This window comes from Artemia sp. Qi Xiang Cuo, chromosome 18 (assembly GCF_049724085.1).
Source record: "Artemia sp. Qi Xiang Cuo chromosome 18, ASM4972408v1, whole genome shotgun sequence".
NCBI lineage: Eukaryota > Metazoa > Arthropoda > Branchiopoda > Anostraca > Artemiidae > Artemia > Artemia sp. Qi Xiang Cuo.
Window position 1 is genome coordinate 51262364 of NC_142811.1, and position 144179 is coordinate 51406542.

At 35.5% G+C, this 144179-nt stretch overlaps 2 protein-coding genes across 4 annotated transcripts; both read left to right on the forward strand.

The window, feature by feature from the left end:
* The first annotated feature begins 23373 nt into the window (after positions 1-23373).
* On the forward strand, positions 23374-40261 carry LOC148941621 (uncharacterized). Its single transcript, XM_089104214.1, is given in 5 exon segments — positions 23374-23560; positions 30449-30622; positions 38367-39395; positions 39480-39731; positions 39816-40261. Coding segments are annotated over 5 exon segments (2088 nt in total).
* Positions 40262-56005: 15744 nt separating this feature from the next.
* On the forward strand, positions 56006-114647 carry LOC148941622 (uncharacterized). Of its 3 annotated transcripts, XM_089104651.1 has the most exons (7): positions 56006-56046; positions 61216-61846; positions 63160-63261; positions 67721-67784; positions 73245-73382; positions 98664-98834; positions 110683-114647. In XM_089104651.1, exons 2-7 carry the CDS (start codon positions 61256-61258, stop codon positions 111102-111104), a joined length of 1488 nt encoding a protein of 495 aa, XP_088960777.1. In that variant the 5' UTR covers positions 56006-56046; positions 61216-61255; the 3' UTR covers positions 111105-114647. The 3 variants fall into 3 exon arrangements, with proteins under 3 accessions (XP_088960777.1, XP_088960779.1, XP_088960780.1); XM_089104653.1 differs by lacking the exon at positions 73245-73382 and having other exon boundaries at positions 110683-114645; XM_089104654.1 differs by lacking the exons at positions 56006-56046; positions 73245-73382 and adding an exon at positions 56061-56121 and having other exon boundaries at positions 110683-114645.
* Positions 114648-144179: the final 29532 nt, after the last annotated feature.

Sequence of the window (144179 nt, forward strand, 5' to 3'; positions counted from 1 at the left end):
AACTTGGGACAATAAAGACATTATGAGGAAACCCAAACGAAAGAGAGCAGAATAGGGGGAAACCATGGAAAAAATGAATGTTGCCCCATTGTTGGCTGCCTGCCAATAGATTCTGACCCTTAGTGAGGAAAATGTATGTTCTAATTTGTGACTGAGTGACCCCTTTCCTGTTTTCCAAAACATTTTTTCCATATGATTTGGTTGGAGAAAGAAAAAAAATTCTTCATAGTAATGAATGGTAAGTATATAACGATCCTTGTCAATAACGAAAGTAAAAGAGCCCAATTATTGATAACTACTAACTATTGTTTATGTTAACATGTTCAAATGTTAATGTTATGGTTATATGTTTAAATATTAAGAATATAAATGTTTAATGTTTATGTGATCTTTTCATAATCCCCCTCCTACAAGCCATGGAACCTTTGTGGGGATTTGTAGATTGTTGTGTAATCATTTTACTGTTATATGGAAAATAAATCTATCTATCTATAACATTCATCAAAGAATAAGCTTTGTATGGTTATTATTATTATTATTCATTTATTGCCCGTCAAAAAAAGGTACAGTAGACGGAGTAATCACTAAAGAAAACAAAAAGAAAAAAAAAGAAGGACACAGACACACATTGAAAAATTCAAATACATGACAAAAAAAAACTCTTCAATACATTAATACGAACAATGATGCTAACGAAAGGATGATAAAAATTTCTTTTAAAACGGGAGAGAGATTTGTTAATACTAATATTATTGTCAAACAGTTCGTGGTAACGAACTGTAAGTAAGGAGCGACCCGGCTCAATGGTAACCGAAACTCTAGAAAACGGGTTTTTGATACCAATAGATATATCAAAAGAATCAGATTTCAATTATGAATTCAAATATATATCTTTCATCAAGTTTAGTCTTACCCATCAAAAGTTACGCGCCTGAGAAAATTTGCCTGATTTTTGAAAAAAGGGGGAAAGACCCCCTAAAGGTTACAGAACCTTGATGAAAATCACACCATCATATTCAGCTTATCAGAGAACCCGTCTGTAGAGGTTTCAAGATCCTATGTACAAACTTTTAGAATTTTCAATTTTTTGCGAAAAGAAAGATCACGGATACGTGTTTATTTGTTTTTTTTTTATTTCCCCAGGGGTAATTGTATCGACCCCCTGGTCCAAGAATATCGTAGGACGGCTCATTGGAACGAAAATTAAAAGTTCTAGTTCCCTTTTTAAAGTGACCAAAAAAAATGGAGGGCAACTAGGCCCCCTCCCACGCTTATTTTTTTCCCAAAGTCACCCGATCAAAATTTTGAGATAGCCATTTTGTTCAGCATGGTCGAAAATATGATAAAAATGTCTTTTAGGATGACTTGATCCCCGAAAGTCCCCAGGGGGAGGGCTGAAAGTTATGAATTTTACTCACTGTTAACATATAGTATTGGTTATTGGGAATTATACAGACTTTTTCAGAGGAGTTTTTTTCTGGTAGGTGGGGGAAGGAGAGGGTAGGGGGCTATATGGAAGGATCTTTCCATGAAGGAAGTTTTCCGGGGGGAAGGGAAATTGCCATGAAGGGGGCGCCGGACTTGCCAGCATTATTTATTGGATATTGGGAAGTATACAACCATTTTCAGGAAGGATTTTTTCTGGAGGGGGGGGGGGGGGCTCGAGGCGGGGGTTACACTGGAGAATATTTCCGTGGCGGATGTTTCTTAGGGGTAAGGGACATTTCTATGAAGGGGGCGCCGGATTTCCAAGCATTATTTAAGAAACGATCAGAAGTTAAATAAAAAAAAACAAGTTTTTTCAACTGAAATGTAAGAAGGAATATTAGAACTTAAAACGAACAGAAATTATAACGTATGTCAGGATGTTCTCCCCCAAGTCAATACCTCGCTCTTTACGCTACAGTTTTTTTTAGTGCTTTATAAAGAGCTATCTATTCTAATTAAACGGCCTTTGTGATTCAGCGGTTTGTGAATCAAATTTTTTTTTAACTTTTAACGTAAAGAGCGTGGTATTGACTAGGGGGAGAACCCCTTCATATAAGTAATAACATATACGTAATAAAAAAAACAATAAAAAAACAATCGATACGGCTCAATAGTAATCGAAACTTTTAAAAACGAAATTTTGATGTCAATAAATGTATCAAAAGAATGTGTTTATAATGCTGATCCTAAATATTTGTAAATTTTATTAAGTTTAGTATTACTCATTAAAGGCTACGAGCCTGAGAAAATTTACTTGATTTTTTAAAGAGAGGGGAAACATCACCTACAAGTGAAAGAATTTTAATGAAAATCACACCGTCAGATTCAGCGTATCAGAAAACCCTATTACATAGGTTTCAAGCTCATATCTGCAAAAATCTGCAACTTTGTATTTTTTGCCAGAAGAAAAATATACGAATATAGAAGTTAGTTACGTAAGTTAATTTGTAAAGACATCCATTTAGCAAAAGAAAAGTAAAATTTTTATGCAAATAAAAGCTGCATTAACTAAAAAACGATCAGAAATTAAATAAAAAAAACAAGTTTTTTAAACTGAAAGTAAGGAGCGACATTAAAACTTAAAACGAACAGAAATTATTCCGTATATGAAAGGGGCTGTCCCCTCCTCAACGCCTCGCTCTTTACGCTAAAGTTTGACTCTGTCTCACAACTTTATTTTTTAAAACAATAAAAAACTTTAGCGTAAAGAGCGAGGCGTTGAGGAGGGGACAGCCCCTTTCATATACGGAATAATTTCTGTTCGTTTTAAGTTTTAATGTCGCTCCTTACTTTCAGTTTAAAAAACTTGTTTTTTTTATTTAATTGTTAATAATTTTCAATTAATACCCGTCAAAAACAAAAGGTACATATACGGAATAACCCCTAAAATAACAAAAAAAAATAGAGAGAGAGAAAAAAAAATCATTACATGTATTACATTAATACAAAAAAAACTATTGTGAACAAAATGGTGACCATGGATGATTAAACTTACTTTGAAAACGAGATAGAGATTTAATAATGCTAATATAGGGTCAGTTAGCTTATACAAATGAATAATTTTACGGTTTCTTGTCCAAGGGGGCAAATGTAGAAGATATTTAGCAAATCTGAAGAAGATTGATCATCGGTGCTTTTTATCTGTAACTGTAAAGAATTTCCAGAAAGGAGCAATGTAAAGCATATGTAGAAGGGCTGTGGCGTTGTAAATGGATGCTAGAAGGTAACGGTTGAAACGTAATTTGCTTTTTACGATTACAGCGTAAGAAATGCTAATTTTGCGCTCAACGTGAGAAATCAGCAAACGACGTGTGTGGCCTATAGATGTGCCAATTGGAAGGCCCAGGTATGTAATATGGTCTGAGGGTTTAACAAGAGAACCGTCCATATTTATAAGAGAAGTAGAGGGATTTCGCCAATTGAAAAGGATTACTTCGGATTTCTCAGGATTAAAAGACAGACCGAGTTTTGAATATTCATCTTTGAGGATTTTGAAATTCTGCTCAATGCGCTGGATTGTACGGCTGAGATTCAGGATGTCATCAGCATAACAAATAAGAGACATATCGATTCTCCCAAGAATGCATGAAGGAAGACACTTTGCCTGAGCTTCCAGGACACTATTATTGAACAGGGCTAGGGAGGTGATAGCTCCCTGTCTAGTCCCTTTCTTAATGAGAATGGGGTACTGAGGATTCACAAGCATATTCGAGGGATTCGAAGAGTTTGGCCTCACACGAGAATTAGTGCAATTATATAGGGATTGATAAAGAGCCGACTGCAGGGGAAAAAGGGGTGGAAGTTTTAAACGCACTCTTAGATTCCTATATAAATCTCTGAGAACACGGACAACTGATGGGTTTACACCTCGCCTTGCCATATGAAAAAGCATGGACGAATGAATTAAGGAATCCAACGCACGTTTAACGTCATGTCCGGCGAGGATCATACTTTCTCCCGAAGATTCAGCGTCGGCGAGGGCAGTAAAAACTGCTCTAATAGCATGAGAACAGCCAAGATTAGCCTGAGAACCAAACTGATATGGGGGAACGTAACATTTTTGTCTTAACTCATCAAGAAAAAGAAGCTCAAAAAGTTTACAGAGCGTATTAGAGACGGTAATGGGACGGAAAGAGGAACATTGCAGCTCAGATTTCCCTTTTTTGGGAATCGGAGTCACATCACCAATGCAGAATGAGGATGGAACAATACCTGTAACAAATATCATTTGCATGAGAAGGCTGAGGTGACGCACCAATAGATAACTTCCAATAATGATGTGTAGAGTGCTTACCTTATCTATCCCACAAGACGCTTTCTTTTTAAGTTGTGATATGGCTTTTATAACAGCGTCACAAGTAACAACAAAATCAAGGTCAGGAGATTCACCAATGAAGTTGCAGAGCTCGTCACAAAATTGTGACTCTAAAACAGGATCAGGCTCAGAAAATTCATTTGAAAAATGGGATATCCACTCGGACAAAGGAATGTCATTCGGGTCTGGCAAATTGGAGGAGAGAGTACGAGGTAATAGCTTCCACAGTAGATCAGGTGAATTCCTGACCTTCTCGGAGTAAAGGGTCTGCATTTTAGATCGATGAAGGGCAAGCTCCTTAGCAAAACATTTTTTTGACACTTTTCTCAGTTCATTGATTATTCCTTGACGGGGGCATAGGCAATCTCTCCATAATTTGTACCAAAATTTAGCACGGTCACAAGCTTCAGACAGCACTAGATTTCCTGACCACCCGGGAACTTGGGTACCAACACGTATTTTTTTTAAGAGGAACTGCCCTTTTTTCAGCACACAAAAGTACATGGCAGATTTCTGCGGAATAGATATCAAAAGTTAATCTAACCTCATTAATGTCTTCATTAGAAGACTTTTGTAGAAGATGAAATGGAACCCGGATCTTATTTAGGATACTATCTGAACTTTCAATGTACTGAGATGTGTCAATTTTATTCCAATCGTGAGACCAAATGTGTATTTGTTTATTAGTAATTAGTGCAGTTAATAGTACACAAGAAAGTTCGTATATATATATAGAAAACAAATTAATAAGGGGCAATTTCAGTACAAATATGCCGTCAACTTTTGCTTGCATTGCAAGAGTACCCATGAGCTGATATATGAAGTCACTGTAATCAGAAATGTTTCTTCTGAACGGAATGCTGGGAATTTCTGCATTTACCCCCTGAACGCTTACTTTTATTGCGTTTTATTATCATTTTTTTCTAGGAGTGATTATTTATCTAGTTGCCACTTTGAAAAAGATTTAATTCTCTACAGTTATGATGTATAAAGATGTCAAATATTTTGGTTTTTGGTATTCAAAATTAAAAATATTAGATTAAAAAAATTTATTTAATTTTCTTAATCTTAGTTTTAATGTTTTACTTTGAACACACTCCTTTGATAATTCGTTACTTTTTATAAACACTGAGTAGTCTAAAGCCATTAAATATTTTGGTGTTTGATGACTTAGTCCAAAACTGTCGATATTGTTAAGAAATATCCGTCCAACACTTCGGAATTGCAAAACAGAACTGAATGCTGGAAGTTTATATCTTAGTTTTTGGGTAAGTAGGCTATTGTTTTGTTTATTTTTTGTAATTAAACTTACTTTTTTATTTTTTTATTTTTGTTTAATTGACATGCTTTTTCCATTGCCTTTAGAAAAATGTTTGTCTCTAAGCTTCATTAAATAAAAAAAACAAGTTTATTCAACTGAAAGTAAAGAGCAACATTAAAACTTAAAACGAACAAAATTATTACGTATATGAGGGGGGTTGCCACTTCCTCAACACCTTGCTCTTCATTCTACAGTTTTTCAGCACTTTAAAACAGTTACCTATTGTTCTAATTAGACGACCCTTGTGTTTCAGGAGTCGTTTTTAAAGAGTTTGGACAAATTTAAACTTTATCAAAAAGAGCGAGGTGTCGAGAAGGGGGCAACCCCCTTATATATGTAATGAATTCTGTTCGTTTCAAGTTTTAATGTTGCTCCTTCCTTTCAGTTGAAATAACTTGTTTTTTTTTAGTTTAGTGTCGGATCGATCTTTAAATAATACCATGATATCTTGCTCCAAATCCACAGAAAATCCATCTCCCCCACAGAAATATCCACTGGACAATTCAAAAATTGCCCCTTGACAATTACCCTTAAGATCTCTACGCGGAAAATTGAATCGGTATAGAGAAAGAAAACGTATAAAAAAATTTCCGTGCACTTCCGCGTTGCATCTATATGAACAAAGATCAATGTCATCGAAAAGCCTTAGCTGATGGATTTTCTGTGGATTTGGAGCAAGATATCATGGTATCGATCTGACACTAAACTAAAAAAAACAAGTTATTTCAACTGAAAGTAAGGAGCAACATTAAAATTTGAAATATCACAGAAATATCCGCTGGACAATTCAATCCTGGCAAAAATTGCCCCTTGACAATTACCCTTAACATCTCACGCGGAAAATTGAATCGGTAGAGAGAAAGAAAAACATATAAAAAAATTTCCGTGCACTTCTGCGTTGCATATATATGAACGAAGATCTATGTCATCGAAAAGCCTTAGCTGCGAGCGACGCCAAGCGTCGCGAGCAGCACATTTTTTCGTATCTTTGGCAACAGTGACAAACATAATTTTTGTTCTTACCCTTTGCCATGGATTTTTTTCCCTGAGCTGGTGGTAACCCTGTGAGTAAGTAGACTTCTCTTTAGCTAATAAAATAGGTATGTTTACCTGTCTAATTTTTTTAAATGTAAAACTCAGATAAAGTTGTGAAACTGTGAAACTTTTCTGCTGCTTGGTAAAAACTCAAACGATCCTGTGTTTTTGTTGAATTAAGTTAAAAATTAAATTTTTTTTGCCCTAATCAAACAGTTCGTGGTAACGTTGAACTGTAAGTAAGGAGCGACCCGGCTCAATGGAAACCGAAACTCTAAAAAACGGAATTTTGATACCAATAGATACATCAAAAGAATCAGATTTTAATTCTGAGTTCAAATATATAAGTTACATCAAGTTTAATATTACCCATCGAAAGTTACGCGCCTGAGAATATTTGGGTGATTTTCGAAAAAAGGGGGAAAGACCCCCTAAAAGTTATAGAACCTTAATGAAAATCACACCATCATATTCAGCGTATTAGAGAACCCTACTGTAAACAAATAAATCCGCATCCGTGATCAACAGTAATCGAAACTTTTAAAAACGGAATTTTGATGTCAATAAATGTATCAAAAGAATAGGCTTATAATGCTGATTTTAAATATATAAATTTTATTAAGTTTAGTATTACTCATCAAAGGCTACGAGCCTGAAAAAATTTACCTGATGTTTTAAAGAGGGGAAATATCCCCGACAAGTGAAAGAATTTTAATAAAAATCACACCGTCAGATTCAGCGTATCAGAAAACCCTATTGCAGAGGTTTCAAGCTCATGTCTGCAAAAATCTGTAACTTTGTATTTTTTGCCAGAAGAAAAATATACGAATATAGAAGTTCTTTACGTAAGTTAATTTGTAAATTACGTCAGAACCAAATTTAGAGACGACCATTTAGTAAAAGAACAGTAGAATTTGTGTGCAAATTTTGTTTACTTATTCAATAAGTAATTATTGAATAAACCAAAATAAAAGCTGCATTAACTAAAAAACGATCAAAAATTAGATAAAAAAACAAGTTTTTTAAACTGAAAGTAAGGAGTGACATTAAAACTTAAAACAAACAGAAATTATTCCGTATACGAAAGGGACTGTCCCCCCTCAACGCCTCACTCTTTACGCTAATGTTTTGCTTTCTCACAACTCTATTTTTGTTAAACAATAAGAAACTTTAGCGTAAAGAGCAAGGCGTTAAGGAGGGGACAGCCCCTTTCATATACGGAATAATTTCTGTTCGTTTTAAGTTTTAATGTCGCTCCTTACTTTCAGTTTAAAAAACTTGTTTTTTTTAATTGAATTTTAGCTAGAGCGATGTTTTCCTCCTTGAAGCTTGCCAGTTGATTTATTAAAGGTTTGAGCCTTACGGATGATTCAAGGTAGCCCTTGGATCTATTCTGATTAATTAAGAGATACATGATCTAATTAAAATTGATTAGAGTATAGAAAAAGGGCGGATAACACCCTTTTGTAAATAACTGGTGGTTGGGGGGTTGGCTCCATTTGGTGGCTGTTCTCATAGTTTCGTCTGTATATTTTCATTTGGTTAAGGCTAGATCTGTCTAAATAAAGAACAAACTTTATTAAAAGATAAAATAATCTAAGATTAAATAAATTTAAGAGCTCCAATGAGTTTCTTTCCAGAAATACAAAATTTGGTGGAATTGCTTTGAACAGCCTAGGATTCAAGGTAAAAAAAAAAACACAACAAGAAGTACAACCTTTAACAGCTGTATGCCTTTCCCTAGGTTAGAGTTTCTTCGAGCCTTAGAACAGAGTCACACAGATATTGGAATTCCCTGGACTCTAGTTTTGCTTACCCTCTACGTGGATTCTTCTAACGTTATACAGCAGTATGAATCAAAGAGGAGAGCCTTGTATTTTGCTTGCTCTTTTGTCTTCCTGATCCTTTCCCAGTTAGAAATATGGTTAGGGGGCCTTGATGTTCTACTGAGAAACTCAGGAAAGAGGAGTACTGAGACATGACAAGAGTTTAAGATCTTTTCCAGTCTTGTAAAATTCAATCAAGGGTTTTCTCTGTTGAAGTTAAAATTTATCAAAGGTCCAAGAAACACTAATTCTTTATACAAGAAATAATTGTAAAATATCTTGTTTTGGGTTACTGAAAAACTTGTAAACAACTGATGTGGTTATTCCGAGTTTTCCCAACTTTCGAACCCCTTTGATCTACCTTTTTGAATAACCTCAAATAATCAAATAAAACTGGTAATTTTGGTGCTTACATTTCTAACCAAACACATCCTATATTGGCCTATATTGGGGAGGCAGCCTGGGGAAGGCCTATATACACAGCCTTGGGGATTGGCCTATATACACAACCTGGGGAGGCCTATATTGGCTTGTTTCTCTAGATAGCAGCCATAGAAACTTGAGAGAAAAAGAAACAACTTGGATGCAAGCTTTTTCTGTATAATTCCTTTTTATTTTCTGTGACTGGTTTCAGTACATAAACCTTGTCTAAACATACTTACCAGGTAATCAAAAATGTGCAAAGAAACTATTTTTACAATTTCTATCTTCCATCTTCTTTTGCTTGACAGATTAATTGAACCAGAGAGAAAAATGTCAAGCAAAAGAAGATGGAAGATAGTAATTGTAAAAATAGATTCAAAACCGGATCCGGACTAAAAACTGGATGTTTTTCTAGATAGCAGCCATAGAAACTTGAGAGAAAAAGAAACAACTGGGATGTATGCTTTTTCTTTATAATTCTTTTTTATTTTCTGTGACTGGTTTCAATACTTGAAAATTGTCTAAACATACTTTCCAGGTAATCAAAAATGTCCAAAGAATATATTTTTACAATTATTGTCTTCCATCTTCTTTTGCTTGATAGATTATTTGAAAAAAATGCAATGTTTTAGATTAAAGTAAAGAGCAAACTTGAAATTTAAAACAAACATAATTCACAACCCCTCAATTCATGCCGTTTACTTGCATTTAAAAACGACTAGTGTTGTACTAATCATTTAAAACAGACCATTAGAAAGGCAAATTATACGTTAGAAACTATGTTTACTGTACATACAGGGTAATCTAATAGAAAAACATGGTGCTTGTTGAGGGGATGTAAACCTCCAGTCAAGGGTTTTTGGCCATGGCAGTTTCAGTGGCATGCTTTTTCTGTCGATCTGACACCGTTTTGGAGGGCTCCTTGTTACAGGTTTTTTTTTAAAATATCCACTAAATTTGCTTGCTTGATAGAAAATTATATTTGATTTTGACCGGAGTAGCACCTATCATTCCTGAATAAGTATACAAAAAGGATTTTTTTGGAAAAAGACAACTGGGCTGCAACGACTTCACAGAAACCATTCAAAATAATTAATTGAGGCTTTATTTTCTTCCAAAGGCCGTGTTACTCCTTCCAGTATGCAAGCACTTCTCAGTGTGCAAAAAAACAATATACAAAACACATCTCAAAACACCCTTGGCTTATGAACTGATGCACATATTACCGAAGTGTGTAAGAAAACAAAAAGTGATATTGTTGGTCAGAATTTCCGTGAAAACCATGTAAAAAAGGGCCTTAGAACGAGATCTTGGTAGAAATAAAAAGAAATTACTCCACATAAAATCTTGTTAATGCATATACCTCACACTACAGAAGCAAAATGCTCCACATATAAACCACTAACCTTCTCAAAAAGAATCCCGACGTTCGTATCTTAGCTGAAACATACAGATGACTTCTGAAAACAACAAATATCTCTTTGAAAATGCTAATATCTGAGGCTTGCCCGACATGTGAGTGATGTTTAGAAAAGGCAGTAATTTTGAGGTAGATCATGAAGAGCTGCCTGATCAGGAACTCGTTCAGTTCTAGAATTTCCGACAGTTTTTGGAAAGACAAGTGGTTGCGGTACATATATATGGCTAAGAGAGGTACCCACGAGTAACTGGAAGACGCATGCGAAAATGAGAGTCGGGATAAAAGATTGTACGCAGTGGATCTTTAGAAGGTTATTTGTCTTTCAGAGTTGCTTGGAAATAAAGACTCCATTTTTTAGTTTTCCGGTAGTTTTCAGCGAGAAATTTACAAAGGTCCATCCGAAAGATACAGGATTTGTTGAGTCCGGAAACCCGTTCAGTCATTTCTTGGTACCTTACAAAGGGGCACACTCATAATACAGGTGACGGAAATCACGGCAACATTAAGGTAAAGATTAAGAAAATGGAAAAGATACAATAATTTCATTCATTTTTTTTACTTGTGTTAGTGGGTCAAGGAACGAAATAACTGCTATAGCAATCGACAATTCCGTCCAAAATTAGATCTAAAAAAGAGAGATAGCACAAAGAAACTCAAGCTACCCAACTTGAAAGACACTGTTTAAGTGGAATTCCGTAAATAATCACGAGATCTGTGTCATCACTTCCGCTTTGAGAACGATGAAGTTGACATTTCTGATTTTCTTTAAAAGTCATTAAACCACAAGAAACTACCTGACCTCGATTCAACACGAAAAGGGATTTACAAAGAAAAAAAAGAACGCCATTGCAAAGAAGAAGATGACCTATACGAAGAAGAATAGAAGTCGGAATGTGCTTTTGTTCAAATACCATTAAATTCGTCATAACTAGGTATGTTAGAAGGGGCTAGAATATTGCTAACATTTTCTTAAAATGCAAATAGATGTAGATACTAGGTTCTATCAGTGAAATTTCATGTTGACCTAGCTAAGAAAACACAGATAAAACCTAGTATCTACTTTTCCTAACGCTCCAAAAAATATGATTGATTTAATATTGGTATATTTGGAACCAGTGAATTATTTTTTGTTTTTGTGCTACTTCAAAACATTACAAATGGTATTGCAAGAAAAACAGCTTAATAAAACAACGTTTTTGCGTTTTTCTCGAAACTTACTCAGATTCAAATACTTGGTTTTGTCGGAGGACAGCTGCCTTCACAAATACAACGTTAATACCCATAAAGCCACAAACTGTAGTAATTTCATTCTGGGGAGAGTCGAGACTAGCTACAGTCTTACAAAATGACATTATTGGTCGTTCAAACCATCCCTGTTTTTTTAGCTGTTGCATGACGTTGGTTACTTGAGTACTTATGATTTTTTTTTAAGGTGGGAGACCTTTGCCTTGTTTATGATACCGCCAGGCAAAATCAGAGACCTCTGACTGAGCATGTCAGAGACCATGACTGACCATGACTGAGCAGCCCCCGACATCACATGGTCTGATATCTTGGAATATTAATAATAATAATAAATATATAATATAGATTTATTACCTGCCAAAACTGTAAAAGATACAATGGGCGGCAGAGTATAAAAAAGTGAAAAAAATGCAAAAAGAAAAAAAAAAGACAAACAACAAAGTACGGTTTAACACGAATATATACAATGAAATGGGTCCTCAACATTGACATTCAAATAACACATTCAACTCAAATATGTCCCTGAAGAGTTACCCAAGGATAACCTGGAGTCATGAACTTTTTATGAAAACTCGCTACTCTGGCAGGAACTGCCAAGGCAGGGTCTATCAATCCAAATCTACTGATCAAATACCGGTTTTTGGACCATGGTGGTAGTCCAAGCAGATACTTAGAATATTAAAAGTAAATCATGTGTAAGTTTTTCTTCTCTGTCTTTGTGAAGCAACTTCAAAACGTAGAGATGTAGAGAAAGTTTAGTAAAGCAAATGCATTATATAATTTGGCTAGAATATCACAACTATATATCGCCTTGCTCATGACAAACTTTCAATATGCAAAACGAACTTTTCTCAGGGCATCGGCGATAATAAGTACGCGTGTGGCCTTGAGTGACGTCCCGATCGGGACTCCAAGGTAAGTAAGTGATGGAACAGGTTTGATTTCCGTATTATCTAGCATAACGCATATGTCCTCAGTCGACACTTTATAATTGAAAAATAACAATTCAGTTTTCGATGGATTTCATGTATGGCCGACACGAGCATATTCTACCTTTAATGCACTAAAACAACTCTTTATTCCATTCAGGGTTCTACTAATGTTTAAAATGTCGTCGGCATAACCTATGAGCGACACATTAATTCCACATAAAATACACGTTGTTGGTGCTTCATGTTGGACTTCGATTACTGAATTATTAAATAAATCTGGTGAATTTACGGCTCCTTGCCTAATACCCTTATTCACTGGTATATCAATTTATAAAAGCATATCACAATCCCAACCAGGACACTTTATACCAACACGAAGATTACTATACATTGAATCAAGGGGTCTGATGACCGAATTTTCTATGCCTTTCTCTGCTGCAGAGAGTAAAATATGTTCGTGGATAGACGAATCGAAAGCACGGGCAAGATCATGGGCTGCTAAAACTAAAGAATCATTGTCATTCTCAGCGTCAGTCAGTATAGACACCAGCGAGTAAAGGGCATGATCACATCCAAGCGATCGGATGCGCTTCAGAATCATGATATTCAGTGTTTACAAGAACATTTCCTGACTAACCACGGACTTGGTTTACTGTACATTAGTGCTAACTTTAAATTTTTTTAGTTCTAGCTAAGCGTAGTGCTTGTAAAAGCTGAGTATTAATACTGGTGTATTAATAGTTAAGTAGCATCCAATCCTAATTCTAGGGTTTTCTTTTCTAGTGATAGTTTTTTTTTTTAGCTGTGCGAGTAAGTGATTGCGTATTAATAAATGTTTATTTACCCACAGATTACAAAGCTGAAAATTCGAAGAGGGATTTCGCATTATCAGTTGGTAAGCTTAGCTTATGCCTTCATGATGTCCTTAAACTGATAATCTCGTGTTTGATCGTAGGTGATTTTAATTATGATTTAAATTTAAGCTTGCCTTTAGCTTCTATCCATGCTTCTGTACTATATGGGATATTTGGTGATGATTTTAAAGTTCAACAGAAATCCGCTACGTCTACTTACATTCATTCGTCCTCTTGCCCATCTAACCTTGACCACGTTGTGTCATATAATCTTGTTATACTTTGTGTTGAGGTGCTTTCTAAATTTGAAGTTTCAGGCCACCTTACTATTGCTTCTAGTGTTAAACGAAAAGCTTCTTGCATTTGTGTTACAAGCTCAAATTTTTCACCGGCATAAGTGGTATACTTGTCGCGATTGGAAAAAAAATCGACAAATCTCAATAGACATTAATCATTAAACACATCATTAGAGACATTAATGAAGATAGATTAACTTTTGATATCCATTCTGCAGAAATCTACCGTGCTCTTTTGTGCACTGATAAATTGGCAGTTCCTCTTAAAAAAATTCGTCTTGACACCCAAGTTCAGGAAATCTAGCGCTGTCTGAAGCTTGTGACCGGGCTTAGTTTTGGTACAAATTATGGAGAGATTGCCTATATTCCAGTCAAAGAATAGTCAATGAATTGAGAAAAACATCAAATAAAAGTTTTGTTAAGAAGCTTGTCCTTCATCGATCTAAAATGCAAACACTTTATTCCGATACAGTCAAGAATTCACCTTATCTACAATGGACGCTCTTACCTCGTACTATCTCCTCCAATTTGCCAGATCTGAATGACATACCTCTGTCCGAACGAGTATCCTATTTTTCAAATGAATTTTCTGAGCCTGATCCTGTTTTAGAGTCACAATTCTGTGACGAGCTTTACAACTTCGTTGGTGAATGTTTTGACATTGATCATGTTGTCACTTGTGATGCTGTCATAAAAATCATATCTCGACTCAAAAACAAGGTGAGCACTCTACACATCATTAACGGCAGTTTTATACTTGTGCGTCCACTCAACCTTCTCATGCAAATTATATTTGTTACACGTATTGTTCCTTCCTGATTCTGCATTGGTGATCTGATTTTGATTCCCAAAAAAGGAAAGTCTGAGTTGAAATGTTCCTCCTTCCGTCCCATCAGCGTCTCCACTACGCTCTGTAAGCTTTTTGAGCTCCTTTTTATTGATGAGCTAGGACTGAAATGTTAGTTCCCCCATATCAGTTAGGTTTTGAGGCTAATCTCGGCTATTCTCATGCTCTTAGAGCAGTTTTTACTGCCCTTGCCAACGCTGAATCTTCGGGAGAAAGTCTGATTCTCGTAGGACTTGACGTTAAACATGCGTTTGATTCCTTAATTCATTCGTCCATACTTCATCACTTGGCAAAGCAAGGCGTCAACTTAGTCCGTAGTCCGTGTTTTCAGGGATTTATGTAAGAAGCTCAGAGACTGTTTAAAACTCCCATCCAATTTACCCCTGCAGACGGCTCTTTATTAGTCCCAATACAATTGCATTAATTATTGCGTAAGGCCAAACATTTCCAACCCCTTAAATATGCCTATGATTTGTCAGTACTCCATCCCCGTTACGAAAGAGAATAGACAAGGAGCTATCACTTCCCCAACCCTGTTCAATAATAGTGGTGTAGATGCTTGCGCAAAATGTCTTTCTTCTTGCATTCTTGGGGGAATCTATGTGTCTCTTATTTGTTTTAATGATGACATCTTGAATCTAAGCCCCATGATCAATCGCATTGAGCAGAATTTCAAAATCCTCAAAGACGAATATTCAAAAATCAGACTGTTTTTTAATCCAGATAAAACCAAAGTTTTCCTTTTCATTTGGTAAAATCCCTGTACCTCTCTCCAAAATATTGACCCTTCTCTTATCAAACATGCAGACCATATTTACTCGAGCCTTCCAGTTAGCGCATTTATCGGCCACACACGTCAATTGCTGATATCTCACGTTGAGCGTAAAATTAGTATTTCTCACGGTGGAATCGTAAAAAGCAAACTACGCTTTAACCATTACCTTCTAGTATTTATCTATAATGCCACTGCCCTTCCACATCTGCTTTACATTGCTCCTTTCCGGAAGTTTTTTACAGTTACAGATAAAAAGAACCTACGATAAATCTTCTTCAGATTTGCTATATATCTTTTACATTTGCCTCCTTGGACAAGAAACCGAAAGACTATCTATTTGTTTAAGCTTGCAGACCCGAATATTAGTAGAGATTAATAGAGATCAATAAATCTCTATCCCGTTTTAAAAGAAAGTTTCATCACCCTTGGTCATAAATTTGTTGGAAATAGTTTGTTCACTTTATTTTAATATGTCTTATTAAGAGTTTCTTCTTTTTTTTGTCATGAAAAGGGTACTCACTGAATACTGCTGCTATTATCCCCATTTATATGGATAATTTTGAGGAACTGTGTCTTCATGAGCACTCTAAACTCTATGAAAGACCATGGAACTAAATGAGACAGTGAAACTCTCATAGATCTTGATTATACTGAAGATTTTAGTGTCGTAGATGAAAATTTCAGCAAAATTTATGAGTATTATGGTTTTGAGAGTTCAGGGCATAAAACCGGGGTAAAGCCATAGGTAGAGCGATTGCACTGCCTCAATAAAGACCGAAGTGGGTACAATGTATTATTCTCTGTTAGTTTTTTTTTGCAAAGGTACTTAGTATGAAAGGAGCTGTGCATGCAGGTTCTAAAAAGGGTGTATCTCAGGAATGGCTTAGGGTAGTAAGATGGAACTCTCAGGGAATGATGACTGGGACAGTCAATTGACGAAAGAGCAAAACGAGAATGCTAATACTAGTATATCTACTACTTCTATTGTCACCACTGCTAAGACTAAGGTTGTTAAGTTGAAAATTACGAAAAATGTTGATCGGAAGTTAAACCGAACTAAAATATACCAAGTAAAATCTTAGGAATGGCTTAGAGTACTAGATTAAAATTTCAGAGGTATGATGAGCGGGATTTTCAACCGCCCAAAAGGCGATAAGTGTCTACTTCTACTAGTGCTACTGCTACTACTAAAACCACTAAGGGTATGAGGTTGACAATTTCAGGGAATATTGAGGGAGACGTTTAAATAAATCAAGGCAGTTTGTGTACATACAGGTTGTTAAAAGGGAGTTTCACCAATATTTAAGAGCAGCTTAGAGCATGAAGTTGAAACATAAAGGACTTGATGTGGTGGATGTTGAACTAACCAAAAGGGAATATTAACGTTTTATTGCTATTATTTCTATTACTACTTCTGCTGCAACTGATACTAGTGCTGCTATTACTAATAAAACTAAGGATATTAAGGATAAAACATCAGGAAATTTTGAGAGAATTTTTAAATAAGACAAAACATAGTATGCATAAATGTTATCAAAAGAACGCTTCAGCAATGTCCACGGAACTATTTACAGTCTTAAGTTGATACTTTCAGCATTTGTAGAGTTGGGTGTGGAAAAAACAAAATTGCTTTGTGTGCACTCCTTCTAATACTTCTACTAAAACTGTTTCTACTACTGAGTACCTTGTTACGCTCCTTGTAGGGGGTATAATTACGGTCCAAAGGTGAGTAAAGTTTGGTACCCTCGCCTGACTAATAACTTTTTTGAGAACGATGAAGTTGGCACTTCTGACTTTCTTCAAAAGTCATTCAACCACAAGAAAATACCTGACCTCGATTCAACACCAAAAAGCATTTACAAAGAAAAAATAAGGACGCGATTGTGCAGAAGTTATTCCCAATGATACAGAGCAACAATCGTCAATTTCAGATAAACCTTCCGGTCACTTCTGTTCCAGACTTGAAAACAGACAAAGATGCCCCATACGAAGAAGAATAGAAGTCTGAATGTGATTTTGTTCAAATACCCTTAAATTGGTCATAATTAGGTATGTTAGAAGGGGCCAGAATATTGCTAACATTTTCTTAAAATGCAAATAGGTGTAGATAATAGGTTCTGTCAGTGAAATTTCATGTTGACCTAGTTAAAAATCACAGATAAAACCTAGTATCTGCTTTTTCCTACGCATCAAAAAATATGATTGATTTATTATTGGTATACGAACCAGTGAATTATTTTTTTATTTTTGTGCTACTTCAAAACATTACAAATGGCATTGCAAGAAAAACAGCTTTATAAAACAACGTTCTTGCGTATTTCTAAAATTTACTCGGATTTAAACACTTGGTTTTGTCGGAGGACAGCCGCCTTCACAAATACAACGTTACTACCCATAAAGCCAAAAACTGTAGTAATTTCATTCTGGGCAAAGTCGAGACTCGCTACAGTGTTACAATATGACATTATTTGTCGTTCAAACTAACCCTGTTTTTTTAACTGTTGCATAACGTTGGTTACTTGAGTACTTATGGATTTTTTTAGGTGGGAGACCTATGCCTTGTTTATGATACCGTTAGGCAAAATCAGAGACCTCTGCTAGGCCATGACTTAGCAAGCCCCGACATCACACAGTCCGATATCTTGGATATTAATGGTGGTCTTGTTAACAAAAGACCTATTCTTGAGAATTCGCTTCAGATTCATGATATTCTATGCTTACCAGAATATTTCCTGACTAACCAGAGCCTTGGTTTACTGGACATTAGTGGTAACTTTAGCTCTTTCTTAGCTCCAGCTAAGCGTAATGTTTGTAAAGGCAGAGCTTCTGGTGGTATTGCTACTTATGTAGCATCGAATTTTAATTCTAGGGTTTTCTGTTCTAGTGATAGTTTTTTTTTTAGCTGTGCGAGTAAAAGAGTGCGTATTATTTAATGTGTGTTTACCCACAGATTACAAAGATGAAAATTTGGAGAGAGATCTCACATTATCAGTTAGTAAGCTTAGCGTATGCCTTCGTGATGTCCTTAAACTGAAAGTATCGTGTTTGATCGTAGGTGATTTTAATTGTGATTTAGATTTAAGCTTGTCTTCAGCTTCTATCCATGCTTCTTTACTATATGGGATATTTGGTGATGATTTTAAATTTCAACAGAAAGCCGCTAGGTCTACTTACATTCATTTGTCCTCTTGCATATCTAACCTTGACTACGTTGTGTCATATAATCTTGTTATACTTTGTGTTGAGGTGCTTTCTAAATTTCAAGTTTCAGGCCACCTTACTATTGCTTCTAGTGTTAAACGACAAGCTTTTTGGATTTGTGTTACAAGCTCAAATTTTTCACCGGCATAACTGGTATGCTTGTCGCGATTGGAAAAAAATCGACACATCTCAGTACATTGAAACTTCTGATAGAATCCTTAACATGATACGGGAATCCTTAACATCATGTTCTGAAAAGTCTTCCATTAAAGACATTAATGAAGATATATTAACTCTTGATATCTATTCTGTAGAAATTTACCATGCTCTTTTGTGCGCTGAGAAATTGGCAGATCTTCTTAAAAAAATCCGTGATGGCACCCAAGTTCAGGAAATCTAGTGCTGTCTGAAGCTTGTGACTGGGCTAAGTTTTGGTACGAATTATGGACAGATTGCCTATGTCCCAGTCAAGGAATAGTCAATGAATTGAGAAAGGTTCAAGGTTCAAGGTTTAATTTTAAAATATCTTTAGAAAATAGACATAAACAGAGGGTAAACGCCGGAGACGCAAGGCCGAATGACAAAAACATGGTACATTAATCGGAATAAACCTGTTTGACAACAACAAAAAATAAATACGAGTTATTCTATGACTCACCAATAGATGGGCACCCACCCCACAACCCACCGACACCGGGCAAAGATCCACCGAAAACACCAATAAAAAAACAACAGGTGAACAATAAGATGTTTTATTAAGAAGCATTTTGATGCCAAAACATCTCAGTTCTTATCGAGCCCTCGGATAATTACAGAATTAGCTTTAAGGGAGAGACGAGAGGAGGATGGAGGTAGAAATTGTTTGATAATCCCCATGTATTTATAGTCCTTTTTTTAACTCCGAATACAGACAGCTATAAACCAGTTATTTTTTATTTTCCAATGACAAATACTATCTGTATGCAATAGAAACATTACAAAACAAAGAAAGGAACTGAAACTTGTGCAATGGGGTTATCTAATTGCTTCTGAGTGTTATCTGATCTTGGAGATCCAAATTCTCGGTGTTTTCTGAATAATGAACAAGAACCTCGTTTGGTTCTAGATAGTTGGTAAACAAGGACAATCTTTGGCAGCCCTTTAACCGCAACACGTGTCCTAGCCATCGAATACTTTATCTCACTATAGCCCTAGAAAGTGGGACTGAACAACATTTTTGTACAGCTCTAGAACAGGCCTAGAACTTTTAACTTTGAATCGAATTCGCTCCTTTAAAAGCTTCAAAAATATTTCTAGCTATGATAGAGCAGTGTTGCCAATGATATCGCTTATATATCCTTCTAAAAACCTAAAAGCACATAAAATTTTTATTTAATTAAATCATCTTCTAAAATATCCTTAAAAGTATCACTTTAATACTCTTAGCGTCATTAGTTACAGTAATCGGCTAGTAATGTAATGGCTAGTTCGAAGTCCCCTACAACTTCTCCTGAAAGGTCTAATTTATTAATGGAAACCGTTGTAAAGATGTTGCTGTGAAACCCTTTTGAGAATGTGTATAATCATAGTCAATTTAATTCAGTTCAATATCTGCCAAAATATTTCTTGAAAGCTTCACCTTAGTACTCTTAGCTTGCGTAGTAACATGATAATACATAATATTTTTACTTACTTACTTAACTCCCATCCGGCCGGATTGGCCGCCTCAGGGCTTCTCCTCTGACTGAACTATGGCAAAGCTTCTTATATGATTCCCTAGTCGCTGCAGTCCGAAGGAGTACCGACAGGGGATAACTGGGAAAGTTTTCCCTCCAGCGCTTGGGAGGTCGTCCTTTTGGGCGGGAGGCATCAATCCTTCCTTCAAACGCAGTTTTTGGAAAGTGGGGATGGGAACATCCGCTGAACGTGGCCTAACCATCGAAGCTGTTGAAGCTGGATGGTCTTCATGATGGTCTGGGAATAGTTGAGCGAAGACAAAAGCCGTTCGTTTGATATTCGGTCAAGGTAGGTGATGCCAGCAAGCTTCCTGAGGGATTTTGTTTCAAAAGCCGCCAACCGGCGTTTGTCTTCTGCTTTCAAGGTCCATGTCTCTGCTCCGTTTATTGCTACTGGAACCACAAGAGCTCAAAAAAGGCGTGTTTTTAGTTTCAGCGACAGGTTCAGGTTCAGGTTCTTTTATTTATAAACTAAATACAACTACAATATGGGTATGCCCGGCTGAGAGTCTAGCTCGTATTACCAGGCAACCAATAACAAATAAAAACAACAAAAACATAATATATAACTGCATTTGTACATCATCACACTTTTGTAAATTGATAAAAAAGAAAGAAAAATGTAAGACTTACCAAGCATCACCCCAAGCCAGCAGCCAAATGGAGAACAAACTAAAACAAAACACCAAACATAGTGAAATTAAGCCGTGGGGAAACCCTACCAATAGAATGTGCCAGCAGGAAGACCATAACTGAATTTAAAAAAAAAATAAAAAAAAAATGAAATTAAAAAAAATGATCAAAGGGTTAGTAAAAGATTTTTTAAATGAACCCTCAGTGTACCAACAGAAAGACTAATATGAAGACCCGACCCATGCACATTCCAAAGTTTGGTTATGCAGTGCCTGAGTGAGAACCTCGATCTCTCAGTGCAAGCTCGGGGTTCAACATACTTAGAAGATCCCCTCGTTCCATAATCGTGCTCACATTGGTTAAATAGATCCATATCATAGAAAATTTTCGGTAGAATTTGAGCAAAATACTTAACACAAAACATCACTCCATGAAAAGATAATAATAATTCCATTGGTAATATATAAAGGAAAGAAAATATACTTTTATTTGGCGATTTTGATGGTAGGGTATATTGGGGAGGGAATGAAAGTTTTCAGAATACGCAGTGCTTTATTTTCATCAATCAGTTTGAAATAGTACTTAATAAGACATGTCCTTTATCAAGCAGGCAAGCTAGGCGTTATATTAAACCAAAGAAACCATGGATTACAGCTGCTGTTCTGTCCTCTATACATACCAAAAATATCCTCTTCAGGAAATTCATGGCAGATCCTACACATGAAAATCAGGCCAAATTTCGGCAGTACAGAAATTGTCTGACAAAGTTACTGCGACAAGCGAAGCAGTCATACTATCTTTATGAATTTAAAAATGATGATGGGTCTCCAAAAAAGACTTGGTTGATCATTAATGAATGAAAAAGAAAATGAAAAACACTCCGGAAGAGACATTATCGCCAAAAGACACGCAAATTTTTAAAGTAAAGTGAAATGTTGTCGGTGCCCTAAATGAGCAGGGTTTAGGAAGGGTCATAGCTCTGAACATGCGATTCTGACTCTCACACAGTTTATACACGACACTTTGGATAAAAAAGAAATTCCAGCTACTATATTTATAGATATTAAAAAAGCGTTCGATACTATTTGTCATACAATTTTGCTTAGTAAACTGGAAAATTATGGTATACGTGGACCTACAAATTCTCTGATTGACTCATATTTAACTGGGCGCAGTCAGTTTGTGGATGGTGGAAATACTACCTCTTCACTACTTGGTATCACTGGTCAAGTCGGCGTTCCTCAAGGGTCCATACTTGGACCTCTACTCTTTCTTATTTATGTTAACGACATCAACAGGGCGCTGGATGATCTCGGGCTAAATGTCCTATTCGCTGATGATACAGCCTGCACAGTGAGTGGTACTGATGAAAGATCGCTTAAGAAGAATTTGTTGGCAGCTTTCGAGAGGATAGAAACTTGGTTTAGTGCAAATAAATTATCTGTTAATATGCCAAAAACCAAGTTCATGATTTTCTCTTGTACTGACCAGTCATTACCTGAACTTAGTAGATTACCCATTGATGAATATACTTATTTGGAGCGTGTATCTACTATGAGATATTTAGGAGTGCTAGTTGATCAGAATATGAGTTGGAAGGAACACATTGCTAAATTGCGGATGAAGTTGGGAAGGAATGTTGGAATATTGCGGCATTTGAAATTTATTCTACCTTTTCATGCAATGAGATCGATCCAGATCGATCGTAATGACTTGAAGCATGCTGAGGCAAGGGTAAGGCGTCGTTTAATGTCTTTTGAGGAGTCGTTTGTGGACGTCAGCTCACTTCCTAGGTAAACAAAATGGTCAACCCACTCGATCTCTTCCCCCTGGATCATAATTTTGCTGGGTTGAAGGCCTGTATCTGTATGCCACGTTACCTTCATGGCTTTTGTCTTGTTAGCATTGATTTTCATCCCAAAGGAACTAACTGCATGATCAATATCGTTAGCGCTTGATTGCAGTTCCTCTAGTTGTTTGTTTAGGCGATTAATTTCATCGGCGTATGCAAGCAAGTCAAAAAGGTGTCCACTCATGAGTGCTCCCGTGTCATTGGGCACCAGTGCCAGTACAGCATTCAGGAATAGGCAGAACAGATTGGGGGAGAGTAGGCATCCTTGCAGCACTCCTGAAGAGGTAGAGAATTCTTCAGTAAGGCCTTCGCTGGTCTGTACCATGCTTCTCGACTTCTCGTACATGCTCTTGACAATGTCAATAATGTCAGTGGGAATACCGTAGTGTGCCAGGATGTGCCATAGGCCATCTCGCCAAATTAGATCGAAAGCTTGTTTGAAATCGATAAACAGCTGGTATAGCTCTTTCCCGAATTCCAAGTATCTTTCCATAATCTGTCTGATCACAAAAATTTGGTCTATGGTGGATCGGTTTTGACGGAAGCCAGCTTGATATTCAGGGATTACGTCTCTTGTCAGGTTTCTGATCCGATCAAGGAGAATTTTCGTAAGGATTTTAGCTGGTTTGCAAGTAAGCGATATGGGTCTGTAGTTTTCGAAGTTACTTTTAGATCCTTTGTTGTGCAAGGGCACTATGACATATTTCGACCAAGACTCGGAGAAATATTTTATTTCCCATACAGCTGTTACTATTTTGTGGTACAGATCAACGACGGCATTAGATTCCACTTTTAGCAGTTCTACCTGTATACTTTCTATTCCGGGTTTCTTATTTGACTTGAGGGATTTGAGTGCGGCTTCTACTTCTGACCTTAAGGGTGGTGGGGGTGGTTCCTCATCTCTGTGTGCTGGGAACTTTCGAAGCACTTCAGGATCTGGGTTTACTGTGAGATTAAGCTTTTCCTGGATGTGTTCTTTCCAGCGATCTCGGATTCCGGCACAAGTAGTGATTTTGTGTCCATTTTTATCTAAGAGATCGAGGCACTTCGCTTCTTTGCGGTTTGTCAGCTCTCTAGCACGTTTGAACATGAGGTGTGAGTTACCCCTACAGGAGTCCTCCTCACACTGCCGACATTTTTCAGTAATCATGTCTTTTAGTGCTTGGCGGGTTTTCTTCTCAATTTGACGTTTAAGGTTTTTGAATCTATCCTTGCTTTCTCGATCTTGCTTGTTTTGGAGAGTTCGTTTCTCGGTACACATATCAATAATCTCCTGGGTAATCCATGGCTTGTTTTCTGCAGATTTACGGCCAAGGACGAGCTTAGCTGTCTCGCATACGGCCAGGCTGCTTTGCGAAACAAGTAGATCGATGTCGGCTGGACTCAGCAGATCAGGTGTTTCTTGTAAGGTCTTTGACAGTCGTTCGTTGAGCTGCATTCTGTACTCTTAAGGTCTTTAAGGTCTAACTTTACTCTAAGGTCTGTACGCTCTCGTCTTAAGGTCTTTAAGGGCTTCTATCCGGAATCTTGGAACTTTTTGTTTCGGCTTGACAACGGCCTTTAATCTTAGGTGAAGCAATGACATGAGGAGATTGTGATCACTATCAAAGTCCCCACCTCCTAGCGTCACTGTGTCTGTGAATGAAGATTTCCAGCGGCTGGATACCAATATATAATCTATCATGTTGGCAGTCCTTCCATCGGAGGACCACCACGTGACTTTTATCTTTCGTCTGTGCTTGAACATTGTGTTTGTGATAAAAAGCTCGTTATCTCGGCAGAATTCAGTGAGTCGTTCTCCTCTGCCGTTGATCTGTCCGATCCCGAACTTGCCCATGACATCTTCGTTTCCGCTATTGTCACTCCCCATGATGCCATTGAAGTCCCTGAGGACTAACACGATGTCTTTCTTCGGAATGGTGTCGACAAGGCTCTGGAGCTGAGAGTAGAAATCTTCCGACTCTTTGTCCGACCTTGATGAATCCGGAGCATAGACCTGTACCACGGAGAGGTTTTTGAACTTGCTTTTGAGTCGGATCATCATTAATCTCTCCGAGACAGACACCACTGATAGAAGAAATTTCCTTGCAGCTTTTGTCAGCAAAAAGCCGACTCCTTGTCTGTGTGTTCCTTCTTGTCTTCCAGAAAGCAAGAGGGTTGCGTCTCCTATCTGTTCTTCGCTGATACCTGGTAGATGAGTCTCTGAGAGGCCGAGGATGTCCCAATTGTAGCGGTTTGCTTCACGGAGGAGCATGTCTTTCTTTCCTGGTTTCGAAAGTATCCGAAGATTTAACGTGCCGATTCTGGTGGTGATTTTTGTAGATAAAACTGGTCTAGCTTCCGTTTGTGACGGACTTGTCAAACGTTGCCTTGATTCGTTTCCAACGCTGTTGGCTGTCAATACATCGGTTGGCCGGATGCGGTAGCTTGTCCGTCGGTTTCCCCGGACGCGGGTGCTTGTCCGTCGGTTTCCCCGGACGCGGTAGCCCTATTTCGTGTTCTCATTGATTGCCTAGTCATAATTCATAAATTCATAAAGAGGAAAAGTTTCTTGGCTAGCTTTTGAAGCAACGGCAAGCCAATCCTCTCTGCTTCTAGCCGGGACCGTTGACACCCTCGAGTGTGTCTTCCGCTCTTCGCAGTTGTCCTCGCTGGGAGGATCATCCCACTTGGCATCACGGCGTCACCAAGCAATTTATCCCATTACTGGGGGTGAGTTTAACGTCTTCGGGACATATCCGCACGCCGGTGGGCCCAGCAAGATCGCTATCAGAGGGGCTCACCTCCTCCTCTGTCCGTATTTATATCCCCCAGACAAGGGTGCACCGGCTATTTAGGACCCCCAGAGACTGGGTCCCCCTTTGGTCTGCGCCCTCTTATTTAATATTCGAGGGTATCCTCCATATCTGAAGGATGTTCCCCTATCCGCCACCTGGGGACGCGCCTGAGTTGCTTGGGGGAAGCACCTGAGAAGTTAATCAGGAAATCTCTAATATTTTTAAAATACTGAAAAACTGAGTTCAGTGGTTCAGTCGCACGATGGTTCAGTTACACGGTGGTTCAGTTGCACGGTGGTTAAACTGCACGGTGGTTAACCTGCACTTTGATTCAGTTTCACGGTAGATCAGTTGCAGGGTGGTTCAGTTGCACGGGGGTTCAGTTACATGAGGGTTTAGTTACATGGGGGTTCAGTTAAATAGGGTTGAGTTGCACCGGGGTTTAGTTACAAGAGGGTTCAGTTTTACTGTTTTCGGTTATACAGGGGTTCAGTTTCACGGTGGTTTAGTTACCCGTTCGTTCAGTTACAGGGTTACAGTTGCTTGTGTTTCAATTACACGCACACTTAGTTTGGCCATCTCTCTAGCCGGGCTCCCCCTTTCTTGGGATATAAACTGAGATACAATAAAACAGAACAAGGGCCAAGAAAACAAGATTAAGACCCTTAAAAGATTTTTAAGTAGCCTTGAAAGGTTCGGGTCTAAAACCCCTAAAAGATTTTAAAAACCCTTAAAAGATCCGGGTCTAAAACCCTTAAAAGAGTTTTAAGACTCTTAAAAGAGTTTTAATTACCCTTAAAAGAGTCGGATCTAGAACCCTTAAAAGAGTTTTAAAACCCTTAAAAGAGTTTTAAGTACCCTTAAAAGAGTCGGGTCTGAAACCCATAAAAGAGTTTTAAGTACCCTGATAAGAGTCGGGTCTAAAACCCTTAAAAGAGTTCTAAGTACCCTTAACAGTGTGGAGTCTTAAACTTACTCTCCACCATTTCTGATACACGAGCATAATTTCATGATTTATCAATACATAATAAAATAGAACAAAGGTCATTAAGATCAAAACTGTAATTATTGGACACACAAGTACCTAATGAATAATTATGACAGATGCCTTTGTAAAAACTGAAATTTTATAAAAATTACAAAAAAAAAATCAAAATTGATATTTTAAGCGAAACTTGTAAGAAAAAAAGCACAACTAAAATGGTTACAAACCATGTTTTCTTTTTGATTATTCTTACCATTTTTTTCTTTTCGTTTTTCACATGTTTCTCAAAACTAATGAATACGTTATATGCATATTGTGTATCAATAACCTTTATCTTCTTTGTGTTTCTTTATCTTCTGACTAAAAATGGGAGCGGCAAAATTGGAAAAATACTAAAATTATGGCAGCTGATATGCCAGTCTAGATAGGCCTCCGGAATGTATTAAAGTCTGTTGATTCAACGTTGAAGTTCTTGCCAACTTTAGTCAATATTGGCTCCGTGATTTAGAATGGTGGCTCCGTCGACGTGGAACTGGGCAGCCGATTCGCAAAAGCTGCTGCTGTCTTCGGAGGACTCAGTGCCATTTGGAGATCGCTTCGAATATGTGCATATATCATTTATACGTGAGCTCAGTCGTGCTCTACGTGACTGAGACATGACCCTTCAAATCCACCATATTGAGCACGATAAACGCCTGCCAGATGAAACAATTCCCTTGAACCAAAAGGCTACGATGTGATGAATTTGTGAGCAATGAAAGGCTCCTCACCCTTTCTCTCCAAGTTCCATTTTCAACTCAAATGTCCAAGCAAACTCTCTGGTGGTTTGGGCATCTTCCTCGGACGCCACTGACAGCCTCTGCTAGAATCATATATGACTTTGATCGTACATCCTATGGTTGGTCTAGTCTGAAGGAGAGACCTCGGATCAGGTTAAATGACAGCCTACAGAAGTTTATTAGCTTGGCCGACTCTGCTGCTAACAAAACCCCCTCTCATAGCCTATGATTCGTTCACCTCGAAAAGCAAATTTGCTACACTCTACACCACATATCATATGGCTGGAGCTTCAAGCCAAGTCATTGCACCATTCACGTACCGTAGAGGTTGATACGCAGTCTAACAGTTCGAGGTAAGGAACTATAAGTAAGAAGGGACATTACTCAATCGTAACAGATACTCTAGAAAAGAAAATTTGACGTCAATAGACACATAAAAGGAATTAGCTTGTTTTGTGGATTCCAAGTATTTAACATTAATTAAGTTTAGTGTTACCCATCAAAAGCTATAAGGCAATGAGAAAATTTGCCTGTTTTTTCAAAAAAAGGGGGAGGGGTTATCACCCCCTAGAAGTCAAGAAATCTTAATACAAATCAGAGCTAGGCACGTAATTTTCTATGGGGCAGGGGGAAGGGGTGTAATTAACGTTCCAGGCCTTAGTTTGTCCCCCCCCTCCCTGATGAAATTTAGTTTCTTCAAAAATCTTTTCATATCTAAGATAAGCCTGCATAATTCACAAGAAAAGGTCAGTTGTTTTCTGTGTTTTTTTTTGCAATACTGATAATATATGGCATATTTTTCATTTTTCCCTGTCATTTTCGCTTAATTTGGGAAAATTGTTTCCACATTTCCCCCCAGGAAATTTTTCGCCAAGAGAAATATGTTTTGCCAAGAGAATGATCACAGATGTGTGTTTGTTTTTTTTCCCAAGGGTGATCATATTGCACCAGAAGTTCTAGAATAGCGGGAGAAGGCGCATTTGAATAATGGAGGATAACTAACTCCCCTTCCACGCCCCTTTTTTCCTCAAAGTCATCTGATCAAAATTTGAGATTGCCATTTCGTTCAAAAGGGTTGAAAAGTCCAGTAACTATACCTTTGGGTATAATATGATTTCACCCCCCCCCCCCCCAAAAAAAACCCCATGAGGAAAGGTCTGTAAGTCATGAAATTTTAAATTTTTTGCATATGTTATTTGTTTTTGGGAAGCAGACATAATTTTTTCGGGGGGGGGGGGAATTGTCTGCTGGATGAATTCCTCTCTGAAAGAATTTTATGTTGGGAGGGAAGTATCTGGGGGTAGACTTTCCAGGGAAAATTTTACAATTGGGAAATTTGCCTCAATTTCAGTTAGAAATTCTTTCTATTTGTCTCATTTCCGACTATCTCTATCTATTTTCCTACTAATTTTTTTTTTGTGGAGATGTTAAGGAAAATGGTCTTATTGTAAGAGGATCTTAGTTTGGATGGGGATTTTCCAGGGGAGACATTTTCAGTGGGGAAGCTATCCGCTGGCTTTGTTTTCTAGGGAGAATTTTGTGCAGTAAAAAAAATTGTGCTTGGGGGGGGAATTTGCGGGGAAAATTTTCAACGGAGGAGGGCATTTCTGACTATATTTGAAAACAATCAGAAATTAAAGTCTTTGAAATAAAAGTGTGCTAAGAAACAAATTTCAGGCGGAATCGTTCGCAATGCATTTTCTGGGGGAAATTTACGGTGAAAATGAAATTTTCTGGTGGGAATCGGCCTCAGCGAACTCTCTCTTTTTTTTTTTTTTTTTTTTTTTTTTTTTTTTTTTTTTTTTTTTTTTTTACTTTCCAAATTTCGTTGGTGGTGTATATCACTTCCTTTTAATAGATCATTTGCAAACACTTTGACTTGTTTTTTTTTCAAACCATCTATGACCGATTCATGAGTTGACTTATTTTTACACTTATTTTGGGTAGTTGATTTTATAACAGTCCTGGGTCTTTACCTTGGCACTTGCTGACCATGGGTAGAGAATGAGGTGTTTCTGATGTTTCAGGAACATCATTCCAGAGGAAGGAAGGAGTGGCAATTCAAATACTTCAAACAAAACTTCTCACTATGTTGCCACTTGGAATAAAACCAATGTTGGAACCGACTGCACTAAACCTTGCAACCAAAAGCAAGCAGTCCACACTCATCCCTGTTTATCTCATAGGTTTTGATACCTATGAAATGTATAAATCAATGCCTTTCTGACTGGTCATGCCTCTGAACTGTTCAATGCCTTGTTGAAGACTGAAAATGTATATTTGAATTTTCTGTTGATTTTTGATTCTTGCAATAAGAAATAGTATTCTTATTGAAAAATTTTCTGTACCCTAGGATCTAGGTTCAATTAACTATAACAAGCTTAAGATTTAAAAACTTTGTGTTAGATGAATTGAATTCATTTTTTTCACTTTTTATGCAACTTGCTCGTTGATTTCTAAGGATTATTGATTCTTGATCTGTTAAAAAAGAAAAAAAAGCAAAAATATTTCCGTCAGTGGACACTTAAAGTTAAATGCTAAGGGAGACTGGGAATTTCTGCAGCAAATAGAGTCCCATTACTAGACCAGGTAGATTCTTTCTATTCAGTATCAACCATGGTCGTGTTTAGGGGGAAGAGAACTCTAGGTTTTAAACCTCCTCCCAAAATATTTCTTGGATTCGTAAAATGGTCTTAAAATGCAGGTAAAAAACAATCAACTACCCCACCCCCAAAATATATTTTAGTAGCTCTTCTTGACCGAAATAATTTTGGTATCCCCCCTCCTTATAGAATCCCTGAATATGCGCTAGTATTCAACCATTTGTTTAGTTCCCAAAATTAATGAAAAATGTTATAATTTTCCCCATTCATCATACCATTTAGATCATACAATCATACCATTTTCCGCGTCCCACCTCCATTGAAAGGATCAACTGAATGGTTCTAGGCGTTTACCCCTTTTCATTTTATCAAATGAAAGTTCGCTGTTGATGAATTGAAAGTTTATTCTCTAGGGATAAATCTGTTGCTGTTTTTTGCTGTTGGAATTTTTTTATATTTTTGGGAGGGATCTCTACGTAGAGCTTTCTTAAAGAACAAGATGTTCCATTTACGTCACTTTTTTTGGAACTACATCCATGCCTGAATTAACTTAATAATCTTTTCGTCCAATGTATAGACATTTTTGTCGAAATTGTTTCATATTCCTCTTAATTTTATGTTTTTAGAAGTCGATGGTGCTTTAGCTAGTGACATTCAGAAGTATGCTGAGTTCAGTTCAGACCCATTTTTGTTTCTCAAACTTGAAAATGGCCCAATGAGTACTTTTCCCAGTATTTTGGTACCATTTAAGCCTGAACCTGACTCTCAAGAATTGGGCTCCACATCTACTACTGATCAAGGTAAACATTTCAGAGTTTGACACTACTCACAAAACAGTATGATTAGTATATTAAAACGTTTGGTGCTTCCATGTTTGCATACTTTTAAAGGGATAAAAAAAAGAGAAAAATATTTCCGTCATTGGACACTTGAAGTTAAAGGCTAAGGGAGACTGGGAATTTGTGCAGAAAATTGAGCCCCATCACTAGACCAGTTAGATACTTGCTATTCAGTATCAACCAGGATCGTATAAAGCGGGAACAGAACACTAGGTTTGAAACCTCCTCCCAAAATATTTTTTAGATTCGTAAAATCGTCTTAATTTGCAGGTAAATAACAATCTTAACTGCCCCACCCCCAAAAAATTATTTTAGTATTTAATAATTTTGGTATCCCCCCTCCTCACTGAATTCCTGTATATGCACTGGTATTAAACCATTTATTTAGTTCCAAAATTTAAGGAAAATGGTTTTAATTTTTCCCATTCATCATACAAAAAATTCTGCTTGAACTTGATATCTGAAAACAAAAAGAACTTAATAAGAAAAAGAGAAGGGAAATGGACACACAAAAAAGATTGATACGATTGATACAAAAGTTCGAAACAATTTGGTAAAAAAAATAGTACAGTTTTGCCTTATTTGGACTTTCTGTTTTTAGCACATTGAGTATGTATATTCATTATGTTCATTTTTATTCTCATATTCATTCATTATATTCATATGCTCATTTTTTACCTCAAATGAGAGGATCAACTGAATAACTTTGAAATCAAGAGAATTGAAATTTAATGAAATAATGGAATGAAATAACATGTCAAATAATTTTGATCTGGATAGAACCAAATTTCTTGTACAGCTTTCTTATCAAAATACGGTTAGCAAGACGGGTGCCCAAAATAAAATGTAGACAATATCTCTGGAAAAAATCTAACAAATCCTCCTCAGTCTTTTGAACAACTATATTTCAGAACCATACTCTGCCACTGTTTGCGCTCTAGCCTCCAATATTCTAATCTCGGTTTGCAGACATATTTTCTTCTATTTTTCCAAAAAAAAAATATTTTTGTAAAAATACCCTAGGTATTTTCCACTTTAATATATTCATTGCATCCACCATCTTATCTAATTATTAATTAAAAAAAACTTTCCGAAAAATAAGTTTTTCAAAGAAAAGTAAAGGCAATTTTAAACTTAAGCTCAGGAGATACAAATACCTGTTAACATTCAAACTCAAAACGACCAGAAATTACTATTCAAGAATATATGAAACCCAAAACGAACAGAAATTAAACAAACAATCATAGCAAAAACATACAACAAGTAATAATATAAATGATTAAATAGATCTTAAACCGAGTAATGCTTAAATTGAATATGAAAATCCAACTTAAAACGAAAACAAATATTTTACTATTAAAGTTAAATGAAACTTAAAACGAACAGAAATTAAATAAACAATCAATGCGAACAAACATACAATATATATTAATGTAAATGAATAAATAAATCTTAAAACGAGTGAAACTTAAATTGAATATGCAAATCAAGTTTGAATCGAATAAAAATAACTTCGTCTGCAGTGAGACAATACCCAAACTCTTGTTTGTAGTTATTTTTATTCGATTCAAACTTGATTTGCATATTCAATTTACTCGTTTTAAGATTTATTTATTCATTTACATTAATATATATTGTATGTTTGTTCGCATTGATTGTTTATTTAATTTCTGTTCGTTTTAAGTTTCATTTATACTTTAATAGCAAAATATTTGTTTTCGTTTTAAGCTTGACTTTTATATTCAATCCAAGCATTACTCGCTTTAAGATCTATTTATTCATTTATATTATTACTTGTTGTATGTTTTTTGCTATGATTGTTTATTTAATTTCTGTTTGTTTTGGGTTTCATTTATTCTTTAATAGTAATTTCTGGTCGTTTTGAGTTTGAATTTTAACAGGTATTTGTATCTCCTAAGCTTAAGTTTAAAATAGCCTTTACTTTTCTTTGAAAAAGTTATTTTTCGGAAATTTTTTTTTAATTAGTTTTTGTTGGTTTTTGATTGCATAAAGTTTCAAGTTTCTATGGCATGGGGGGGGGGGTGCTTACGGTCCGAGGGGTCTTGAATTTAAAAAACGGATCTAGAACTTTCAATTTAAATCGAATGAGGCTTTTTTCAAAGTCTACACGATTACCTCTTTGATAAAAACCTTATATATGAACAATAGACAGCTTGCATAACTTGTGGACAGCGATTGACAACAATGAATGGATTGAAAAAACAGCTCCAATAAGGGGGTTTAAACCATTTCACTTACTGGTACAAAAGGATCACGACTATTTGGAATTGACCTTAATAGGAATTTCTGTGCCAAAACAATTTTGCATCTATCACAGAGTATGTATTTTAACCTTATAAATGGATAATTATAATAGATTTCCTATGTGTTCTTCCAATACAAAACCCCTTCCCATAAGTTATAAACCCCTCTAAATAAGTTATATCCCAGGGTATAACTTACAACGCCTACCCGTGGGCCCTGGTGGGCTGTGTCGACACCGGAGTTTTTTGCTATCAGAACTTTGAACTAATTTAACAAAATGTCTATCTCAAAATTTTTATCTGATGCATTTAGGGCGTGGAGGAGGGAGAGGGGCCAGTTGCCCTTCAATCTCTTTTGACTCTTAAAAAGTGAACAAGAACATTCAATTTTCAATCAAATGAGCCCTCTCTAAAGTTTATATGAGCATCCCTTCCATAAGAAATAATATGAAGGATCTGGAGAACCCTTAAATTATAACCCTTGCCCTGAGGGCTTTGAGGGAGTTGTAATCCACAAAGACCTAATTTCCAGAACTTAAAAATACGCTTAATAAAATGGCTGTCTTAAAATTTTGATTGGATGTGTTTGGGGAAAAGGTGGGCATGAGAGGAGGGTTAGTGGCCCTCAAATCACTTTCGACTATTACAAAGGGCACTAGCCCTCGGAATTTCCAATTGAATGAGCCTTTTTTGAAGTTTCTACGACACCGACTTCTATAAAAACCTTATATGCCACAAGGGCATAACTTAAAACCCTTGCCTTGAGGGTTGTCGGGGATTGCCCTCCTCAAAAACAAGTTTTCTATCTGGAAATCAACTACGATGAATAATATGGCTATCTCAAAATTTTGATTGGATGTGTTTGGGGGAATGATGGGTGTGGGGGGGGGGGGGGCTAGTTGCCCTCCAATCACTTTCGACTATTGAAAAGGGCACTAACCCTTTGAATTTCCAATTGAATATGCCTGTTTTGAAGTACCTTCGACAACGCCTTCTATAAAAACCTTATATGCCCCCAGAGAATAACTTAAAACTCTTGCCCTGAGGGTTGTGGGGGAGTGTCCCCTTCAAAAACATATTTTCTATCTAGAAATCAACTTTACTGAACAAAATGGCTATCTCAAAAGTTTGATTGGATGTGTTTGGGGAAATGATGGGCGTGGAAGGGGGGCTCGTTGCCCTCCAATCACTTTAGACTATTAAAAAGAGCACTAAACCTTTAATTTCCAATCGAATGAGCCTGTTTTGAAGTTTCTACGACAACGCCTTCTATAAAAACATTATATGCCCCCAGGGCATAACTTAAAACCCTTGCTCTGAGGGTTGTGGGGGAGTGTCCTCCACAAAAATATATTTTTAGTCTGGAAATCAACTACGCTGAACAAAAAAGGCTATCTCAAAATTTTGATTGGATGTTTTTGGGAGTATGATGGGTGTAGGGGGGGGGGCTAGTTGCCCTCCAATCCCTTTTGACTATTAAAAAGGGCACTATCCCTTTGAATTTCCAATCTAATGAGCCTTTTTGAAGTTTTATGACAACACCTTCTATAAAAACCTTAAACCTTAAAAGCCGTGCCCTGAGGGTTGTGGGGGATATGCCCCCAGGGCATAACTTAAAACCCTTGCCCTGAGGGTTGTGGGGGATTGTACTCCTCAAAAACATATTTTATAGCTGGAAGTCAACTACACTGAACAAAATGGCTCTCTCAAAAGTTCGATTGGATGTGTTTGGGGAAATGATGAGCATGGGGGGGGGGGCTAGTTGCCCTCCAAATACTTTCGACTATTAAAAAGCGGACTAGCCCTTTAATTTCCAATCGAATGAGCCTGTTTTGAAGTTTCTACGACAACACCTTCTAAACCTTATATGCCCCCAGGGCATAATTTAAAACCCTTGCCCTGAGGGTTGTGGGGGAGTGTCCTCCTCAAAAATATATTTTCAATCTGGAAATCAATTACCCTGAACAAAAATGGCTATCTCAAAATTTTGATTGGATTTGTTTGGGGTAATGATGGGCGTTGGGGGGGGGGGGGGGGGTAGTTGCCCTCCAATAGCTTTTGACTATTAAAAAGGGCACTGTCCCTTTGAAGTTCCAATCGAATGAGCCTGTTTTGAAGTTTCTACGACAACACCTTCTATAAAAACCCAATATGCCCCCAGGGCATAACTTAAAACCCTTGTCCTGAGGGTTGTGGGGAGTGTCCTCGTCAAAAATATATTTCCAATCTGGAAATCAACTACGCTGAACAAAAATGGCTGTCTCAAAATTTTGATTGGATTTGTTTGGGGTAATAATGGGCGTAGGGGGGGGGGGGGGGGTAGTTGCCCTCCAAAAGCTTTTGACTATTAAAAAGGGTACTATCCCTTCGAAATTCCAATCAAATGAGCCTGTGTTGAAGTTTTTACGACAACGCCTTCTACTAAAACCTTATATGCCCCCAGGGCATAGATTAAAATCCTTGCCCTGAGGTTTGTGGAGGATTGTCCTCCTCAAAAATATATTGTCTATTGTGAAATCAACTACACTGAACAAAAAGGCTCTCTGAAAATTTTGAGTGGATGTGTATGGGGAAATGATGGGCGTGGGAGGAGGGGGGCTAGTTACACTCCAATCACTGTCGACTATTAAAAAGGGCACTAGCTCTTTAATTTCCAATCGAATGAGCCTGTTTTGAAATTTCTACGACAACGCCTTCTATAAAAACCTTATATGCCCCCAGGGCATAACTTAAAACCCTTGCTTTGGGGGAGTTGTAATCCTCAAAGACGTAATATCCAGAACTTAAAACTACGTTTAATAAAATGGCTGTCTTAAAATTTTGATTGGATGTGTTTGGGGAAAAAGTTTTCATGAGAGAAGGGTCAGTTGTCCTCAAAAAACTTTTGACAAGGAAAAAGGACAATAGCCCTCGGAATCGAAAGAGCCCATTATGAAGTTTTTATGACATCACCAATTATAAAAAACCTTATATGCCCCCCAGGGCATAAATTAAGACCCTTTCTCTGAGTGTTGTGGGGGAGTATCCTCCTCAAAAAATACATGTTTTATCTGGTAATCAACTACGCTGAACAAAATGGCTATCTCAAAATTTTGATTGGATGTGTTTTGGGGAATGATGGGCGGGGGGGGGGGCTAGTTGCCCTTCAATCATTTTCGACCATTAAAAAGTGCCCTAGAACTCTCGATTTCCAATCGAATGAGCCCCCTTTGAAGCTTCTACGACGACCCCTTCCATATGAAGTGCCTCTGGGGAAAAAAAACAACATTGGAGCCGTATGGCCTTTACTATAGGCAACGTTACAGTGTTGCCTCTGATAACCATGCTTTAGCCAAACATGACGACTTACATTAAAGCGGGTTCCCAATGTCTTATCGTTTTATTGCTGTTTCAATTGCAATTTCTAAAAAATTAAGCTACTTGCTGTGATTTCCAGGAGATTTTGCTTGAAATAGCCCAATATAGACAATCAGAAAATCATTAAACAACATCTTGAGTTATAGGTAATAATAGTAAAAGAATTTATGCGTTTGCGGAATCTTGCCAAGTTCATGGGAAATTGACCAGACAGTTAGTTGAAAGGGCTCGTTGATTCTTATAGCGGTCAAATTTACCCGTTGACTAGTTGATCAATAGATAATAGATCAACCATATCGACACAATTACAATAGTATATTATAATGGAGGTATGTACTCATGTCGATTAGCCTGGGTTAAAATATAAATTTAAAAGAGAAATCGCTTGCTTTTAAGAAAATCTGTAAAAGCATGCCCAATTTCTTTATTCGAAACGTTCTTGTTGGGAGACAGAATTGGATATGGAATCCTATCTGGAATATATTGCACGTAATATCCCTGTTTTGAGTGATAATGCTTTTGAATTTCGTGATTTTCCAATTCAAATCTCAGATGATAAGGCACAAAGATTTAACTTAGTTTACCAGACATTGTTTGAACAAAGTAGAGTGCATGTCTTCTATCGAAAGTTTTTAGGAATTAGAATCCGATATGAAACACCCAATACTGGAATTCAGGTTCCATTCAGTGACGTTTTATTTGTTTTCTCGGCAAATGGGGGTAAGAAATTCCGATTCGTTCTTGATGATGATTTTTTTTGCGCGACGGAAAAATTAGGGTAAAGTAAAATACAAAAAAAGAAGAAATATAAAAAAGATTTACGTTGGCAGCTCTTGGTGAAATGTTCAGGGCAAATTTTTTGTGGGGTTGGAATCATCCGGTAGTATTTTCCATGGGAAAAATTCTCGACGAGGTTATTTTCTGTGGTACCACACTATCTCGTGACGGTGGGTACTTTGGGATTTTTTTTTGACGAGGGGAGGAAATTTTCAGGCATTATTTGAATAAGTCTCATGAATTAATGATTAAAACAATGTAATGAAAGTAAGAAGAATCCTCCAGGGTGAATTGTCTGCATACAGTTTTCCATGGGGAATTTTCAGCAAGGATTCCATTTTAGGGGGCGAGGATATTATGTGACGAAAATTGTCCATGGATGGATTTTTCGTATTAGCATATTCTTTGGCATTAATTGAAATTGGTCATATGGACAAACGATCCGAAATAAAAAAAAAATTACTGAAAGTTAGAAGTAACATTCAAACTTAGAGTGAACAGACAACCTTTCATGTATAAGGGGCACTGTCCCCTCCTCAATCCCTAACTCTTTACGCTGAAGTTTAACTTCCCATCCCCCAATCCTTTAAGAACGGCTGGCTCCTGAAACAGAAGTGCCGTTTAATTGGAATAAAACCCTTCTAGGTACTAAAACTTTTAGCATAGAGCCAATTATTGAATAGGGGACAGTTCCGCCCATATACGTTATAATTTATGTTCGTTTTAAGGTTTAATATTGGCCTGTACTTTCAGTTGCATTTTTGTATGTAATAATAAAGACACAACAATGCACCTCCAATATAATCAGAAAAATATAAATGAAAAATTTATCCTTTTTCGTTTTACAAATTCTATGTTCCTTTCAAGAATGAATGTGAAGTCTTTATTTGAAATATTTTAAATATTTAGATTAGGTAATATTTCTCTAATGTAACTTGAACTTAGATCTGAATACTTCTGTAACTTGAATTTAGATGAAGCTAATCTAAGAGGTAAAGAAAGGAAGAGATTAAGCCCGAATTCTGTCTTTTATGAGGAGAGGAAGGAATAAAAGGGGGGGTCAGCTTTTAAATATATATAAGAATTTTCTTTTTACTCCTTATTTTTGTAAAACCTTTTTTAAGTGTTTCAACTGTTATATTTTTTGCCAGATTGAATTTTAAAGATTATTTTCTATTGGCTCTATAAAATGAAGCAGATTTTTTAAGCATAGATTCCAATCGTCCAATGCTTCTGGAAATAAAATATTTATGAAGTACTTCTAAGCTGTTAAATTGGCTTTTAATAATCTTGTGTCCTACTTTTAGAATTCATGAATTCAACTCTCAACAGCATTGATGGTGTAATTCAATCGAAGCTCTGGCGTTGTAACTCCAGCCGAAATACAGAGAAATCATTTCTAATACTAGATCTTCATATAGACACTGACTGTGAAGAACTTTCGCCAATAGAGTGCGATGTCTGTCCTGCTGTATTTAGAGATAATTGAAGCCAAGTAATTACCGCAATACATTATAGAAGCTTTGTGGCTCATTTTATGGAACATCAAATGGGAGAAACTAGAAGATGTCCAATTTGTTTGCAAGACAATATTGATAACATGAAAGAACATTTAATTTTGCAGGGTAATTTTTCAAAAAACGAGTCTGAAACCTCATTACAAGGTGGCACCTCCCAAATTACAACGCAGGAATCTTCCACAAGCGTCAGCTTAAATTCATTTCAGTTGAATTCGAGAGTAACAGGCCAGAACAAAACCTTCCATTGTGATATATGTAAGAAAACTTTTGCTCAGATGGCACATTTGACTAGACATAAACGAGGGCATACAGGTGAAAAACCCTTCCAGTGTAATATATGCAATAAAACCTTTTCCGAGTCAGGACATTTTATTAGGCATAAACGAGTGCATACAGGTGGAAAACCCTTCCAGTGTGATATATGTAAGAAGAACTTTGCCCAGTCAAGCACTTTGATTAAGTATAAACGAGTGCATACAGGTTTAAAACCCTTCCAGTTGAATATATGTCAGAAAACCTTTTCTTTTTCAAGCGCTTTGACTACACATAAACGAGTGCATACAGGGGAAAAACCCTTCCAGTGTAATATATGTAAGAAAAACTTTTCTGATCCAAGCACTTTGATTAGACATAAACGTGTGCATACAGGTGAAAAACCCTTGCAGTGTAATATATGTGAAAAAAAATTTTCTGATTCAAGCACTTTAATTAGACATAAACGTGTGCATGCAGGTGAAAAACCCTTCCAGTGTAATATATGTAAGAAAAACTTTTCTGATCCAAGCACTTTGATTAGACATAAACCAGTGCATACAGGTGAAAAGCCCTTCCAGTATAATATATGTAAGAAAAACTTTTCTGATCCAAGCACTTTGATTAGACATAAATGTGTGCATGCAGGCGAAAAACCCTTCCAGTGTAATATATGCCAGAAAACCTTTGTTCAGTTGGGAAATATGATTAGTCATAAACGAGTGCATACAGGTGAAAAACCCTTCCAGTGTAATATATGTGAGAAAACCTTTTCTTTTTCAAGCGATTTGAATATACATAAACGGGTGCATACAGGGGAAAAACCCTTCCAGTGTAAAATATTCAATAAAAACTTTTCTGATTCAAGCACTTTGATTAGACATAAACGAGTGCATACAGGTTAAAAACCCTTCCAGGGTAATAGATGTAAGAAAAGCTATTCTGATCCAAGCACTTTAATTAGACATAAACGTGTGCATACAGGTGAAATACCCTTTCAGTGTAATATATGCAAGAAAACCTTTGCTCAGTTTCGAAATATGATTAGTTATAAACGAGTGCATACTGGTGAAAAACCCTTCCAGTGTAATATATGCGAGAAAACCTTTTCTTTTTCAAGCGCTTTGACTACACATAAACGGGTGCATACAGGTGAAAAACCTTTCCAGTGTAATATATGCAAGAAAAACTTTTCTGATTCAAACAATTTGATTAGTCATAAACGTGTGCATACAGGTGAAAAACCCTTCCAGTGTAATGTATGTAAGAAAATCTTTTCTGATTCAAGCACTTTAATTAGACATAAACGTGTGCATGCAGGTGAAAAACCCTTCCAGTGTAATATATGTAAGAAAAGCTTTTCTGATACAAGGACTTTGATTAGACATAAACGTGTGCATGCTGGTGAAAAACCCTTCCAGTGTAATTAATATATATAAGAAAAACTTTTCTGATCCAAGCACTTTGATTAGACATAAACGTGTGCATACAGGTGAAAAACCCTTCCAGTGTAATATATGTAAGAAAAACTTTTCTGATTCAAGCACTTTAATTAGACATAAACGTGTGCATGCAGGTGAAAAACCCTTCCTGTGTAATGTATGTAAGAAAATCTTTTCTGATCCAAGCACTTTGATTAGACATAAACGTGTGCATGCAGGTGAAACACCCTTCCAGTGTAATATTTGCAAGAAAACCTTTGTTCAGTTGGGAAATATGATTAGTCATAAACGAGTGCATACAGGTGAAAAACCCTTCCAGTGTGATATTTGTAAGAAAAGCTTTTCTGATCCAAGCACTTTGATTCGGCATAAACGAGTGCATACAGGGAAAAAACCCTTCCAGTGTAATATATGCGAGGAAACCTTTTCTTTTTCAAGCACTTTGACTACACATAAACGAGTGCATACAGGTTAAAAACCCTTCCAGTGTAATATATGTAAGAAAACTTTTGCTTTTTCATTTGACCAGACATAAACGGGTGCATACAGGTGAAAAACCCTTCCATGTTAATATATGCAAGAAAAACTTTGCTGATCCAAGCACTTTGATTAGACATAAACGTGTGCATGCAGGTGAAAAACCCTTCCAGTGTAATATATGTAAGAAAAGCTTTTCTGATCCAAGCACTTTGATTAGACATAAACGTGTGCATGCAGGTGAAACACCCTTCCAGTGTAATATATGTAAGAAAAACTTTTCTGATTCAAGCACTTTGACTAGACATAAACGTGTGCATGCAGGTGAAAAACCCTTCCAGTGTAATATTTGCAAGAAAACCTTTGTTCAGTCGGGAAATATGATTAGTCATAAACGAGTGCATACAGGTGAAAAACCCTTCCAGTGTAATATATACGAGGAAACGTTTTCTTTTTCAAGCACTTTGACTACACATAAACGTGTGCATACAGGTGAAAAACCCTTCCAGTGTAATATATGTAAGAAAAACTTTTCTGAGCCTAGCACTTTGATTAGACATAAACGCGTGCATTCAGGTGAAAAACCCTTCCAGTGTAATATATGTAAGAAAAGCTTTTCTGATCCAAGCACTTTGATTAGACATAAACGTGTGCATGCAGGTGAAAAACAATTCCAGTGTAATATATGTAAGAAAAACTTTTCTTATCCAAGGACTTTGATTAGACATAAACGTGTGCATGCTGGTGAAAAACCCTTCCAGTGTAATTAATATATATAAGAAAAACTTTTCTGATCCAAGCACTTTGATTAGACATAAACGTGTGCATGCAGGTGAAACACCCTTCCAGTGTAATATTTGCAAGAAAACCTTTGTTCTGTTGGGAAATATGATTAGTCATAAACGAGTGCATACAGGTGAAAAACCCTTCCAGTGTAGTATATGTAAGAAAAACTTTTCTGATCCAGGCACTTTGATTAGGCATAAACGAGTGCATACAGGGGAAAAACCCTTCCAGTGTAATATATGTAAGAAAAACTTTTCTGATCCAAGCACTTTGATTAGACATAAACGAGTGTATACAGGTGAAAAACCCTTCCAGTGTAATATATGCAAGAAAACCTTTGCTCAGTTGGCACATATGATTAGTCATAAACGAGTGCATCCAGGTAAATAATCGTTCCACTGTGATATATGTAAGAAAACCTTTGCTCAGTCGGCACATTGACTACACATAAACGAGTGCACTCGAATGAAAAATCCTTTTAGTGTAATATATATAAGAAAAATATAGCTCTTTGAATAAGCTCGAATGAAAACCCTTTAAGTTTTATGAATATAAGCCCTTAAAACCCTTTGAATTTTATGGATATAATTTTTTTTATATAACAAAAATATCTGATCCAGGCCACTTAAGTGCTATTTTCCACTTGCACACATGAAATATTTATGCATACAAAGTATCAATTTTCTGTATTCTTTTAACAAGACCAAAAGATGCATACAAGTGAAGCACCCTTTCAAATTTCATAGATTTTATACTAGGTTCGTTTAGAAACGTGACGAATTTTATGTGTATTTTTGGTAACATCACCCTGTGTTGTTTTACGACTGAAAAATTCAGTTGAAACTTCCATGAAAAATTGGGGGAAGGGGGGGGAGTATACAGTTTTTCAATCCTTTTAGGTCATCCCTGTAGGAGCTTAGGATTTAGAAATGAGTTTTTCCATTGGTGAATATTTGAAATTGCCAGTAATTTTAAGTATACCTTATATTTACAAGGAAAAACAAATAGTAATACGTAGTTCATTAATTTGTAGGAGAATATTGTCTCCTACAAATAAATAAACAGCCAGCGAAAAATTGAAAAACTGAAAGGAATCCTTAAAAAACATAAACTTAATGTCACCTTTATAAATTGGAATACGATACACAGCTTTTTCAACGGCGGCAAAGATTAAATCAGACCCGTTCTGGGTAGTGGTGTTTATAGAATTCCCTATTTTTGTGGCTGTTTTGATGTTGGCCGAACCCAGCAGTAATTAGGAGAGTGGTTATCGAAACATACGTCCTCAATCGACAAGGCCATGGGGCTACAACAAAGTTTTTAATTCCGCCGAAGTTCAACATGTGTAGGGCAATCCATACCATTTCATTTTATTAAGCGAAAAAGCTAAAAACGAAAAAGAATAGTTTTCTATTAAAGAATAAATGAGACTTAAAACGATCAGAAATTAAATAAACAATCAATGCGAACAAACATACAATATATATTAATGTAAATGAATAAACAAATCTTAAAACGAGTAAATTGAATATGCAAATCAAGTTTGAATCGAATAAAAATAACTACAAACAAGAGTTTCGGTATCGCCTCTCTGCAGAAGCCTAAAACCTACTGCGTTATTGGCATCTTACTGAAAACTATATGAGTCTTGAACAGTCTTGGAAAGTATAAGCAAAATCAAATTGAATATTAGATATATAATGATATTAATTGTTGAAACATCCATCAGTTCAAGATTTTTTTTTTCACTGTAATTTTTATTTTCATTTCCAATGATGTTGGAACTGGAAAAGAATAAATTTGTAATATATGAGAAATTCCTTTTGAGTGAAGCGCCAATGACGCAGAAGGCTTTAGGTTTTTGCAGTTAAAGAAGGGGGCAGTATCCAAATTTTGTTTGTAGTGAAACTATATTTGTCTTGACCAATCTTGAAAAGAACTAATAGATTAAACTGAATATTCGATGTATAATGATATTAATTGCTGAAAACTCATCAGTTCAAAATTTTACTGTAATTTTAATATTTATTTTCAATATTAGTAAAAAAGAAAACATTTGTAATATAATTCGTTTTCAGTAAAGCGCCAATGACGCAGCAGGTTTTAGGCTTCTGCAGTGAGGCGATACCCAAACTCTTGTTTTTAGTTATTTTTTTTCGATTCAAATTTGATTTGCATATTCAATTTAAGTTTCAATCGTTTTAAGATTTATTTATTCATTTACATTAATATATATTGTATGTTTGTTCGCATTGATTGTTTATTTAATTTCTGTTCGTTTTAAGTTTTATTTATACTTTAATAGCAAAATATTCTTTTTCGTTTTAAGCTTGATTTTCATATTCAATCTAAGCATTACTCGCTTTAAGATATATTTATTCATTTATATTATTACTTGTTGTATGTTTTATGCTATGATTGTTTATTTACTTTCTGTTCGTTTTGGGTTTCATTTATTCTTTAATAATAATTTCTGGTCGTTTTGAGTTTTAATTTTAACAGGTATTCATATATACAGAGCTTAAGTTTAAAATGGCCTTTACTTTTTTTGAAAAACTTATTTTTCGGAAAGTTTTTTTAATTAATTTTTTTTGGTTTTTGATTGCAAAAAGTTTCAAGTTTTTAATGCGTGGGGGGGGGGTTTGCTTACTGTCCGATTATTCTTGACTTTAAAAAACGGATCTAGAACTTTCAGTTTATAAATCGAATGAGGCTTTTTCAAAGTCTATATGATTACCTCTTTGATAAATTACCTCTTTGATAATTTTTGTTCGTTTTTGATAGCATAAAGATTCAAGTTTTTATGGCACGGGGGGGGGGGGGGTGCTTACTGTCCGATTATTCTTTACTTTAAAAAACGTATCTAGAAATTTCAATTCAAATCGAATGAGGCTTTTTTCAAAGTCTATACGATTACATCTTTGATAAAAACCTTATATATGAACAATAGACAGCTTGCATAACTTGTGGACAGCGATTGGCAACAATGAATGGATTGAAAAAATAGCTCTAATAAGGGTGCATTGACCATTTCACTTGCTGACACAAAGGGATCACGATTGTTTGGAATTGACCTTAATAGTATTTTGTGTACCAAAGCGATTTTGCATCTATAGCAGAGTATGTATATTAACCTTATAATTGGATAATTATAATAGATTTACTATTTGTTCTTCTCATACAAAACTTTACCTTATTAAAGTCTTTGGGGTGGGGGCGGTGTAGTTGGCAGAAGGAAGAAAACTTTAGTGTAGACAGTAGGAGAGGGATAGGGTGAGGTTGGAGACTCATCCAATACGGGGAGGAACTTTACTTATCTCCTCCTTCCCCGATTTAGGAGATCAGACAGGCTCATTGGGCTGTAGAATGTTGGACCATTTGAGGTGTGGAAGACGTTAAAATACTCAAAAATACTTTATATTTTCAGTTATTGCAGGATTGATTTCATAGATTGTAGAATGTTGAGCCCCCTGGCCCATCATTTTGTTGAATCTCAACTCATAATATGCAATTTTGATGATTTGTTCCGTGTTATGTGCATATTTTATTCTATATGTTATGTTGAGTTATACTTTTATCGCATTGCGTTCATTTTTAAGGCTTGAGATAAAAACTGAAACTTTAGCGGAGACAGTGGTGGGGGGAAGTCTCCCCCTTCACATGCATAATTGAGTAGCCACAGAGAAATTAATACAAATGAAATTAATCTGTCTTTTGAAAATATCTTTTTTCAATAGACAAGAACAAAATCGTCTAAAGGAACCTGAAGTGCTATCTCTGACATTTCCATTGATTTTTTATTCCCATTACTTTCAGATGTAAAATTTAGAATATTATGGAATGGGTTTAGTCCTCCCCTCCCTGAATAATTCACATTTGGAAAACTCACCCCTGTGAAATTCCTCCCCCTCAAAGAACATTTTCTTTTCCTGCTGATAAATCCCCCGTGTTAAATTCCACCCAGCAGAAATTTTCCAGCCGTGGAATATGCTCCCCCAAAACATATTCCCCTCAGATAATTTCGGATATTCATAAAAATGGAAGCTGAAATTTCTACTCAGCTTTTTAGGTCAGAAGCAATGCTATAGTGTTAACTAAGTAAAGAGCCATAAGGGTTCAATGAATTAATACTTAATTTTTTTAGGGGCACTTTATGTGGAAGAGGTGGTCGCATAAACTTTGGAACGGGGTTCATTGAAGTACAAATTAAAATTTATAGTGCCCTTACACCAGGGGCGGATCCAGGATTTCTTAGGGGGGGGGGCAAAATAGGTTGATCGGATAGACTTGCGGTAGGAGCAAGTTAATTAACGCAAACTTGCGTTAATCAAGTAATTAACACTACTTTAGACTACGTTAGGGGTGGCGCCCCCTCGCCCCTCCCCTGGATCCGCCACTGCCTTACACTTTCTGTTTCTTTCCTTGTTAGGGAGGAAAGCAGATGCCTAATAGGTGTGTGTTAATACCAAATCATTCTAACTCTCATTGGGCCTTCAGGTATAAACATAATTAGTTCAAAGGGAGGGGTGGGGAAAAAGGGCGTAGGGGGGGGGGGGTATTTGCCCTTCGATGGATTTTGACTCGCAAGAGCTGGACTAGAACTTCCAATTTCCAATCAAATGAGCCCTCTCTGAAGTTTATACGAGAATCCCTTCCTTCCGCGGGCCCTGGGGGGTTTTGTCGACGCCAGAGTTTTGTTACTTAACCTTTGAACTATTTTTAACAAAATTTTTATCTGATGCATTTAGGGCGTGGAGGAGGGGGGCTAGTTGCCCTCCAATCTCTTTTGACTCTTAAAAAGTGAACAATAACTTTCAATTTCCAATCAAATGAGCCCTCTCTAAAGTTTATACGAGTATCCCTTCCACAAAAAATAATATGAAGGATTCGAAGGATCCTTAAATTACAACCCTTGCCCTGAGGGCTCTGTGAGAGTTTATATCCTCAAAGACCCAATTTCCAGACGTTAAAACTACGTTTAATAAAATGGCTGTCTCAAAATTTGATTGGATGTGCTTGGGGAAAAGGTGGGCATGAGAGGAGGGTTAGTTGTCCTCAAATCACTTTCGACTATTAAAAAGGGCACTAGCGCTTTGAATTTCTAATCGAATGAGCCTTTTTTGACGTTTCTACGACACCGCCTTCTATTAAAACCTTATAATAAACAAAAAATCACGAAGAAAGGAAAAAACGAGGACAATTAACAGCCTGTGAAAAAATTGAAAAACTATGCAAATATTTCGGTCAAGACCTCCGCTTGACCGTCGTCAGTGCAGAATAAAACTGATAAAAATATAAAAACCAAACCTTAAAATAAAAACACCAAACTCTTAATTGTCCTCGTTTTCTTCCTTTCTTCGCGATTTTTAGTTTATCATGATTAGCCAGTGTGGTCTCAGAAATTATCAAAAACCTTATATGCCCCCAGGGTATAACTTAAAACCCTTGCATTGAGGGTTTTGGGGGGGGGGGTGTTCTCCTCAAAAACATATTTTCTATCTGAAAATCAACTACGCTGAACAAAATGACTATCTCCAAATTTCGATTGGATGTGTTTGGGGGAATGATGGGCATGGAGGGGGCTAGTTGCCCTCCAATCACTTTCGACTATTAAAAAGGGCACTAACGCTTTGAAGTTTAAATCAAATGAGCCTTTTTTGAAGTTTCTACAACAACGCCTTCTACAAAACCTTATATGCCCCCAGGGTACATCTTAAAACCCTTGCCCTAAGGGATGTGGGGGAGTATCCTCCTCAAAACATATTTTCTATCTGAAAATCAACTACGCTAAACAAAATGGCTATCTCAAAATTTTGATTGTATGTGTTTGGGGGATTGATGGGGGTGGGGGGGAGGGGCTAGTTGCCCTCCAATCACTTTCGACTATTAAAAAGGGCACTAGCGTTTTGAATTTCAAATCAAATGAGCCTTTTTTGAAGTTTCTACAACAACGCCTTCTACAAAAACCTTATATGCCCCCAGGGTATAACTTAAAACCCTTGCCCTGACGGTTGTGGGGGAATGTCCTCCTAAAAAACATATTTTCTATCTGGAAATCAACTACACTGAACAAAATTGCTATCTCAAAATTTTGATTTGGATGTGTTTGGGGGAATGATGGGCGTGGGGGGGGGCTAGTTGCCCTCCAATCACTTTCAACTATTAAAAAGGGCACTAGCCCTTTAATTTCAATTCAAATGAGCCTTTTTTGAAGTTTCTACGACAACTATCCCTTTAAATTTCCAATCGAATGAGCCTTTCTTGAAGTTTCTACGACAACGCCTTCTATAAAAACCTTATATGCCCCCAGGGCATAACTTAAAACCCTTGCCCTGAGGGTTGTGGGGGATTGTCCTCCTTAAAAACATGTTTTCTATATGGAAATCAACTCCGCTGAACAAAATGGATATCTCAAAATTTTGATTGAATGTGTTTGGGGAATGATGTGCGTGGAAGGAGGCTAGTTGCCCTCCAATCACTTTTGACTATTAAAAAGAGCACTATTCCTTTGAATTTCTAATGGAATGAGCCTTTTTTGAAGTTTCTACGACAACACTTTCTATAAAAACCTTATAAGCCCCCACGGCATAACTTAAAGCCCCTGCCCAGAGGGTGGTGGGGGAGAGTCCTCCTCAAAAATATGTTTTCTATCTGAAAATCAACTACGCTGAACAAAATAGCAATCTCAAAATTTTTAAATTGGATGTGTTTGGGGGATTGATGGGCGTGGAGGGGGGCTAGTTGCCCTCCAATCACTTTCGACTAATAAAAAGGGCACTATCCCTTTGAATTTCCAATCGAATGTGCCTTTTTTTGAAGTTTCTACGACAACACCTATAAAAACCTTATATGCCCCCAGGGCATAACTTAAAACCCCTGCCCTGCGGGTATTGGGGGAGTGTCCTCCTAAAAAATATATTTTCTATCTTAAAATCAACTATGCTGAACAAAATGACTGTATCAAAATTTTGATTGGATGTTTTTGTGTGACTGATGTGCGTGGGGGGGGGGGGGGCTAGTTTCGCTCCAATAACTTTCGACTAATAAAAAGGGCACTATCCCTTTTAATTTCCAATCGAATGAGCCTTTTTTTGAAGTTTTTACGACAACACCTTCTATAAAAACCTTATATGCCCCCAGGGCATAACTTAAAACCACTGCCCTGCGGGTATTGGGGGAGTGTCCTCCTAAAAAATATATTTTCTATCTGGAAATCAACTACGCTGAACAAAATGGCTATCTCAAAATTTTAATTGGATGTGTTTGGGTGAATGAGGGGCGTGGGGGGGGGGGGCTAGCTGCCCTCCAATCAATTTCGACTATTAAAAAGGGCACTAGCCATTTGAATTTCCAATCGAATGAGCCTTTTTTGAAGTTTATACGACAACGCCTTCTGTAAAAACCTTATATGCCCCCAGGGCATTACTTAAAACCCCTGCCCTGTGGGTATTGGGGGAGTGTCCTCCTAAAAAATATGTTTTCTATCTGAAAATCAACTACGCTGAACAAAATAGCAATCTCAAAATTTTTAAATTGGATGTGTGTTGGGGGAATGATGGGTGTGGGGGGGAGGCTATTTGCCCTATAATCGCTTTCGACTAATAAAACGGGCACTATCCCTTTGATTTTTCAATCGAATGAGCCGTTTTTGAAGTTTCTACGACAACGCCGTTTATAAAAACCTTATATGCCCCCAGGGCATAACTTAAAACCCCTGCCCTGAGGGTTGTGGGGGAGTGTCCTCCTCAAAAAAATATTTTCTATCTGGAAATCAACTACGCTGAACAAAATGGCTATCTCAAAATTTTGATTGGATGTGTTTGGGTGAATGATGGGCGTGGGGGGGTGCTAGTTGCCCTCCAATCACTTTCGACTATTAAAAAGGGCACTAGCCTTTTGAATTTCCAATTGAATGAGCCTTTTTTGAAGTTTATACGACAACGTCTTCTGTAAAAACCTTATATGCCCCCAGGGCATTACTTAAAACCCTTGGCCTGAAGGTTGTGGGGGATTGTCCTCAAAATATATTTTCTATCTGGAAATCAACTAAGCTGAACAAAAATGGCTATCTCAAAATTTTGATTGGATGTGTTTGGGGTAATGATAGGCGGGTGGGGGGGGGCTAGTTGCACTCCAATCCCTTTCGACTTTTAAAAAGGGCACTAGCCCTTTAATTTCCAATCGAGTGAGCCTGTTTTGAAGTTTTCTACGACAACACCTTCTATAAAAACCTTATATGCCCCAAAGGCATAACTTAAAACCCTTGCCCTGAGGGTTGTGGGGGATTGTCCTCCTCAAAAACTCGTTTTCTATCTGAAAATCAACTACGCTGAACAAAATGAATATCTCAAAATTTTAATTGGATGTGTTTGGGGGAATAATGGGCGTGGGAGGGGGCTAGTTGCCCTCCAATCACTTTCGACTATTAAAAAGGGCACTAACCCTTTTAATTTCCAATCGAATGAGCCTTTTTTTCATATTATACGACAATGCCTTCTATAAAAACCTTATATGCCCCCAGGGCATAAATTAAAATCCTTGCCGTGAGGGTTTTGGGGGAGTGTCCTCCTAAAAAATATATTTTCTATCTGCAAATCAACTACGCTGAACAAAATGGCTATCTCAAAATTTTGATTGGATTTGTTTGGGGAATGATGGGCGTGGGGGGGTCTAGTTGCCCTCCAATCATTTTCGACTCTTAAAAAGGGCACTAGAACTCTCGATTTCCAATCGAATGAGCCCCCTTTGAAGTTCTTACGACGACCCCTTCCATATGAAGTGCCTCTGGGAAAAAAAATAATAATAATAAAACATTGGAGCCGTATTGCCTTTACTATAGGCAACGCTATAGCGTTGCCTCTGATTTGACAAAACTTTCATTGTTGCCCTGTTAAAGGTCTCAAGCAAGTTTTCATGGAGGCAGTTGAGATAAAAAAGCACATTCACCGAAAGGTAGCTCTCAATGAGGCACTGGAAAAACTTTTTTAAGGTCCCATTTATGATGAAATTATTAATTCTGATTGTTTTTACATACATCCACAAAATTATGTTGTGAAATCAAATAGAATCTCTGATAGTAATCTACCTGGAAAGCGACTAGCTTTTAAGAGTGCTTCACGTAAAACGAAATTGTGAAATGCCAATTAGACTTGGGTTTTTAATTCAGATACCCCTTCACCGTTACTCAGAAGGGTCATCCGATTTTAGTTTTGAGTTTTTTTTTATATTTTTATCAGTTTTATTTTGCACTGAGGACGGTCAAGCGAATGTTTCGACCGAAATATTTGAATATTTTTTTACTGGCTATTTATTGTCCTCGCTTTCTTCGCGATTTTATGTTTTATCTTAGAAGTCATAAAATCTAGTTGAGTTTAGATAGGGGTCATGATACCTTGTGTAAGTTCGGTTGAATAGTCTTGGTATCAATTATCAATTCTAGGTTATATGGGGGGTACAGCTGCCTTCCTGTCTTCACCCATAATTTTGACTATTTGGCAAATATTAAACCGCTAATGTATCAACATCTTAAATATAGCCAACCTGTCGATAATTGGAGGACAGTTTAAATATACACGAAATGATAAAATAGCAAGCCGGTTGGCTTGTGAAATTAATCTATGTATAAACAAGAAAAAAATTAGTGAGCTAGGATTGCCTGCCATTAACAGCTAATAACCCTTTGTTTCGAATAGGGGGGAGGGGGTAATGACATAGGAGTTGCTGAACTTTATTTGGCGAAAAGGAGGGGGATTGGTGCATGAGACCAGAGAGAGAGGGTTTCAAGGGAAATTTTGCTTCCCCCTTTTCCGCCCTAATTGAAAGCTAGACTATTTGGCTATTATCAGGCCTCTTTATGTAAATTAATTTTAAAAAGTTTTTCAAAGAAAAGTATACCTCATTAAGCCAAAAACTAGCAGAGATAAAGTCAAATCATCTTCCAAGTGTCAAACTACCACAAATCATCATCAATAAATAAATGAAGATAAATTACAATAAATGGCCGAGTCAAACTCAAAACGAGCCATAGCTTTCATTTTTTAAGTAAGAAACTGAAAACATATGAAATGTATTTTGTTTAGACGTAATTGGGGAAATGATGGGCGTGGAGAGGGCTCGTTTGTCTTCCAATCACTTTTGACTATTAAAAAGGGTACTAGAACTTCCAATTTCCAAGCCAATTAGGTGCTTTTTATGTTTCTGCGACAACTTCTATACCAAGTGCCGTGGTTAAAAAAAAAATCAATAGATCATAAATTGTTCCCATGTCGATCTTTACTTAGGTAGCGCTTTGCGCTGCCTAAGAAATCTCAAAATTGTATCCAACTATTCTGCTATAAATTGTCAATGTAGAAGCGAAAGGATAAAAGAGTGAACTGGCTGGCGAGTGAAACGGATATTTGTATAAAAAAAATAGTAAAGTAGCTAAAAATTTTGTAAAGGGTTTGACAAGTTAGAAGAATTTAGTTTTGGGATTCTTCTTCCATTCAGCTTGTAGTTTAACACGACAACGGAAAAAAGATGTAATATTGTTAACCTTTTTATCTCTTACTGTTTGAGCTGCCTTTGTTGAGTTGACAGTAAATTGTTTGAGTTACTTTTTTGTTAATTAATTAAAGGAGAAATGTAGCGTCCCACTATGCCAGACTGCTTCTCAGAATAAATTAAGTGTTCTGATGCCCTTATTGTTAAAGTTAATGTCTAATTGAGGCCAAACTGACCATTCATTTCATTTCATTTTTTATTACTACAAGAAAAAACAAATTCAGTAATAAAGAACAAAAACTGAAAGAGTAAAAGAAAAACAAATACATCAGATATTGTAGCCCCAAAAGCCGAGCTTGTAGGGGGCCCAATCAATACAGCAACAATTTCAAATGCGAAAAAAAATTTAAAAAAACAACAAAAACCTACGGACAAGTATAAAAAAAAACAAAAAAAAACGGGAAATGACCAAAATATAGAAATCTCACTACAGTCTAAGATACCCACAAGCAGAATTAAATGATATCGGAAAAGACCTCTCACACTTAATATCGGAGGAAAGAGAATTCCATAGCTTAATGGCTAGATAAACTGGGGAAAGCTAGGAAAAAGAAATTCGAAACAGTGGAAGTTCAATGGATAGATTTGACTTGCGAAGGGAAAGGGAAATATTTGAAGCTTTTAAAAAAAAACTACACAGGCTTGTAGGATGGGAACAATGTAAAAATTTATAACCTGGGAAGAGACATTTCTTTTTTACTAGGGAGTCAAATTTTTGAATACCAATATCATTATACAAATCAACGGAAGAGTATCTTGGGAGAAGTCCAAAGACAGCTTTATTCTGGAGGCGTCTTATACGAGTTAATAGAGAAGAACATGCCACACCCCAAACAGAACAGCAATAAGAAAGTCGTGAATCGAAAAACACATGATACAGTGAGACCATTATCTCAGTGGGAAGAAAGGATTGAACTCTGTGGAGGACACCCCACAGTGAAAAAGAATACTCTGGAGATTGGAAAGTTTTGGCATACAAGAAAGATTGGAATCCAAAAACATCCAAAATTTTAATTACCTGAGTTTTTGGAATAAGGATATTATCAAAATACAAATTCAATATACAAGGAACTACAGCCAGGGAGCGATTACCCGCCGTAGACATAACCTTATGGATACACGCCGTAACCTTATGGATAACTCTCTGATAATCATTTTACGCTTGCCTCATTTTCAGCGCAAACAAAAAGTACCTTTAGTTATGAGAGACCTAAAGGTACCACCTTTCAAATGTGAAATGTTCCTATTTCTTTTAAAGTGAACGCCAAAAAGGGCTGCTTCGATTGGAAATCGAAAAGACTAGTGCCCTTTTTAATAGTCGAAAGCGATTGGAAGGATTGACATTTTTATAGTAAAGATCGATGTGGGTACAATGTATTATTTTTTTTTTTTGTTTAGACTAGGGCACTTCGTATCAAAGGAGTTGTAGTAGGAACTTCGAAAAGGGCTCATTCGATTGAAAATGGAAAGGGGTAATGCCCTTTTTTATAGTCGAAAAATATTGGAGGGCAAACTACCCCTGGGGAACTCCACTTTTTACAAGCAGACAGTGCGATTTGAATATACCTGAGAGGGAATATTCTAAACCAAGGATGGAACATTATTCTGAAAAATCTGAAATTCTTCTATTTAATTGGAATTATTAGGGTCCCAGTCCGTCAGTATAGCTAAGACGTCTTTTAGAAAGTATATTTGAACATCTTATGTTTTTTTCAATTCGTTGATCCCCATAGCTAAGCTGTTTGCTAATGATTTTCAACCTTGAAGAAAAAAGGTAGGGTGCGTCTTATGATTAAGTTGTAAAAAATAAAAAAAACGTTTTTTAACCGAATAATCGTCTATTAATTCTTTAAATTAATATCACCCCCATATTTTCTATACGCATTACCAATTTGGAAGATTTTTTCTAAAAACCGATAAACTTAATCTCTGTTCAGTATATTTGAAGGTTTCAAAAAATCTACTTCATTTACAACCATAGTTCCAAAATTCAGAATATTTCCGCAAATATAAAATAATATCTGATCTAGAAATAGGTCTATCAAAACGTATTTTCAAACATAGCCGCAAAATCAGTTTTATTTTATTGTGTTCCCTTCTTATACACAAATGTTTAAATTTTTATTTATGCAACAGTCGTTTGATGTTTTATAACAGATCTTTATTAATTGTTTTGATAAACGATGTGATGTTTTTTTTCTAATTCCCTTTTTTGTGGTTTTCTATTTTTTTTTATTGTCTGACGGGTAAGAAATTATCAAATTAGATCTTTAAATCGGGAAAAATTTTCCGTCACCCACTGTAAAAGTTCTCAGGCTTACATGTAAGTTGAAGCCAATGGTGGATCCAGAGGGAAGTGGGTGCCCCCCCCACGTAGTCTAAAGTAGTGTAATTTACTTAATTAACGCAAGTTTGCGTTAAATAAACCACCTCCTAACGTAAGTTTATCGGATTAACCTATTTTGTGCCCCCCTCCCCTAAAAAAATTCTGGAGCCACCCCAAGTTTAGGTAACTTCAGTCCTCTGTTTTGCTTTTAAAACCAGTAGACATTGTCTGGGATGCCCAATGGACACTTTTAGTGGCTTTTGGACACTTTTTCACTCTGAGGGACACTGGGACACTAGTGGGTCAAAAAAGGCAGCTTTTTGAAGAAAAGGACACTTTTTGGACATTTTTCCAAACCAAAAGCCAAATGTCTTTATTTTCTTCATTTTTTATAAATAGGACTGCTTTTAATTTATACTTTACTTTTAAGCTTTGGTAACGTCTTGGGGATTTTTCTTAGATGTTTTTGCGCCCTGCGCAAATATTATTTATCAGCCGAATATGAATAGGACCTAAAGTTTTAACCAATGTGGTATACTAGAACTATCGAATCCATCTTTTTCTTCTATCTTACGGTTGACGTTTGTCATCTAGTCGGTCAACTTCAAGGACCCACCTAATGCTAGTGGCAAAGTCACCAAGGCCGCTGAGAAGGCTGGAAAGAAGAAGTGAATGGCCATTCCCTGCTGGCGCGTTCCGCGTAAATCCCTGTGGCGTGTAGCCATGTGCACATGGCTATTATTACATTGCTGTCATAGAAAGAAAGAAGTTTCGCAGAAAAGCTGTGTTGCGGTTCAATTTATTTATAGCCGTTAGCGAATGTTTTTGTTTTATATTCTATACTTTCAGCTGTGAATTTTTGCCAGACGCTGGTCGTCAGTTTATATCGAGTATAACTTAAGCGAATTTATTTCAATCGGTCTTGTCTTCTCACTTTTTTTGTTCTCGAAAACGTAATTTTTGTTCAGGGCTACTTCTAAATGTTCAAAAAACGGAACGATAGGGGAATTTTTAAGCGATTTTAACCACTTGACCAACCAGTTGACTGAGTGGTTAAAGTGATCGACGTCTTATGTTTAACTTTAAAACCATTTAGGTCAAAATAGACATTTCGTTGATACAGCCGTTAAGACCTTGTCGCACCCTGAAAATCCTTAATAGCTACCGAAGATCAAAGACTCGCATCTTTTTCACATAACTTGTGAAAATGCCGAAGTCAAAATGAATCTCTATGGTTGGTTCTTTCCTTTTTGACTAAGATAGGTAGTGGTATCGATAATCGATATAACATTTCGCTCTGTTGACATTCTCATGACGATTTTTTTTGCCATGTCTTCAAATTGAACCAGCACTAAACTTAATTTATAGGTAGTGTTAATGTCAAAGCTGGAAACATCTGCAGAACTCATGCAAGTAACAGACTGCTAGGTAGCAGAGCTAAGAAGGACGAATTTCACAGGTTTTTCAGCATTTGTTTCACAGGTTTTGAAAATTTATAGTGGCAACCCTGTATTCTGGCTAATTTCTAGAGGGGCACTAGAAGTGTCCTTTTTGGCTGATTTTGAGACTTTTGTCTCAAAAACTTTTGGCAACCCTGATTAGGCGTGTATTTTGAAAGATTGAAAACGTTTGGATTGGGAAGGTAGTTTCAATATCTGTATCTAAGGCAGAGATAGTTACATAGAACACAGGTCTAGGCTGTTGGTCTAGGTCTTAGGTATATTTGCAGGTGACACTATAATTTAGCTAGGATGAAAGTGAAAACATCATTTGATGCCTGTGTTTTTTATGCTCTTTCCTAATTCAATAATTGCTTCTGTTGTAAATTGCATCTTGAGCCCTTAAAAGTGCCCCAAAGGTATTTCATTTTTGTAACCACATAAAGAAGTTATCAACAGGGTAAAATTCTACTTTAGCTACTTTTGGCTATCTTGGGAAGGGGTTAGGTTAGGACAATGAGACTTTCAGGGATGGGTCTACAGGCTAAAGTATGTCCTGGGAAGATATGTTGAAGTACCTGCCTCCAGCCCTTCTCCCTTTAGAGGGTCCTAAAATTTGTCTACATGACAGGTCTATAGGGCTATTCACTGAAATTTTGACAAAACATTATTTTATCTTAATTTTCTGTTAGGCCTATCAGTTTCTTTTTATCTGGCTTTAGCTCTGAAAATGCAATTTCAGCTATTTGAGCAGAGTTATAAGCCATAGCCTATCAATAGTTTATTCCCAAAATTTAGGAAATGTATTTGCATATCATTTATATCAATGATTTACCAGGCGTTGTTAGGAATTCAACCATAAAAATGTTTGCAGATGATCTAAAAATCTACAGGCCAGTCATGAGTGAACAAGAGATTTCTTTATTTCAAGAGGATTTAGTTGCTCTTGGCCAGTGGTGTACTGCAAACTCTATGTTCATTAACAAAACCAAGTGCAATGCTGTGCACTATTTGCGTAGACTCCCTCAGCATTACCATTACTTTGTTGTTGGTAAATTAATTTCAAGTTCAGAATATGTTTGTGACCTTGGGATTTGTTTTGATTCAAGTCTCAAATTTAATCAACACGTATCAGACATCATCCATAAGGCTAATTGCCAATTATTACGTCTAAGGCATACTTTTTCTAAGTTTAATCTTCATTCATTGATTTCACTTTATGTATCCACTGTACGTCCAATACTAGAGCATTGCTCAATCAGTATGGTATCCCCTTAATAAGAGAGATAGAGAGAGGGTTGAGAGAGTTCAATGTAGGACCACCAAACTCATACCTTACCTGAGTCATCTACCTTACCACCAGAAAATGCAAAGACTACAGTTGCCTTTCCTCCAGTTCAGACATGATAGAGCCAACATAATAAATACATTTCACATTGTTAGGAATATTGATAATATCACCCCAACTCACTTTTTCACTTTTAAAGAATACAGTAGTAACTGTCAACACCAACACAAAATTTATCCACCATGTTCACAGAAAAGATTAGGCCAAAACTCTTTGTCTAGCCGAGTGTGGAAGACTTGGAATTCACTTCCATCAAAAATTGTTGCAAGTACCATGGTCCAGTCTTTCAAAAGTAGTTTAGCCTCTACAAATTTCTATACTAGGTCCTATCACAATCCATTTTGAGATTATTTTTTTACTTTTGTATTGCCTGATTTGTGACAGTGTGAGTTATTTTGTAGGCTTACTTATTTGTAGGTTTCAATTATTAACAGATATGTTTCAGTTAAGTTGGTATGTTATTGTATGTTTCAGTAATATTGTTTTTCCAATGTTTTTCAGTTACTGTATGTTTTTGTTATGTCATTGGCATTGTTATAGACTTTTTTTTATAATTGTTTTGTGCAACAAGCTTGTTAAAGCTTACTGTATCTTGGTATTAATAAATAAATAAATAAATATCTTTAAAACCTTATAAATTGGGATTGAGCAAAGTTGTGAAGCTGTAAACAATTGTGTTGTACTTCATTTAAGCAGAAGATCTATTTTGCAAGGTTTCACTTCTATAACTTGCATATTTGTAAAGGTCATCAAAGGTCAGGACCCTCTAGAGGGAGGAGTGGAGGTGGGTACTGCAAAATATCTTCCCAGGACATACTTTAGCCTGTAGACCCATCCCTGAAAGTTTCATTTTTCTTAACCTAACCCCTTTCCAAGATAGTCAAAAGTAGCTAAAGTAGAATTTTACCATCAACAGTAATTAATTTATTGAAAAGTTGTTAAAAAAATATCACTAGTTTATAAATAAGTCATTCAAGAGTAGTATATTCCAAAAATACTTATTTATAACAATTAAAACCTCATTTATTGGGCAATACAAATATAAAACTTTTTCCTGAAGTTTCAAGTTTTCAAATGCTGTTGACAAAAGTAGCACTGAATTTTGCAATTTGAAACTTTGCCATCAACAACTCAGGGTATATATTTGCACATTAGGGGGGTGGGGTGAGTAAATTTAATGGTAACTTTACAGTGGACCATATAATTTAGCTAGGATGAAAGTGAAAACATTGTTTGATGTTTCCTTATTGTCTTTCATAATTCATATAAAATACCTTTGGGCCACTTTAAGGGCTCAAGATGCAATCTGCAACAGCAGCAATTATTAAATTATGAAAGAGCATTAAAAAACGCATCAAATGGTGTGTTCACTTTCATTCTAACTAAATTATACTGCCACCTTCAAATTTAGTGCTTGTTATAATCTCTGGAAAACTAGGCTCTAATTTTTATAATTTTGGCTTGAGTCAGATTTTCTTTGATTTGTGTCTTGGTTTATAAAACACAATTCTAATGATTTAAATCAGATTTGTCACATTATTATTTTTTTCAAATTTAAGACATTTTTTCTAACTTCTTTAAAACCTTACCCTGTAAATCTTGGTTTAGCAATGTTGTGAGGCTCAAAACCAGTGGTCTAATTTTGTCCAAATCCTAGAGAGATGGCAAAGTTGGCATCAATTTCCCCAATTCAGGAGAAAATGACATCAAAAACTGAATGAGTCATAACCATAAAGACAAAAATATACTAAAGAAAACTGACCCATTTCTGGGGATGTTTAAGTTATGCAGACTTATCTTGTTTTGACAAGAATCTTTATTAAACCAATTTTCAGCTGGGGAGGAGAAAACTGGTATCTGGGCTGGGGGGTCAAATTTGGGTCTAGGGGACAACTGCCCCCCCCCCTGCCATATAGCAAATTACAACCCTACTCCATAGCAAATTACAGCCCTGCTCAAAAATCTTTCCTTGGACCTTTGGTTAGGTCTAAAAAAAATAACTATAACATAAAGTTTTGGCAAGTTTATCAAAGGCTAATGCCCTTTAGAGAGTGGAAGGGTAGAGACAAATACCTTGAAAGATCTTTCCAGGGCATAGTTTTGGCTCTTGAATCATTCCTGAAAGTTTCATTCTCATAATTTAACTACTTCCCAAGATAGCAATGTCCTGCTCATCTGGAATTGGCTGAATTCTAGTTTAGCTACTTTTTGCTATTTTAGAAAGGGGCTAGGTTAGGAAAATGAAACTTTCAGGGATGGGTTTATGACTAAATTATATCCCAGGAAAGTATTTTGAAGTACCTACCTCCACTCCTTCTTCCTCTAGAGGGCAATGACCTTTAAATATCTTTGTGCTATGGAGTTGAAACCTTACAAAACAGATCTGCTTAAATGAAGTACAAGAAAACTGTTTTCAGCTTCACAACTTTGCTCAATTCCAATTTATGAGGGTTCAAAAATCTAGGCAACAGTTTATTCTTAAAGTATAGCCTTTTTAATTACTATTATTCTGCTTTACAACACTTATCTTAGATTAAATCTGCCCAAAAAATGAGCATGTCCATGATTTAGATACTTTTGTCCTAACTTGAAAATTCTTTGTCCAAGATTTGTCAGCATTTTCCAAGATTATGCTCAAACTTCATAGATATGTATCCAAGATTAGGCTCTACTATATGTATTTATAATATTCAGCATTGTACATGGTTGTAATATTCAAGCAAATTCAGAGGCTTATTAAGAAAAGTTAGGCAAATTAAACAACAAAGCAATCCTATTTCTAGGGGGTATAATAGAGATTTTACAATAAATTAAATTTTAAGGTGGCAATTAGCTGTCTGCCTATTTGGTATCTTATCAAAACAAGAAATAATAAATTTAGCATTTTTTAACTACTGTGCTAGTTAACACATCATTCAATGTGTGTTTCAATACTGATTCCAAATATATTAATTACTATCCTTGCAAATGTTCATCAGCCCCCTTCTTAATCAGGTCATATGTAGCCATAGCCTATTAGCCTAGATACAACTTTGCTGATTATGTTTGTATGCATTGTTTTTTGGTCTTTAAAACTTGGTTCATAATACTGTACTAGTTCTGTGCGTTGTTTAGCGCTAGTTCTGACTAGTGCTAAAAGTTCTAACTTTAGCACTAGTGTACTAGTTCTGTGCATTTTTTAGTTGTTTAGCAGTTCTGTGCGTCAGCTATCTAACAACACAACCTTCTTCTCTAATTAATTCAGTGATCCTAAATGTAATTACCTTAATTACCACTTACTTTAATTGAGGTATTGCTTTTCTTTCACATTTGATGTAAAAATTTTCACAAGGGTGTTTTTTTTGTTAAGAAACTTCCAATAAAGAGGGTTTTGAATTGGTTTTATGCAATAAATCTGAAATACAACTTGAAGATTACATATGATTTTTTTTGTCAACAAATTGTTTAAAAGGAACTCTCTCAGTTCTGAGATTGAATTTTCAAAATATTATTGGATCTATATTCTTGGATTCACTGGAAATCGCATTGTGAACCTTTGGTGCTGGACAGTACTCACTTTTACCTTCGGAAGTTTGCAGCTTTCCCACTAAAATCTGGTGAAAGAACTACTTGTTATTATCTTAGGAATTTCACTACAAGAGCTAAAATGTAACATGATTAAAAGGTTTTGGAAATATGGTCAGTCTTCATATTACAATGAGTGGGCATGAGTATGCCCACTCATACCTGGGCATGAGTAGGTTAAATCTAAGAGTCTTCAGTGGTGTGTACAAAACTAATTTGGACAATGTTGATTTGAGAATTCTTGCAAATTTTAAAAGTATATTGTTCATCATTTATAGAGACATAATTATTATCACGTTAGGCATATTTATAAATTGAAATGGAATATTAAAGCTTTGAAATATACATGCATTGAGTTGCACTTTGATTTCTAATTGTAGAGTACTTTCTTAATTTTGACCTCTAGTGTCTACAATGCCTGTCTTTGGAATACTTATTTATATGTTTCAATTTATTTCAGCAAATTTGTGTCATTCAAGAATTTAGTCACTATTTCTGAAATGCAGCAAAAAGAACTTTGTTTAAAGTGGAACAACTACTGGGATGTATTTCATGGAGCTTTTTTATCTCTATTAAACAGTGAGCATTTCACAGATGTCACCCTAACATGTGACAGTCAAAGCATCAAATGTCACAGACTTGTTCTTTCATCTTTTAGTTCCTATTTTGAAACCCTGCTTCTAGGGATCTCACATCCCCATCCTATTATTATTCTAAACAATGTAAAATTTGATGATTTGCTATCTTTGGTTAAATTTATGTATACAGGTGAAGTGACTGTTCCACAAGCTCAAACTAGTTCATTAATAAAAGTGGCTGAAATGCTTAAAGTTAAAGGTCTTGGTTATCCTGATGAGACAGTTAATCAGACACAGAAACCTAGCTATCTCTCTCAAAATACTCAAATGACGCAACCTGCTGCAAAGAGAAACAGAGTTGATACAACCTCTGAAAACAGCTTCTTGGCTGAGGATTCTTCCAGTAATTTAGAACCTCTTGTAGCAGATACCTCAAATGATAAGTTGGTACACTATCCTGCTAAAACTAGTTCCTCTGCTTATAAAACAGATATTGCTGCATGCAATTTACTGGTAAGTTTGTTTTCTGTTGAAGTTTACTTTATTTTAAGCGAAAAACGAAAGGATAGTTATGTATTTGACTTTATTTCAATTTCAGGAAAGAACCAGGCTGTGTTGAAGTCAAAAGTTAACATGATACTTGTGTAATACCTTGATACCAGAATCTCCATCGCCAACTGAAAAATACCTTTGGCTTGCAATTTGTTAACTTAACAGTTAAAAAGTGCAAAGCACAAGATCTAATTTTGCTATTAAGATTTTCTTCTTGGATCTGACTTTTCTTTTTCTCACATTCTGATTTTGTTTAGTTCAAAGTGCCAATAGGCTATCATAAGGCTCCCTGATCTTTGGCAAACTGCATAAACTTTTTTTTCTCCTACAAGAAAATAATAGTGGAGTACAATAATATTAAGATCAAAGTCATTAGACCATTTATTTGAACAGAATGAACATTCATCATTTGAGAAATAATATGAGATGTAAAATTTGAGGTTTTTGCCAATAGGTATTGCCAAATATCTATATATATGATTTGTTTAAACTTTTGGAGGAAAACAAAGAAATCCAGAACACTTGTTCAAAACAAATCCAAGATAAAAAAAAATGCCCCCATCTTTGGCTCCTTCACTCTTTCAATTAGGGAAATTTGGAAAAGTTTGCAATGTTAACTCCTTTAGAGACTGTTTTCAGTTCAGAATCTACTGTATGCAATAGCTCGCAGGTGGGGTATTTTTCCATTCCTGTTAGAAATCTACCATAATATCTCTCTACCACATAGGTTAGAATTCTATTGAAACTGCATTTTAATTTCACTGTGTCCTCTTGTTTATTTAAGCTGGGAACAGGGCCTTAACTTTTGTTGTTTACAAAGGTTCCTGGCCATGTGCAACTTTTTTCTCCATTTTTGTATTTTTAAAAGCTTTTTAATTTTGCACCCTTGAACGTGCTAAGATAAGGATTTGGCTTAATGGTCTTATTAAATTTTTCTTTAGCAGATATGTCCTGGCAAATTTGCTCTTACATAGACAGTCACATCAAGTATTTCTCTGGAATAACTATCTTCATTCATAGTAACTAACTTAATAAAGATATTCATATGATACATTTCTTTGATAAAACTGCTGATCTATCAAAATGTGTCTGCATTTTGCGTGACAGGATTGAGTTAAAGTCTAGAAAGTAGCCTCAACTTTCTCATGATGTTTTACAGATCTTCCTTTGGTCCATAGAATACATAATTTGGATGGAAGATTGAGTTTTTCCCTTCTCTTTATATTTATCTTTTGATGACATTAATTTTAATTTGAACCTTTTTTTTTTTTTAGCAAGTCAAGGATGAATTTGCTGTAGGTATTGACAAAGGGAGGAATGATAGTTCTAATCAATTTGAAGATGACGGAGGACAGTTTGAATATGGCAGTGAAAAAGTAAGCATTTGTTAACTTTTATTGCTTTTAAGTTTTTTCTTCAAAGTGCATGATTGATTATAGCTTTTTATTTTTAATTAATTAAAAAAACTTTTCCCACAAAATAAGCTTTTCAAAATAAAGTAAAGTACTCCAATAAACCAAAAATGAACAAAATTGAATCAAATAATCTACCAAGCATACAACTACCACAAACCAGTATCAATAAATGAATGAAACCCAAAACGAACAGAAATTAAAATAAATAACAGAGTCAAATTGAAAACGAGTAGAAATTAAAATGAGTAGGGTTCAAAACCTATGCTTTCTAAAAGCCAGAATATAATTTGTACTTTACTAAAAAAATTCCAATGAATGTGCATTGTCAGTTTAATATACATATGCTTATATTTATTTCTTAAGATCTTCATTAATTTTTGATTTTTTAAAGTTATAAAAGTGAAAACATTTAAAAGAATTTTTTTCAGTAAAATACAAATTATCATCTGGCTGTTAGAAAGCATAGGGGTTTTGAACCCAACTCAAATTAATTTCTGCTCATTTTGTGTTTGACTCTGGTATTTATTTAAATTTTTGTTCGTTTTGGGTCCTCCAAATTTTGACTGGTGGTGTTAAGACAAATGCTGAACATGGACGGGGGGGGGGGGGGCTGTTTGCTCTCAAATCACTTTGGCTCTTAAAAATGGGACTATAACTTCCAATTTCAAATCAAATAAGCCCCATCTGATGTTTTTGCGACTGCCCATTCAATAAAAACCTTATATGCCCTCACAAAATAACTTACAACCCTATCCCCAGGGCGCTTGGGGGATTTTTTCAGCCCTAGAGAGGGCTGGTAGAACAGGGGTGGGGGTTTAAATGCCGTCTGTCACTTTCGACGCTTAAAAAGGAACTAGAACTTCCGATTTTCAACCAAATTAGCCTCTTCTAAAGTTAGACGAACATCCCTTCCGTAAAAACCTTAAATACCCCCAGGTTATAACTTAGAACCCTTGCCCTTAATCTCTGGGTTTTGCTTCAACCCTAAAAGCCTTATTATGTGATATTTAGACTATTTTGAGTATATTTGGCTATCTTAAAATTTCTATAAGATGCATTTCGGGTCAATACGAAGTGTGTGTATGTGTGTGTGGGGGGGGGGGGTAGCTGCCCTCCAATCACTTTGACTCTCAAAAAGAGCACTAGGGCGTCTGATTACCAATCCAATGAGCCTCTTCCGAAGTATATGTGACCAAGCTATCTATAAAGACCTTAAATACCCCAAGGGCATAACGTAAAACCCTTGCCCTGAGGGCTGGGGAGATTTTTTATCCTTAAAGACATAATTTCCAGACCTTTAAAACACATTGAACAAAATGGCTATCTCAAAATTTTGGTCGGAAGTGTTTAGGAAATGATGGGCCTGGGAGGGGGGGGGGGGTAGGGTCATTTTCCCTCTGATCACTGTCAACAAATAAAAAAGGCCCTAGTCCTCTCAATTTTCAATCGAATGAGCCCTTTTTGAAGGTTCTACGACAAGACTCTCTATAAAACATTATGTGCCCAGGGACATAACTTATGACCCTTGTCCCCAAGGCTGTGGGGGGGATCATCATCAAAGACATAATTTCCAGACGTTTTAACTACGTTGAAAAAAGTGACTATATCAAAATATTGATCGGAAATAATTGGGAAAATGATGGGCGTGGGGGGGATTTTCCCTCTGATTACCTTCGACTATTAAAAAGGGCAATAGCCCTCTCAATTTCGAATCGAATGAACCCTTTTTGAATTTTTACGACAACGCTTTCTGTAAAAACCTTATATGCCCTCAGGGCATAACTTACAACCTTAGCCCTGAGGGCTGTGGGGCAGTGTCATCCTCAAAGATATAATTTCTGGACCTTTTAACTACATTGAAAAAAAAATGGCTATTTCAAAATTTGATTGGATGTATTTGGGGAAATGGTGGGCGTGAGAGTCGTGTTAGTTGCCCTTCAATCACTTTCGATTATTAAAAAAGGCACTAGCCCTTTCAGTTTCCGATCAAATGAGCCCTTTTTGAAGTTTCTACAACAACGCTTTATATAAAAACTCTTATTTGCCCCAGGGGCATAACTTACAACCCTTGCCCTGAGGGCGGTGGGGGTGGGGGGTGTCATTCTCAAAGACTTAATTTCCGGAACTTTCAACTACGTTGAACAAAATGGCTATCTAAAAATTTTGATTTGATATGTTTAGAGAAATGTTGGGCGTGAGAGGGAGCTCAGTTGCTCTCCAATCACTTTCGACTATTAAAAAGGGCACTGACCCTTTCAATTTCTAATCAAATGAGCCCTTTTTGAAGTTTCTACAACAACGCTTTCTATAAAAACCTTATGTGCCCCTAGGGCATAACTTACAACTCGTGTCATCCTCAAAGACATAATTTCCAGTTTTTTCAACTACGTTGAATAAAATGGCCATCTCAAAATTTTGAGTGGATGTGTTTGGGGAAATGGTGGGCATGAGAGGTGGGTTAGTTGCCCTCCAATCATTTCTGATTATTAAAAACGGCACTAGCCCTTTCAATTTCCAGTCGAACGAGCCCTTTTTGAAGTTTCTACAACAACGCTTTCTATAAAAACCTTATTTGCCTCAGGGCATAACTTAGAACCCTTGCCCTGAGGGCTGTGGGAGGGGGGGGGTTTCATCCTCAAAGACCTAATTTCCAGAACTTTCAACTACATTGAACAAAATGGCTATCTAAAAATTTTGAATGGATGTGTTTGGGGAAATGGTGGGCGCGAGAGGTAGTTCAGTTGCCCTCCAATCACTTTAGACTAATAAAATGGGCACTAGCGCTTTCAATTTCCAATCGAATGAGCCCTTTTTGAAGTTTCTATGACAACGCTATCTATAAAAACCTTATGTGCCCCCAGGGCATAACTTACAACTCGTGTCATCCTCAAAGACATAATTTCCAGTTTTTTCAACTACGTTGAATAAAATGGCCATCTCAAAATTTTGATTGGATGTGTTTGGGGAAATGGTGGTCATGAGAGGGGGGTTAGTTGCCCTTCAATCACTTTTGATTATTAAAATAGTCTTAAGTGGGTAGGCACTTCCAGTTTTAATGTTCTAAATTTTTTATACCTTTTTGTTTGCTATGAAAGGTGTTGCTGTTACATGTCTTAGTCAGGGGTGTCTCGATGGGGGGGGGGGGGCCCAATATTTTGGCATTCGGTAAAATTTTTGCCGAAAGCGAAAATTTCGAAAGAAATTTTGCAAAATTTGCAGAAATTTAGAAAAATTCTTGATTTCTGCAGAAAATTCGGCATAAATCAGGTAGCGATTCGGTAAAATTTATGAAGATCGCCCCCCCAATAAAATATGCGTTGGTACGCCCCTGGTCTTAGTACAAGTGAAAATTGAATTTTCATTTTTCTCTCAACTGGAAACATGAAGTCTATACTTGAATATTCTTATTTTTATTAATATTTATAATGTTAGTATTTATAATAATATTTAGTAATATTCAAATTTAAATTTTTTTTTAGTCTATTTTCATTCTTCTTCTTCTTAAAAAAAGTACCTGGAATCCTAAATGGGCTCTTTTTGGCTTCTGACTGCACATTTTTATAAAATAATACAATTCTAAAAAAACATAATACAACTTTCACAAACAATTCAATACATAATATAGGATTTGATTGACTTGTCAAACATCATGAGAAAGTTGAGGTTACTTTCTATAAACTTTAACTTCATCCTGTTCAGCAGAATACAGACACATTTTGATAGATGAACAGTTTTTATCAAAGAAATACTTATACAACTTTCACATACAATTCAATGCATAATATAGGATTTGATCGACTTGTGGAAAGTGCATTTATTCTTGCTGCCTGTTTCTCGGAGTTTAATGCCTGCAGTATTGATACGGCTCTTCTATTTTCATTTTGCACCTTTTATTTTTAAAGCTAGCAGGCTTATTCAAACCTTTGTGCAAGTGCCTTGGGCTCTTCAACTTGTTCAAATTGAAATTCCATGTATCTTCTTATATTCTACTGAACGTAAAGTGGAATTATGTATATACTCGACCCCTTAAAGTGGTTTTTTACCGAAAAAAGGGATAAAGAGCCTCAAAAGCATGCATATTTGTGCACAACTGATAGGATATCCACTCACCTCTTCCTGTTTATGGATAAATAAGAGCATATGATGGAATTTGATAACCTGTTTGATAAAACCGCTTCCGAGATGAAGGGAAAACTTTTGTTTTGTTTTATTATATTTGTCCCTTCCGTCTCTATGTTATAACCCGGTAGTTTTGGGGATGTGATTTTTTATATTTTTTTAATTAGTAATTTCATTGACATCAGTAATATCAGGAATTGACATTACTGAAAGATGTGTGGTTTGGTGTTTGACATTCAAGTCGATTCCAACTCTTAAGATTTGTTCGTATTTCCGTGTGTGATTTTTATTTCTTTTTTAGCTTATTGAAAATCGGATTTTGGAAAATACAGAAAGAATGTCAAACAAAAGCTTAAGTTTTTCAGGTTAGTCTTTCATTGTTTAATTAAAGAGTAAAGAAAATATGTACTGTTTTTTCTCCCCTTTTTTGTTTATTTAATTTCATTAGAATATAAAAAGTAAGATTGACAGCTTTTGCTTAAACCCAATAAAGTCTTTTATTAAACCTGATCTTCGTAGGAATACTCCAAAAAGGTTTCCAAAGTGATCAATATAACAAATAAAAAATTCACATTTTCAATAATAATGTAATGCACTTTGTAGCCTAAGGGGGTTGCTGTAAGCATTATGATCATAATTGTTTATAATTATAATAGTGATGTGGCATAAGAGGGATATTTTTTATTGAAAAAAAAATCAGAATAATGTATTATTTTAGTGTCAATTGATAATCGATTTTTTTTTTAGAAAATCCTGACATGTCTAATGCTTACGATGGCAAAATACTGCCGTAATTTTAACTGTGAAGATGTACTTCAATTTTATACTAGTTCCAATACTATTTCTAATAATCAGTATTAATTCATTAGAATATCCAATGCAAAGACCCAATGCCAGTTCCAATATCAGGTATTCTTGCATTCGATAAGAACCTTGTTCTTGTTCGTCCAACTAATGATAAGAGTCATTGCTTCCTCTCCCAAATACATAATTCTTAATTCAGTCATTATCGAATATCCAAGATAGTCTTGACGGGAGTACTATGAAATTGTTTTATTTTAATATGCTTGCTCAAAGTATTGCTTACTGAGTCACTAATGACAGTAATTTGTCTGAGAGTTTGTCAAATACAGAGCTACTAGAATACAAAACCATTATATTGCAGCAGCAAAAGTGTTAATACCTCGATGGTAGTTTATTTTCTTTTATATGCCTGTTTCAGGGTCATAAACCTCTGACATTCTGCCAAATATAGGTTTAAAGTAACATTTTTTAGTGAAATAAATTATGTTATGGACTGATTCTTGAATTTCATCTCTGCTGTGCTGTGAGATCGTCGGATGGGAGGAATGCTTGGAATAATCATTCGTTTTTTTTTAGATTAGTCCAAACAAAGGTGTTGAAAATGTTTCTCAAAGAAAAATTAGGCTAAGAGCCATATTAAACTTGTGAAGAGTGGGCATAGTGTCTGATAGTAATTAAACAAAAAACAAGTTTTTTCTACTGAGAGTAAAGAGCAGCATTAAAACTTAAAATGAACAGAAATTATTATGTATATAAGGGCGTTTGCCCTCTCGTCAATACCTCGCGCTTTACGCTAAAGTTCGAATTTTGTTCCAATTCTTGAAGAATGACCCCTGAATCCCAAAGGCCGTTTAATTAGAATAAATAGCTCTTTTGAAAGTACTGAAAAAACTATAGCGTAAAGAGCGAGGTATTGACGAGGGGGCAAAACCCCGAATATACGTAATAATTTCTGTTTGTTTTAAGTTTTATTGCTGCTCCTTACTTTCAGTTAAAAAACTTGTCTTTTTACTTAATTTCTGATCGTTTTTTTTAAATAATGCCGGGAAATCTGACGCTCCTTTCATAGAAAATTCCCTTCCCTCATAAAAAATTCCTCCATGGAAAGATCCTCACGACCAGAAAAATCCCTCCTATAAACGTCTGTATACTTCACAATTACCTATATTGTATGTAAACAACGGGCAAAGTTCTCGGCTTTCAGCTCTTTCCTCGGGGACTGTGGGGAATTAAGTCATCTTCAAAGACGAAGTTATTTGATTTTTCGACTATGCTGAACAAGACGTCTGTCTCATATTTTGATCGATTGACTTTGGTAATAAAATGAGTTTGGGACGGGGCCTAGGTGCCCTCCAATCTCTTTGAAAAAAGGGCACTAGTACTTTTAGTTTCCGTTGGAATGAGCGCTATCACGATATTCTAGGGTCACTGGGCCAATACAAGCACCCCTTGAAAAAAAAACCAAATAAACACGCATCCGTGATCTTTCTTCTGGCAAAAAATACAAAATTCCACATTTTTGCAGATAGGAGCTTGAAACTTCTGCAGTTGGGTTTTCTGATACGCTAAATCTGATGGTGTGATTTTCATTAAGATTTTAAGACCCTTTTTTTCGAAAATAAGGCAAATTTCCTCAGGCTCGTAACTTTTGATGGGTAAAACTAAACTTGATGAAATTTATATGGATGAAATCAGCATAAAAATTTGATTCTTTTGAAGTATCTATTGGTATCAAAATTCTGTTTTTTAGAGTTCGGTTACTATTGAGCTGGGTTGCTTCTTACTAACAGCTCGCTACCACGAACTGTTTGATACAAACTTGAAACAAACATAAGCTATTATCAATGAAGAAATAGAGACCGGAAAGATCAAAAATTGTTCTGCCCTGATTATTTCACAATCAGGTGCTTCTTATTTTTTAATACATTTATTATTGTCACTAATTCATCCACACAGAATAAATGTTCATTAATATCTAAAGAGTCACAAATTTTTCGTCAATTACATCTATGCTCTTTACTTCAAACCTCCTTAACTTGTAGTTTAATGCTTTCCATTTTCCTTAAATTCTTCTTATTTTATATGATATATCAGTCCAATTATTGGACAAGATGTATTATACTTCTTGTACAAATCCCTCCTTTCTGCTAACAGAAAGCATATTCCTAGCTGTGTTTCTATGTTTCTTCTCAAAGACATTATCAGTGACTGTACAAACTACGTTTCTAAAATTGTTGGATTCATCTTCTACATTGTTAATTTTAAACGCTCTAGCTTAGTATTCAACGGTTCCTGGAAAGTTTCCCTCAAACTCTTATACTGGAGTCTTTCAACATCATAGCTTCCTGGAAAGTAGGTACCCTTCCTAAGTTTTATCTTTAGGTTAATCCTAGACACTACTAGTATCTTTAATTTTAACATCAATAACGGCACTTCTATTTACTCTAGTATCTGTTATCAATCCTGTCAGTCTGTTTTTTAACCCAGGGATATGAGTTTCTGAAATTTCTATAAGTCCGATTTGAAGCGTCTGAATTCCTCTGTCAAAATGTTGATACTACAGTTTTTTCTTCTTTTTTTTTCTTTTTGATAATTTAAAAGAAGGTACTACAATATACATACTAGATCAGAATTTATCTAACAAAACTCAGCTCTTTTTTTATTCCATTAAACTGAATTAAAAAAAAAAATAATACATGTCTGTGGGGAGCAGCGACGAGATTTAGGCCCTAAGAAGAGGCGTGCTTAATTAGATAAGTACCATTCAAGGCGAGGCCTTTGAAGTCTATTATAGAGATTAACTGGTTACACTATGGAGAAACTAGAATTAGGGAGTTTTTATTATGAATTGTTGATGGGCTCCAAGTTGGGTAATGGCTGAACCTCAATCCCTCTTCTAGCTGTGCACATAATGCTTCCTAGTAATTGGTAATGAACCGCTTTCAGACATTCAGTTACAATTTGAAACTTCTAGAAAATCAGGGTCATTACGGGCAACTGACAGTGAGTAAAGGGTCGCTACATATTAGTCAGTGAAACGCCGCTACAAACCAAATTCTTGAAATCTTCAAGCATCATTACAAGCTAAACTGTTAGAAATGGAATTTATATATAAGTTACAAAAGCTCGTGATTTGGAGTTTGTTCTAAATTTATAAGAAATAATTAGTTTTAACTAAGCCAACGAGAAGTTATTAGAATAAACGCATATTGTTAAAAACAAATTTGTCTAGAAAAGGCTGAGAGATCTGGCTGAATTTCACCACTAGTTTTGGCAGTATTAAGAAACAAGAAGGTGTTTTTAGATGTTTTTCTGACATGTTACACTAGGAAATTACGTGCCTAATTGACAATTACATTAAATCTAATTTACTGTCTAAATGTTTTTTTTTATTGTTTTTTTTACTATCGAGTTTTCTTTTCTCATTTTTGAAGCACCATATAATAATTTTTTTTTGTTCTTCATAATTTTTTATACCAGAAGGGCTACTTTTTTTGAGGGTTTTAATGACTTGACTTGACTTTTATTTTCAACTAATAATACATTATACTTAACTGGCACTTACAACACATTTTTTGAATAACATTATCAACAAACGTAGAGATGGTAAGAACGTATGACGTTTTATTAAGCCACTATTGTGACTTGAGCAGCGTCACACAATCTTTTATCATAAACCAAAACTCATTCACTCTTTCTACTCTTTTCATACCATTCAATACAAATTAACTCAATTTAAATTTTTTTTTAACATTTTGTTTTACAACTTAATTACAATTTAACATTAAAAAAAAAAAAAAAAAAAAAAAAAAAAAAAAAAAAAAAAATTAATTCCCACCCAACAAAAAATTTTTTAATCTAATTTTAAACTGAAACTGGTTTTCTGACTCCCTAATGCTCTCCGGAAACCATTCCACAAATTAACTGCATAATTTATAATTGGAAAACTAGATCGACTCGTACTCCTTACTTCTGAGACTAAGCTTCAACGACCTCTAGTCCTATGATGATGATAATCAGAATTAAACTTTAAAAAATCTCTAAAATATTCTGGAGATAATCTATTAAGCACCTGGTAAGTAAACACTCCCGCCTGATGGTCCCTGATCTGATGAATATTTAAAATTCTAAAACTAATAAAAGATTCATGCGTATGCTCATACTGAACAAACTCACCCAGTAATCGTAGTGCCTTATTCTGAAGAATCTGCAGTATTTTAATATTTGAAGTAAAATTAGATTCATAAATACAGAAACCATAAACAATAAAAGGATGAAAAACAGTATGATATATATTTCTTAAAACACTTAAGGGTAACACGTGTTTCAAACGCCGCATTACTCCAAGACCTCGTGTAAGTTTAGAAGAAATCATATTTATGTGTTTCTTCCAACTCAAATTATTATCAACATAAAATCCTAAATATTTATTTTCAAAAACCTGCGAAAGCGACAAATTTTCAAATACTACGAAAGCACTATTTACAATTTTTCCTACCCTACTAAAAATCATATAATTTGTCTTAGAAGTATTAACAGCAAGGTAACTCGAGGAGGTAAACACCTAAAGGTTTTCCAGCGTTTGGTTTGCTTTATCCACTAGTTCTTCCAGTGACCGTGCAGAAATCGTCAAAGCAGTATCATCTGCAAATGCCGTAACATTTGCTTCAGGCATGTAGAACCTCAGAGTATCGACGTATACGAGAAAGAGTAATTGACCAAGGACTGAGCCCTGAGGAACTCCACATTTTACAGGATAGACTCCGCTAACTATGTCATCTATCATTACTTTAGTTGACCTTCCATACAAGTATGATTTAAACCAATCCAAGCAAACATCTTTTATTCCCAGACTAGATAGGCGACACAGCAGCAACTCAAAATCCACAGTGTCGAAGGCTTTTTTGAAGTCAACAAAGATCGTTAAAGGAATAAGACCTTTTTCTAGAGTTCCATTGATTACATCCAGAAGATGATGAGCAGCATGACTAGTATGTTGATTTATTTTCAATTATCTTTAGAAGTTGAAGATTTTAATGAGGATATTTTATCATACAAACACGAAGACGTTTCTTTGGTGGTCCCTGGTGACGTATCTGAACAGCTTACTCGTAATTTCAAGCCTTCTGAGTTTCAATCAAATGTTCCCGAGAATGGAAGTGAGTTTTTTGACATCTCAATCTTCTTTCTTATTATTAAGTCAAAAACTCATCTGACTTTCCAAAAAAAAATGTAATGGAAAATGGTAAAGATTTTTTAACTCCACTCTAAATGTACATCGTTAGGGTATGATGTTGGACATTTTCATGGCAGAGAAGTAGGTGATTTGGGCACCAAGGGCATCAAAATGAAAGCATTTTTTCTTCCCTCACTCATTCTTAAGTCTATTCACTCCTGAAAACTGTGATTTTGTACAATTATTATTTTAGTTGTTATTAAACTATTCAGATGGTTTTGATATTATAAATTACCTCCTTAATGATCAGACTGAATCGTGGCGGGACAGATGCAAAAAATCGTCCTTTTTACACTGAAAGCAACACAAAACATTTGTACCATCCATTTTATGCTCATCGATTAAGTCACATTGTCACAATTGAGAACAATTCTTTTCTATTGAACAGATATAGAATAGTGAGAACATGTCGATATTAAGTAAGAAAAGTGATGTTTCATGAATCAGAAGAAAAAAGAGAATTAATATAATTTTTCATGTCAACTGAATGGGTAATAAGTCAACTAAATGGGTAAATGCAACATAATAGGTTAGTGTAATTGGTCTTTCTAAAAACACTCCCTGTAGGTAAGTCAATTGATAAATAATTTGAAGCGTTGAATCTCGAAGAATTTTGATAATTAACATATTAATACATAGCCTAGATTTTTAACTGTTCACTGAGATATACATTTATTAAAAGAGCTGTATTTATATGTGAATCCAACGACAATATTTAAGTACAACAGATCCTAACAAGCTTAATGTACTAGTAATCATAAGAAGCTTAATAGTAATCTAACAAGCTATGTCCCAACCATTAGCAAATACTAGCTATCTTCATCACATTACACCTTCATCAATTTGCTAGGTGATCATTGAAGTTCGGTATCCATTCCTGGGATGTTTATTGTCCTAACCCTTTCAATTTCTAAGATACCAAAATCCACCGTAACTGGGATTAAAACAGGGATGATGTATAAAAGTCAAATACCTCCATTGGGCTTACTATTTGAGACAAAAAATTGTCATTAGCCAATGCTAAGATTAGTATGATATATCAAATGCTACCTAACTTGAACAAACCAGGGAATTTAGTATACGTTAGTAGGGGTTCAAAACATTGTCACTGGACGTATTATAAGTTTTACGTTTATTGCTGGAAGTTTTAGTCTCATAGTTCTTCTAGTTTCCAAGATAGCAATCCCAAAATCCTTTAGAATTTTTGGAAATTTTAGGAAAAAAATTAAAGATTATTTCCGAGTATAAGTTATGTCATTTACAGTGGAATGTCATACAAACATTTGACGAACTTGGAAGGACATACTATCTTTGTATTTACTTCAAGATCATTAAAAACGTGATATGAAAGTTCTAACGTAATATCCCCATTTTTTCCTGGAATATTACAGTTACGTCTTTTTGGCAATCTTATTTCACATACTATCTTTTGATTTAGTTTCACATATCCCTCACTTTTTCCTGAAAGTTTCAACTTAATGCTCTATTCTGTTCATAAGATATTGCATCTATGCCATTCTGAAAACCTAAATCAACTTTTGTTGTTTAGCTCAGTTGTAGATGAAGTAGTAGCTGTTACAGGTCTTACATTTTCACCTCATTACCGTAAACCATTGATGTGAGAACATTGCTGCATTTATACGCAATACCCTTAACATCACCTTGGAAATTGCGCAGACGCCCTTCTTACCATTTGGATGAACCTAAACTCTTTATATTCAGTTCATTAATAGTAGCAGTATATGTATGTAGATGTATCCCTAAAAGTTTCAATTTAATACGTTTTGTTGTTGCTGAAATATTGCTTATACGCCCTTTTGATAATCTTTATGCACATAGTATTTCTTTATTTCTCAAAATTTTGACCTATATGCCCATAGCCTCGTTTTTTTTTTTCTACACCCGCCTCCCTTTAAAAAAAAACAAAACCAATTGGTAAACATTGGACAACTTGTATAACCTATAGCCCTGGGTCCCAAGGATCTGGTGGGGTATCTTACACGCAGAGGAATAGTGGCAGGAACGTTCTATCATTTTGAGTTAAATAATAATATCGAAAATTTTGATTGGATATTTTTTTTTAGGAAAAGCAGGTGACAGGTGGTAAGGGAGGTGGCTGGTTGATCAATCGCTTTTGTCTGTTAATTAATTAAAAAACACTTTTTCCACAAAATAAGTTTTTCAAAGAAAAGTAAAGAACTCCATTAAACAAAAAATGAGCAAAAATAAAATCAAATAATCTACCAAGCGTGAAACTACCACAAATAAACATCGATAAATAAATGAAACACAAAACGAACAGAAATCACAACAAATAACCGCGTCAAGCTCAAAACGAGTAGAAATTAACATAAGTTGGGCTCAAAACCCATATGCCTTCCCAAGGTCAGAACATAATTTGCATTTTACTGAAAAATACAAATGAATGTGCATTGTCAGTTTAATATACATATACTGATATTTAGTAATCAAAATATTAACATTATTTGGCTTATTGAAGTTATAAAAGTAAAAACATTTATATTTTTTCAGTAAAGTGCAAATTATGTTCTGGCCATGGGAGGGCATAGGGGTTTTGAGCCCACCTTTTGTTAATTTCTGCTCGTTTTGAGTTTGACTCTGTTATTTGTTGTAATTTCTGCCGTTTTCCGTTTCATTTATTTATCGATGCTGATTTGTGGTAGTTTCACGCTTGGTAGATTATTTTATTTTATTTTTGCTCATTTTTTGTTTAATGGAGTTCTTTACTTTTCTTTGGAAAACTTATTTTGTGGAAAAAGTTTTTTTAACTAATTTCTGTTTGTTTTATATTGACATAGTCTTTTCAGGGAAACAGAAGAAAATACTTTAAATCTTTTCGTTTTTTTAAGACTTTATAGTTTGGCCTGCTATTTGTATGCTGGAGTAACTTTTTCAGCAATTTTTAACAAAATACAACCTTTTAAAAATCTGGACACAAATAGTAGTGTTTAATTTAGTTTCATACCTCTTCTAGTTGACCTGAAATGGAAAACTTGATACCATTCGCAAATAAATCTGTTTACTTTCTTTGATAGCTTGGATACACTTACGCTATTTTAATTTGGTTAAATTTTAAGAGCAGAAGTAACCCCGAAAGTTTGAACATAATACCCTCAGTCGATCTTGGGATATTGCTGAGAAGCCTTATTGGGAATTAGCATTAACACAGTGCATTTTGGCTTAATCTTAAGGCAACATTTAGTTTTTAAACATAGTGGGCAAATGAGAGGGTGGGTATGGGAAAGGGATTAGTTGCTCTCCAATCACTTTCAACTATTAAAAAGGGCATCAGCCCTTTCTATTTTCAATCGAATGAGCTCTTTTCGCAGTTCCCACGACAACTTCTTCGATACAAAGTGCCCTGGTCTAAACAACAACAACAACAACAAAAAAATAATAGATTATACCCTCATCGATCTTTACTATAAAAATGTCAAGCCTTCCAATCACTTTCGACTATTAAAAAGGGCACTAGGCCTTTCGATATCCAATCGAATGAGCCCTTTTGGAAACGACAATGCTTTCTAAAAACACCTTATATGCCCCCAGGGCATAAATTACAACCCTTACCCTAAGGGCTCTTAGGGTTGTTGTCATCCTCTAAGACCTAACTTTCAGAACTTTCAACTACGTTAAACAAAATGGCTATCTCAAAATTTTGATTAGATGCGTTTGGGGAAATGGTGGGCGTGAGAGGGGCGTTAGTCGCTCTCCGATCACTTTCAAGTATTAAAATGGCACTAGCCCTTTCAATTTCCAATCAAATGAGCCCTTTTGAAGTTTTTACGACAACCCTTTCAATAAAACACCTTTTATTCCCCCAGGCCATAACTTACAACCCTTGCCCTGAGGGCTGGGGGGGGGGTGTCATTCTCAAAGACCAATTTTCCAGAACTTTCTACTGCGTTGAACATAATGTCTATCTGAAAATTTTGATTGGATGTGTTTGGAGGAATGGTGGGCTTGAGAGGGGGGTTAGTTATCCTCCAAATACTTTCGACTATTAAAAAGGGCACTAGCCCTCTCAGTTTCCAATTGAATGAGCCCCTTTTGAAGTTTTATGACAGCTCTATCTATAAAAATCTTATATGTCCCCAGGGCATAACTTACAACCGTTGCCCTGGAGGCTCTGGGGGGTTGTTATCCTTAAATACATAATTTCCAGAACTTGCAACTACGTTGAACAAAATGGCTATCTCTAAGCTTTTATTGAATGTTTTTGGGGAAATGGTGGGCGTGAGAGGGGGTTAATTACTCCACTCACTTTCGACTATTAAAAAGGGCAATTTCAATTTCCAATCAAATGAGCCCTTTTTGAAATTTCTACAACAAATTTTTATATAAACCTTACATGCCCCCATGGCATAACTTACAACCCTTGCACTGAGGGCTCTGAGAAAAGACCTAATTTCCAGAATTTTCAACTACCTTCAACAAAATGGATATCTCAAAATTTTGATTGGATGTTTTTGGGAAAATGGTGGGCGTAATAGGGGCGTTAGTCGCTTTCCAATCACTTTGAACAATTAAAAAATACACTAGCCCTTTCAATTTTCAATTGAATGAGCTCTTTTGAAGTTTCTACGACAACCCTTTCAGTAAAAACTTATATGTCCCCAGGGCATAACTTACAACCCTTGCCCTGAGGGTTGTGTGGAGGAGGGGTTGCCATCCTTAAAGACCTAATTTTAAAAACTTTCAACTACGTTGAATAAAATGGCTATCTAAAATTTTTCATTAGAAGTGTTTGGGGAAAAGGTGGGCGTGAGAAGTGGGTTAGTTACCCTCAAATCACTTTCTAATTTTAATTAATTAACTAGTCCTTTGAATTTGCAATCGAAAGAGCCCTTTATCAAGTTTCTACGACAAAGATTTCAACAAAAACCTTATATGCCCCCAAGGCATAACTTGTAACCCTTGCCCTGAAGACTGGGGGGAGTGTCCTGCTCAAAGGTATAATTTCCTGAACTTTAAACTGCGTGAAACAAAATGGCTATCTAAAAATTTTGATTGGACATGTTTGAGGAAATGGTGGGCATGGAAGGGGTGTTAGTTGCCTTCCAATCACTTTGACTATTAAAAAGGATACTAGCTATTTCAATTTCCAATCGTATGAGCGCTTTTTGAAGTTTCTACGACAACGCGTTCTATAAAAACCTTATATGCCCCCAGGGCATAACTTACAACCCTTGCCATGAGGGCTGTGGGGGATTGTCATCCTCATAGACCTAGTTTCCAGAACTTAAAACTATGTTGATAAAATGGATATATCAAAAGTTTGATTGAATATGTTTGCGGAAAAGGTGGGCGCTAGAGGGGGGTTAATTGCCCTTCAATCACTTTCGACTATTAAAAAAGGCATTAGCCCTTACAGTTTACAGTTGAAGGAGTCCTTTTTGAAGTTACTACGACAACGCTTTCGATAAAAACCTTATATCCCCCCCAGGGCATAACTTAAAACCCTTGCCCTGAGGGTTGTGGGGGAGTGACTTCCTGAAAAACATAATTTAGTATATGGATATCAACTACGCTGAACGAAATGGCTATCTCAAAATTTTGATTGGTTATGTTTCGGGAAATGGTGGGCGTGGAAGGGGTGTTAGTTGCATTCCAATCACTTTTGACTATTAAAAAGGGCACAAGCCACTCCAATTTCCTATTGAATGAGCCCTTTTCAAAGTTTCTACAGCAATTTATTCGATACGAAGAGCCCTGGTCTAAAGGAAAAAAAAATAATAAATAATACATTGTGCCAACATCGTTCTTATATACCCCCAGGGCATAACTTACAACCCTTGCCCTGGGGGTTGTGGTGGAGTGACCTCCTCAAAAAATATTTTCTATGTGGAAATCAACTACGCTGAACAAAATGGCTATCTCATAATTTTGATTGGATGTGTTTGGGGGAATGATGATCGTGAAGAGGGGGGGGCTAGTTGCCCTCCAATCACTTTCGACTATTAAAAAGGGCACGAGCCACTCCAATTTCCAATCGAATGAGCCCTTTTCGAAGTTTCTACGACAACTCCTTCGATACGAAGTGCCCTGGTATGGAAAAAAAAAAAATGATATATTGTTCCAACATCGTTCTTTACTTAGGCAGTATGAAAAGGACACTCGAAATTTCATTCTCTTTCTGAATGAGCCACCTCCAAAGTATCAACCACAATTTTTTCCATACGAAGGAATCTGGGGAGAAAAGCAAATACTAAAAATGCACAGAGCCTGAATACTCACTGTGCTATTGTGCAGCCTCTTATTATCAATTCGCATAACTAACGTATATTAAAACGAAATTTTGTTGAATTCGTTTAGTAAGCGTTACTGTTGAATTTTTTTTTATGTCAATTTTATTTATATTTTGGTTTAAAAGTTAAAGATGCTTTACCAAAAGATAATGAGGAGGTCTTTGGCATTCCAAACCTTCCTTTGTTTCCTAAACATGAAGATGCTCCTTTGGGTAATTTTTTCGGCTTTTCAGGACCTTGTAAACTTCAACCTGACACCCAGGAATCAGGCGCCACATCTTTTGACAGTCATGGTATATTTCATTTATTTTTTTTTTTTTAAATAAAATATATTTGATTATGGGCTACAAAAAAAAAAAAAAAAAATCGGGCGGATAAGTGGACGAAATGTTCCGTCCGAAATGAAAAACTTTATGTTCAGTAGAGAGGAGAAGGGACTTGCATAAGAATTATCTGAGTGATAGATCATATGAAAAAAAGAGGTATGTAAAAAAAAGTGGAGAATTCATTAAAATACGAACAAGGGAGGTTTGAAGTGGAGACCGTGGATGAAATTACTGAGGATCTGGAACATGCAGCTACACGACATAAAAGTAAAATATTGTACTGGCATGTTATAAATTGAGATGGAGTAGTTAATCTAGACTTGTCCCAGTTAAAGAAAGAAAGGGGCCACCTAGTGATAAGAATAAGAAATAAATTAAAGAGACGTGGGTAGTACATTTTTAGAATGTGCTAAACCAAGACAGAGTGACAAGAAAAGATATAGAAGAAAGTTAAAAAGTTTTTGACACCTTGGATTTGAAGGAAAATTTATTTTGTTAAGAAGAATTAGCGAAAGTATTCAAATGTTTAAAATGCTTAAAAAATAATGAGGCCCCTGGTGCTGATCGTGTGGTAAATGAAATTTCTTAAATACGGTGGCTCTGAGTTTAGAAATAAGTTATTGAAGATTAAGAATATGAATTCTGAAAAAAGGAAATGCCTGGCGATTTTAGGAAAACCCTAATTAAACTTCTGTGTAAGAAAGGTGATAAGAGCGAGTGTGGTAATTATAAGGGCATTAGCCTTGTTTCCTTAGGTAGCAAATTACTTAGTATGTTTATACTTTTAGTTTAGAGATGCTCTAGACTAAGTTTTAAGAGAAGTACAGTGTGGTTTTAGGAAGGGTAGAGGATGCGTCGACCAAATTTTTAAGTGATAAATAAATTAAAGTGATCTAGTGACAAATACATTAAAATGATTAGTGCTATATTCGAGAATAACACTGCTGTGGTTAAGCTACGAAACGAGGTTAGTAGTTGGTTTAATATTCAGTCAGGAGTTATGTTTATACTTAGAGTTTAGAGATGCTCTAGACTAAGTTTTAAGAGAAGTACAGTGTGGTTTTAGGAAGGGTAGAGGATGCGTCGACCAAATTTTAAGTGATAAATAATTAAAGTGATCTAGTGACAAATACATTAAAATGATTTGTGCTATATTCGAGAACAACACTGCTGTGGTTAAGCTACGAAATGAGGCTAGTAGTTGGTTTTATATTCAGTCAGGAGTTATGTTTATACTTATAGTTTAGAGATGCTCTAGACTAAGTTTTAAGAGAAGTACAGTGTGGTTTTAGGAAGGGTAGAGGATGCGTCGACCAAATTTTTAAGTGATAAATAATTAAAGTGATCTAGTGACAAATACATTAAAATGATTTGTGCTATATTCGAGAATAACACTGCTGTGGTTAAGGTACGAAATGAGTTTAGTAGTTGGTTTCATATTCAGTCAGGAGTTATGTTTATACTTATAGTTTAGAGATGTTCTAGACTAAGTTTTAAGAGAAGTACAGTGTGGTTTTAGGAAGGGTAGAGGATGCGTCGACCAAATTTTTAAGTGATAAATAATTAAAATGATCTAGTGCCAAATACATTAAAATGATTTGTGCTATATTCGAGAATAACACTGCTGTGGTTAAGGTACGAAATGAGTTTAGTAGTTGGTTTCATATTCAGTCAGGAGTTATGTTTATACTTATAGTTTAGAGATGCTCTAGACTAAGTTTTAAGAGAAGTACAGTGTGGTTTTAGGAAGGGTAGAGGATGCGTCGACCAAATTTTTAAGTGATAAATAATTAAAATGATCTAGTGCCAAATACATTAAAATGATTTGTGCTATATTCGAGAATAACACTGCTGTGGTTAAGGTACGAAATGAGTTTAGTAGTTGGTATCATATTCAGTCAGGAGTTATGTTTATACTTATAGTTTAGAGATGCTCTAGACTAAGTTTTAAGAGAAGTACAGTGTGGTTTTAGGAAGGGTAGAGGATGCGTCGACCAAATTTTTAAGTGATAAATAGTTAAAGTGATCTAGTGACAAATACATTAAAATGATTTGTGCTATATTCGAGAATAACACTGCTGTGGTTAAGCTACGAAATGAGGTTAGTAGTTGGTTTCATATTCAGTCAGGAGTTATGTTTATACTTATAGTTTAGAGATGCTCTAGACTAAGTTTTAAGAGAAGTACAGTGTGGTTTTAGGAAGGGTAGAGGATGCGTCGACCAAATTTTTAAGTGATAAATAATTAAAGTGATCTAGTGACAAATACATTAAAATGATTAGTGCTATATTCGAGAATAACACTGCTGTGGTTAAGCTACGAAATGAGGTTAGATAATTTCGGAGACCACACTGCCTTTCCATGACGATAAATAAAAGTTCAAATAGGGATAAAATCCTTTTAATAGACAGTGAAATAGAAATTCACAAAAATACCAGATATTTCGGTCACATATACAGTGACCGTCATCAGTAGTAAAACATGTTTTACTACTGATGACGGTCACTGTATATGTGACCGAAATATCTGGTATTTTTGTGAATTTCTATTTCACTGTCTATTAAAAGGATTTTATCCCTATTTGAACTTTTATTTATCGAAATGAGGTTAGTAGTTGGTTTCATATTCAGTCAGGAGTTATGTTTATACTTATAGTTCAGAGATGCTCTAGACTAAGTTTTAAGAGAAGTACAGTGTGGTTTTAGGAAGGGTAGAGGATGCGTCGACCAAATTTTTAAGTGATAAATAATTAAAGTGATCTAGTGACAAACACATTAAAATGATTTATGCTATATTCGAGAATAACACTGCTGTGGTTAAGGTACGAAATGAGTTTAGTAGTTGGTTTCATATTCAGTCAGAAGTTAACCGGGGTTGTGTTCTATCCTATTTTATATGGATCATTTTGACGGTCCTTGTCTTAAGAAGCACAGGAAAGGAAACGGGAGACCTGAATAAGACGGAGAAGAAAAACTTCCATGGAATTCGATTATGCTGATGATTTAAGCATCCTAGATGAAAGTTTGAGCAAAATAAATGAACATTTAGAGGTTTTCTGAGTTCAGGGTGCTAGAATAAGTTGAAAAATTAATGTTAAGATGATTAAGTCGCTAAAATTAGGAATAAGTAAAGATGAAAAGGTGACATTGGGTAACGAGAAGATGGATCAAAGGGACAGCCTCATTTACCTTGGTAGTATTACTAGTAAAAACGGTGGGTGCCGTGAAGATATTGAAACTAGACTAGCCAAGGCTCAGGATGTTTTTTCATGGTGGAAAAAAGTTTGAAAGAATAAGAAGATAAGTATGCCAGCCAACATTAGAATATTGCTAGCTAGAGTAATGACAGTGGTCAGATATGGTTCATAAGCATGGGCGTTCTGAAAGACGGAGGAAGTTTTGCCAGATGTTTTCCAGGGAAATTGCTTACGGATTGTTTTGGTATAATACTGACCGTATTTGTAACAGAAGGGTTTAAGAAAGTGTGATTTAATTCCACTTTCCAGGGTTATGATGAGAGTGAAGGATGACATGTTGCCAAAGATTGTCATTGTCGGCCAAATGTCTAGGCTCAAGCTAAAAGCGGGTCGTCCTTGAATGGTGTTAAAGATGTTGCAAAGAAACATTTTAGGGAAATGGGAACCTCCTGGGAAGGTGTAAAGAGGCTCTGAATAGATTTTGATGGAAGCGTACCGTATGTCGCTGCGTTAATCTTGAGTGGCTTGGTGCTGTGGCGAGTTGTTAGCTGTAGTAATGTCAGTGAAAGCGCTTTAATCTTGGTAGAATACTGGAAGGGTATGTATAAACAGTTGATGGGTGAGAGATTGTTGAGGATAAGAGGATAATCAGGAAAGTAGAGAAGGTATTTAAATGCGATTTGAGGAAATGTAAATTTGGGGCCATTTATTAACCTCTAATTACCTGGTAGATACAGCAAGACGTGGTTTCAGGGGTAGAAATAGCTACTGAAAATTACGGAAAGGAAGATTATGGGAAGGATTTTTGAACAAAAAGGATGAAGAACATATTAATTGAAAAAACGACTTTGATTATACCCCTTTTTAAGAAATATGATAATAGTCTTGTGATAACTATAGAGGCATTAGTTTAATGTATATAGGAGCCAAATCACTTAGCAAGATGGTATTGATATCAAGATGGCATGATATCCTCCCTCGCCACAGATTATTCTCCTCTGGAAATTTTACCCCTCCCCAACTATTCTCCTTCATTGGAGAATACAGTATATAAATCAACTATATGATATTGCTCTGAATCAATAAACGTGAACATCAATTTCCGATGTTCAAAAAACTTTCCGAAAACGAAGTTTTCCAAAGAAAAATAAAGGCCATATTAAAGTCAAGATCAGAAGAAATAAAAACCTTTAATACTTCAAACTCAAAACGACCAGAAATTACTATTAAAGAAGAAGTGAAACCCAAAACGAACAGAAATTAAATAAATAAGCATAGCAAACAAACATACAACAGGTACTTCTTGCCTTGTCACTGCTTGTCATCTGCTTGTCACTATTTTGTTATTTCTTTTTTGGGCAGGAGCCTAGTTCAGTAGGGGGGGGGAGTCATCCTTTCGAAAAAAAATGCTCATCGTTTAACTTAACTGGTTTCTATTCATTTTAGTCTTTTTATTCACGCGTTTGTCCCCTCCTGCCTGGAAAAAATTCTGCTGGCTGATGTGGTGCAAAAACTGGCCTTCCTCGAGTTATTAACTCAAGGTTATACAGTATAGGCCAAGCGATGCTTTTGTAAGTTAAAGTAGTAGATTGAATTATATTTGTAGAATTATATTAGATTGAATAGTAGTAGATATGAATGAAATAGTAAATCTTAAAACGAGTCAAATTTAAATTGAATTTGCAAATCAAGCTTAAACGAACAAAAAATTTGTTACTATTAGAAAATAAATAAACCCCTAAACGAACAGGAATTAAATAAACAATCTTAGTAAACAAACATACAATAGGTACTAAAATAAATGAATAAATAAATCTAAAAGCTAGTAAAATTTATAGTGAATATACAAATTAAGCTTTCAACGAAGAAAAATTACTACAAAAAAGAGTTTGGCTACAGCCCCCTTCCCTAACTGTAAAAGTATAAAGTCTACTGCGTTATTGGCGCTTTACTGAAAACGAATTGTACCACAAATATTTTCTTTTACTTATTACAATAATGAAAATAAAAAGAAAATTGCAGTGAAGTAAAATCTTGAGCTAATAAGCTTTCAGCAATTAATATCATTATGCATCAAATATTCAGTTTAATTTTATTAGTTCTTTCCAAAACTGTTCAAAACACATAAAATTTTCAGTTGCATGCCAATGGCGCAGTAGATTTTGTATTTTTACTGGAAGGGAAAGGGCGGTCGCCAAACTCTTGTTTTTAGTTATTTTTGTACGTTTTAATCTTGATTTGCATATTCAATTTAAGTTTTACTCATTTAGGATGTATTTGTAAATTTATATTTGAACCTGTTGCGTGTTTGTTTGCTATAATTGTTTATTTAATTTCTGTTGGTTTTGGGTTTCATTTATTCTTTAATAGTAATTTCCGGTCGTTTTGCATTTGAATTATTATAGGCTTTTATTTCTTCTGATCTTAAGTTTAATATTGCCTTTATTTTTTCTTGAAAAACTTCATTTGTTGGAAAGTTTTTAATTGTCAAAGTTTCAAGTGTTTCAAAATTCCTTATTTTAAGATTAATTTTTTTTTCAACATCAAAGTTATATTGAAGTATCAAAACTAGTATGAAAGCAACGAAGTATCCAAATAAGCAGATAATCAAGTCTTTTTTAATTAATCTCTGTTCGTTTTTGATTGCCAAAGTTTCTAGTGTTTCAAAATTCCCTATTTTAAAATCAAATTTTTTTCAGCATCAAATTTTCATTAAAGTATCAAAACTAGTATCAAAGTAGCAAAGTATCAAAGTAACAATAAGTAACTTGCAAAACTTACAGCCCTTGCCTCGTAAATCAAAGTTGTTTCGTAAATAAAAAATTCAAATATCAAAGTGAAGGAAGCATCAAAGTAACAATAATCAACTTGCAAAGCTCAAAATTTTTTCCCCGGGAGCTGGGGGGTGGGGCTAAACTCGGAAGCATAGTTATCTGACCTTTGGGCGATATTGAACAAAATGGCTATCTAAAAATTTTGACCGGATGCCTTTCGTGGAAAACAGTGGAAGAAGGGAGCCCCCTTTGATCACTATTGCCTGTTAAAATAAAAACTGGAAGTTTCAATTTCCAGTGGAATGAGCCCCCCTCTAAATTTAAGACGACCACTTCTTCCACAAAAGCCTTGTATGTTAACAATGAAAAACTTGCATAAGTTATAAACCTTACCCCGGGTGCTACGGGGGACTTTTCAACCCATGAGTTATAGTCATTCGAATTTTTGACTATTTTTAACAAAATGGCCATTTCGAAATTTTAATCGAATTCATTTGGAGGGAGAGGGTGCTGAGGAAAAAGCGCACCAAAGGGAGGGGGCTGTGATCACTTCCTACTCTTAAAAAGGGTGCACGAAATGTCGATTTTTAATCGAAAGAACCATCTCCAAAGTTGATGCGACAAAACTTTGTACATCAACGATAGTTAAGTAGTAGAAACTATCGCTCTGTTCTCGAGGGCTGGAGGGGGGGGGGGGGTCAAACCCAGATTCATAGTTATTTGACATTTTGACTACTTTGAGCAAAATGGCTAGCTCAAAATTTTGACCAAAAGCATTTAGGAAAAGAGAGCGTGTATAGGGGACGGGGCTGGTTGCCGTCCGATTACTTTTGAATTTTTGAAAATAGCGCTATTACTTTCAATTTCCAATCAAATGAACCTTCTCCAAAGTTTATATAGACTCATCTGCATAAAAGTCTTATGTGCCCCAGGGCATAATTTACAACTCTTGCCCCTAGGCTCTGGGGGATGTATCAACTCCGATGGCACTTTTATATAATCTTTGGACTATTTAGAACACAATGGCTTTCGCAAATTTTTGATCGGCTGCATTTGGGAAAATGAGGATGCGGGTGGCCTATTGCCTTCTGATCACTTTTGGCTCTTGAAGTGGGGAACAAGAAGTTTCAATTTCCAATCAAATGAGTCTCCTCCAAAGTCTATGCGACCACCTCTTCTGTAAAGCTTTTAAGGCCCCAAGGTAATACCTTACAACCCTTGACCCCGGGCTTCGGGAGACTGTGTCATCCCCAGAGGCAGTGTTATATGATGCAAGGAGCATTTTGAACAAAATGGATATTTAAAAATTACGATCAAATTCATTTGGGGGAAAGTGTCGGGGGGGGGCTATTTTTTTGGGAGCTAGTTGCCCTTCAATCACTTTTGACTCTTAAAAATGGTACTAGAACTTTCAATTTCTAATTAAATGAGCCTCCTCCAATTTAATTTTTGTACGACCACCCTTTCCATAAAAGCCCTATGTGCCCCCGGGGCAGAACTTGCAACCCTTGCCCACGGGCTCTGGGGGGTCGGGCCAATTCGGAGTTTCGTTATACGCTCTTTGGTCTATTTTGAATAAAATGGCTGTCTGAAAAATTCGATCGGATGCATTTGGGGATCGGATGCAAATGAGAGCGGGAGGGGGGGGGCTAGTAGCTTCTGGTCTCTTTTGAATCATAAAAAAGGGAACTAAAACTTTCAATTTTTCGTTGAATGTGCCCCCTCCGAACTTTATACAACCAACCCCTTCCATAAAACCTTAAATACCCCCGGGGAGTAACTTACATCAATTGCACCCGTGTACTGGGGGGTTTGGGTCACCACAGAGTTTTTGTTACATAATATTTGGTCTGTTTTAAACAAATGAATCAGGTGCAAATTCAATCAGGTGCATTTTGGGAAAAGAGGACATTGGGCCCTCCGATCACTTCTGACTTTTAAAAGGGGATTTAGAGCTTTCAATTTCTTATCATTTGAGCCCCCTTCAAAGTCTATACCACCACCCCTTCCACAAAAACCTTATATGCCCCCGGTGTATAACTTACAACTCTTGCCGCGGGCTCTGGGGGGGGGGGTGACCCCGAAGTCTTTGTTATCTGATCGTTGGACTATTTAGAAAAAAAATTGACAGCTCAAAGTTTTGATGAGATGCATTTGGGTAAAAGAGGGGGTGGGTCTAATTAACCACTCATCACTTTTGATTCTTAAAAAAGGAACCAGAACTTTCAACTTTCAATCAAAAAGTCCCCTCTGAAGTTTATATTACCACCTCTTCCATAAAAAACGTTAAATGCCCCTAGGGCATAACTTACAACACTATTCCTGGGCTCTTGGGGGTTGTGTCAACCCCGGAGTTCTGTTATCTAATCTTTGAAATATTTTTTACAAAATGGCTATCTCAAAATTTTTACCACGTGCATTTTGGGAGGAAAGGGTTGGGGGGGGCAGTTGCTCTCCGATCAATTTCTATTCCTAAAAAGGGCCCAAGAACTTTCGATTTCCAATCTTTATGATCCCCCTCCTAAGTCTATGTGACCATCCCTTCCATATGCAGAACCTCTGGGAAAAAAATAATCATAGGCAGCGCAAGTAAAGAACAATGTTGGCACAATGTATTATATATTTTTGGTTCTTGGTCTTAGACCAGGGCACTTCGTATCGAAGGAGTTGTCGTAGAAACTTCGAAAAGTGCTAATTCGATTGGAAATTGAAATGGCTTGTGCCTTTTTTAATAGTTGAAAGTGATTGGAGAGCAACTAACCCCCCTTTCACGCCCACCTTTCCCAAAACACATCCAATCAAAATTTCAAACATCCAATCAGAGCAAGGGTTGTAAGTTATGTCCTGGGGGCATATAAGGTTTTTATAGAAAGTGTTGTCGTAGAAACTTCAAAAAGGGCTCATTCGATTGGAAATTGAAATGGCTAGTGCCTTTTTTAATAGTTGAAAGTGATTGGAGAGCAACTAATCCCCCTTTCACGCCCACCTTTCCCAAAACACATTCAATCAAAATTTTGAGATAGCCATTTTGTTCAACGTAGTTGAAAGGTCCCCCACAGCCCTCAGGGCAAGGGTTATAAGTTATGCCCCTAGGGCATATAAGGTTTTTATTAAAAGCTTTGTCATAGACACTTGAAAAAGGGCTCATTCAATTGGAAATTCAAAGGGCTAGTGCCCTTTTTAATAGTAGAAAGTGATTGGAGGGCAACTAACTCCCCTCTCACGCCCACCTTTTCCCCAAACACATCCAACCAAAATATATAGATAGCCATTTTGTTCAATGTAGTTGAAAGTCGTGGAAATTAAGTCTTTGAGGATGATTACCCCTTCAGAGCCCTCAGGGCAAGGGTTGTAAGTTATGCCCTGGAGGCATATAAGGTTTTTTTTTATAGAAAGCGTTGTCGTAGAAACTTTAAAAGGCGCTCATTTGATTGTAAAATTGAATCGCTAGTGTCCTTTTTGATAGCTAAAAGTCATTGTAAGGCAATGAACACCCCTTCCATGTCCTCCTTTTGTCCAGATACATCAAATACAAATGATGAGATAGCCATTTTGTTCAAAGTAGTTGAAAGGTCCGGAAATTACATCTTTGAAGATGACATCCCCTCCCCCCCCCCCCGCCCGCAGTGTGAGGGGTGTAAGTTATGCCCTTGGGGCATATAAGGTTTTTATTGAAAGCTTTATCGTAGAAACTTGAAAAAGGGCTCATTCGATTGGAAATTCAAAGGGCTAGTGCCCTTTTTAATAGTCGAAAGTGATTTAAGGGCAACTAACCCCCTCTCACGCCCAACTTTTCCCCAAACACATCGAATCGAATTTTTTAGATAGTCATTTTGTTCAACGTATTTAAAAGCTTTACAAATTAGGTATGTGAGGATGATAAGCCCCCTCAGAGCCCTCGGGGCAAGGGTTGTAAGTTATGCCGTGGGCCATATAAGGTTTTAATAGACAGTGATGTTGTAGAAACTTCAAAAAGGGCTCATTCGATTTGAAATTAGAAGGGCTTGTGCTCTTTTTAATAATCGAAATGATGGGCGGGTAACTAACACTCCTCTCACGCCCACCATTTCCCAAAACAGATCGAATCAAAATTTTGAGATAGTCATTTTGTTTGACACTGTTATAATCTCTGGAAATTATGTCTTTGAGGATGACAATCCCCCCCTAAGCCCTCAGGGCAGGGGTTGTAAGTTATGCCCTTGGGGTATATAAGGTTTTTTTTATTGTAGAAAGCATTGTCGTAGAAACTTCAAAAAGGAATCATTTGATTGGAAATCGAAATGGGTAGTGCCCTTTTTAATAGTCGAAAGTGATTGGAGGGCAACTAACCCTCCTCTCATGCCCATCATTTCCCCAAACACATACAATCAATTTTGAGATAGTAATTTTCTTCAACGTCGTTGAAAGTTCTGGAAATTAGATCTTGAGGATGACAACCCCCCCCAGCCCTCGGGGCAAGGGTTGTAATTTCTACCCTTGGGGCATATAAGGTTTTTATTGAAAGTGTTGTCGTAGAAACTTCAAAAAGGCTCATTCCATTGGAAATTGAAAGGGCTAGTGCCTTTTTTAATAGTTGAAAGCGATCGGAGAGCAACTAACGCCCCTCTCACGCCCACCATTTCCTCAAACACATCCAATATAAATTTTAAAATAGCCATTTTGTTTAACGTATTTGAAAGTTCTGGAAATTAGGTCTTTGAGGATGACAATCCCCAACATCCCTCAGGGCAACGGTTGTAATTTATGCCCTTGGGGCATATAAGTTGTTTATAGAAAGACGGTTGTAGAAACTCAAAAAGGGCTCATTTGATTGGAAATTGAAAGGCCCAGTGCTAATAGTCGATAACGTCGATGTCGATAACAACGATGTGGGTACAATCTTTTTTTTTTTTTTTTTTTTTTTTTTTTTTTTTTAGAACAGGGCACTTCGTATCGAAGGAGTTGTCTTAGGAACTTCGAAAAGGGCTTATTCGACTGAAAATAGAAAGGGCTTAAAAAGAGCTAATCGTCGAATGGGATTGGAGGGCAACTAGTCCCCCTCCCACGCCCACCCTCCCATTTGCCTTTTATGTTTAAAAGCTAATTGTTGCCTAAAGATTAAATTTAAAATGCACTTTGTTAATGCTAATTCCCAATAAGGCATTCAGCAGTATCCCAAGAACGACTGAGGGTATTACGTTCAAACTTTCCGGGCTACTTCTGCTCTTAAAATTTAATTTTATCAAAATAGCGTAAGTGTATCCAAGCTATCAAAGAAAGTAAACAGATTTTTTTTGCGAATGGTATCAAGTTTTCTATTTCATGTCAACTAGAGGAGGTATGAAACTAAATTAAACACGACTATTTGTGTCCAAATTTTTAAAACGGTACATGTTGTTAAAAATTGCTGAAAATTTTTCTCCAGCATACAAATAGCAAGCCAAACTACAAAGTCTTAAAAAAAAAAAGATTTAAAGAATTATTTTCTTTTTCCCTGAAAAGACTATGTCAATATAAAACGAACAGAAATTAATTTAAAACACATTTTCACAAAATAAGTTTTTCAAAGAAAAGTAAAGAACCCCATTAAACCAAAAATGAACAAAAATAAAATAATCTACCAGCCGTGAAACTACCACAAATCAGCAACGATAAATGAATGAAACCCAAAACGAACAGAAATTATAACATGAATAGGGCTCGAAACCCCTATGCCATCCCAAGGCCAGAATATAATTTGCACTTTACTGAAAAAAATACAAATGAATGTGCATTGTCAGTTTAATATAAATATACTGATATTTAGTAATCAAAATTTTAATATTGTTTGATTTATTAAAGTTATAAAAGTAAAAACATTTAATTTTTTTTCAGTCAAGTGCAAATTATGTTCTGGCCTTGGGATGGCATAGGGGTATTGAGCCCTACTCATGGTAATTTCTGCTTGTTTTGAGTTTGACTTGGTTATTTATTGTAATTTCTGTTTGTTTTGGGTTTCATTTATTTATCGATGTTGATTTGTGGTAGTTTCACGCTTGGTAGATTATTTTATTTTTGCTCATTTTTGGTTGAATGGAGTTCTTTACTTTTCTTTGAAAATCTTATTTTGTGAAAAAAGTTGTTTAATTAATTTCTGTTCGGCTGTCGACACAGCCCCCCATGGCCCGAGGGTAGGCGTTGTAAGTTATGCCTTGGGGGCATATATGGTTATTATGGAAGGGATGCTCGTATAAAAAAACTTCTTAGAGGGCTCATTTGATTGGAACTTGAAAGTTGTAATTCACTTTTTAAGAGTAAAAAGTGATCGGAGGGCAGCTAGCCCCCCCCCCCCACACTCCATTCATTTGTTTCCCAGAGGCACTTCATATAGAAGGGGTCATCGTATAAACTTCAAAGGGAGCTCATTTCAAAAGGGGTACACTTTTTTCACTTTGATATTGTTACTTTGATACCACTTTTGATGCTTTGATGAACATTTGATTTTTTTTTTTTTAAGTTTGATTTTGAAATAAGGAATTTTTGAAAACTTGAAACTTTTTGCAATCAAAAACGAACAAAAATTTATTAAAAAAAACTCCGAAAAATAAGTTTTTCGAAGAAAAGTAAACGCCATTTTGAACTTAAGCTCAGCAGAAACAAATACCTGTTAAAATTCAGCCTCAAAACGACCAGAAATTACTATTAAAGAATAAATGAAACCCAAAACGAGCAGAAATTAAATAAACAATCATAGGAAAAAACATACAACAAGTAATAATATAAATAAATAAATAGATCTTAAAGTGAGTAATGCTTAGATTGAATATGAAAATCAAGCTTCAAACGAAAAAAAAATATTTTGCTATTGAACTATAAATGAAACTTAAAACGAACAGAAATTAAATAAACAACAGTGCAAACAAACATACAATAGATATTAATGTAGGCCTAAATGAATAAATAAATCTTAAAACGAGTGAAACTAAAATTGAGTATGCAAATCAAGCTTGAAACGAACAAAAAGCACTACAAACAAGAGTTTGGTTATTGCCTCCTTTTCTCACTGTAAAAGTCTGAAACCTACTGCGTCATTGGCGCTTTACTGAAAACTAAATGCGTCTTGAACAGTCTTGGAAAGTATAAACAACATCAAATTGAATATTTGATATATGATGATATTAGTTGTTGAAAGATCCATCAGTTCAAGAATTTATTTCACTCTAATTTTATTTTTATTTTCAATGATGTAAGAACTGGAAAAGAAAATATTTGTAATATAATTCGTTTTCAGTGAAGCCCCAATGAAGCAGTAGGCTATTGGTTTTTATTTACAGTTACGGAAGGCGGAAGTATCCAAAATCTTGTTTGTAGTGAAACTATATTCGTTTTGAACAACTTTAGAAAGAACTAATAAATTAAACTGAATATTTGATGTATAATGATGTTAATTACTGAAAGCTCATCAGTTCAAAATTTTGCTATAATTTTAATGTTTATTTTCAGTATAAAGTTCAAGAGAAAATATTTGTAATAAAATTGGTTTTCAGTAAAGTGCCAATGACACAGTAGGATTTAGACTTTTACAGTGAGAGAAGGATGCGATACCCAAACTCTTGTTTGTAGTGATTTTTGTTCGTTTCAAGCTTGATTTGCATATTCAATTTTAGTTTCACTCGTTTTAAAATTTATTTATTCATTTAGGCCTACATTGATATCTATTGTATGTTTGTTTGCATTGATTGTTTACTCAATTTCTGTTCGTTTTAAGTTTCATTTATAGTTCAATAGCAAAATATTTTTTTTCGTTCTAAGCTTGATTTTCATATTCAATCTAAGCATCCCTCGCTTTAAGCTCTATTTATTCATTTATATTATTACTTGTTGTATGTTTTTTCCTATGATTGTTTATTTTATTTTTGTTCGTTTTGTGTTTCATTTATTCTTTAATAGTTTTGAGTTTGAATTTTAACAGGTATTTGTATCTGCTGAGCTTAAGCTTAAAATGGCCTTTACTTTTCTTTGAAAAACTTATTTTTTGGAAAGTTTTTTGTATAATTAATTGAACAAAACAACAATATATGTGGATTGATAGTTATATGCATGTACTGATATTTATTTCTTAGTCTTAATAATTTTGGCTTTATTAAAGTTAAAAAATGCAAACATTTAAACTGTATTTTGTAAGTAGTTTCTTTGATCACACTTTCTTTCCATTCTCAGATTTTAACAAATCAAAACATAGAGAGAAAACGTGTATAGGTTAATATTTAAACAAAGTATTGGAACAAAAAAAAAAAGTAATAAAAATCTATTTTTTCTTCTTTCACTGCTTTGTTTAAATATTATACATGTTTTCTCTCTATATTTTCATTTTTTAAGTTCTATAAATTTATTTTGCTTTCAGTGAAGTGCAAATTATCACTGGTCTGCTGAAGGTAAGGATGGGGGGGGGGGGTATCAGCCAAGCTCATCCTAGTTTCTCCCCCTTTTGAGTTTGAATCGGTTATTTTTTGTAATTTCTGCTCGTTTTTTGTTTCATTTTATCTATTGATGGTTCTTTTTTGGTCGTTTTAAGTTTGAAAAATTATCTGACTTAATTTTTGCTCACTTTTGGTTTAATGCCGCTCTTTACTACTCTCTGAAAAACAAATTATTTCTCGGAAATAATTCCCGAAGTAACTTCTGATCGTTTTTTATTGACGTAGTCTTTTTCATTGGAAAAGAAAATAACAGTTTTTTATACTGTTATATATATATATATATATATTATATATATATATATATATATATATATATATATATATATATATATATATATATATATATATATATATGTATTATATATATTATATATTATATATATATTATATATATATATATATATATAACTATATATATAACTATATATATACTATATATACCTATATAACTACCTATATAACTATATATATAACTATATAACTATATATATATATATATATATATATATATATATATACTATATATATATAATATATATATATATATATATATATATATATATATATATATATATATATATATATATATATATATATATATATATATATATATATATATATATATATATATATATATATATATATATATATATATATATATATATATATATATATAATATATATACTATACATAATATATATATATATATATATATATATATATATATATATATATACTATACTATATATATATATACTGCTACTATTACTACTACTAACATCTCACCGCAGCACCAAGCCGCCTGAGGCCAACACAGCTACGCACGCTCCTCCTCCACCTCAATCTATTCAAGACCTCCCTTTTTATACCCGCCCACGAAGTTCCCATTTCCTTTAGATCTTTCTATATGACATCCTCCCACCCCAGACGGAGGCGACCTGCTTTTCGTTTAGCCCTAGATGGTTGGTCGAAAAGAACAATCTTCGGCAGTCTGTCATCCTTCATCTGCACAACATGCTCTAACCACATCAACCTTTCTTTCATTATAGACCTAGAAAGCAGTATTGAACCAAATTTTTCGTATAGCCTATTGTTTGAAATACCGTCAGTCTGCAGGGTACCCAGGACAATCCTTAAGCAATTTCTCTGGAAAACATACAGCAAATCTTCATCCGCTTTTCGGAGCGTCCATGCTTCAGAGCCATATTTTACCACTGTCATCATTGTAGCTTCTAATATTCTAATCTTGGTCTGCAGACTTATCTTCCTATTCTTCCAAACTTTTTTTAACTGTGAAAAAACACCCTGATCCTTGGCTATTCTACATTTAACATCTTCACTTCTCCCACCATCATTACTAATAATACTACCAAGGTAAGTGAAGCTGCACACCTGATCAATCTTTTCATTACCCAACGTCACCTTTTCATCTTCACTTATTCCTAGCCTTAGTCACTTAGTCTTCCTAACATTAATTTTCAAACCAATACCAGCACCCTGAACTCGCAAAACCTCTAAAACGTCATTCATTTTGCTCACACTTTCATCTAGGATGCTTAAATCATCAGCATAATCCAAGTCCAGGAGACTTTTTCCTCCCCATTTGATTCCGTGGTCTCCAATTGCCTTTCCTGTGCTCCTTAAAACCAAGTCCATCCAAATAATCCGTATAAAGGAGGATAGAACACAACCCTGCTTAACTCCTAATTTAATACAAAACCAGCTGCTGACCTCATTTCCTACCTTAACCGCAGCAGTGTTATTCTCGTACATAGCACTAATCACTTTAATGTATTTGTCTGGTATACCATACAAGGATAAAACCTTTACTAAAGCTCCTCTATCGACTGAATCGAATGCTTGCTTATAATCTATAAAACTGAGGACCAAAGTTGTTTGAAAACTTAGGCACTTCTCAATTATTAGTCTAAGAGTGAAAATTTGGTCAACCCATCCTCTACCTCTTCTAAAACCGCACTGCTCTTCTCTTAAAACTTTGTCTACGGCATCTCTCAGTCTAAAAAGTATAATGTTACTAAGTAATTTACTACCTACAGAGACCAGACTAATGCCTCGATAATTATCAAACTCAGTTTTATCACCTTTCTTATAAAGTGGCTTAATTAAGGTTTTCCTAAAATCGTTGGGTACTTCCCCTTTTTAAAAAATCATATTCATGATCATCAATAACCTATTTCTAACCTCAGAGCCACCATAATTAAGAAACTCATTTACCACCCTATCAGTACCTGGAGCCTTATTATTATTTAATCCTTTTAGTACTGTTGCTAATTCCTCCTCACAAAACAAATCTTCCTCCACATCCAAGGTATCACAAACTTTTTCATTTTCCTCTATGTTTTTTCCTGCAACTCTATCTCGGTTAAGCAAGTTCTCAAAATGTTCGGCCCATCTCGCTTTAGCTTTTTCCTTATCGCTAATTGCCACCCCATTCCTATCTTTAACTGGGACAAGTCCGGATTGACTACTACCTCTCAATTTGTTAACGTGCCAGTACAATATTTTACTATTATGCCGTCTAGTTGCATCTTCTAAATCCTCGGCAATTTTATCCATGGCCTCCACTTCACTCCTCCTTAGCTCATATTTCAATGCTTTTTCTACTTTCTTTACATTTATATATATATATATATATATAGTGGTAGTCGTAGTAGTGGTAGCAGTAGTAGTAGTAGCATGGATATATTGCTTTTTCGGTCTAATGATCATTGCTCTTATCATTTCTTAAAAGTTCTAAATTAATAAACTCAGTCATTCCCGTCTCACGCCCTTTTGACAACATGTATGCACATAATGTGTTTTGATCTAGTTCAACACTATATATATATATATATATATATATATATATATATATATATATATATATATATATATATATATATATATATATATATATATATATATATATATATATATATATATATATATATATATATATATATATATATATATATATATATATATATATATATATATATATATATATATATATATATATATATATATATATATATATATATATATATATATATATATATATATATATATATATATATATATATATATATATATATATATATATATATATATATATATATATATATATATAGTGGTAGTCGTAGTAGTGGTAGCAGTAGTAGTAGTAGCATGGATATATTGCTTTTTCGGTGTAATGATCATTGCTCTTATCATTTCTTAAAAGTTCTAAATTAATAAACTCAGTCATTCCCGTCTCACGCCCTTTTGACAACATGTATGCACATAATGTGTTTTGATCTAGTTCAACACTCCTTTTGACATTCTCTAAAAGGTTCACCTAAATGCCCTTCGTCTTTTTGCCCTTCGTCTTTTTGTCCTTCGTCTTTGACACTAAATGTCAAACATGCCTACCTTTCTCAATAACAAATTCTATATGTAAACAGTGGCCGATTTGCATAACTTACAGCTCTTTCTCTCAGGACTGTTGGGTTTGATACCCCTAAAGTACATAGTTAGTGGAAAATTCAACCATCTAAGTAAAATGGCTATCTCAGAATTTTGATTGAATGTTTTTTGAAAGCTCATGGGGGTGGAAGGGGACTGGTTGCCCTACAATCACTTTTGACTCTTGAAAGGACTCTAGAACTTCATTTCCAATCGAAAGCGCTCCTTTCGAGGTTTCTGTGACAACCCCTTCTACACTAAGGACCTTAGTGAAAAAAATTGAACAAACAATGAATCGTACCCATATCTCTCTTTACTTAGGCGGTGCTTTTGCGCTTCTGGTAATTGTATTCATGTCCAAATTGACACATTAATGTTTTTGTAATTTTAACAATTCATCTTTTATAGAAATAAAATTCATCAAGTGGTTATATTTGAAAAACTCTGGTCCATGTTAAACTCTAATCAACAAGGGATGCCGAAAAAATCAGCCAGGGAGAGTGAAGTTGTAATCCTGAAAACACTTATCCTGGAGATCGGGAGTGAAAAAGTTGTTTAAGCTTAACAATTATCAACGTTTTCAATGTCAATGTAAATTTTAAATATTTTATTATCATAGGAGCAGCAGATTTGTTTCTTTTGTAGGTCTTGAGGGTAAATTTATTTGTAATTTTCTTCCAGAAATTGGAAATTTAGAAAAACGGCAGCTTAAATTTCTTAAGTTAGTTTGTAAATTTATTTGTTATTTTCTTTCAGAAATTGAAGACTTATTTCAGAATGAAGACGAGCAGGTCTTTGAGCTTACAAATCCTGATTTATCAGTTAAGCTGGAGGCTAATACTCCGATCACTTCACCCAGTACAGCTGCAAAACTCGAAAAAGATTTTAACTCTCCTAAATTGGATATAGCTACTTGCAAGAACAAAGGTAAACAGCTAATAGATATCTATATGCGCAAAGTTTTGTGGTTGTGTGTGTGCATTTATGGTGCACTGGTGACTATCAAGTTGGTTAGAGAAGGAAACTGAGCATCAAGAATTCAAGATGGTCAAAATATTCATAGAGCATTGTATGAATAAAGATGCTTGTTTGTTCATTGTCACTTTTTTTTCACAACACTTTTGTAGGCACAGGGTGGCTATAGAAATCAGGAAGGGGACTCAATCTATTGGAAGCTGAAAATTCTACGGACATTTTCGGTGTTTGAAAGTTATAGTAGGGCCCTGCTGTGCTTTTTTGCTACCCATACTCCTAGGCCATAGAATTGAAGCTCATAAATCATCTGTTTGTCCGAAGTAGTTGAAAGATTCATGTAATGGCTATATAAAGGTTAAACCCTTATTTCAGTTGGTCTTCCAATTATGTGTCCCAAAAGGGGTCCGAAATCTCACATCTAATTGATTTAGCATAATGGGACCAAATGTTATGTTGGAAGAGGGAAGGGCAAAAGAGGGGGGCAACAAATTGGTTCAAAAATATCTTGTATCTTACCAGTTTTAAATTTACAGTACCAAATCCCTGGACCAAGGCTAGCTTAATGTAAAGTAAATAATTTGGGGCTCAAACCCTACAAAGATGGGTCCAAAAACTTGTTTTTGTGATTGACTCAAAGCTTTTGATTGAAATAATTGTCCCCAATCTCCAAAAAAGAGAAAAAAAAAACAATATTGGTGACCCCTGATCCATAAAAGGTGCAACAAACTTTCTCTTTGAATTACTCGAAACTTACAAATGAAGCCCTTGGGTCTAGAGAGCTCTTATGTGGGGAAAAACAAAAATCATGTTCCGGGTAAGGACTCCTAAAAACTGGGACTGGAAAACAATTCATCCCTGGGCTTTTCATTTATCTCTGATAGTCTTTGTCTCAAGAAACTTCTAATTGTCTAAAAAAAATGTTGATTAGCCTCAAAATGTAGCCCTTAAAAGGCTACAAACTTTTGCTGTGTTTAATGAAGAATAAAAAATTCCCCGCCAAAATAGTAGAATGTACTTCTTTTTTAGACTGACTTCATATTTTCAAAAATTGTTGCGGGTGCTAATAGGACACCACAATTTTTTGAGGGAGGGGGGGGGGTTGTTAAGGGGCTCGGAATTGACGCAACGTGAACAATAAAGAGTTTTGGGGCATGATTCTCCAAGAATGGACAAGACCTGTTTTTTTCCCTCATCAGTTCAGAGTTAATATCTTTAAGTTCTTGGTTCACGAAGACCCAAATCCCGAAAAATATTGGTTTTCGAGAAAACAACTTCACCGTACGCTTTTTCATTTTAACTTTCACAAATAAACAAATAAAATTATATTTTTAATAAATTTAATATATTTTTTTGCACTGAAAAAAAAAACCTATGACGGGTTGCAGTTGTGCGAAAGTCCACTCAACTACTGACCTCTTATACTAAATATTTAATGAAATTAAATCAAAATGATAGTAACAATCAGAAAAAATAGCTCAAATAAAACTCGAATCAAATTGAGAGAGAGAAAAATTCATTTTTATTAAATATCAATATTCAAAAAAAAAAAAAAAAAATCAAACAGACCTACCACATGAAAATCTATACAAATTTGTTTGTGGCAGGACTCACTATTTTACTCACTCATGTATATATTGAAAAAAACTTACTCACACATATAATGGAAAAAAAATAATAAAAATAATAATGCAATCATATAAATAAATAAGAAATAAACCTCATGGGAACCGCAAACCAATCCTTACACAAGACAAATAAAAGATAAATGAAAATACAAAAAAATAATAACAAACCACATCTCCATCAATCATCAATGCTCAAACTTCCCCTCCCCCACCTTTATTTAATCAACCATTGCACTTCCTAGCTGAAGGGCCACGAAACTTAGATCAGCACCGCCGGTTTGGACCTTAAGGGTCTAGTGCCGTCTTCCTACTACTCTCTTGCCTAATCGACCCACCCTTCCTCCCCTACACTCCCTACCACCCATAATAGAATCTAAATTATCGCCCAAAACATAATCTTTTAAATTCATTTTAAACTGGGGTACTTTTCCACCGTCCTAATGCTTACTGGTTGCATATTCCATTCATATGGACCCAGATGCTTCAATGAAAATGAAGACCGGGCACCACGACGCTAGTCAGCAACTGTAGATCACTTTTCCCAGTTCTATAATTATGAAGGTCACTATTAATTTGGTAAAACCTTTTGATTAATGGCTAAACCATTTTTGCACTTAAACTCCATATACTGCAGTTTGGAAATATCTGATCTGACCTACATTAAGGAGCTTCAGGGACCTAAAACATGTACAGGTTTCATGTACATCCTGGACATACATACCGAGTCTTCTAACAGCTTTATTTTCAGAATTAGCATTCTTGTATAGTTGCATAAGAAGTTGCACCCTACCACCCATAATATAATCCAAAATTATCCCCCGAATCACTGGTGGCATATTCCACTCATTTGAACCCAGGTGTTTCAATGAAAATGAAGACCGAGCACCATGACGCTAGTCAGCAATTGTAGATCCCTTTACCCATTTCTATGGTTGTGGACATCACTATTAATTTGGTAAAAATTTTGATTCTTCGTTGGCTGAACAATTTTTGTACTGAAACACAGATACTGCCGTTTGGTAATCTCCTACGTGACCTACATTAAGGATCTTCAGGGGCCTAAGACAAGTACAGGTTTCAGGTACATCCTGGACATACATACCGAGCGTTCTAACAGCTTTATTTTCAGAATTTGCATTCTTGTGTAGTTGCGTAAGAAGTTGCAGTTCCATAATAGACAACTGTTGGAGGTAAATGGTTAGACCTAACGGTTTATATGTAGTTAAAAAAAAACCTTTGAGGGAGAAAGTGCTGCAGTCGTTGAAGTATGCCAATCCCACGAGCAATTTTTGATGACAAGTGACAATCAAGATAAAAAAAAAAAACAAGGTAACGGAGATGATCAACTTGTTGAACTGGTTTACCACATAAAATTACCAGGCCCGACACGGCGAGTGGTGTAGTAAATCTGCAGAACATCATTAAAAATGTCTAGCGCACGTTTACACACAATAGACTTAATAAATTGGAAATCCCCTGCTTTTTTAATGCAAGATTCGCTTTTCTTACCAGCTCCTCCACAGATGTGGCAGTTAAAAAAAGTGCCATCAGCAAACAAGTTAAGATACTCATCTTTCAAGTGAATTCGCATGAAATCAACATCGGTGAGGTAAAGGTGCGGGCCTAATAATGACCCTTGTGGTACTCCGCACCTCACTGGAAATGCTGCTGAGGTCGTAACACTACTTTGTTAGGTCTCCCTTGGTGAACCAACGAGATTGATGTCAAACCACTTCAAGCACTCTCTGGGACACCTAAAGACTCAATTTTACTTAGAAGCGTTTGAAAATCAACTCTATCGAATGCTTTGGGAATATCAGGAAACTGCCCTTTTCAAGTGACAGATTTATAATAAAAAGCAGAAACGGTAGAATATAAGGCATTATTGCCTTAAACACTCGAAGAGATAAGCCATGAACTGCACAAGAATAGTATCCGTTTGGAGCACACCTTCCAAGGAAAAGAAAAACCTTAAAAACTTGAAATTTTCAGGAATCGTGTTTGGGCTAAGAAAGCGTACAATTTTGGTACAGAGCAGGATGTTAGTGATCTGAACACGGGTTTAATAACCAATTGTTCTTCATCAGCTTTTTTTTTTTTTTTTTATTTTTTTTTTTTTTAATTTGGACCAAGGAGAACCGGAAAGTTTTGGCCGAAATGGGGCATGAACATATGGCCAGAAAAAACTTTTTATTTGAATGCAGGTGTGCAAATCCCAATAAACGTTTGATGGGGGAAAAAATGAGCAAGCACTTCTAACAGATTATTTAAACTAATTCATTTACGATTAAACAAGTTAAATTTAAAATTAAATGAAATTAATATTAAAAGAGCAGAAAAGCCGTCTTCTTCAACATCCAGTAGGTAGGTCTCATTTGTGCCTGATACCAATATCGAAAAATTGAAAGTCTATTTTGAAGTGTCAGTATTTATCGTCAATCAGTGTCGATAATGAAAAATTTACCGAAACTGTCCGTAATTTATATCATTTTATCAAAAAGTTTATGTTAACGATCTGTAAGCAGAAAGCGATGCGGCTCAATAGTAACCGAAAGTCTTAAAACAGAGTCTTGATAACTATAGATGCATCAAAAGGGTTGAATTTTGATGCTTGTTCAAAATAATTAAAAAAAAACTAGTTCCACAAAATAAGTTTTTCAAAGACAAGTAAAGAACTCCATTAAACCAAAAATGAGCAAAAATGAAATAAAATAATCTACCAAGCGTGAAACTACCGCAACTTAGCATGGATAAATAAATGAAACCCAAAACGAACAGAAATTACAATAAATAATCGAGTCAAACTCATAACGAGCAGAAATTAACATTAGTAGGGCTCAAAACCCCTATGCCTTCCCAAGGGCAGAACATAATTTGCATTTTACTGAAAAAAATATAAATGTTTTTATTTTTATAATTTTAATAAATCAAATAATATTAACATTTGGATTAATAAATATAAATATGTGTATATTAAACTGACAATGCACATTCATTTGTTTTTTTTTTCAGTAAAGTGCAAATTTTATTCTGGCCTTGGGAAGGCATAGGGGTTTTGAGCCCTACTCATGTTAATTTCTGCTCGCCTTGAGTTTAACTCGCTAATTTATTTTAATTTCTGTTCATTCTGGGTTTCATTTATTTATCGATGCTGATTTGTGGTAGTTTCAGACTTGGCAGATTGTTTGACTTTATTTTTGCTAAGTCTTGGTTTAATGGAGTTCTTACCTTTTCTTTGAAAAACAATTTTGTGGAAAAAGTTTTTTAACAAATTTCTGTTCGTTTTATATTGACATAGTCTTTTCAGGGAAGAAGAAAATAATAGTTTAAATCTTTTTTTTTAAGACTATAGTTTGGCCTGCTATTTGTATGTTGGAGAAAATTTTTCAGAAAGTTTTAACAACATACACCCTTTTAAAAATCTGGACACAAATAGTACTGTTTAATTTAGTTTCATACCTCCTTTAGTTGACCTGAAATGGAAAACTTGATATCATTTGCAAAAAAATCTGTTTACTTTCTTTGATGGCTTGGATACAATTACACTATTTTGATTAGGTTAAATTTTAAGAGCAGAAGTAGCCCCGAAAGTTTGAACATAATACCCTCAGTCGTTCTTGGGATACTGCTGAGATGCCTTATTGGGAATTAGCATTAACACAGTGCATTTTGATTTATTGTTAAGGCAACATTTAGTTCTTAAACATAATGGGCAAATGGGAGGGTGGGCGTGGGAGGGGATTAGTTGCCCTCCAATCAGTTTCGATTATTAAAAAGGGCCCTAGCCCTTTCTATTTTCAATCGAATGAGCCCTTTTCGAAGTTCCTACGACAACTCCTTCGGTACGAAGTGCCCGGGTCTAAACAAAAAAAAAATACATTGTACCCGCATCGATCTTTACTATAAAAATGTCAAGCCTTCGAATCACTTTTGACTATTACAAAGGGCACTAGCCATTTCAATTTCTAATCGAATGAGCCCTTTTTGAGTTTCTGCGACAACGCTTTTTATAAACACCTTATAGGCCCTTTGGGGATAAATTACAATCCTTGCCCTGAGACCAGCGGTGGGTTGTCATGCTTACAGGCCTCATATACAGAACTTTACAATATGTTAGACAAAACGGAAATCACAAAATTTTGATTGTTTGTGTTTGGGAGAAAGGCGGGTATGAGAGGGGGTTTAGAGGCATTGCCCTCCAATCACTTTCAAATATTAAAGAAGGCACTAGCCCTTTCAATTTCCAATTGAATGATCTCTTTTGAAGTTTTTACGACAACGCTTTCTATAAAAACCTTTTATACCCCCAGGGTATAACTTACAACCCTTGCCCCGAGGGCGGGGGGGGGGGGTTCGTCATCCTCAAAAACATAATTTCCAAAACTTTCAACTACGCTGAGCAAAATTGCTATCTCAAAATTTTGACTGGATATGTTTGGCGAAATAGTGGGCGTGGGAGGGGGTTAGTTCCCCTCCAATCACTTCCGACTATTAAAAAGGGTACTAGCCCTTTCAATTTTCTATCGAACGAGTCCTTTCTGGAGTTTCTACGACAACACTTTCTATAAGAACCTTATATACCCCCAGGGCATAACTTACAACCATTGCCCTGAGGGCTGTGAGGGGGTTGTCATCCTCAAAGATCTAATTTCCAGAACTTTCAACCACATTGAAAAAAATGGCTATCTCAAAAAATTTTTTGAATGTGTTTGGGGAAATAGTAGGCGTGAGACGGGGGTTAGATGCCCTCCAATCACTTTGGACTATAAAAAGAGCACTAGCACTTTCAATTTCCAACTGAATGAGCCCTTTTGAAATTTCTACCACAACGCTTTCAATAAAAACCTTATATACCCCCAGGGAAAAACTTACAACCCTTCCCCTGAGGGCTGTGGGGGGAGTGTCATACTCAAAGACACAATTTCCAGACCTTTCAACTACGTTGAACAAAATTGTTATCTCAAAATTTTGATTGGATGTGTTTGAATGAGCCCCTTTTGAAGTTTCTGCGACAGCGCTATCTATTCAACCCTTATATGCCCCCAGGGCATAACTTACAACCTTTGCCTTGTTGGCTCAGGGGGGTTTGTCATCCTCAAATAAATATTTTCCAGAACTTTCAATTACGTTGAACAAAAAAGCAATCTCAAAACGTTGATTGAATCTGTTTGGAGAAATGGTGGGCATAAGAGGGGGGTTAGTTGCTCTCCATTCCCTTTCGACTATTAAAAAGGGCACTAGCCCTTTCAATTTCCAATCAAATGAGCCCTTTTTGAAGTTTCTACGACAACACTTTCTATAAAAACCTTACATGCCCGAAGGGCATAACTTACAACCCTTTCCCTGAGGGTTGTGAGGGGGTTATCATCCTCAAAGACCTAATTTCCAAGACTTTCAACTACGTTGAACCAAATGGCTATCTAAAAATTTTGATTGGATGTGTTTGGGGAAAAGGCGGGCGCGAGAAGGAGGGTTAGTTGCCCTCAAATCACTTTCATCTATTAAAAAGGGCACTAGCCCTTCGAATTTCCAATTGAATGAGCCCTTTTTCAAGTTTCTATGACAAAAATTTTAATAAAAAACCTTATATGCCTTCAGGGCATAACTTATAACCCTTGCCCTGAAGGCTGTGGGGTGTGTCCTGCTCAAAGATATAATTTCCGGACCTTTCAACTACGTTGAACAAAATGGCTATCTCAAAATTTTGATTGGATGGGTTTTGGAAAAGATCGGCGTGAGAGGGGGGTTAGTTGTTCTTCAATTACTTTCAACTATTAAAAAAGGCGCTATCCATTTAAATTTCCAATCAAATGAGTCTTGTTTGAAGTTTATACGACAACACTTTCTATAAAAACCTTATATGCCCCCAGGCCATAACTTACAACCCTTGCTCTTAGGGCTGTGGGGGGAGGGGGTTGTCATCCTCAAAGATCTAATTGCCAGAACTTTCAACTGCTTTTAAAATAATGACTATCTCAAAATTTTAATTGTATGTGTTTGGGGAACAGGTGGGCGTGAGAGTAGTGTTAGTTTCCCTCTAATCACTTTCGAGTATTAAAAAGGGCACTAGCCCTTTGAATTTTCAATCGAATGAGCCCTTTTTTAAGTTTCTACGACAAAGCTTTCTATAAAAAACCTTATATGCCCCCAGGGCATAACTTAAAACCCTTGCCCTGAGGGCCGTGGGGGAGTGTCCTCCTCAAAAACATAATTTCCATCTAGAAATCAACTACGTTGAACAAAATGGCTATCTCAAAATTTTGATTGGGTGTGTCTGGGGAAGTGGTGGGCGTGGAAGGGGTTTTAGTTGCCTTCCAATCGCTTTCGGCTATTAAAAAGGGCACAAGCCACTCCAATTTCCAATCGAATGAGCCCTTTTCGAAGTTTCTACATCTCCTTCGATACGAAGTGCCCTGGTCTAAGACCAAGAAACCAAAATATCAAAAAACAAATAATACATTGTGCCAACATCGTTCTTTACTTAGGCAGCGTTATTGCGCTGCCTATAATATGTAAAATTTATCGAATTTATAGTACCTATGAAAAGTTACGAGCCTGAGAAAGTTTGTCAAAATTTTTGAAAAAGGGAAAAAACCTCCCCTAAAATATCAATCCTCCTATATTTACAAAAATGTGGAATTTTGCATTTTTGTCAAAAGAAATATCACGGATGCATGTTTGTTTTTATTTATTATTATTTTTCTAGGAGTGTTTATATCGAGCCAGTGATCGTAGAAGATCGGTAGAGGAATCATTTGATCGAAAATAAAAAGTTTTAGTGCTCTTTTTAAGTGAGCAAAAATAATGGAGGGTAGCTAGTTCCCCTCCCACGCTCATTTTTTCCCCAAAGTCACCTGATCAAAATTTTAAGATAGCCATTTTTTCAGCACCGTCGAAAAACCTACTAACTCTGTCTTTGAGGATGACTTAACTCCCACAGTCCCAGGGGGAAAGGCTGCAAGTTCATGAACTTTGCCCATTATTTACATATAGGATTGGTAATTGGGAAGCATACAGACGATTTCAGGTGGGATTTTTGGGTAGAGGGGGGAGGTGGGGTACGTGGGAGGATTTTTTTATGGAGGAATTTTTCATGGGAGAAGGGAATTTTCCATGGAGGGGGAGCCGGATTTCTCAGCATTATTTTGAAAAAAAACGATCAGAAATTAAATTTTAAAAAATCTAAGTTTTTTCAACTGAAAATAAGGAGCAACATTAAAACCTAAAACGAACAAGACTTACTACGTATATGAGAGGGGTCGCTACTTTTCAATACCTCGCTCTTTACGCTAAACTTTCTTTTAGTAATTTTAAAAGATCTTTTTATTCTAATTAAACGACCTTCAAACCAGGTTTTGTGATATAAATACATGATCCTGGTTTAATATTCGTTTTTTTTTTAGATGCTAACACAGCTATAGATCTATTTTTATAGGATCTTTCAAGCTATTTAAGTAGGGAAATGATTGGGTAAGAATTTGAAAGTACATTTCCACGGGTTAATTTGACCTGTAGAAATATTCATTAGCCTGAACAACTGGAACGTGTGGACCCCAGCCCGGATTGATGAATATGACTTCATTCGTTTTTTTTTTTAGATTTATGTTTAGGTTCAGTCAGTGATTCTTGCCAGCTTCTGAGTTTCCTCTAGAACACCCAATTCTTATTCGTTCTGGGCTTGTTGTCTATGGAAAACACCCAGTTCCATAATGGAAAGGAGGATATGACACAAAAATGTTGTGTCATATTGTCATAATGTTGTCATAATGTCATAATGTCATATAATGTCACATAATAATGTCATAATGTGTCATATTGTCATAATGTTGTGTCAAACAACTGGAACGTGTGGACTCAAGCCCAGATTGATGAATATGATTTCATTCATTTTTTTTTTTTTAAGGTTTAGGTTTAGTTTAAGTCAGCATTTATTTCCAGCTTCTGAGTTTCCTCTAGAACAGCCATTTCTTATTTGTTCTGGGCTTGTTGTCTATGGAAAACACCCAGTTCCATAATGGAAAGGAGGATATGACACAAAAATGTTGTGTCATATTGTCATAATGTTGTCATAATGTCATAATGTCATATAATGTCACATAATAATGTCATAATGTGTCATATTGTCATATGTGTCATAATGTTGTGTCAAACAACTGGAACGTGTGGACTCAAGCCCAGATTGATGAATATGATTTCATTCATTTTTTTTTTTTTAAGGTTTAGGTTTAGTTTCAGTCAGCATTTCTTTCCAGCTTCTGAGTTTCCTCTAGAACACCCAATTCTTATTCGTTCTGGGCTTGTTGTCTATGGAAAACACCCAGTTCCATAATGGAAAGGAGGATATGACACAAAAATGTTGTGTCATAATGTTGTCATAATGTCATAATGTCATATAATGTCACATAATAATGTCATAATGTGTCATATTGTCATATGTGTCATAATGTTGTGTCAAACAACTGGAACGTGTGGACTCAAGCCCAGATTGATGAATATGATTTCATTCATTTTTTTTTTTTAAGGTTTAGGTTTAGTTTCAGTAAGCATTTATTTCCAGCTTCTGAGTTTCCTCTAGAACAGCCATTTCTTATTTGTTCTGGGCTTGTTGTCTATGGAACACACCTAACTCCATAATGGCAAGGGGGATATGGCACAAAAATGTTGTGTGCTTATATATATTTTTGTGTCTTATTAAACGAGCAGGAATAAAATGTGTGTATTCGGTTCTATAATTTATTTTTCTGAGAATTGGCATGCTACCATTTTCCAGTGTATAAAACGATTTAGATATGCCGTGAATTTGGGGAAATTCGTTTCCCTATCTTAATCCCCTTAATATTTTACATAAATCGCTCGTAGACTAAAATTAGAATTTTAGTCTGGGTTGAAGTCATGGTTGAAATTTAGTGGAAATTTAGTCTGGGTTAGTCATGGGTTGAAATTAAAAATTTCAACCCATGAAGGCTGAAAGCCTTGAGTATAAGTAGGAGAAGTTCAAATGATATTAAAACCATTTACAGTAAATAGGCAAATTTTTCTCACTGTCTATTAATTAAAATCCACTGACTTACTACTGCAGTTACAATAGAAAATATGGACGGTCTTGACTTTTGACAATAGTAAACCAAATTTTTTTAATTATTTTGTTATTTTTTTTTATTTAGGAACAGTTGCCAAAAGTAAGAGGATATTCAACTTTTTTGCTCTTTTATTATCCTGGAAATCTTTAATGAACACATTATTTTATTCAAATGTTTATTATTTTTATTCAAATATGCCGTCAATTTGGTAAAATTCGTTTCCCTATCCCAGTCCCCTTAATATTGTTCATAAATCGTTCGCAGACTAAAATTAGAGACCCATGAAGGTTGAAAGCCTTGAGTATAAGTAGGAGAAGTTCAAATGATATTAAAACCATTTACATTAAATAGGCAAATTTTTACTGTAATTGATATCTACTTCAGCTCATTACATTAAAGTTTTTTTAGTACTCTGAAAGGAGCTTTTTATTTTAATTAAACGGCTTTTATTATTCAGGAGTCATTCTTAAAGGATTGGGACAAAATTTGAACTTTAGCGTAAAGTGTGAGGTACTGACGAGGGGGCAACCCCCTCATATACGTAATAATTTCTGTTTGTTTTATGTTTTAATGTTGCTCCTTACTTTCAATTGAAAAAACTTGTTTTTTATTCAATTTTAATAGTAAATATACTTTGAATAATTCTTTCCTAAAATATCAATTATTTTCGTAATTTAAGATTTTGTTGATTTTTGAGTGCACATAAACCGCGCTGTTCAAAAGAGATACCATTTACAGCAAATATTGTAAATTACAGTTAGGCCATGTAGGGGGGGGGGCGGTACTATAACTGTTAATTTGCAATTTACTGAGCCCAATCCTAAGCTTTTAATGACGCCCCTTTCGTACGAAGGCTGGAAATTAGCACATGGGAGCCCCTGACCTGTTACTTTGGTAGCACAGAGGTGCTTCCTCTGATTTTCTAGTTTGTTTAGAATTGTTGTGTATTCTTTAAAATGTTGTGTTGTGAAAGAGTTGAAAATAGATAGATTTTTTTTTTAAAGAAACTTTGCAAGCTAGAAAAGAATTGATAACAAACTGTATTCTTAAAATGTCAATATGCTTTCTATTGCTGTTATATGCTTTCTATTTTAGGAATTTATGCTTCCCCTCCGTTTTGCAGTAATGAGCCATCTAATATGATTGCAAGATCGGAAACTGGGTTGAGTGCACATATAAGAATGCATTCCGGAGTAAAACCGTATGAATGTAGTATATGTAAGAAAAAGTTTTCGAGCAGTTCTCATTTGAGTAGACATAGAAAACTTCATACTGGAGAAAAGCCGTATGAATGTTCTATATGCAAGAAAAAATTTTCACAAGGCGCTGCTTTGAATACACATAGAAGAATTCATACTGGTGAGAAACCATATGAATGTGCTATATGCAAGAAAAAGTTTTCTGACTATTCTAACTTGATTCATCATAGAAGAATCCATTCTAGAAAAATTCATACTGGAGAGGAGCCATACTGGAGGGAAAAATCAATACTGGACAAAGTTTTTAAAGAGTTCTGATTTGAGTAGACATGCAAGATTCCATACCAAGGAATGAATGTGTTTTATGTAAGAAATGGTTTTCTGATTTTGAATAAACATAAAAAAAAAAAAAAAATCCATACTACTCTATAAAATCCAAATCCATACATATGAAAATTCAGAACAGTGCCAAAATATAAAACAACAGAAAATGAGCGATTTTAGATCCATAAGACACATTTATTTTTCTAGCGTATACTTTGCTCCTATGTATTTTGTGTCAATGTTCGTGCCAATTTTTGTCATTTTGTTGCTGTCAATAGATTTATCCCCTGTCATTTTTGCTTTACTTGAGATCAATTTATATAAGAACTAAATTAAATATTTGCTTCACCTATGCGTTTGAAAGAATTGTAATTAAAAGGAGGGATATATTGAAAAAAACGGAATTGAAACCGTGAAACTGTGAACTTTGATTTTGCTGATGAATTGATGTAAGAATCAAATTAAATATTTTTCAAATTAAAACCAGGTTTTTTTTGCAGCAAAAATTTCATATTCTAAAATTCTCAAGAATTTCATTTAATGCAAGAAACGGTTTATAACAATAAACTTGGCTCAAAACATCTAATTTGTGATAAGTTAATTTTTAATCGGTATTCTTTCCTAATATTTTTCAAATCAAATCTGAATACTTCCTTTTAAGTTTATACCTTTCGAATTCATAGGAATGAGTGGGTACTATTAAGTTTAAAATTAAAACTCTCTATTTGATCTCAAGGAAAGCATAAATGAAAGCACAAAAACTTCACTTGCGATATTACACTTAGCTATGGTAGACGTTCTCCCGCTAATGATTTGTAACAGTTCATTTTTTTTTACTATTTTAATTTGATTCTTAAACAAATTCATTATTTTTCAATAGCAGAAATGCTACTACTTCTTCTGCAGCAAAGGATATTTAGGTGAAACTTTCAGGGGAAGTTGAGCTAAATCAAAATACACTATGTCCATACAGATTATCGAAAAGACGTATTGATAATATTTCACGAGATGCTCAGAGTAATAGGTTGAAACTCTCAGGGTATGTTTAGGAGGATGTTTAACTAAACAAAAAGCTCTGTTTGCCTGCTACTATAACCTATGCTATAACCACTGTTACTACTAAGAGCATGTGGTAAAAGGTTGTGCAGGAGAACTTTAAGGGGGGTGTTGAACTAAATCGAAGTACTATACGAGCATTAAAATATATTTTTAGCCTTCTATAAGTACCTCAAAATTCATTTCAAGCGTTTGCACATCACTGCTTATCATAAGTAAGTCATCGGCACTGAATATAATGCTCAGGTAGAAAAAAAAATATCAGTCCTACGGTTATTCTCTTTGTAACAGTGTGAATTGGAGTAGTAAAAAACAGGGGACTCGGAACCAATCTGTGTCTAACACCTTTCAAAAAGCGCATTGTTTCCATCTGACAGTTTAACACAATTTAAAGTATACAAGTGCTAATGTGACAAGAGACATGCTATCTAAAGGTTAACTCCTCGATCTAGGAGAGTTATGGAAAGTTCAGCATGCACAACCAAATCAAATGTGGCAGATAGATTGACACCACATTCAAATAAATGTAGATTCAGAGTTTGAGTTTTTGCCATGATTTTATGCTCTAGCCTGTGCACAAACGCAGGATCCTTTTTTTTCAAAATGTTCGAAATAGAACCGTTTCAAAAAACTTAGGAACCGCTTCTGAGTCAAAACGCACCTGGAGGAGCAAGGTGATGTGCTGAAGGAGTAGTAACGAACTATTAAAATCTGTTCGCTAATAATATATGCAATACCGTGCGATTTACTGGCCTTCATCATCCAAAAATTAAACTGGAGGATATTTCGCGTCAAAATAAAACCTTTCCTTTTTGTCATTACTTACATTGGCCTTTCTTCGAGCTCAGGCCTGTACATACTTGACTGACGATACTTGTTATCAGAGGCAACGCTATAGCGTTGCCTATAGTAAAGGCCTTACGGCTTCAATGTGTTATTATTATTTATTTATTTATTTTGTTCTTTTCCCAGAGGCACTTCATATGGAAGGGGTCGTCGTAAAAAGTTCAAAGGGGGCTCCTTTGATAGGAAATCGAGAGCTCTAGTGCCCTTTTTAATAGTCGAAAGTGATTGGAGGGCAACTAGCCCCCTCCCCTACGCCCATCATTTCCCCAAACACATCCAATCAAAATTTTGAGGAGGACACTCCCCCACAACCCTCAGGGCAAGGGTTTTAAGTTTTGCCCTGGGGGCATATAAGGTTTTTATAGAAACTTCAGAAACAGCTCATTCGATTGGAAATTTAAATGGCTAGTTTCCTTTTTTAATAGTCGAAAGTGATTCTAAGGCAACTGACACCCCTTCTACGCCCACCATTTCCCCAAACACATCCAATCAAAATTTTTATATAGCCATTTTGTTCAACGTAGTTGAAAGTTTTGGAAATTACATTTTTGAGCAGGACACTCCCCCCACAGTCTTCAGGGGTAAGGGTTATAAGTTATGGCCTGGGGGCATATATGGTTCTTATGGAAGGAATGTTCATATAAACTTCAGAGAGGGCTGATTTGATTCGAAATAGAAAGTTCTAGTTCACTTTATAAGCGTCAAAAGATATTGGAGGGTAACCAACCCCCCCCCAACCCTTTTTTCCAAACACATCCAATAAAAATTTTCAGATAGCTATTTTGTTAAAAATAATTCAAAGATCATATAACAAAAATTCTTGTGTCAACACAACCCACCAGGGCCTTGGGGTAGGCGTTGTAAGTTATGTCCTGGGGGCCTATATGGGATTTCTGGAAGGGATGCTCGTATTTACTTCAAAGGGGGATTATTTGATATGAAATTGAAAGTTCTAGTTCACTTTTTAAGAGTCAAAAGAGATTGGAGGGCACCTACCCCCCCCCCCCTCCACGCCCTTTTTTCCTCAAACCCATCCGATAAGAACTTTGATGTAGCTTTTTTTTAAACAGCTCAAAGACCATATAACGGAAACTAATGGGTCAACACAGCCCCCCAGGGCCCGAGGGCAGGTGTTGTAAGTTATGCCCTGGGGGGAATATGTGGTTTTTATTGAAGGGATGCTCGTAAAAAAATCAGAGGTGGCTCATTCGATTGGAAATTGAAAGTTATAGTTTAGTTTTTTAGAGTCAAAACAGATTGGAGGGCAACTAGTCCCCCCATGCCCCGCTCCCTTTTCCTCAAATGCACCCAATAAAAATTTTGAGATAGCCATTAAGTTAAAAATTGCTCAAAATTCAGATAACAAAAACTCAGGTGTCGTCACAACCCCCCAGGACCGGGGGGCAGGCGTTGTAAGTTATGCCCTGTGGCACATATTGTTCGTATGAAAGGGATGCTCGTATAAACTTCAGAAAGGGCTCATTTGATTGGATATTGAAATTTCGAGCTCACTTTTTAATAGTAAAAAGAGATCCGAGGGCAGCTGCCCCCCCCCCACGCCTTCATTTTCAAAACCCATCTGATGAAAATTTTGAGATGACAATTTGTTAAAAATAGTTCAAAGGTTGGATAAGAAAAAATATGGTGTCAATAGAACCCACCAGGGCACAGGCGAAGGCGTTCTAAGTTATGCCCTAAGGCTCGTATAAACTTTATAGAGGCTTCATTTAATTGGAAATTGAAATTCCTAGTTCACTTTTTAATATTTAAGAGATTGAAACTAGCCCCCCCCCCCACGCTCTTTTTTCCCCAAACCCGTCTTCTAAAATTTTTGAGATAGCCTGTGTTTTGTAAATTTTTCAAAAATTAGATAAAAAAAACGCCCCCCAAGACCGGAGAATAGGTGCTGTAAGTGTTGTCTTGGGTGCTTATATGGTTTTTATTAGAGGGATTCTCGTATAAAATTCAAAGGGGGCTCATTTGATTGGAAATTGAAGGCTCTAGTTCAATTTTTAAGAGTCAAAAGATATCCGTGGGAAACTACCCCCCCCCCCCACCCACACCTTTTTTTCCCCAAGCTCATCCGACATAATTTTTATAATAGCCATTTCACTAAAAATAGTTCAAAGGTCAGATAAGAAAAATTACTGTGTCGACAGAACCCACCAAGGCCCGGAGGCAGGCGTTATGAGTAATGTTCTAGGGGCATATATAGTTCTTATGGAAGGGATGCTCGCATAAAATTCGAAGAGGGCTCATTTGATTTGAAATTAAAGTTCTTGTTCATTTTTAAGAGTCAAAAGAAATCGGAGGGCAACTAGCCCCCCCTCCTCCACGCCCTAAATGCATCAGATAAAAATTTTGAGATGGACAATTTGTTAAAAATAGTTCAAAATTCTGATAACAAAAAACTCCGGTGTCGACACAGCCCCCCAGGGCCCGGGCTAGGCGTTGTAAGTTATGTCCTGGGGACATATATGATTGTTATGGAAGGGATGCTCGTATAGAATTCCTAGGGGACTCATTTTATTGGATACTGAAATTTATAATTCACTTTTTAAGAGTCAAAAGTGATTGGAGGGCAGCTAGCCTCTCCCCACACTCCATTTATTTTTTTCCCAGAGGCACTTCATATAGAAGGGGTCGTCGTGTAAACTTCAAAGGGGGGTCAGATCAGAAAAACTCCTGTGTCGACACAACCCCCGCCCCCAGGGTCGGGGCAGGCGTTTTAAGTATTGCTCTGGGAGCATATATGGTTCTTATGGAAGGTATGCTAGTATAAACTTCAGATAGGGTTCATTTGAATGGAAATTAAAAGTTCTAGTTTATTTTCTCAGAGTGAAAAAAGATAGGAGGGCAACTAGCCCCTTCCGCCCTCCACGCCTTTGGGTGTATCGGATTTGTAAATCCATCCAATAAAACTATCAGATGACCATTTTGTTAAAAATAGTTCAACCATCAGATATTAAAATTCCACGGTCGACACAACCCCCCAGGGACAGGCGTTGTAAGTTATGCTCTGGGGATATATATTGTTCTTATAGAAGGGATACTCGTATAAACTTCAGAGAGGGCTCATTTGATTGAAAATGGAAAGTTCTAGTTCACTTTTAAAGAGTCCAAAGAGATCGAAGCTTAATCTAGTCCCCTCACGCCCTTTTCCCCCAAACCTATCCGATAAAAATTTTGAGATAGCAATTTTGTTAGAAATAGTTCAAACATCAGATAATAAAAACTGCGAGGTTGACACAAACCCATTTTTTCACTTTGATATTATAACTGTGATATCAGTTTCGATCCTTTGATGAATATTCGTTGTTTTTAAGTTTGATTTTGAAACAAGGAACTTTTTAAAACTAGTAACTTTTTGCAACCGAAAATGAACAAAAATTGATTAAAAACTTTCCTAAAAATAAGTTTTTAAAAGAAAAATAAAGGCAATTTTAAAATTAAGCTCAGCTGATACAAATACATTTTAAAATTCAAACTCAAACTCAAGTGCTAAACAAAAAAGAAAGAAAAGAAAAAAAAAACGAAAAAGAAACCAACGAAAATCGATTTTCGATTTTCGTTGGTTTCTTTTTCTTTTCTTTCTTTTTTGTTTAGCACTGAGGACGACTCGGCGGAGGTCCTTGTCGAAATATTTGCTTATTTCTTCTTCATGGTTCGCCACTGGCTAACAAAATCCTCGTTTTTTCACCTTTTTTTATTTTATTGTTCATTTTGTTTTTTTCTATCCTCTGAGTTTCATTTGCCTACTGCGTCATTGGCGCTTTACTGAAAACTATATACGTCTTGAACAGTCTTGGAAAGTATAAACAACATAAAAATGAAACGGTCTTTGCCTAAATTCATCTTCATATCTAATTTATCTAATTTATGTGGTTTTCCTTTTCTCTGAAAACATTACTTATTTTCTTCGAAGGAGAATTTCAATAGATTCTATAAAACAATGATTATCACGGCCTGGGGTACGCCCTTGGTCACTAAGAATTCCCTCTAGCATAATATGCCACTTATTTGTACTATTTTAGTACAAATAGACCCTGTTTAAACCTATATTTATACTTGTCTTGTTTTATTCACCAGCTTTTATGCAGTTTGCATTCTATGCTCAATTTCCTTATCTCCTTGTTTTAAGGGGGGGGGGGCAGGTATCCTACGATCAGTGATTTTTTATCCAAATTTACCTCCCATACAACAGCGTTTATTAACTTTCTGGGTTCTTTAAACGCCAATATATTGGATTTTTTTTTTTTCGTGATATTTTGTCTTAAATACCCACAAACTAGTGTGTTTAAAACCCAAAATTTTCGGCAGTTTCCAGCTTAATCATTAATTTCAATGGAAAGTTTAACGTTAGCAGAGTCCATGAAACCACTTATCCCCTTACAACGGAAAAACTCTTGATAACTCTTTGTTTTCAAACCAAGGAGAGTAGGCTTCTGTTAATTGTCTGTGTGTTTTTCCGTCGTAAACACACAGACGTGAACATAATGGTTTGGGATTCAAGTGTAAAAGCCGGCACAAGTGACAACTAATTTTTCAAACTAGGGATCTCCCGTGCCTGTTCGTTTGCTCAGACCCAAAACATCGCTGAGTTCAAATTATTACCTTGAACTACTGTGGTTTACTTGTGACGATGGGGTTTATTTTTGGCTTATTTTTAAGGGATTTTGTCGTTGGATATTTCTGCTGGTAAGTCTTAGGATATAGCTTATTTTTATATTGCTTTTGGTTTCTTTTACCTAGCACTTTTTTTCCTTTTTAGCTTCCAAAATTTATTCTAAATTTCGCTTTAATCTTAAGAGGGCTTAAATATTGCCTTTAACATTTCCTTTTACGTTTTGTAACTAATAAAAAATTTATTAAATTAGGCTATAACTATTTATAATAAGATTACAGCCAGCTTGTACGTGTCCAGACTTATATAAACTCTTTCTGCATTTCCTATTAATATTATTTTTCATTTGCGTCCAGTTTTTTTTTCATATTCGACTGAAATTTCTATCACACAAGGTCAAAGGTCAATAGATGTATCACATCTACTTAACCTCGAGAAACCAGCAGTGATTGTCTTCAATAAATTTTTTTTCGCCTATATGAATAGCCTATATTTATTTTCAAATTAAGTTTATTTTTCGTTTGGTCAGGGCGTTGTAATTTTTTCAATATACATATCAAACGAATTGTCTTTTAATGTCGATTTTGAATATGTTTAGCTTATTCTGTTTAACTTAATCCATCAAAAGTTACAGGAAAATGATTAATTACTGAAACAGAAACTGTGACGTCACTGTGTGTTTGTTTCCGCTAGGAATTTATACTTGGCTCTGGAACCAATATTATTCGTAGCTTACTGGAACATACCGGGGCTATTAGCTTCACTCTATCTGATTTTTTCTAAGGAAATATATATTATGAAGAAAACTTTGACGTTATTAACGCGTAGATTAAGAAAAGTGTGGATGTTTCTGCAGAATCTTCTTACCCGTTTTCTTCTTCTAAAATTAATATTGCTTTAATCGAATATTAGTTGGCTGGGGGCGTTGCTAGTTCTTCCTATCTCCGTTCACGTTTGTTCTTCTGGGTTTTGGAGTCCTAACTACTTTTTTTTTCTTTATAATATTGGCAAGTCTTTCCGTGGTCCCTATAGTGTTGTTTACAGGGTTCTGAATTTGAGCGTGGTCTCGCTGCTCAAAGCCTTGTAATCTTTGTTCCTCTTGACGCTTTGCCTTCCGCATTAACGATTTGGCTACTTGAGTTGCCGAAGTTGGAACGTGTTGCTGAATTTTTGTTTTTTAACCTTTTTCCCCAGTTTTTCTCTTAATCCGTTTCTTTAGAAGCTCTGTTAGCTCTCTTCTCGTACCTGGCGTTTATTCAGAAGGCCACTTCTGTTTCAAGACTGCAGGTGAGTCTAGTGTATGCAATTTAGACAATTCTTATATTTCTTCCAGTGTTTCTACTTCTTTAGTTTCATCCTCTTGTTTATTATATCTTGAACCACTAGATTTTCTTTGGAATTGTTCTTCGTCACTTCCATTACTGTTATCAGATAGGCATTGGACCTTAATCATTTTCTCTTGTTGGTTGGGGAAGGTTTGCAGCCAGGACCGGTCCAGATACTCTTTCCGTTCTTCCTATTTATTTTGGTCGTTAAAAAGGTCATGAATTTGACATGGCCTTCTTATATAGACTGGTGCTATTTTCTCGTCTTTCTCTTCATCTGAAGAATTAAGTTCAGATTTCTGTGGTTTTGAAAAAAATCATTTTTTCATTCTGTTATGGTGTGCTACCTCTTCAGTCTTTCTATCTTGGTGCTTTAAAACATGCGTTAAGGTATTTGGTAGTACCTTCACTATTCTAAAAGATCCGTCCCATTTTGGTTTTAATTTTTTTGTTCCTTCTAGGTTGGCTTCTGTACATAAGCCAAATCTCCTAAACTTTTCTCGTCATAAGACTTTTGATGACTTTTCTCATCATATTTTTCCTTTTGTATTGTCTTTGCATCTTCCAAATTCTCTTTAACTTGCTCCATAGCTTTTTTCATACACATAATCATTTCCTGTTTATATAGATCTAGATTGTAAAATATTCTATTATTTTTCTATTGCATCCATGCAAAATCTTGGATCTCTCAAATGATGTAAAAAAATGGTGTATTTTAAAAGACGTGAATAAGCCGTATTAATTGCAAAGACAACGAAAGGCAAATGATCATCCTAGTTTTCGCTTTCCTGCCTTGCGTGTATTTCCAGCATATAAGGAAGCTCCCTATGTTTTCGCTAAATTTTTCCGTTTGCAGAAGCCATGTATGCGGAGGTATACCAGCGTACTATACCCAAATATTCCTTTATTTCGTCTAATACTCTTGCTCTAAAGCATGGGCCATTGTCACTAAGTAAGGTCTGAGAGAAAATTCAGTGTTCCAAAAAGAGGCGGTTTACTAAAACCTTTGCTATAGTACTGTCTTTTTTTCTTTCATTAGGAAAGCGTACTGATATAAATTGAAGCAATCCACTATTGACAACAAACAGCGATTCCCTTTCCTGAAAACTGGTAGACCTCCCCTTGCTCCCCAAACATCTATAGAAATTAATTCTCCTATCCCAGAAGGAGTAGGGTATTGGCTTAATTGAGGCCTAGCCATCTTTGGTGGCGACTTTTGCTTGGCACATTCTTGACAGCCTTGCATGAAGGTCTTAAATCTTGGAGTAAAGTATTGAAAAATTAAAATTTTCCTTTATGTGTCCAATCGTCTTTGTTTCCCCCATGTGGCATCCACTTTTCGCATGTGCCATCTTTAAAATTTCTCCCTCTGGTGATTTCGGAATTACAGGAATAATTTTTTCATTAATTTTTTCTATACTCTTGGGGCGTTCTATCATATCTTATTATTTATCTGGTAAAATGTTGGTACGTCCTTTTATATATATCGAGTTATATGAATACGCTTGAAGACGGAGTACCCATCTTGTCAGGCTTATTGAATTGTTTTTCATTGTATATAACCAAATTTGCAAATTTTTCTTAACGCGTAAAGTATACTTTTTTGGGAGTGAAAATATGTGAAAATATTCGGTAAGAACTATAACTGCCAAGCCTTCTCTTTCAACCGTTAATTATGTTCTTTCTTCCTCTTTAATATATATATATATATATATATATATATATATATATATACATATATATATATATATATAGCTATAGCTATTATATATATAGCTATTACTACTACTACTACTGCTACCACTACTACGACTACCACTATATATATATATATATATATATATATATATATATATATATATATATATATATCGGCTGGCATATTGAACAATTGATTCATCCCCCTCAGAATTTATATTCAATAGTACTGCTCCAGTTCCATGCTCTGACGTGTCTGTTTGCAAACAGATTTCTTGTGACAAATCTGGCAATTTAAGTACGGGAGCCATCAATGGGGTCTTTCCATCAAGTGGGGTCTTTCACGACAGATACCTCTGGCTGACTATTTCTTCTTCTTCTTCTTCCTCTTCTATTTATTTGTATTTCTATTTTTTGTGATGATCATGATGAAAATCAGCGCTGATTTTGTAAATCGGCGCCGAAAACTAGAAAATTTTTCAAGCTCAAATCAACGCCGATTTCTTTTAAAATCGGCGCTGATTTGGAAATCAGTTCCCGAAATCAGCATTGTGTGTCCAGCCCTTTTGGCGTGCAGTGTTGCCGCCAAGGCTACGTTCGTACCATTTTTGGTAAGTTTTAAATAAAACGGTAGGTTTCACGTTACAGTCCTAAGAACGTTACATTTTTGTTACGTTTTTTAATTTATGTTACAAATATGTTACGCTTTTGAATATTGTGAAAGTTTCACATTTTCTAAGTAATCTATATTTTCCTCTTGAAAAAAGTTACTGTTCCCACTTTAATTATATTGACATGAGTATCGACATTTTTCACATCGCGGTCATTTAATCTTATCAAGCAATCACTCAGTTATTAGGATGAGAAAATACACCACTTCGCTTACTCGCATTGTAAGTTAAGGTAACATTTTCTCTCATGAGCACACGATTACCATTTGTTTAGTGACAAGTGACAATAGTCAGTTAGTCACCTCACCAACTTTCAATTTCATCATTTGACTTTGAATCTTGTTCTGTTAACAGTCATACTAAAATTATATGGAGAACGAGCTAGCTTTATTAGTTAATGCTAATAAAATAAAACAAAATATGATGAAAATATAAAAATTTAGAACGAAATTTGGGCTATATATTTGCTCAGTAGAGCGGGGGGGGGGTAAAGCATAGTGAATATTAAATACTTAACCAAATCTAGGTAATTCCGGCCCCCCCCCCCTAAACCTCAAAAAAAAAAAGTTTAAATATTGTAAACGCAATGACAAACCACGCTTTGCGATCCAATTCTCTACTGACTGATACCCGTTTGACTAGTTTCCTTTAGCATCTATCTTGCGTGTGTATCAGCTAATTGACAAGTACCAGTGATAAATGTATCATTCTTTCCGTAACAACCTAAACCCCCCCCCCTTCTGATTGGTTTGACATAATATCAGGTTATATACAAAATTTGCTCTTTTTATATGGGATTATGAACAGCTGGTATTGACAAAATATATGAAACTGTAAAAATGAGCCATTTTTTGTTATATCTAGGCATTGAGGAAGGGGTGGTTGAGCCGGAATTTTCGATTTTATGCTAAGCTTTTTCCAAATATCATGGTCACTTTTTTTACATTATACCCCCCCTCCCCATTGCGGTCCCATATATAAGTATAAACACATTTCATCGTTGTGGCGAATCTTGTGGTGACATTCTTTCTTATTACATTCTTTCGTGTTCTTTCATATTCTAAAGTAAGAATTTTATTGGTCGATTTTTTTTTAATATATTCCTGGGCTATATCCCGGACCATCAGGGGGGTGAGTATATTTTCAGAAAAGAGGCCATGATATTTAGAAATAGTATAAAATAAATAATTTAATGGTACTGCTTGTGTGTTTAGAATGTTTCCTTCAGAAAAGGACAATCACTAGATATTTGGCTTTATAAAACGACAACTAGAATAATGCCCTTTTTTATGAAGAAGATAAGAGTCTTGTATCTATATAGGGTAGGTTTATATTTTACTTAAAAACTGATTCATAGGGACCACACAGGCTGGACTGGGGCCCCAACCCCCTGAAAACGTAAATTTGTCGGCATTTCTTTATTAAATTATAGGTTTTTTATTATCCCCCTTAATTTTTTGAACTAAATCATTTCCAGTTTATTTTTATTAATTCAATGATCTTTTTGTTCCATCTTCCTTTTATTTCATTGTCACACAATTTTTTTTTAATTTGTGAACTATTTTTCAACCACTTCCGAATGTTCAGTTACTTCCCACTTTTATCAGTATAGCACAACGGTAAAAGCACATCCCAAGGCTGTGTTAACTTAGGTTGTAATCTTGGATGAGACATTATATTTATTTTTTTTTTAATTGGAAAATTAAAAATTTGAAAATATTAAATATAAGTGAAAATTCGGCGAAAAATCAATTCGTTTTTGCATAGTTTGATCTTTTTTATTTTTATTCCTGAACTCATCGACTTTTTCCTTTAAGGCATTTAAAACCTAGATGAGTTTGGTGTTTATGTTATGTAAAACCCAATGCGTTTTTTCCCCCGTGTATTCACTTATATTCATATATTCTTTAGAAAAAAAATTCTCTACTTTGTCGTTCATTTTGAAAATGAATGTGATTTTTTTATTGTTTGACCCCCTCCCCTAAAAATTCTTTGTACGTGCCTGGACTTGTGAGACCCATCAAAACAGCTTTAGACTAACATTCTTGTGGTTGAATTGTGTGAACTCTTCTTTTATTTCTGACTTTCTTTTGGTTGGGAGTTACGAATCAAATTACAAACGGAAAAATGTATATTGTGCAAAATAACTGTTGTGTCGTATAAGAACTAAAGACAACGATTAAAATAATTTTTGTTCGATAAAATTAAAACAAAACAAAAACTCTGTCTCTCGGAATTGCTTAAATCTTCATGTTCTAGCAATGTAAATTTGAAGCTAGAGGAGGTGAAACTGAGACTGAGCCAATCTAAAATATTAGACGGGAAGGGAGCGATTAAAATTATTTTTTGGGTGTTTTTAAGAAGCTGGATTTATTAAGATCGTCTTTATTGAAATTTAACAATAATAAAAAAAAAAAATCTAGTTGGGTTTCTTCTTTTCTTCAAAACTCTAGAGTGTCCTGTGTTTATTGATTTGTCTTTTATTTTGTATGTAGTACTCATCAACTTTTGGTTTAAAACACCAATAATGACAATTAAAAACAACACGATATGCAAAATAGTAGCTTGGGTTTTATACACGTTTCAGGAGGGGGATCTTTCTGTTGTGCAGGTAAACTGGAAGCAGCACTTGCAGGTGAATAAATAGGAATTTCCAGAAGGTAAAGAAGCATGAGTTGTTATTATTGTATACTTCTTAGGCACCTTTTAAAAGTTAGAGGGAAGATTTTTAATGAGATTACGTAAAAATATATTTTGAAAATTATACAGGCAACAAATGTCCCCTCCCCCCTATAAGTACCACTCTTGATAGCGAAATTAAGGCACCCTGCCTTGAAAAGAGACTCTCATGTCAAAAGTGACTTTTTCAAGAGTTGGACGTTATGAAATTTGTTGGTCTTGTGGCAACCCTGTAGGCTTGTATTTTGAAAGATTGAAAACGTTTTGGTACTACGTTCATACATATTTGACTGATTATAAAAATTTTTAATCCACCATTGTATACAACTGACTTATATACATGTAATTAGCCTAGCAAGACCTCTTTGAAGTTCCTCCTTTCTTTAAAAATCAGGGTAAATTTTTGTTGGAAATGAATTTTACCCCACCCCTATATAGCCTATAGGCCAACCAATTCAGGGTGTATATTTGCACATTAGGGCGGGGGGGATTTTATTTTTGATGTAAATGAGTGTTAAGTTTAAACCCCCGCCCCCCCCCCTAATGTTCAAATATATACCCTGAATTGGTAGGCTATAGGCCTATGTAGAGGTGGGACATCATCCACCATATGGCTAAAGTGGGAGTAAAGTTCATTTGTGATGCAAATGAGTGTTATATTTAGACTGAGGATGCAATTCTAGGTATATATTTGCACATTAGGGGGGGGGGTATATATTATGTGAATATAGGCTGTAGGTCCTAAGAAATTCATGAATTTCTTAGAAAAAGATCAATATCTACAAAATCATATTATTGAGTTAGGACAAAAGTGAATACACCATTTGATGCCTTTTTTTATGCTGATTACGAATATAATAAGCATTTCTATCAGAAATGAGTTCCAGCCCCCCCTATATCGGCCAATTCAGGGTTAGGTTAGGTTAGGTATAGCCTATAGAGGGGGGGGGGGGGGGCTGAAATTCATTTCCAATAGAAATGCTTATTATATTCGTAATCAGCATAAAAAAGGCATCAAATGGTGTATTCACTTTATTCCTAACTCAATAATATGATTTGGTAGATATTGACCTAGAAAAATTGGAAAAACAAGGAAAGAAGTGAAGATAAAGGCTCTCCCCCTGCAAAATGTTTTAACTAGGATTATTCTGCATAGCCTATTATGGACTAAAAATTGTTTTCTTAATATGTTTCTTTATGTCCAGATGGACTCTTTGGCTTAAAATTTTGGTTGGCCGGTTGGCTAATTTAAAGATTTGTATTATACACTGTCAAATTAGCTATATAGTGGTATCCCATAGGGGTGTGGGTAAAATTGATTTCCGACAAAAATGATTGGCTAAATATTTGGAAAGAGCATAAAAAAGGCATCAAGTGGTATGTTTACTTTATTCATAAGTAAATAATATGAACAACAAAAATTTACCAAAATCAGGTGTAGGCTAATTCTAGATGAGGGGTTTTTGCTATCTATGAAAGTAGACAAGCTATGAGAATGACACTTTCAGAGATGCATTCAAAGTCTAAATTATACCTTGGGAAGGTGGTTTCAATCTCTTATCTCTACTTCATCTATGTTTCTAAGGCATAGATGAAGTTACATAAAAGACAGGTCTAGGCTGTTTGTTAGGTAAATTTGCAGGTGGTACTATAATTTAGCTAGGATGAAAGTGAAAACATCATTTGATGCCTTTTTTTATGCTATTTCTTAATTCAATAATTGCTTTCATTGCAAATTGCATCTTGAGCCCTTAAAGGGGCCCCGAAGGTATTTCATTTTTGTAACCACACAAAGAAGTTATCAACACTAGTTAAGTTATTGAAAAGTTGTTAAAAACATATCACTACTTTATAAATAAGTTGTTCAAGAGTAATGTATTCCAAAAATACTTATTTATAATAACTAAAACCTCATTTATTGGGGAACACAAATATAAACCATTTTCCTAACATTTAAAGTTTTCAAATGCTGTCAACAAAAGTAGTGCTGAATTTTGCAATTCAAAACATTGCCATCTACAATTTAGGATATATTCCAATTCAGGGTATATATTTGCACATTAGGAGGGTGGGGGTGGGTAAATTTCATGGTAAATTTGCAGTTGGCCTTATAATTTAGCTAGGATGGAAGTGAAAATATCATTTGATGCTTTTTATGCTCTTTCATAATTCATTTAAAATGTCTTGGGGCCCCTTTAAGGGCTCAAGATGCAATTTGCAACAGTAGCAATTATTGAATTATGGAAGAGCATAAAAAAGGCATCAAATGATGTATTCACTTTCATCCTAGCTAAATTATAGTGCCACCTGCAAATTTACTGTTTGTTATAATCTCTAGAAAACTAGGCCATGATTTTTATAATTTTGGTTTGTGTCCAATTTTCTTTGATTCATATCTTGGTTTAGAAAGCACAATTCTAAGGATTTAAATCAGATTTTAAGTCACATTATTATTTTTTTCAAATTTAAAACATTTTTTCCAACTTCTTTAAAACCTTACCCTGTAAATCTTGGTTTAGCAATGTTATGAGGCTCAAAATCAGTGGTCTAATTTTGTCCAAATCCTGGAGAGATGGCAAAGTTGGCATCAATTTCCCCAAATCAGAAGAAAATGACATTGAAAACTGAATGAGTCATATAGCACCATAAAGACAAAAATATACTAAAGAAAGCTGACCCATTTTTGGGGATGTTTAAATTATGCAGACTTATCTTGTTTTGACAAGAATTTTTAATAAAGCATTTTTCAGCTGGGGGAGGAGCAAACTGGCATCTGGGCTAGGGGGTCAAACTGGGGTCTAGGGGACAACTGCCCCCCTGCCACATAGCAAATTACAACTCTACTCCATAGCAAATTACAGCCATGCTCAAAAATCTTTCCTTGGGCCTTTGGTTACATCTAAAAAAAAAACACAAAAAAAACTGTATAACACATAGTTTTGGCTAGTTTACCACAGGCCATTGCCCTTTAGAGAGGGGAAGGGTAGAGACAGATACCTTGAAAGATCTTCCCAGAGTATAGTTTTGACTCTTGAATCATTCCTGAAAGTTTCATTCACCTAACTTAACTGCTCCCCAAGATAGCAATGACCTGCTCATCTGGAATTTGCTAAAATTCTAGCTTAGCTACTTTTTTGTATTTTAGACAGGGGCTAGGTTAGGAAAATGAAACTTTCAGGGATGGGTCTACAGACTGAATTATATCCCAGGAAGGTACTTTGAAGTACCTACCTCAGTTCCTTCTTCCTCTAGAGGGCAATGACATTTAAAAATCTTTGTGATATGAAGTTGAAACCTTACAAAACAGATCTGCTTAAATGAAGTACAAGAAAACTATTTTCAGCTTCACAACTTTGCTCAATCCCAATTTATAAGGGTTCAAAAATCTAGGCAACAGTTTATCCTTAAACTATAGCCTTTTTAATTACTATTATTCTGCTTTACACTTATCTTAGATTAAATCAGCCCAAAAATTGAGCATGTCCATGATTTAGATACTTTTGTCCAAACTTGAAAATTTTTTGTCCAAGATTTGTCAGCATTTTCCAAGATTATGCTCAAACTTTATAGATATGTGTCCAAGATTAGGCTCTACTATATGTATTTATAATATTCAGCATTGTGCATTGTACAAACGAGCAGAAATTAATATGAGTAGGGCTCAAAACCCCTATGCCTTCCCAAGGCCAGAACATAATTTGCACTTTACTGAAAAAAGTATAAATGATTTTACTTTTATAACTTTAATAAATCAAATAATATTAACATTTTGATTAGGGTGAATCGGGGAAAGTCCGACACCTTAACATGTTTTTTTTTGTTAAATTGACTCTCAAGATTTTTTTTTATGAGTATCTCATATCATCTTCTATCAACCTTTTTGTTACAACAGTTTCCCATATTATTCACTTTCTGATTTTCCCATATACTTTGCTTGTAGCCCATCACCAGGTCTCAGAGTTGGTGCAGTCTGCTATGTTGGACTTACCCCAGCTTTGGGGGAAGTGCAACATATCCTACTAGCTTTTTTCAACAATATATCAAAAATAATATGACTTCACCATCTTAAAGGGCATCGAGGAATCACTATAAGTCCATAAGCAAACAATTTTTATGTCAAACTGACTGGCATCAAAAGGCCAGAGCATACTTTTTTCTGCTGCTGTGGGGTAACTCCGACAGTGTCGGACTTACCCAACAGATAAACTTTACAAGTATCATAGCCGAGGTGCACAAATCACTGAATGTAAATGATTGCTTGTATTTTAAAAAAGAAAAACATATCATACAAATTATGGTTTGACTTCAGATACAAAAAGTTACTAATATATGTTGTAGCTTACGTGTATGGGCATAAAACAAAGATCTACTGACGCTTGCCAGTAACTGCCTTGTACGATACAATAACCTGACGGATTTGGGGTATTTCAAATGGTCCGGTTCCCACTAAGTTTACTGGTCCTGCAAAAATGTATTTGTCATCCACAGTATCGATATCTTCTTTCTTTGGCCAATTGAAAGAGTAGGTGGCAAGGATCAAGCAGTGAAGAAACTTGAGCTCAACTTTTCCCTCGTCAGGAAAGTCTAGAACCCTTCCTATGTACCAACCTTGTTCGTCATTCCTGGCATCGTATCTAACTGCATAGTACTCATTTAGCTTGGGAACAATCTTTTGCTTATTGGGTGTCTCCTTGTCATCACTGTCACTTTCTTGAATAGTATCTTGAATACTCTGCTCATCCTCCTCAGAGCCAAGTTCAAGGCTGATGTCTGATTCGGTATCACCCATATCTCTATTGGCTTCCCTCTTATGAAGAATTTTTTTTTTCGAGTTTATACCCGTCCCATCTGAACTTTTCTTCTTCCCTTTGCCTTTTGCTGTCAGATTTTATTCCCTCTTAAGCACCTCTAGATGCTCTTTTGATGTTATCACTTCTGCCTCTCTTGCAATTTTCTTCCGTTTTTCTATTCCTGAAACTGATTGTAGGTCGGGCCGCTTGATTGAGTCAAGAAGAATCTCTTCAAAAGTTTTTGATTGGTTGCCAAGCAACTTCTTTGGACTAAAGTTAACAGAAAGGGTAATTTTTTCTAGTTCAATGTTGACGGTGGTTGTGACTTTAGATGTGCCTGAATTTTCCTCTTGCTCCTTTTTCATTTGTGCGTAGCGTCTCAACTTGGTAGGTTCAAACTTGGTCTGGTCAATTACGGATGAGTTTACTCTCATTGGAACACTCAGATCAAAGATTCCAGTTGCTTTGAACGACTTTTCGATCAGACTAGGAGTGAGATAGGTATGCCATACCTTTGATAAGAGACATACAAAATACTTCTTCGACAGAATGTTGCCAGGGTGCTCCCTCTGCCATTTCGAGAGATTCTGATCATAAGACGTTTTCATTCCCTTGAAAACCACTTTATCGAGAGGTTGAAGCATGTGGGATGCATGTGGAGGTAGCTTGAGAATTGTCACGTTATTTTCGTTTGCAAGTTTTGCAAGAGCAAGAGAAAGATGTGAGCCATGTCCATCTAAGATGAGAAGTGCCTTTCCCTTTACATGAGGAAGAAACTGGAATTCAAACCAGTTCATAAAGAGATCAGACGTCATCCACCCTTTATTGGTAGATGAGTAAGATGCACCAGGGTAAGCTCCATCTACAGGTATCCATGAGGTCCAGGTATTCTTTGCAGAGAAAACAATTAAAGGTGGGAGTTTTTCTCTGTTTGCACTGATACAAGCAAGGACAGTTGTATTTTCACGTCCATTACCACCTGTTCTACTAGTGGCTGGTGAGCCTTTGGCTCCAGCAACTTTCGTGTTGCCAGGATCCCTGCAGAAAGATGTCTCGTCCAAATTAAACCAGCACTGGGGCTTGTCAAGAATATCCATCGCCATGGCAGTTTCATACAACAGCTCATAAAAACCATACATTATGAAGGGCTCAGATTGCTGCAAAAGTCTTTTGTTTTCTAACCTTTCTGGTTTCTTTAGTGAAATTTTGTTTCGGCACTTGAACCCCACCCACCAGTCATGACCAGGTTTGTTGTCCTTAAATCTAGTTTGAACTTTGTTCTTGATGAGCTAGTCTTGGACTTGGTCAAAAAATTCCTGCTTGCTGAGACCTATGCCCCACTTTTCAAGTATTCGGAGACCCTGAGCCATATCTTTTTCTATTTCAGCAGGAATTTCTTGGCTCCTCCCTCCACCAGAAACTGGTTTTTTTACTTGTGTCTTCTTCATAAGATGGTCATGCAAGGTAGTGCGCGGTATTTGAAATACTTTCGAAGCCTGTAGCATAGACATTCTCTTTGAAGATATCTCTGCTAGCGCGTTTTGTAGCTGAGTTGCATCATATGTTCCTCCAACCCCGCGGTGTGTTTTCCGAACATAATTTCTAGGCATCTAGAAAAGAAAAAGGAATTATGAATGAATGGATGAATTTATTCGAAGGGGAATTATGAATGAATTGATGAATGTATTCGAAAATCTGTCACAAGCAGGTGTGCAAAAATTCCAAAACTGCCAGTAGCAGAATTCCAAAAGCTGCCAACACTTTAGCAGCAAAATCCGTGTTTTGACAGCTTTTCTTTGAGCAAAAAGTATTTCTATAGGTAAAATTTGCAGAAAAGTAACAAATGTAACTTAGTATAGCTTGTGGTTAGAAATATCAATAGTTTTCTGAATCATATTTAATCATATTAAAGTACTGTCTCATATTTATTTTAATACTGCTAATGGTGTATAGTATTTTATATGTAAAAAGGGTATTTTCAGACAAAATCTGACAACAAATTTGATACATGCCAAGTAGCATTTCTACTTTGCTACACTTTTTGCACGGCAGGTCACAAGTAAAGGTTAAGACGAAAAAAAATTACAAGTGAGAAAGATAAACGAAAGCAGGCACAGAACTGCAATACATGAATGATCAACACAACACTACATTCCACTAAGTTAGTAGAGCCATCTAAGGATGGTTACTGGCTTCAACCTTTATTATCTAAAGCTTAGAATCTGTTCTACCCTTTCAAATATCCATCTTTGGTAACATGGGGTAAGTCCGACACCCCAGCCAAACTTCCCCCGTAGGGGGTAAGACCAACATGTCGGACTTTCCCCAGATGGGCTTTTTCGGGGGTAAGACCGACACCCCTCTTATCTGTTCAACTAATAACATTAGCTTGTTTTAAAAAATCAGGAAGATGCTCCTGGTCTTCTAGTTTCTAAGAAATAAAAAAAAAATTCTCTATCTCTCTTACTTTATAATCTGCATAAGTTAAAGTAAAGTCAGTTACCTGTGTTCCTAAAAAAACGCCGTCCAAAAAACTTAAAAACCCTCTGAATAGAAGGCGTGCTAACTCTGCCGGAAGTTGATGGCACTGTTGCCTACTGCTACTATTATGGAAGAAAATATGAAAGCCTCCCACAGATACAATGGACCATAGACAAGTTGAAGGCCGGTATCGGACTTACCCCACTGTCGGACTTTCCCCGATTCACCCTACTAAATATCAGTATATGTATATTAAACTGACAATGCACATTCATTTGTATTTTTTTCAGTAAAGTGTAAATTATGTTCTGGCCTTGGGAAGCCATAGGGGTTTGGAACCCTACTTATGTTAATTTCTGCTCCTTTTGAGTTTGACTCGATTATTTATTGTAATTTCTGTTCGTTTTGGGTTTCATTTATTTATCAATGCTGATTTGTGGTAGTTTCAAACTTGGTAGATTATTTGATTTTATTATTGCTCATTTTTGGTTTAATGGAGTTCTTTACTTTTCTTTGAAAAACTAATTTTGTGGAAAGTTTCTTTAGTTAATTTCTGTTTGTTTTATATTGACATAGTCTTTTCAAGGAAAAACAAAATAATACTTTAAATCTTTTCGTTTTTTAAGACTTAATAGTTTGGCCTGCTGTTTGCATGCTGGAGAAAAATTTTCAGCAATTTTTAACAACATACACCCTTTTAAAAATTTTGACACAAATAGTAGTGTTTAATTTAGTTTCATACCTCCTCTTGTTGACCCAAAATAGAAAACTTGATACCATTTGCAAAAAAATCTGTTTACTTTCTTTGATAGCTTGGATACACTTATACTATTTTGATTTGGTTAAATTTTAAGAGCAGAAGCAGCCCTAAAAGTTTGAACATAATACCCTTGGTTGTTCTTGAGATACTGCTGAGATGGCTTATTGGGAATTAGCATTAACACAGTGCATTTTGATTTAATTGTAAGGCAACATTTAGTTTTTAAACATAATGGGCAAATGAGAGGGTGGCTGTGGGAGGGGGACTAGTCATCCTCCAATCACGTTTGACTATTAAAAAGGGCATTGGCCATTTCTATTTTCAATCAAATGATCCCTTTTTGTAGTACATAAGACAACTGCTTTGATACAAAGTGAACTGGTCTAAAAAAAAAGAAAAAAAATAATAATACATTGTACCCACACATAGATCTTTACTATAAAAATGTCAAGCCTTCCAATGACTTTCGACTATTAAAAAGGGTATTAGCCCTTTCAATTTTCACTCAAATAAGCCCTTTTGAGTTTCTACAACAACGCTTTCTATGAACACCTTATATGCCCCCAGGGCATAAATTACAACCCTTGCCCTGAGGGCTGTAAGGGGGTTGTCATCCTCAAAGACCTAATTTCCAGAACTTTCAACTATGCTAAAAAAAAATGGCTATATCAAAATTTTGATTGGATGTGTTTGGGGAAATAGTGCCTGTGAGAGGGGCGCTAGTGCTTTTGAAGTTCCTATGACAATGCTTTCAATAAAGCCTTATATGCCCCCAGGGCATAACTTACAACCCTTGCCCTGAGGGCTAAGGGGGGGGGGATTGTCATCCTCAAAGACAAAATATCCAGAACTTTCAACTATGTTGAAGAAAATTGCTATTTCAAAATTTTATTGGATGTGTGTTGGGGAAATGGTGGGTGTGAGAGGGGGGTTATTTTCCCTCCAGTAACTTCCGACTATTAAAAAGGGCACTAGCCCTTTCAATTTTCAATTGAATGAGCCCTTCTTGAAGTTTCTACAACAACAATTTCTATAAAAACCTTATATGCCCCAGTGCATGACTTACAACCCTTGATCTAAGGGCTGTGAGGGGGTTTTCATCCTCAAAGACATAATTTCCGGACCTTTCAACTATGTTGAAAAAAATGGATATCTTAAAATTTTGATTGAATGTGTTTGTGGAAAAGATGGGTGTGAGAGGGGGTTACTTGCCATCCAATCAGTTGCAGTTATTAAAAAGGGCACTAGCTGTTTCTATTTCCAATTGAATGATTCCTTTTTGAAGTTTCTACAACAGCACTTTCTATAAAAAAAAACTTATATGCCCCCAGGGCGTAACTTAACAACCCTTGCCCTAGGGGCTATGGGGGAGGGAGTGTCATTTTCAAACACATAATTTCCAGACCTTTTATCTATTTCAAACAAAATGGGCATCTCAAAATTTTGATAGGATGTATTTTGGGAAATGCGGGTGTGCAAGGGGTGGTGGTTATCCTCCAATCACTTTTGACTGTTAAAAAGGGCACAAGCCCTTCTAATTTCCAACTGAACAATTCCTTTTTGAAGTTTCTACAACATCACTATCCATAAAAACCTTATACGCCCCCAGGGCATAACATACAATCCTTGCCCTGAGGGTTCTGGGGGGGGGGGGGGTTATCATCCTCAAAGACCTAATTTCTAAGACTTTTAACTATGTTGAACAAAATGGCTATCTAAAAATTTTGATTTTATGTGTTTGGGGAAAAGGTGGGCATGAGAGGGGGGTTAGTTGCCCTCAAATCACTTTTGACTATTAAAAAGGGCACTAGCCCTTTGAATTTCCAATCAATGAGCCCTTTTTCAAGTTTCTACAACAAAGCTTTCAGTAAAAACCTTGCATGCCCCCAGGGTATAACTTACAACCCTTACCCTGAGGGCTTTGGGGGGGGGGTGTCATCCTCTCAAATGTAATTTATGGACCTTTCAACTACTTTGAACAAAATGGCTATCTCAAAATTTTGATTGGATCTGTTTGGATAAATGGTGGGCTTGGATGGGGTGTTACTAGCACTCCAATCACTATTGACTATTAAAAAGGCCACTAGCCATTTTAGTTTCCAATCGAGTTAGCCCTTTTTGAAGCCAGTGCGAAAACTCTTTCTATAAGAACCTTATACGCCCCCAAGGATGTAGCTTACAACGCTTGCCCTGAGGGCTCTGGGGGGGGTCGTCATCCTCAAAGACCTAATTTCCAGAACTTTCAACTACGTTGAACAAATTGTCTATCTCAAAATCTTGATTGGATGTGACTGGGGATATGATGGGCATGAGAGGGGGGTTAGTTGCCCTCCAATCACTTTTGACTATTAAAAAGGGCACTAGCCCTTTGAATTTCCAATCAAACGAGCCCTGTTTGAAGTTTCTAAAACAACGCTTTCTTTAAAACCCTTAGGCTATATGCCCCCAGGGCATAACTTACAACCCTTGCCCTGAGGACTGGGGGGGAATTTCCTCCTCAAAAATATAATTTCTATCTGTAAATCAACTATGCTGAACAAAATGGCTTTCTCAAAATTTTGAATGGATGTGTTTGGGGAAATGGTGGGCTAGGAAGGGGTGTTAGTTAGACCCCGGCGCCGCACCGATGAGGGAAGACCGGCGGCGGCGGGGCCAAAAACAGCACGCCACGCCGCGCCACCGGTAATATGTCGGTGGCGCGCCGCCGGCGCGATCAATGTTGACCGCAAACATTAATGTTTTCATCAGTCTTTCTCAAATCACAGCTTAAATTTACAACAGATTCGAGCCTATTCATGAGTTCAAAACTTCACAAGTCGCTGGCTGGAAACTGGTTTTCTTTGTTATTCATCAAGAGAAGTAGAAATCTGGTAGAAACGAAATGGCTGGGGAGTTTCAGAACCCTTATATAATACAAGTAGATGAAGTATCTATTAGCTATGTATTCTTAACATAAATAATTATCAAAATTAGTAGTTTTTTCATCGAGCAATACTGCCTACAAAACTTCAAATACCGTATCACAAAATTCGTCAGTTATCTGGGTAAAAACTTTGAATATAACTTGAACTTAGAAGCTGAATTTTTTCATAAGACCCTTTGCCTATATGTGTTTTGTAACCTTTAAAAAAGTAGAAATGGGCGACTTTGATATTGATTGTTTTTTTTTTTGCTCTTTAGGATTCCTAAAGAGCCTTCTTGTATTAAAACTGGTTTTTAATAACAATTAAAAAAAATTCATTTAAAAAAAATTTTTTTTTTGGTTTCTTTATAGAATATATGTGATGTAGGCTAAGGCTGAAGTACTAGTTTTACATTGCTTTTGGATGCACTTTTGGATATCATTCTTTTTTTGTTTTAAGGACTCATTCCAAATTTTAAACTGACAAATACTTAAGATGAATCCAATTATGAACTACATCTAAAAAGATTAAATTTATTAAATTTAAAAATACATGATGAACACTTCAAATGAGAACACTTCAATTACAATGAAACAAAAAACACTTAATGGTTTATTTGGTATGAAGAAAAATGAAGTGCCAGCTATTTTCTTAGGTAAAAAATTTAAAATTCATCTGTCTTAAATGTAATTAAATGAAATAATATGCAGACTGAAGTAGCTCCAGGAAGATGTTGAGATTTTCATACTAGTTCGTCACTTTTAATCCAAGCAAAATGTTAGTACACTTAGTATCAGTTATTGAGTTTAAGCTTTGATTTCCATATGATCACAAAAATTACCAAATTTAAGAAAGTCGCAATAATAAGTCACCAGTGGTCAAAATACTCAAAGACTCCTCTTTGATCCCCATCCAGGCTCAAAGCTTCTGCTATGGTCATATCTATGAAATTCTCCAAAGAGTTTCTTTTTAAAATAGCTTGCAAGTGTAGTTAGGGGTATTTAGCCTTTTTTGCTTTTCTTCAAAGCTTTGAAAAAAGTGTTATAATATTCCAAATGTTAAATCTGTTATATTTGTGCATATTTTTGGTAATCATTTGTGGGGTGGTCGAATTTTTTAAACCACTGTAGATATGTAAGAACGTTGCAACATCTAGTACCCTGAGGTCATAAGACTGTCAAAGACTCTTCCTTGAACCTCCCAAATTGAAAGCTTTTATTATGACTTGGCCTTTTAATGTAACTTGGGCACTAGACCAAGGGCGCCATTGTCACTCAAGCGCAACTTTAGGTGGGGATGTCGATATCGCTTTCGTCACACCAATTTGTTTTAGTATGAATCTGCCTGGTACTTATGAATGAATGTTTTCAAAGTAAACCCGTTTCATCAATAAGAAAAAAAACGGGTTGGACGCATATGTCCCTTTCCCTTTGGAGGACAAAACCATGCAAGTGCTGTATCAAGTAAATATCGCGAAAAGAGTTGTATATGTTTCCAACTTTAAAACTTCTTGACGGCTCTTCGTTCAATAAAAAAAAACAAGGTACTGATACATAAATTAGATGCCCCCCTTTGCCCCCCCCCCTCTGGAACCCATTTATTTAAGTTGATATCCTTACTTTAAATAAAAAAAAATAACTTATTGGCATCCCTGATTTCAAAAAAAGCGAGGTATTGTCATTTAAATATTATAGCTCACTACCCCCCCCCCCCCTCTGGATACCAACTTGATAGGATGCCGTCTCTGCTTTAAATTAAAAAAAAAAAACTTTTTGGGATCTCTGCTTTCAATAAAAAAAAATTCGAGACATTATCATTTAAATGTAATACCTCCCTACCCCTCCCCCCTTTGGATACCACCTTGATAGGATACCGTCTCAGCTTTCATTAGAAAAATAATTTACTTAATAATTAACTAGGTCATTATGTGGTTCAAACAAGCACGCAAATTAACGTTAAACAGCTTAGTGTTCGTTAAAAAAAAAAAAAAATTGAGGGTATGAGTAAAGGGTCACAAAGACAACTACAAAAATGTCGAAATTATTCAGATATACCTCAAATTATTGCAAAACTGAGTCATAGATTCGCCGTGGCATTCAATAAGATCCAAAGAATCTAATTAAAAGGGAGCACACACAAAAGCCACATTAGGCCAGTAGCCTATAAGAAATCGTAATATACCCAAGAGAAGGAGCAAGTCCCATTCGAGAGACCTGAGTCTATCAGAATATCTCAGTGGTTTATCAGGGAATTTGATATCATGTTCTTCTGTCTCCACTTTAAATGAAAAAAAAACAATTATCTTTTTGGCATCCCTGCTTTCAATGAAAGAAAAAATGAGGTATTATCATTTAAAAATGATATCCCCCCCTATAGACAATAATTTACAATTTGTTTATGAATCATATTTGTGGGGTAACTACCGTTTCGATCCTTAATTCCTACACCTTGTAGATAGCTTAGTCTACATATAGATGTTGTCTTAATAGAAGATTGTTTTTTTGTTGGGGGGGGGGGGGGTAAAAATGTTTCAGAAAGAAGATTATATTTTCTATCCGGCGTTCAACAATTGAGTATTAAACATTATGAAAATCTTATCTAAAAACAGCAAAAAAAAAAAAAAAAAATCTGCAAACTTACAATTCAGCTGTAGAAACAATCTGTCGCCTGTCAATTTCAAAATCCAACTGAAGGCTGAATCTGCATAGTAGTGAATGTGTTCTATAATTCTATTCAACTTGAAAATAAAATTCTTGACTATGAATGATGTAAGAAATAGCGATTGGAAAACTGCATTCGAAATCATTTAAACTCATTTGATAAAGATGATACTTGTTTTTGTTAACATATGAAGAAATATGTATATTGCAATATTTGCAATTGCATATTGCATCTGTCTGGTTTTTATGCAAAGTAACAAAAGAGACGAAAATAAATGGACAAGAGAGTAGTGAAGAACTGGTATACAAAGGTATGGTATGCAAAGTAATATTTCGCAGGGAAAGTCACTGGTGATAAATCGCTAGGTGTGGCACCATGATTGCGTGATTTTCGGGGAACCAAATTTTTTTTCGGGGTGACGCATAGATTTTTTGAGAAATACCCGAAAATTCAGGGATAGTGCAAGCCCTGCTTGATTTCTAATCAGGAAAATCGAAATACTAAACCACACGAGAAGGAAAAGATCCGACTTGGCGGTTGACGCAATAAAGAATTGCCGCAAAATTAATTTGAAGTCGAACGAACGCCGCCGCCTTTGCCGGCGTTGGTGCACCTGTGTCACGCCGGCGGCGTTAAGACACTTCGGCGGCGTTCAGTCGATCCACCGGTGCGGCGCCGGGGTCTAGTGTTAGTTGCCTTCCAATCACTTTCGACTATTAAAAAGGGCACAAGCCACTCCAATTTACAATCGAATGAGCCCCTTTCGAAGTTTCTAGGACTACTCCTTTGATACGAAGTGCCCCGGTCTAAGACCAAAGAAAAAAATAAATAATAATACATTGTGCACACATCGTTCTTTACTTAGGCAGCTCTATTGTGGTGCCTATGATAATAAAAATCAGATATCTACCCTATTTTATGACAAAAAGATGCCTTGACAGGATCAATTACTACATTCTGCTTGAATAAATTGTAATGCAGAAATTAGCAGTAATGGGTGGGAATTAATGCAATCTTACTTGCATGGGTGAAATATTTTATGTGGATGTAAATGGTGATCTATCAAGTCCTTGTTTTCTTGAATGTATTAGCACTCCATGGGGGCTAGTAATAGGGTCTATATAATTCGAAATTTACAGCAATTAGTTATCAAGGTTTTTTATTGTGAGGTTTTTATTTGTCATAACAATAACAAGAAAAATGAACAAAGGCAAGATAATAGCAAATATTACTGAAAAGAAATAATGGAAGCAGTCTGATTGTTTAATATATTATGATGTTGATTCCTGAAAGTCTCAGCAAAGTCTCTGTGTTTAATAATCATTAATTACATTCTAGACAAGGAATTTCTCATGCCATTTAGGCATGTATTTTGAAAAATAAAATGTTGGTAACAGGTCCTTGAACTTGAAAACAAGTGGTAATCTATTATCAAATCAGTTCAAGTAACCCACATAGGGTAAAGGCACCAATGATTTGAGAGTGCAATTTTTGGAACCACTGTTGAAATTTTTATCCAAAACAGGATAACTCTGTTTAGTTGTGACTTGAAACACAATCTTCTTAAAGCCGTTGTTATATTGTGACAATGCAAAACGTCGATACAAAATCCAATACACCCAGATAAGAAAAGAATGTTCAATTTAATCAATTTCCTGTTTCCAACACAATGAGCTCCCAACAATTTTTTAGCTATGTAGTGTTCAAACTGTCATGGCTTGGTTATTTTTTGCAAAAAAAAAGTTGGGATCAGCACCAATGCATCAAGATACATCTGATCTTGTCTAAAATGTAGTAACATTGTTTTTTTCTTGATAAAGTTAAATTAAAATGGCAGTTGATATTATATTGACAAGACTATGTTCCAAGTGTCAAAATTCTTGTCTGATGTAGTGGAATACCAGGTCAACTAAAAATATTCCTTCAGCCAAATTCAAATGTAGATATTGACTTCTATCATGAGATTCATTTTTTGAGAGTACGTAGTAGTAACCTTGTCAAAGTTTTCGACAGACAGCAACAGGCCCTGTCAAAATATAGGTGACTCTGTTGAAACTTCACTGAACATGTAAAACAGATGAGAAACAATTGGTGTCAAAATTCAAGGGTCCTCTGACAAAAACAGTTGTTGAATTTATGGGTAGGCTGCTTTCTCAACAATAAGAGATTTTATTGATTATTATTTATAATAATATTTCACATGAAAAGACATTAACAAAGGCTTTTTTTAAATTGTAGTTTTAGGGATTTCATACTAGATGCTAGATTTTTCCATCATCTGAGGAACTGCCGCTTGGCCTCATACCATATTCAAATTTTTAAGCATTTGACTTGGTTGATCACAATATCATAGTTCATTTATCACTGAATAACTTTGAAGTAGACCCCCTGTTAGTAAATTTTCTGTATGTTTTTCTTTCAAATTGATCCCAAGTTGTAAAATACAAAAATGTTCTTTTGAACACCCCCCTCCCCATACTTGGTGTGGAATTCCTTAAGGAACCTTGTTAGGAACACTCTATCTAGTATTCATTAATGAAATTGGTTCCCTCCAAGGTGTTAATATGTAGATGAGCTACTGATCCTTGAAATATGTCATAGAAATATCAAAAGTGACCCTATCAAAATACTACCCATGTTTTGGACAAATCTAAGAATTTACATATGGGAGTAAATTCCACTAAGTCAACTACAATGACAATAAACTTCTTAAAACTCTTGAAATCCTCTCCTGTTTTCTTAGACCCTATCCCACCCAAAATGCTAGTGAAACATGTTAAACTCCTTGGTGTCACAAATTTCTAATGGTCTTAAGTAGGACATGCATATTTCAAGAATTCTAGACTTTCCAGACAAAGGATATTCAAAACTAAAATTTTTAAAGTGGACAAGAATGGCAGATTAACTTTGAAATGGCCAAGTGTTGACAACATTTTCACTGTGATCAACAAAGAACTCTTTGCTGGACCATTAAAGCTGAGAGGAAGTGGGCCATTCTAGATAGTGCTTACAGATACTATTCTTGTGGCATATATGCAACACTGTGAAAAAAGAAAATAGTCATATGACTTAGGTCACACAATTACACTCCATATGATTATCCAATTTCGTTCCTATGGGCTTCTTAAACTTGAGACAATTTTTTTCAGTTGTTTGCTTCCACTATCTGAATGGTTTTTTATGCATTTACACATTAAACAAAGTTGAAGAGAAACAAAGAAATAAAGTAAAAAGAATAGGCATGTCAAATGCACCAGGATCTGCCCACAAGCATTTCCCAAGTATTTTGTCACACGTTGAATTGTGTTCTGACTTACAATGAAAACAGGTATTTTTTTGTCCTGTCAAATTTGTTGGTGAAAACAGCCCAATTTCAGAAAATTGGAGTTTTGTACCCTTTTCTGATAAAACTCCAACTCTGTTAGATTCCTAGATGCTTTTCCTACATACTGAAACCTTTTTCAAACAAAAAGTTTTTAAATTAAGCGTTCCAGAGTAGAAGGTGTTTTTCTTACAAAGACTGTTGAATCATTGGAGCCTTTACCCTATTTCAAGTTTTTGGATATTTTACCCAATTGGTCAAAAGCTTATTTAAAGAATCATGTTGTGCAAGCTACTGTAGGGTACATCATAGACTGATTTTAAATTTTAATTCCACCATTTCATACAGTTGACTTAAATGCATGTAATTTAGCCTAATACAACCATAATAATTTTTTTTTTATGTTATTCAGGTAAAATTCTGATTGAGTTTTTTTTGTTATCTTGGGAAGTAGATCAGTTATGAGAATTATAGTTTCAGGAATGAATTCAGAGTCTAAATTATGCCTTAGGAAGGGGATTTCACCCTCCTATCTCTTCTTCTTCCCTATTTCTAAGGCATAAAAAATTGCATGGAAGACATGTCTAGGCTATCTTACTTAACCTCTAAAAAACTATGCTATGATTTTTCAAATTTTTGTATGAGTCAGCTTTTCTTTGATTCTAGCCTAGGCCTAGAAAACACTATTCTAATGATTTAGATGGGATTTTAAGCCACATTAAGATTTTTTTCAAATTTAGAACATGGTTTTCCATCTTCTTTAAAACCTTGTAAATCTGGATCTAGTAATTCTATGAGGCACAAAATATTTTTCTTGGGCCTTTGGTGAACTGTAAACTTTTTGTGAAATTTTAATTTCTATAACACAGAGTTTGTGCACGTTTACATAAGGCCAATGCCCTTTAGAAAGGAAAGGGGTGGAGCCAAATACTTAAGATCTTCCCAGTGTGTAATTTAAACTTTAAAAACATTCCTAAAAGTTTCATTCACCTAATTTAAATACTTTCCAAGATAGGCCAGACCTCATCATCAAGAATTTTACCATAATTAAAGACTAGTGCATAGGCATAACTTGAAAATTCAAAACATTGGTAATAATTCAAGCAGCTAACAATAGCATAGGGTAAGACCCCCAGTACTCAGAGAGTGCGTAACTTCAGACAAATATTTTCATCCAATTGATCTTTCCTAAACATAGACGATAGGCTCCTAATCTTGGATATGATGTATATAGTACTCGATAGGATTGGCACACTATAATAACCCTTTCTTAGTATTAAGATCTGGCTTCTAAGATCTTACATCTTTCTGCACAGATTGCTGTTTTAAGTTCATCATTATTCTATGATCTTATAGCTCACAAATGTTAGCAAAAATCCTTAAAATTGCCTTTGTCAATCTTATTGAGGTTAGTATTCCGAAGTCAAATTGATAAAATGAAGACAAAAAATGAATCGCGTAGGGGCTTTTGCATTGTTTGAAATTGTAAAGTTTTGATGAGTAAGAAACTGGGTCTTTGGGCCTTTTTCTAAATGTACAAGCAAATACATTTTTAGTGAAAGCTTAATTGTAAGATTGCTTATTTTGTTTGTCTGTTTTTTATCATTCCAATAATATTAACCTGGATATCTTTCATTTTGATAGATTGTCTTAATTCTCTGCTAATCAAGGATAAATATTTTAATTTTGTATGATTTGCAAAGTTCAGCAATCTAACAGAAATCTCCTTCTAAACAAGCCAGGGAAAGATTTTCCAATGAAAAATTACCAACTATATAGCACTGTTTTTTTTTTGCATTAGTCTTTATCTAGTTCCTGGTTGCCAGTTAATTTTTAACTGTTCCCGTTTTTACTGAAATTGGTTGACATGATATGAATGAAAATTCAAATATTGGTCATTATGAATTGGTTTTCTATAAATTGAAAAAAGTAAACCATTATCGCTTTTTATTAACAGAATATCTAAAAAGGGTATAATGACTTCAATGTTCATGCTTGCCAAAGTTACATCTTGTATCAATTCAAGATGCTTTTGTATTTTTTTTTTAATTTGAATTCACATTTTTTGACATCATAATTTATGTACACGATACAACATCAAAACTACAGAGAATTGTATTGTTGTCTATGTGAATAGTTTTTAATTTGTTTACAACATCACTTGAATTTTTTAAATAAGATGTTTGAGTCCCCAAAAGTGGAGGAAATGCTATTGCCAACTATTTTTCTAATTTAGAAACTGGTGAATGAATAATTGATACAATAGGGAGAAGAGCATTATTCTTATGGATCTTAGGTGAACCCTAAATTCTTGGTGCTGAGCAGCCTCTAAAAAATTTATTATAAGATTGAGGGGTTATTTTAGGTTATTTTTGAGCACTTCCAATTCATGTCGTGTTTCTTTTGTATATTTTTCTGTGGGATCAATACCCAGTTTTTTTTGTAAGTAACCTCATCTTTGATAATGGCTTTAATTTTTTGTTCATAATCACTGTTATCCATTATGATGATTGTGTTGCCTTTATCAGCTTTGGTAATGATAAGGTCTTTATCTTGTTTTAAATGTGTCAGGGTTTTTTTTACATCATTTCTGGTGGTACTACTCTCAATTTTTTCCTTATCAAATTTGTTTAAATGTTTCACAATTTCGGCTCTAAGCTCTTGTTTGGCATCAAATTTATAAATAGAGGACATAATAATAGCCTCCATCTTAGAAATTCTTTTAGAATAAGGAACCAATGAAGGAAAGCAAAATTTCGGCCCTTTCGTCAAAATTGCTTCTTGCTGAATAGTCAAAGATTTGGATGAAATGTTCTTGATAGCAGGACCAGGATAAAATCTAGGATAAAAGGTTTCAGAATTTTGGAACCTCTCAAATCAAAGTCCGTTTAATTTATCAGCCAAACAATCCTTTTGAAAGGTGAAAATCATGATAAAATGATTTGATAGCCATGTCCTTAATTTTCAGGAAAAGTTCCAACGGAAGATTATTCAATAAAAAATTATCATGATAATTAATATATCTTACTAATTTGAAACGTCTCTGTTTTTGTTATGGTAATGCCATGGTTTAAAGCTATGATACTTAACCTGTCCTTTAATTTCCTTTCATTTTCAGTACCATAGCAAGTGTCTACTGCTTCTTTCTTGCAATTTTAAAAAAAAGCTTGCTGATTCGTTAGATTTGCATGTTTTTTTACTAGAGAAAAATTAAAATTCACAGATGCAGCTAAGTTTTTCCTGTACACTTGAT

Bases quoted from the DNA above. Each gene is read 5' to 3' on its own strand.
- LOC148941622 (XM_089104651.1), top strand. From the start codon at position 61,256: ATGCAGCAAAAAGAACTTTGTTTAAAGTGGAACAACTACTGGGATGTA. The intron at 67,785-73,244 runs GTTAGTCTTTCA...AATTATCTTTAG, and splicing joins CAAAAGCTTAAGTTTTTCAG to AAGTTGAAGATTTTAATGAG. The intron at 73,383-98,663 runs GTGAGTTTTTTG...ATTTTCTTTCAG, and splicing joins AAATGTTCCCGAGAATGGAA to AAATTGAAGACTTATTTCAG.